The 144,179-nt window shown below is 47.1% G+C and overlaps 2 protein-coding genes across 2 annotated transcripts; one reads left to right on the forward strand and one right to left on the reverse strand.

Moving 5' to 3' along the window:
* Window positions 1–2,822: 2,822 nt before the first annotated feature.
* Mettl14 (methyltransferase like 14) lies at window positions 2,823–4,989 on the forward strand. Its single transcript, XM_075695911.1, has one exon. The coding sequence runs from the start codon at window positions 3,017–3,019 to the stop codon at window positions 4,295–4,297; it is 1,281 nt and encodes a 426-aa protein (XP_075552026.1). The 5' UTR covers window positions 2,823–3,016; the 3' UTR covers window positions 4,298–4,989.
* Window positions 4,986–109,661, reverse strand: Cerk (Ceramide kinase). The gene is made up of 11 exons (XM_075695910.1): window positions 109,296–109,661; window positions 39,396–39,788; window positions 35,411–35,539; window positions 33,228–33,291; window positions 30,258–30,478; window positions 25,919–26,071; window positions 24,531–24,645; window positions 20,364–20,446; window positions 16,312–16,511; window positions 12,816–12,964; window positions 4,986–7,712 (listed from the first exon to the last, which is right to left on the reverse strand). The coding sequence occupies exons 1-11, from the start codon at window positions 109,423–109,425 to the stop codon at window positions 7,622–7,624; spliced, it is 1,728 nt and encodes a 575-aa protein (XP_075552025.1). The 5' UTR covers window positions 109,426–109,661; the 3' UTR covers window positions 4,986–7,621.
* Between the last annotated feature and the right edge of the window lie 34,518 nt (window positions 109,662–144,179).

A 144,179-nucleotide genomic window follows, 5' to 3' on the forward strand; every position in this document is an offset into this window, starting at 1 on the left:
TCGAAACAATAATGAACAGTATACAGAAACTCCTCCTATAACTAGAGATGAGGTCAGAAAGGCCTTGCAACACATGAAAAGGGGAAAAGCGGCAGGATAGGATGGAATAACAGTCGATTTAATCAAAGATGGAGGGGACATAATGTTAGGCAAACTGGCGGCTCTCTATACGAAGTATCTGTGGACTGCAAGGGTCCCAGAAAACTGGAAGAATGCAAACATTATACTAATCCACAAAAAGGGAGACGTTAGAGAACTGAAAAATTATAGGCCCATTAGCTTACTCCCAGTATTATATAAAATATTTACCCAAATGAGCTCCAATAGAATAAGGGCACTACTGGACTTTAGTCAACCAAGGGAACAGGCTGGCTTCAGGAAAGGATACTCTACAATGGATCACATCCACGTCATTAATCAAGTTATCGAGAAATCCGCATAGTACAGTCGCCTCTCTATATGGCTTGAATATATTACGAAAAAGCACTTGATTCAGTAGAGATACCAGCACTCATAGAGGCATTGCGTAGTCAAGGAGTACAGACCGCTTACGTAAGTACCCAGGAAAATATTTACAGAGATACCACAGCGACCTTGATTTTACACAAGAAAAGTAGGAAGATACCTATAAAGAAAGGGGTCAGACAAGGAGACACAATCTCTCCAATGCTATTCACTGCGTACTTGGAAGAAGTATTCAAGCTATTAAACTTGGAAGGTTTAGAAGCAAGGATCGACGGCGAATACCTCAGCAACCTTCGGTTTGCCGATGACATTGTTCTATTCAGCAACGCTGAGGACCGATTACAACAAATGATTGAGGACCTTAACAGGGAGAGTGTAAGAGTGGGGCTGAAGATTAATATGCAAAAGACAAAGATAATGATGATAACCGGGCAAGGGAACAAGAGTTCAAGATCGCAAGTCTGCCTCTAGAGTCTGTGAAGGAGTACGTTTACCTAGGTCAGCTAATCACAGGGAACCCTGACCATGAGAAGAAAATTCACAGAAGAATAAAAATGGGTTGGATCGCATACGGCAGACATCGTGAGCTCCTGACTGGGAGCTTACCGTTATCATTGAAAAGGAAAATATACAATCAATTCATTTTACCGGTGCTGATATATGGGGAGACTGACACTTGGAGACCGACAAAGAAACTTGACAAGTTAAGGACCGCGCAAAGAGCGATGGAACGAAGAATGCTAGGCATAACTTTAAGAGACAGAAAGAGAGCGGTTTGGATCAGAGAGCAAACGTATTCTAATAGACATCAAGAGAAAAAAAATGGCGCTGGGCAGGTCATGTAATGCGCAGATTAGATAACCGTTGAACCATTAGGGTGACAGAATGGGTACCAAGAGAAGGAAAGTGCAGTAGAGGACGGCAGAAGACTAGGAGGTGCGACGAGATTAGGAAATTTGCTGGTGCTAGTTGGAATCGGTTGGCGCAGGACAGGGGTAATTGGAGATCGCTGGGAGAGGCCTTCGTCCTGCAGTGGACGTAAATATGATGGTGATGATGCTTTCGCTAACCACCTCCGAAAATCTTATCTGGGTATTAAAAAAAGTCCTGATGGTCAACTTTGATGTGATTGACATACATACACTCAAAACATTATCAGCGGAAAAAAACAAATTTGTTTTTACCGCTGATAATTCCTACAATGCACGTGCGCATTGTAGGAACTTTGCGCTTGACAGGGAAGCTGTGAACCTTTTTTAACAAATAATATCATGCATATAAATCTCACGCAGCTAAATAAAATGAACCTTTCTTTTTCAATTCCACAATAAATGCATAAAACATAGCCAACTATCGATTTAATTAATGTTTTGTTTTTTTCTTTGGTCTTCACAAGGCCGGTACTGCTAAAGTCAAAGGAGGAAGACATGACTTTCGAGAAAATAGACGCAAGATCCGAATGCTTCACTAAAAAACGAACATTTCGAAGTGTTATATAATGGTTGAAATAACAACTTGTTGAAGTTTCGCTTCATCGTTGACTGGAACCCGACGTGCCAGGTTTTCGCCGCTGCCGCTATCAGTTCTCTACAAGTGTACTATTTTTATACTATTTACGCGAATGAAACACGCAGACAGCGCCGAAACGCAAGATGGTTCACTGCACGGCACCTCCAACACGTTGACATCGCATGCTGCTGGACAAGTAGGCTTGCGCGTGCGCCGTTGTGTTGTCTCGGCTTGTACGATTTTAACGTACAGACATGTTGCGATGCGACTTGCAAACTTCTATGGGCGGCCATGCCATTGCTCCACTGCACACACCAACTCATGTCTGTACTCCACCGTTACCTGCAGGTGCTGCCCTCTTACGCTCACAACTTTCGACAAGACGCGCTCAGCGTGGCCTCCAAGATTACACGCCCGCCGAGGAAATCTCGGAGGCCATCCGCTCACAGCGTAGCTTCCAGCATGGCCTCAAAGGCTACCGCAGTTTAGTAATTGCGAAGACCGCGCGCTTAATAACGTTATAATCTTTATGCGCTAACTGCAAGCTACTGCAAACCATTTCCATTCTTATGCAATCCTAGTTTAACATAATAATATTGCGGCAGCCACTCCCCATGTTTGCTGCATTTAATGGCAGCGTTAGTCGCTCATACAAGCGCTGTAAACATAAATGCAAAATTATTTCAGTTATTTGTGACGAGTACTAGCCTTCCTTTTGGTCGTAAATTATAGTACCAATTATAGCATAATTGTTGGAGTGCAGCGCTCGTAATGTGAAGTGGCAAATACACAAACTACGCCCGAGGCATTGACTTACCTGAGCCTTCGCTTTCCTGTCTTTTCAGCTGCACTAAAAGCAGGCTTGCAGTTGAGAAAGTGGTCCGTGGAAGGCCGGCGTCTGCGGCGTTGCTGCTGTATGAAGGAGGGAATCGGTAGCCGGGAGACTTTTGTTTCCGTGTGCTTACCGCTCGTTCGCCGGTTTTCTCGTTTACGTAAGTAGGCACTGTAGTAAGTGAGCATTAGTGAACATACCTGCATCGACATGAGCGGGGAGTTATCGGTCAGGCAGGCGCTGAAGGAACGCTCTCGGAAAAGGCGGGTTCTTCTCGTACAGCAGCTTGGGGACGGCTCAGCCAGCAGTTTGAGCCAGATCCTCGGAAACACGAACGAAAGGCAGCAGCTTGCGCAGGATTCGAAGGAAACTCAAGGAGCCAGTCAAGCGAATCCAGATTCTTCTAAGGATCCCAAGCAATCCAGACTGGACAGCGACGGCTCGCGCTCGCCGATACATTCTGCTGATGACGATTACGGTGAGGAGCAAGTTTACACGTATCGCGATTCCAGCACGTTCCTAAAAGGCACGCAGAGCGCGAACCCCCACAACGATTACTGCCAGCACTTTGTCGACACCGGCCAGCGGCCGCAGAACTTCATCCGAGATGTCGGCCTGGCCGACCGCTTCGAGGAGTACCCGAAGCTCAAGGAGCTCATCAGACTCAAAGACGAGCTCATACGTGACACTGCAACGCCTCCCATGTACCTCAAATGCGACATGGAGGCGTTCGACTTCCGCAGCCTGAAGTGCAAGTTCGACGTGATTCTGGTCGAGCCCCCGCTCGAAGAGTACCAGCGCACCTGTGGAGTCTCTTCCCACACCAAATTCTGGAGCTGGGACGAGATCATGAAGCTGGAAATCGAAGAAGTGGCCGCCTCGCGTTCTTTCCTGTTCCTCTGGTGCGGTTCATCGGACGGCCTAGACCTGGGCCGGCTGTGTCTGCGCAAGTGGGGCTTCCGACGGTGCGAGGACATCTGCTGGATCAAGACGAACATCAAGAACCCCGTTCACCTGAAGAACCTGGAGCCCCGCGCGGTGTTCCAGCGGACAAAGGAGCACTGTCTGATGGGCATCAAAGGGACGGTGCGTCGCAGCACAGACGGAGACTTCATACACGCCAACATCGACATTGACCTCATTATCTCGGAAGAGCCGGAGTTCGGCGGAATCGAAAAACCCGAGGAGATTTTTCACATCATCGAACACTTCTGCCTGGGCCGGCGCCGTCTGCATGTCTTCGGCAGAGACGTGACCATCCGACCAGGCTGGCTGACCATTGGACCAGATTTGACCAACAGCAACTTTAACAGTGACGCTTACAACGCTCACTTCAGCAAGGGTTCCGACTACTTGACCGGCTGCACAGAACGCATCGAGATCCTGAGGCCGAAGTCTCCGCCCCCGAAAGGCGGTAAAAACGCCGGTGGACCATCTGGACTTTCGAGAGGAGGCAATCGTCGTGGCAGAGGAGCACCTAGAGGTCGCTGACATAGGGCCTCCAGATAACTGGCAACCGACTGACTCATTGTTGATTCAGTGCTCTTTGTGAAACACTGTGGTTGCAAGTTGCCATTTTTCTAGGGCAACTGTGAAGTTTCAAGGTTGATACTCTCCTAGACAAAGCATAAAGCAGCAGGAAAGTAACACCATCTACTCCTTGTAAGCTGCGCTGTGAAATTAGCGCAAGCAAGTTCATTGACAAAGTCCAGATTCCAGCTAAGATTCCGTAAGGCATGGACCACTTACCTGTACAGCTGCTGAAGGCCAATGTCAGAGACTTTTCTCTGTCTAAATGTAGTCCGTAATCATGATCATATCTGCTTGTACTCTATCGCAGGCACCGACCATTTTATTGTTGTCTTGTATGTGCATGATAGTAATGTAATTAAGTGTTGCCCCGCTTGCGTCATTATGTTCAGCATGTCACTTTTACATCCTCAATACAAAGTTGATATGAAGGTATGCCGTGTGTAGTTTTGTGTTGGATTTTATTTCTGGCTGTAGTTCATCAACCTGTTGTTGCATTTTAGAATGGAATCACAATCGTATCATTTCCTCATTTTTTTGGACAACCAGCGTAAATCTCCAACTTATTGTTTCTCATGCATTGCGAGATGTATTTCTGTACAGCTGCTCTAAGGTGTACGATTTATACATGCAAAACAAAGTACCAAAGTGGATTTTGTACATCTTTATTGCACCGTTGCGTATCTTCTCACAGACGCAACTGCATATGCCCCGACCTCTCATGCGAGTGGCTCAGTAGCAACATAAACCAAAATATACACGTCTGTACAGAAAGGCAAACATGGCAACATCACGATTTCTACATTCATAACACCAACAAGATGTGGCTGCTCAACTACTACTCGGGCACAGCAAATGTTGCATTCCTGTAACTTGCCCGCTTGACAGGGGTATTAGAGGAAGCTTTAGCTCGGGCCCAACTTTGATGCCGCCTATTCGAATACATGTAAAATACAGAATCGCTTTTCCAAGACAACCACTGGGCTGACTTTAATGAAATTTGTTGCTTTTGAGAGAGAAAGTTAAATTGTAGTGACTGTTGGAAGCAAAATTTCGAGTTAATGCCTGACTTTTTTTAAAGAGATTTTCAAAAATTGGCAAGTTGGAAAAAAAGCAGAAGTTTACAATCCCGTAGGCCTGCACCAGAAACAGATATTGTAGGTCTGTAAACTGCATCTGTTAGAGCATCCAAAGTGGACATATTTGATGTCAATTTATATCTTGTGTGAATTCCTTACACTGTTTACAAAGGTTTTGCAAAAGTTGTGCTCGCATATTAGCGGTTGATCTGAAAGCCATGTATATCACTTCTGTCCGCTTTAGATGTACTATTAGGTGCAATCTACAGAATTGTGATATCGTTTTCCATTGTTGAGTTACAGAGTTGTAAACTTAATAGTTTTGCTTTCTGAAAATTTGATATTTCTGCCCATTTTTATAAGAGATTGACGACCTAAATGAAAAACTAACAGTTACCAGATTTTATCTTTTGCTTTTTAATGCAATAAACCTCATCGAATTTGGTGCACTAGATGTCGAAAAAAACTATTTCTCCTTTTCCATGTATTTACATAGGTGCCCCCGAGCTAAAGCTTCCTCTTAAAATATTTACAGAACAGTGGCAACTGATACTGACACAACACAAGACGTGATCTGGTGGCCTGTGGACAACAAACCATTGCATACTGTAGAAAATGTGCTGTGTTCTGGATACAGCAGGAAAAAGGATTATCACATGGTCGCACCTCTTGTTAAGGAAAGCATAGTTATCACAGTCTCCGATGGCTACAAGCCACTGTGTGCAATACACATACAACTACCTCGGTAACCCAGTAAGAAAAAAAACATTTTGTGCAACTGATTTATTGGGACTAGGCAAAGCATACCCTGAAGAAAAAGCAGCCGTACAACAGAAATCATTACACATCTTCATTTTCGAGATAACTGACAAATGCCAATAGCGACGTATATCTGCAGAAAACGTACAGGCCAAACCACACCCCTCCACACGAGTACTTGCTTAGTCAGATGAAGGCTGCACCTAGTCACAATCACCTACCTAATTGAAAACAACCCCTCATCCCTGTTCACACTTATTGCAAGCTTGCTACATCACTGAAGTTCAATGCAATTAGGCAACAAAACTAGAGACACAACAAGCCAAGCATCTTCTGCTGGTCATATAATCTCAAGGAAACAAATACACTGCCTGTTGAAGACGGAAAAATTTTCAGTTATAACATTCCAGTGTTATGGAAATATTGTCTGGGGTAACAAGAACATGCCCAGTACGCCCGATGCCTAAAATCAATGCCTCGCAACATTGCTCAGAGCAACCACTCTTTGTACCTATTGTCTTAGTGTTTCTTTTGTCCCACTCACATTTAACGACCGAAAAGAATGCACTGTGGAATGTCTTGAAAAGGAGCCACACATTCAGCATGCTGGTTGCTTGGAGATCTCTTGAGAAAACACTCTTGTCAGTGTTCACGCAACACATGCCATCTCCTACAACAGGGGCACATTACAGTGACACATCAGGTGCCATAAACCACTATAGTACGTCTCTGACATAAACTGCTGAAACTATGCTTGATGCCCATAAAATGCAAGGGCACTAGTATGCCTAATAACATTGACTATTTTCTGCTGTTTGACAGCTAAGTGGCTCTATCTATTGAATTCTAATCGGGATTATAAGATCTGTGTAACTAAAGCAATAAGGGCCAGTTTATGGCCACTATACATTGCTTCTATAAAATTACAACAAAAGCAGCTAAAACATCAAATTCAAGTCATGGCTCTTCAAAAAGAAGTGATCCAGTCAGAAATGAAAAAGAAATGTCTCATAGGCTTTCTGCCCAGCAGTTGGTAACCGGCTACTCTCAAACGGAACCTACACACTCTTACCCAAAAATACTTCTACAATGTGAAGGAGCCTTGTACCAAGAAAAAGCACAGTTCCCCTGTTGCAAAATAGGCAAGTGAGCTGCAGGGATTGAAATGTCGCCTTGGATGGGTCACAGGAACATGGTAAGCCATCACTTGGCATTCAGTCGTGAGCCAACAGTTCTGATGCGTGAATGTGGACCCGGCAATGGCTTCAACACACAAATGTGGATGCATAAGCACCCGGACAGAGGTGACGCAAAGGAGGGACCCATGAAACAAGACAGCGCCTTGTCAGGAACAGGCAGAATGAAACACACGAAAGTAGGGTCACACGAAGGAGCAATGGCTTGGAGAGCTGCCTTAGCTGTAACACGCTACTTCTATCTTCTCTCATTAATGGCAGGAGCAGAAGCAGCGATCTGACCGGTGTTCGTCTCGCTCTTCGATGCCATGTGCATACAGCTTGAGCAACTGACGATGAGACCTACAGGAGAAAGAATAAGAATGAGACAAACTGGGGTTTTCAACAATGCCTCACTAGTAACCTAACAGCACTTTGTACCACATGGTAGGATATAAACCATGTTTTGTTGCCAAATTGTAGACATCATCCATGTGGCCCTTTCCAGCTCGTGCTCAAAACTAGATACAAGTACTTATAGGCCACCAGAGAGATATTTGCAGTACTTTAACTAACTGCACAAGTTTTATAAGCAGACTTGGCCAACGCATTTCTAAGAGTACCAACACTGTTCTATGGGGGAAAGGTATGAACCATCTTGATCGTGCACCACAGAACACAGTCACTAGGTCACAGAATGACTTTCTTGCTTTGTGCCCCAACTGTAACCGTGGATTTGCTGTGTCGAAAAGTTGGCTACTCTTCATACGGCTATGCCCTTAACTCCGAGCATCCAAAGCTCACAACCATATATAACCTTATACTTGGCATTACTTGGCATTACATGCCAAGTATTACAGAGAGGACTCAAAGTTACAGTTATGGTGCTTGAGGCATTACATGCCAAGTATTACAGAGAGGACTCAAAGTTACAGTTATGGTGCTTGATTATTTGTCACGAAAATTTTGTTGAGTGGATGATTCTTACATTAATTCACCTTAATTTTCAGCCACTGTAAGTCAATATTAGTGGCAGCGGGGTCTTGGGAGCAGTGTACCAGCTCTTTAACGATTCCGTGATAACAGGCATTTCATTGACCAAGTGACAGCACTACTTGCACTAAAGCGCACAACTTCTGAAAAGACTCCAGCCTACTGCTGATGCGTATGCAAGGTAAGTGAAACAAGGCTAGTTGCCAAGTCTATCCAGTGTCAAACATTCCACAGACACTTTCTTACGGACAACCAATTTCTGACAAGTGGCAGGAGCCAACACTCACTAGTCAAGCCTAACGGACCCCTCTGCTGCTACTAGTGCTGCTGATAAATTGCAAACGAGAACACAATTTTAATGATATTAAAGGACAGCAGTTTCGCTCAAAAGGCAAAGCACTTACAGCAGTAGTAAGGTTTAGCATTGTGCTAATACTCTTTCGTTGGGGGTCTCTACTCTGGAATTCAGACACAGATATGTTTGCTCCACAGGCCAGGAATTTTTTTTTTATGGAGAACCTGACAGTAGAATACAGTGTCCCTTATAGCTTGGGTTCTGCGTTTTCAGAGTTTACTTGGGGGCAAGCTCTAAGAGTGTTTTTCAGAGTGGTTCTTTCTTAAAAAATGGTGGTTTATTACAGCTTTCTTTGACAGCACAATGAAATTCAGTTTGTTCAGCTTCTACCATACCCGAAAAGCAGCCTTAATCACAAAAGTAAGTGCAGCGTAGCGGTCGAAACATTTTTATTCACCATAAAAAATGTGTACCTGTGCCACACAGACACAAAAAATTTCATTCTTTCATTAATGCCTCAAGTTCCCTAATGCCATTTTTTTTTTTCAGCTGAGCTGCAACACGTCCAAATTTAGTGACATTTGACATGGCGATGTTGATTACAGCATCTACTGAAGTGAGCTATTTCAAATAAAAATAAATGCACTTACAAGCTTAATTTGCATTCAGGAATAGTGAAATTTAAAAACAAGCACACTGCTATGCCATTAGCTTGAATTTGTTGCTGTCTTTTACAACATTTCCACCAACCATAGCACCCTCGGCCATTACATGTTGAATCCAAAGCCCAAAAGCAAATAGTGCCTGCCCAGTCGAAGCCGTTCCGACGCCAACCTGAGGAAGTTCACCAAATACAACTTCTTGCTGGAGCGTTATACAGGAAAGTTATGTATAAATTATTTTTTGCATGATAAGAGCCTATTTCAAATACTTATATCGAACTGGGCAAGCTATAGCATTGAGAGTACACATTTCTCAGTTAAAAAGTTCTGGAGAACACATTGTATAACGAATGACATTAAGGTACATGGCACTAGGTTTGTCCGTGTGACACTACACATCGTGTGGCAGCAAGCAAACAGCATTAACACTTAAGGTATTAGCATGTTAATGCAACTTTCTGTGCCTGTGTGGCATGGTCATTACACTAGCACAAGAGTTATTGCCTTTACTACTTATTCTAGTACTTATATGCATACAGTCAAACACCTTTATAACAAAGTACTTGGGGTCTCTGCACTCATTCGTTATACAGGTTGTTTCGTTGTAAGAGTCACGCACTGCAAAGCTTACAATAGAACCGGGAGATAACTATTTTTTCATTATACAGGTCATTTCGTTGCAGAAGCACTCGACTGTATTTACAGACGTTAAAATCGGTAATTGTGGTACATTCTTTCCCGTTTATGGAATGAAATGTTGAGAACGCCCTTTGAAAGTTCACAATGGCTAGGAAAAGCCAGTAGTTCCAACGCAGCAAATGAAAGAATGTGCCAGTCATGGACACACATCCTCCAGAAAAATCAGAAGTTCAACATCTTCGTCAACAACATAAGGCCGATATTCTCAGCTTTAAGCAGAGCAGCATCATGCCCCAGTGGTAAAACAGCAAAAAAATAATGCTCATACGCGTTGGACGCTTCCAGAAATGCCACTTTCGAATTTTTGGGTTCACAATCTGAGGGCGACACGAGAATGACTCGGTAGTTTACTTTAAGTGACGAACGTTTCACTGCGCAATATGGCTACACTTATCTGCAGTAGCAGCATAGTATTCTCGGATGGTCTTAATGACTTCACAAAGTGTTTGTCGTCTACAACATCAATCATGCATAATTACTTTGTTTAGCGCAAAACAACAGACACAAAAAAGAGAACAGGACAAGGCACTTTCTCCTGTCGTCTCTCTTGTGTCCGTTGTTTTGCGCTAAACAAAGTAATCATGGATTCGCACCAACGCATTGTGCTGATCAATCATGCACTATTTTTCTATGCACGGCCATGTGAACACAACTGAGGACACACAAATTATAGTTTGTCGGATAAATCCAAATCATGAATCTTTTTTACTAGCGAGTTTTTTTTTTATTTTATCAAATTATTACCAATACGTAGAATCCTACTTATTCATTCTTTTATCTGAAGGCGTTTTTTTACATTAACACTTTTGGCTCCATGAAATAACTGCTTTATGTACTCATTCACTCAAGAACCATCATTAAATGGTACAGCCTTTATGATGTTGTGACCCAAGATTCATTGTCGTCATTTGAGAAACATCGTATCTTTTTTCTCTTTTTATTCGCAGTATTAGATCTGAATTTGTCATGCCTTAATGCTTCTAACAAAGTCTGTTATTGTTCAGTTTTACATAAAATACTTATTTCTTGTATTTAGTGCATCATTCTATGAGACAATTTTTCTATGTACCAACCTGGCTATGATCTCTCAGAGATCGCAGTATTCATACATAAATAAGCCTAGCTGGTACTGAATCATGATGCTGACATGCTTGTTTCAAGTAGGGTCGTCTACTTCATGGGATGGCATTGAAAGTGAAGAAGGAAGAGGTTGAGAGGACACAATCCACACAGTATGCGCAGGAGAAAGGAATAAAGCAGATGATGAGCTGATGCACTGTCCCCTTGTTCTGAAGGCCTTCTCCATCCTCTACAACGAAGCCTGCACTTTCTTCTGAAAAGGCCCTTCCTTTTATAAATGGTCTCCCGTTTTTGTACAATGCCAGCCCAGGTGTACTGAGAAATTGGCCATACCAAACCGAATGTGCCGGTTCTCGTCAGACCACCAAAGGAAGGCAGCATTGTGCTAGGCGATCCAAACAAAGCAGAGGTTTGAGTTTGAGTTTATTCAACGTTCAAGGAAAGATCAATTTAAAAATTAAATTATGAGGTCTTACGTGGCAAAACCATGATCCGATTATGAGATATGCCACAGTTAAGGATGCAGGAATAATTTTGACCACTTGGGGTTTCTTTAACTTGCACCTAGATCTGAGGTTGCAAGTGTTTTCGTACTTCACTCCCATCGAAATGCAGCCACTGCAGCCGGTAATCCAACCCATGACCCTGTGCTTAGGACCTTGTGCTTAGAAGTTCAATGCCATAACCACAAGGCTATCACGGTGGGCAGAAACATTGATGCTTGAAGTGATCATTGGGGAAGCCATCGTAGTGCAAATAAAATGAACACAAAGATCAGAAGGCTGCACAAGAGAGGACGCTATTGGAAATGATTGACAGTGTTCGAACAAGGAATGTCGCTATAGCCAATGTTTTTCACAAGGGGACCTGTCTCATCAAATGTCTGAAAGTGACAATGCCGCAGCAGGCTGCTGGCTCCTATACATTGTGGAGAAACTAGTCAGGCACTGTGAAAGCTGTTGCCTTAATGAAGACTTGTCAAAAGATTGGCTCAAGTGACATGCCTTGCTTGAGTGACAAAATCATCACTTTGAAGCACATATTTTATATACTTAGACATCTCACTGTCATAATTTTAATTACACATATATTTTACACACTTTATGGCGACTGATTTTTAGCCTCCTTACAGCCATCTTGCATCTACCATTTGCAAGTCACTTCTCTGTTGAAAACTCAACTTGCTTGGTGCCCTTTGGCATCCGGCCCTTGCCCCAAGAAACACCTCATTGTCATCAGGACCTGTTAGACCACTTGTGCTTGGCAAGTACTTTGAAGGGACGCCACTTGAGACTCCTGAGTGCTTACAACTGTAGACGTGCTCATCCTCAGTGACACAGATATAGGTTTGGAGCAGATGTCTAGCTGCCCTGACTCTAAACATGAATTTTTTTTTAAGCTAAAGCTAGGTAGTCACACAACGAGTCCTTGCTTATCCCAGTCGTTGGTCGCACTTGTTGGAACCAGTTAAGGTGACCGCTGCCCTCTGTCACTGTTTTGTCACCACTGCTTGCAGTTTAGTAGGGCAGCAGAGGACTTGGAGCAGCATATAACAAAAGTTTAAAAGTTGTCCGATTTCTACCAGCATTACCAATTATAAAATCTCTGTGAAAGTGACAGTGTTGAAGATGACACTCCCCCGCAGTGCGGAATGGCTGGGCAGGCATTGCAGAAGTACAGGAGCCGTGCCTGTACGATCCACAGCAGAAGAGCACCTAACAAAGGTGCAATACCTACCTAACGAGCAGCGAAGTTTCTGGGAGCAGTTCCCCATCACACTGCCAAGAGCCAGTGTGCTTGACTGTGCCTTCGTCGCTGGAGTCTGGCGTTTTGGGCACAAACTCTAAGCAACTTGTTCGGAAGCAGTGCACGAAGGGAAACTTGAACTGTAATGTTGAATGAGAACAGCATAAATGTCTAAGGTGACAAGCTTTGAAAATATTGTTAAACTCAACCGCATCTAGAGTTCTTGCAATATTGCCACATAGATTAAACAACATTAACTTATTTCATTCATTTCTACTCATTTCACATGCACACACAATGTCTCGGGTGCTGTGGTTAAAGGCAGCAATATACAATGCTATTGTAAGCAAGCACAAATAACACGATTTTATGAAGGCACTCAGTGTAACCCACTTGTGCATTACTTTACTTGCGCTTTCCTTCTGCCTTGCTCCAATTAGTCAAACGTATAATAGGAATAATTAATTTAGGTTTTAGGCCTCTGAGCATCATGGTGCATTAAGATAGCCTACTGTATTGGAGAGCAAGCCAGGTCCATTTTTACTGTCTCAAGTTCCAAATAAAAATCTATGTACACTAGCAACACTGCATTTTACTGTCTCTAGAATGCTGCCACTACGGCCAAAAATCAAATGCACAACTTTAGGCTCGGCACCACAATGCCTATGCCACAAAGCCGCCGCCCCGGCAGGTCTCGTCAAACTTCAGCCAACGTCTAGCCTGTCAGCACCTTTATTCATCTCGAGTGACACAGGCAAAGGGTACATACAATGCCGCTTTTTCTTTACATGTTTGAATAATTCTAGGAACACACAAACAAGGACGTCAGCATTGAAGCCCGACCAGCTTAACAGCCTTTCCCAAGCACTCGCACAGAAAGCCACCAAGCAAGCGTTCAGAATCAGAATCAAATCTTATTATTCACATGTTGTTACAGGTTGTCAAATACAAAAGGAGGTCCCAGAGTTAAAGATCGAATTGGGGCCTCTTGTGCATAGTAAACGTTAAAATAGTTAACACGATTATTAGCACTGAAATACACATCAAGCAATGAAATGTACAGGTTGGTGGAAACTTGAAAAGGCAGATTATCTTTGCCCAACCCTTGGGTAATTCAAACCAACACACACGCATACTGCTGAGTCGAAGTAATAAATTTCAGACAGCTAAATAAAGCACGTTGAACTTACTGCATGGCGCATGTTTTAGACCAGAATTGAGACACAGCAATGAGGACACGGATAACAGAAATGACACAGACAACCCACACTCATAACTAATTTATTTCCAGAAGAAAACAAACATTATAGACATTATGTACTTCCAGCACATGTGCAGAGAGACAAGAAAGAACGACGTCCACCAAGGTACAGTCAAAAGTGATCCCTCGGGAAGCTCAATTCATCACTGTGCAGCACAATATACGGGCTCACTTACACAAGAATCACCTCTTTTGTTGAGAAAATAGGCATCGACCAACTCGTGCACATCTGTGTGGCGATTACACTTCACGGTACTAGTCACAGGTAGCACAGGTTCACACGTGTTAGACCTGCAGTGGTACGGCAAGTTCAAGCTAGTTCCTTTCTCTATTGACAGTAGCGCTCTCATAAGCAATTATTTGTGAATTAGTAATCCTGGCTGATGTACAGCCTGCCACAGCTTTAAAAAAATCATGTAAGGAACTCTGACAGAGCACTCTACAAAAAAACCTAGCATGTTTCTTTTCTCAATCGGGTTTCCCTTTCCCTTCATTCATTACACTGCTAAAAATCCTATATAATTAACAAAGCACAGAAAAAATAAACAATGGAACGTCATACCTGCAGACAACATTCCTTACATTGTGTATCACTCTGTGACAATACGGTACGTACAACTAACAATCATCCTATTCTGGTAACACTTAACTTTATAATTCACGGGCTTATTCTTCAATTTTTTTAACAGGGCTTCAGTGACTGAGGGTATACTTGTGGACAACATTCACTGGCAAAGAAGAGAAGGCTACAGAGGCAAAGCATGCACAAGTACGAGTGCTCCCAAAAAAGGTTACACATTCTCATGCAGGTCAACTTAAGCTGGGGAAGAGAAAACAAACATTTTATTTACAATAGCCAAATAGGACAATATATACCACCGTATATAAAACCTGATTTCTCTCTCTCTCTCTCTCTCTATATATATATATATATATATATATATATATCCTCCCCCTCTTGGGCGCATGCGAAATCATCGCACATGGAAGCTGTGCTGATTCAGTATCTGCTTCAAGAAATCAAATATTCTATCAAACACTGCCAGAGTACTGTACAGAGTAACACATGCGCAGAAGCTTTGCCCATGTTGCCATCTTTTTATTGCCACAGAAAGTTGTTTGCAATGGGGCTGGGAAAAGCCAGCTGAAGTTAGGCAGGAAAGTCACATATCAAAGCTAGCTTGCACAGCACGATCACCTGGATTTACCTAAGAGCAATTTGAAACTTTCAAAGGCAATCACACGCTTTACTGTCTCAGGTAAACCTTGCGATCATGCCGTGCAAACCAACATTGCTTTGCAAATATGTCTCACCTCACTTCAGCTGGCTTTCCCAGTCCGTCGCTATTTACTGTCACTGAAGCCCTGCTAAATAAATGCAAAGTAAGCCTCTCATTCCTAAAGTTCCATGTAGTCAGAAAAGGGCATGATTGATAGTTGTACAGTAGTACTATCACAGAGCGACAGATAATCTAAAGGAGGTAGTATCTAGGTAAAACATTCCATTGTTTATTTTTTCTGGAGCTTGTAAGTTATCTAGAATTTGCAGCAATGTAATGAATAAACGAAAAGGAAAATTGTTTATGAAAAGAAACATTCTAGGTATTTTTGTTTAATGTTCTCTTACGAGTCACTTACGAAATTCTGATAAGCTGCTGCAAGGTGTACGTTGGCCAGACTGGCCAGGCCAAAGCATAAACGATTGCTTACGAGCGCTCATGCTGTCAATAAGGCACGGAAATGGCTCTTACCTGCTATGCCATTGTAAGTCTTGCATGTGTGAACCTGTGCTATCAGCAATGCAAACTCTAAAACAAAGTTGTGGTACAGTTAGTTGCACGCGAGTTGGCCTATGCCTATTTTATCAAGAAACGGGGCCATTCTTGCTTGAGCCATCTATTACACTCCACAGCAACGAAAGTACTTTCCTGGGAGATCGCTTTTGATTGTACTTCAGTTGAGGCTTTTCTTTCTTGTCTTGCTGCATATGTCCTGCATCTGTAGTGATGTCTGCTTGCTACTAGAAATAAATTAGTTGCAAGCGCGCCTGTCCGTGTCATCTAAATAACACATATCCTCATTCCTGAGCCACAATTCTGGTACAATAAACGTGAACTGCACATTTAAATGCAGCCCACGGTCTTCCCTACCCAGAAGCACTTGCAACCACGCAGCAAACTGTACACTGCATGTAGTTTTGGATGACCCTTTAGAATGCACACTTACGGGGCTGCATGTTTCAGAATTGGCCAGGGCAACCAGAAACCTGAGAAAATTGCGCCGCGAGCACTGCGAGACCAGCACGACATCCATGAGACCATTGCCGAGATGGGCTGTGGGAGCCACACCTGCTGTGCTCCGCGCACACCGGTTGGCCATGAGAGCACAGCTCACGGACAGGAAGTGGCCCTGGATGCCTAACCAGTCTGCATCAAGAACGAATAATAATAATAGTTGGGGTTTTACGTGCCAAAACCACTTTCTGATTATGAGGCACGCCGTAGTGGAGGACTCCGGAAATTTTGACCACCTGGGGTTCTTTAACGTGCACCTAAATCTAAGCACACGGGTGTTTTCGCATTTCGCCCCCATTGAAATGCGGCCGCCGTGGCCGGGATTCGATCCCGCGACCTCGTGCTCAGCAGCCCAACACCATAGCCACTGAGCAACCACGGCGGGTATCAAGAATGAAGGCAGGAGAGATGATTGATTGATTGATTGATTGATTGATTGATTGATTGATTGATTGATTGATTGATTGATTGATTGATTGATTGATTGATTGATTGATTGATTGATTGATTGATCGATCGATCGATCGATCGATCGATCTTTCTGAGGTAATGAGGTAATCAATTGAATGTGCTGCTTCTTTTGCCATTAGCTATAACATTGTTTAGAAAACCTAATGTGGCTGTGGGTTAACTTGTTCACATGAACATGCATGCAAGTTAATCCACTTCAAAGACCGGCAAAAACCTCTGCTGATCCCACGCTTTTGTGGGAATCCATGTTAAACAAAGCTGTACCCGCCGTGGTTGCTTAGTGGCTATGGTACTGAGCTGCTAGCTAAGCACGAGGCCGCGGGATCGGATCCCGGCCACAGCGGCCGCATTTCAATGGGGGCAAAATGCGAAGACACCCGTGTACTTAGATTCAGGTGCACGTTTAAAGAACCCCAGGTGATCAAAATTTCCGGAGTCCCCCACTACAGCGTGCCTCGCGGTTTTGGCACGTAAGACCCCTTAATTTTAAGCAAAGCTCTTTTTGATGTTTACACAAATGTTAAAGCAAACATTGTGCTAATGACAGGAATGTTTGTACAAAATGAAGCAAATGTCATTTCACACGAACGCAACGCTAACGATGCAAATGCAAGCAAATGTTTATTTAAAGGTAATATGATCATGCAAATGTTAAATAATTTTCACCATATATCTTCACTGGCGGAAACAAAACTGATTGATTGATTGATTGATTGATTGATTGATTGATTGATTGATTGATTGATTGATTGATTGATTGATTGATTGATTGATTGATTGATTGATTGATTGATTGATTGATTGATTGTGAGAAGCTCATGTGGGTTTCCTTTGTATCTTTGTTCTCTCCTTAGATAGATGATGGTTTTGTCTTTCATAAAATTTGCTGCATGTTGTAAATTTCCGTAGAACAAATTTGTCAAAATAAAGTTTACATGCAGGTTTGTATTTTCTCAGTGCACAACTGCTACAGTTTACTTCTGCACACACCTGGACTGCAACAAGATGAGTACAGCACAGTGTTAGTAGCATTCGTGTTTCTGCTTCCAGAAGGAGACATCGCTGCACCTATGGCCATGCGAGATAACCCATCCATGTCCCACCTGCTGTCATTGCTGCTGTACTATTGCTAACCTTCATTGCATTCTTTCACACACCTTGCCTTTCACCATTCAGCCTGACACTTCTACAATAGAGGCCAGCTTTCTGAAAGAAACATTTTATTCCGACCTTCCCTCGTATGTGGATGCGAATCTGTGCGCACAAGCAACACCTGTTGCAGACTATCTACATTGTCAGGCAGAAGGGAATCAGTGGTTCGAAAAAAAGCCTACATTTTTTGCACTCATTTTTTTTACAGGAACACAAATTAGTATGCATAAATTTTTTATTAAGAACATAAGCTTAATGAAGCAGCATGTTTTGAGTATTCCCAATGATGTCACGCGGGAATCCAATCATAACGTCCTCCTGAGTGATGTCATGCATTCATTCTGCGTAGAATTGGCAGATGACGCTGATAACATGCGAAGCAGTGTCTATGTGATCTGTAGTGATGCAGACACTTAAAACCTAGTAATAAATTACACAGTTTATGCAGAGCACCTAAGTTTGGCCCTTGATGATCACAAAGACTTACCCTTACGAACTTACGAAGAATACCTTACGAACTTACTGCATTTGTACAAAAATCAAGATTGTTTCCGGTGTGCATTAAGTGCCTACATGCTACTTTGGATGCAAAAGGGGTTCAAGGGCAGAAAGGCCCGAGGGAAACGAAGGCAGGTACATGGTAAAAAAATCTTCCCAATCTGCAGACTATGTTGCAGTGAATATGCGACCAAGTATTGTGCTGCAGCATACAGCAGGATGTCTACAATGTTTCATGACAGATCACTTGCTCTCTCTTGAGGCTTACAAAAGTCCCTCTTTTGTCCACATGTGCAATGTCAGTGACATTACACGGGGTACAATAGCCCCAAAAATGCCAGCCATGGTGCACATCTGTATGCACTCATTCCCCGATAACCTATGAAACAAAAAAGCAATGCTTGTTAATGTATCTTGCCCACCCTGTCACAGCTCCTTTGTCTCCTGCAGGTACCTTCGTCAGGTGGTTCCACCTGACAAAGGTACCTGCAGGAGACAAAGGAGCTGTGACAGGGTGGGCAAGATACCTCGATACCTCGATGGGATACCGACATAAACTCGGCATCCCATCGAGCTGCACCAATGTCTACCTTGAATACCTTATTCCAAGAACTGCTAACGGCTGGAACCACCTTCCCAGCGCCATTGCTGCCATCTCTGATGCTGCTAAATTCAAAGAGGCTGTCACCAATTACCTCCACTCTTCTCTGTAATGCTTCCAGGCACTGACAGTATGTAAAATAACAAAAATAAAATAAATTAATTAATAGGCGCACCATGGAAATAAAGAAAGAAAAAAGAAACAGAGAAAGAAAGAAAGAAAGAAAGAAAGGAGCAGTAGCCAGGGCATTGCCATTAGCGTCACCCCAGCTGATAGCTAGAAAGCAAGGAATTGAGGGGGAATGGAGAAAGTAAACATTGCACTCATTATATCTTTCTTTATATTGCTACACGCATGTGGTATCTGATTGTTTGAACGAGACACATGGGTGCCAACACTCGAGAAAAGAGGAGGGAGAACGAGCTGGACTCGCGCTGTGAATCTAACTGGTCAGCGCTGCAACCGCTGTTGTAAATATAACCTGTGAATAGTTGCTCGTACTACTGACTCATCCTTCACGTAACAATATTAGGTCCTTTTGGAATGTTGCTTCAGCAATATAAATTCCTTGAAAGGCATCACATTCTATCTGTCGAGTTGCTCAACTTCAAGGAAACTTGTTTCAGAGCCCTTTTAACCCTACAAAGCCCAAACACATTGAATAAAATTTGGAGGTTTTTATGTGCCAAAACCACGATTTGATTATGAGGCACGCCATAGTCTGAAATAATTTTGACCACCGGGGGATATTTAGCATGCCCCCAATGCACGGGACATGCGCGTTTTTGCATTTAGCCCCCATCGAAATGAGGCCACCGCTGCCAGGATTCAAACCCGCAACCTCGTGCTTAGCAGCGCACAACACTATAGCTGCTAAGCCACCCCAGTGGGTGAGCCCACACACCATTCTACATCCAAGAAAAAATTAAAACAACTCGTTCACATCTATTTCTGGCCATGGAAAGCATATTCGTGCAAATAAAACAGTCAAATGATAACTGAGTAAAAATTGATTAGTATGATAATTACTGAATTGGTAATGCATTTGCTGAACTATCCACAGTTTAAAACTCCCTGCAGCATATCAGAACACAAGTATGGGCTTTGCGTTAGCTTCCAGTGCTTAAATCAGAATTTCAAGGCATCGAATTCACCATATTAAAAACAACTCATTAGGCCTTGTGGGGTCCAAGCAGGCTTTGTTACTATAAACTTGTCTTATCAGCAACATCATAATGGTTAGTTTTCACAAGTGGACATACAGGGCTTATTTTCAGCGTGGATGTCCGAAGTATTGAGAACTTGGAGTGGGATGTCACCAGGTGCTGTATGGCATACTTCGCATCTGTGAAACAAAGAACAGCAAGAGGATGACGACGATCACAAGGCTGCTGCGACATGGCAGACTGAATGTAAGGCAAAGGAATGACAAGATTGTTACGATTTCTCTCGAGAGTTTCAAACTGTTGACTCTCATATATTTAACCCCAGCGAGACTTGCAGAGCTGCTCCAAATTGCACAAAGGTTAAGTTCAAGGGCCATCCTGAAATTTCCATCAACCGAGAGCCCTAAACCATAGTTCTAGCTAGGAGTCTGGGCTCACTCTCTACAGAGTAAGACAACATAAATAAGCATGCAAGACTGAAGCGTTTGTTGTATATGTTCTTAGCATTCTGTAACATGGAAAGAAATGCACCACAAAGTGGCGCCTCTCTCCCTGAGGTGGAATGGCAGAGCTGAGGCAAAGACAGAAGGCACGAAGAATGTGCGAGCCGGCTCTAAAAAAAACGTTTCTATTAAAAAGAAACTAAACAACACTAAATGAAACGTGGCTGCACATAAAGGAGCGCATGCTCTTTATTCTTCTGCACATTTCTAATGAGATACATACTGGGGTCCTTTTCACTCGGAGCAACGTATGCTTGGCAGACATAGATCTACTACACTCTGTTATGTGTTGAATATATCTTTTTTTTTATCCCCACTCTGATATGTTTAATAGATCCACTGCAGGCTATCATGTGTTGAATATACCTCCCTCCCCCAGTGAGATATTTAAGTAGATATTTTGATTGGACGACGTATAAAACTGGACTGTATAGTATCTTGATTATGTTCTATCTTTATCACCTCCTGAATTCCCCTCCTATATCGTTCCCCTCATATATTGTGAACGACTAATTTGACATTGTATCATGTATTTGACCCCCACTCCTGCAAAAGCCTTTTGGGACTAATTTAATTTTTTCTTCATTTCATAAAGAAAAGGGGGACGGGGCTGTACTATGTATTTAAGTAAGTGTAGACACTTTCATACTTATATGGAAAATTTCAATGATCTTCCAGGATCAGTGCACATCCCATTTTTCTTGCTTCCTGTCTTTGTTTACAGCATGAACGGTCACCAACTCCCTCAGTTTTCCACTCTACTCTGGTGGCAGACAAAACGGCTGAGAGGACGAGTAACTAACACTATACGGGGTGGTCATCTTTAACTTTTTTTTTCAGAATTCTTAAGAATTGCCTGGTGGCAGATAGCATAATTCTTGTCCTTGAGTTGGACTATTCGATGAGGTGGACATTGCTGGCACGAGAAATTTATACATACATTGAAGTAACTACCAAAAATTCACTAATTAACTTCTTAATCAGTTACTTTACAGCGCATATTATAATTTATGAAGTGCAGCCGGTGAGTTTGGAAGGCACATCCTCTTGGAATTAAGTTCCAGAATGACACCAGTTTAACAACATTACAGCTCAGACTACTTATAACGTGGCTGCTTATAGTGCGGGACCGGATATAATGGTGGTCTTTTCAGGCTCCCGTTTATCTTCACGTAGAAATCAAAGTACATGCACATTGCTTGTACTGCAGATGCATGACATGGAATATCAGTTACAATGCAGTTGCCAGAAGATCTAGCACACCACTGCCTACAATTCATAAATTGCAATATGTGCTGTAAAGTATTTAATTAGGAAAATAATTAGTCAGTTAATTAGTGATTTTTTTATAATTATGTGAATATGTGTTTTGATTTTTCAGTATAATGCAATGTTCCTGATAGGAATGTAGAAAGCGAGCCACATTAAATAAAGGAAAGTGCATGCAAGAATCATTATGACGATTGCTAACAATATAAGTCCCAAGGAGTATAAGAGCTTTTTAGAGTGTAGTTCCAATGCAACTAAGACCATAGTCAGAATATCTTCAGTGCACTTGGGCCTTCTGGCCTAACAAAGTCATCATGTGCTGCACCAGAAGCAGTCACAACACATCTTTATTCTAAAGTTATTCGAAGCACTCTGGTCCATGCAGATGCCAAGACACTTGTTGGGCGGTAGAGCTGAAACGCTGAGAACACCACAACCATTGGTCACTGTACAAGCCTACCTAGAACTTGCAAACACAAGTGCACATCACAAAACTAGTCACCACATCATTATTATATTATTGACATCAAAATAAACGCCCTATGCCAAGACGTTTTGAGCTCGCTGACCCAACGCTTGGGATGCCAACCGCACCTGCAATTTTTTTTTTTTTTTAATTTACTGCAGGCCCTTCACGGCCCGTGCAGGAGTGGTACAGAGACGCAATGAAAAAAAAAATCACGATGAAAAGTCAATACACTGAATGCAGTTAATAAAAGAGTCGATGTTATTGCAACACACAATATCGTTAGTTAACTTGTTTTCCAATTTATTTTTCCAATTGGCATTTTTCCACCAAACTTGCATTTTGAGTATTACTTGACACACCCATACCCATTTATATTTAAATGAATTACGCCTGTTATTGCAGTTCAATAGGAACAGACTTTTCCCCTACTTCTATTTAGTTTCATTTCTGAATATCAGAGGGGGAATGACAGTTTGAGAGCGTGGTGGTAGCTTCAAAAGCAGGTAATTTTTGAAAGAGGAAGCTAATTGGTGCTTCCACTGGGTATGCGTATATCCAGTGAGTAGGTCCCACACCAACTACAGGTGGGGGAACATGAATACCTGCTGATTGCAATAGGTAATACCAGCTGAGCCATTCTTTGCATTGTGTACCTCATCATTTTCTGAGGTTGCGACATTCTTTAGCAGGGCAACGGACGGGAGTTAGCAGATTGTCCGTGAGGGAGAAGCTTGTCGGCATGCAAGGTGTGTATCAGCAGAAAATTGACAGACACAGACATAAGTGTGAATTCTAGTAGCACGCACATGTCACTTACAGTGACACAGTTCAGAAAAGTTATCCTGACCATGGTATCAGCTATGCATGCCCTGCAGGCGCTGTTAATAGAGATGTGTTTAAGGGAAGAACAACAGGAACAGTGTTTTGCTTGGACTGCTTCCTTGCTATCAATAGACTAATCAGCTGGAACAAACACATTGCAAGCTTGTTTGTTTAGTTCTCTTCAGCTAATGTGTCCTTGCACTCATTATTATTCATTATTATTAAGTTCCCTATACGACAGAAGCATTTACCAGCAGTCCACCATTGTCCCAGTCTTGCCTCAACTGACTCCATCCTGCAAATTTCCTAATCTGATCCCTCAGTCTGATCCTCTGTCACCCTGAACTGGCACCCAGTCTGTTAATCTAAAGGACGAGCAGTTCCACATCCTGTGCTTTACATGGCTTCCCTAAATCTGCTTTTCTGTTTCAAAGGAGTACTGACAAACATGTTTTAAGCTGTAGAAACCTTATCATACGCTTCTTGCATGCAAAAGAATGACACTTAGCAAGTATTAAGGTTGAGAAACGCTTGAAAATATTTTGTTATGACACTAAAGTTGGTCTTGAGAGGGTGCACCAGGCAACATCGAAATTATGAAGACGTCAGCATGCAGACCAAAATTGACATGCACAGCGTAGCAATGAGGTTAGTTATTATGACTTAGCTCATAAAAAAAAATGATAAAGAAGAGGGCTGTGTGCATTTTTTCTGGCTTTGCTTGCTTGCACAAGTCGCAGCAATATCAGGTACGGAAGGAGCTAACATATCTTAACATCATGACTCATATACCCTGAGGGCATAAAACCGAAATTGGTTTGAAGAAAAAAGTGCTATGGTAAATTGTTTAGCATGCTCCGATGCTTGGCAGTACTTCTTTGGGAGGGTTTAGAGTGTTTTCATTTAATGCAAAAGAATAACATTGAAGCAGTCATGTCAGTACAGTACTCCTTTAATCTTGCCTATAATAATGGCTACACCTTAACTTGCTCTTGAATTCGTACTGCCCATTTCCTGTCATTCACGTTTACCCTAGCTGTCATCAGTCTTCTGCCATTCAAATCATCTGGCACTTGACATTTCGGAGCAACATTGTTGAACAGACACAACCAGTAGCACGTTAGTTTATTGCAGACATGACAATGCCTAACTTCTTTACTACAGAGTAAAGGCAAAGAAAAAACACAAATAGCCACCCACCCTGCTCTACAACGGTCAGTTCCTGCAGGGTCATAATTGGCATCAGTCGTCTCTGGCTGTACAAGCAGCTTCAGTTCCCCTTCATAGACGTGGTGCTTCAGAAAGGTCTGCCAGCCTGCAGTGAGCCAACAAGCAAAACGAGTTGCCATATCATCCCTCAAGTGAGAGCCAGTTTCAACCATCACTGTGTGCGGCATGATCTGATCTTTTTCTAAAGCTATATACTGTACTTACTTGTGCAAGACCTGCATGATGTTGTTTTTTTATTATTTACAGCATCATGGCAGGATGCAGTTCATACACACGGCGGGCATATGACTGAGAGCAGACTCTCAAAGACGCTTGCCCTCGGTGCCGTTCATGCTCATATATATATATTCCCGCAACTTTAAGTTAAACTTTAGCAATGATATAGGTTGAATGTCATGAATTCAAAATCTAATCTTTAATTGGGGAAACCTCTTTTTTTCTTCTATTTTTAATCTCAAAGGTGTGGGTTGTGGGTATAACACGAGGACAGATCTTGCACAAGTAAATATGGTAAGTCTTTGGCAAGCACAATACACCATTGTGCGGCAAAGGTAACAAGTAGACAGTTGACTGACAAACAACTAACCAACCAGTCACTCAAGTGAAAAAAAAAACATACCACTCTAGTCAATGCACGGCATAATTTAACTTTTTATGCAAACTCTTTTGTGTGAAAGCAAGCGCACAAGAATTAATCCTATTCTGGGAACATTAACTGACAATGAGACAATTTGGAGTGGTGACTCACTAGGCCGTGTTAGTCAATGTTAATACTGGTAGCAACACAGTCACTCATTAGTTATCAATGAGGGTCAGTCACGAGACCTCGGTCAATCAGCAATGTGAACATGCCTTTAGAGCTGGCAGAATCATGTTCTTGCAACTGCTTTCATCTTTATATCTAAACAGGATGATGCAAAATCTCCAGAAGAAAGCACGGCATGTGCTTTAGTGCCTAAGCACTTACCTGGTGTTGCGGTGCATTTCTATCACCCCAATGATTATTTTATGATTGTACGTGCTACTGCAATCGATCACTTCACGCCTTCATCACGAATCAGTGAAAAAAAATTTTTCCATTCAAAATGAACCAGTACTTCTATAAAAGCTAACCACATAAGATAAAGTAAACATTCAGTAGCAAGCAAAATAAGAACAAGAAAGATCATATGATAAGCACAACATTACAAGACCATCATCCCAATTATGGCGCATGGAATCGGTCTACCATTAAAACACTAAAATTGGAGCACCTTTTGGATAGGAGTGTGCTGGCACATCACAATGGCGATGGCGTGAAGGGTTCCAGCATTAAATGAAAAACATGAACAGAAAATGTGGGAAAGTGAAATACAAACCAGTCCAGTTATAGCGCAATGGTCCCATCCAGCGAAATTTCTCACTGGCCTTGATGTTGTCTCCAAAGAAGCCGTAAGAAAGGAATCCCGAGGAGTACCGCACCAGGCGTTCACCACTGTGGATACTCGCAACGTCAACACCTATTTCAGCCCCTGTAATAGAATAAGCCGTTAGAACACGTGCAAAGATATGTAGTCAGCAGTAGCAGCTGTAAACATCACTAAAGGAGCACTAAAGGAAAGTCAAGCTTGAGTGATATGAATTAGTGCTACAAAATGTTCAGTACCCTCATTTCTCACTTAGAGTAAGGCTGGTATACCATAGCAATTTGTTTCTCTCAGTTTTATTCATTTTTTATCATACACCATTCACGACCGGCTGAGCCAGGTGATGAAGTAGGTGAAGAGGTGCTCATACCTATTACAAAGCATGAAGAGGAGAACTGGAATAGAATTGCTACTTTATCCAGGTCCATAGCTGTTGTGAGGGAATGACGTAAACATAGGGTCGAATAGGTGCCAACACAGTGAAGATATGACAACAGCTCCCCCAACATAACGTGTCCATTTTATAATCAGTAGACTGTAGTCAACAAACGACAATGAACCATGAAAAAAAAGAAAGTAACCTGAAGCGTTTTATCATGAATAAAAATGCCACCTTGGACAATTTAATAGAATTTATTCGTGCGGAATATCTCGCATGTGCTGCCCATTCCCACTGCCCTGCGGGCAGCATTTGCTAATGCCCCTGAAAAATACTAAAGTAGTGCCATTCTTGTCAGTATACAGGCACCTCCTCTCTCATTCATTTTGTAGATTGTAAACTGATCCAAGTTATTTGAAATTCGAAGCCTGTGGAGCATGGCCCTTGGCCAGTAATATGGGCTTGTGCAAATATCCTGCTAGGGCACGCCAGGGCGGTGTGGCTCGGAGGGGTGTAGTTGGAGAGGTTTGAGATAAGGAAACATTCGAAAAAGTAACGTTGAGTACGACGGTGTAATGTATGTAGAAGCAAGTGGCATAATTTTGCCGTGCCTGAAAGTGTAAAAATATACTGTATTCAATCTGTCAATATAGAGAAGTGCTCGCATTGTGTTTAGATGCATGACACAAAGGCCTCGAAGAAGAAACCTAGTTTTTTCAGGGGCTTTGAACTGACAGGTTACCACTTGTTCACTATTTTAGGGGTACACCGTATCACGGAAGTGCTTTACAGAAGATTTAAGTCAGCAAAGCACTTGTACTGGCAAAAACTATCCCCTCAAGCAAGCAGGGCCAGACGCAAGTGCATTTACATGCAGAAGCGCTCAGCGTTGGCGCTCCTGAAGGCAACGCCACTGCACTGGCAAGGGTCATCCGGATAAACTCGGCGGCACTGAGAAATTGCAGGTTTTCAAATGTGACACACTGTGTTTTTAGAAGGTCGAGCGAGCATCATTTTGAATGTCCACTCGTTTTTGCATTGTTTAGTTGATTGGCAAGGCAGCACGCGTGCTCAGGCAACAACAGCGAAGCTCTGAGATTATCAGCACCGAAAACACAGCTCCTGCAACAGCGAGTGCGTGCCAGTCAAACCCGGCCGTGCTCGTGGCTCCCACGCCCGTTGTTTCTTTGTAGACACCACAGAGGTGCTGCTGCAGCTTCTAGGAGAGGAGGCAGAGGCGAAGGGGCACACTTGGCGCTACTTTAGCTGTTTACTTTTTTTTTTAAGGGGGCTTTAACATTTGCTGGAGCACAGCCAACTCTCTTTTCAGGTCTCCAACTGAAAGTAAGCAATAGCGCCCCTGCAGGGTACGACCACGGAGATCACCAGTACATTTGAAGACGTCTAAATAGGTGACCCCATTCGTCACAGAAGATTCGCATTGCAAGAGGATGGCACCACCTTTCAGACGTAATTTTCTCTTTAGGCACTAACTATGTGCTCTGAATCAGATTGCTAGATTTGTGGTGTTTAACCACCCAGATCAATGTAGAGGCTATGAGAGGCATCATATTGAATGGCTCTGCATTGACTTTGCCAATGTGGGTTTCATTGTAGTGTACACCAAGATATCAGTACACAAGTGTTCTTGCATTTCAGATTCCAGCCGCTGCCCCAGTAGGGAAACAAACCCTCAGCCTCATAGGCAGCAGAACGTCACGTCCATGGGGCCTCTGTATCATGGCACACCATAAGTTTGCAAATGCACGCATCATCATCATCAGCCTATTCATGTCCACTGCAGGACAAAGGCCTCTCCCTGCGATCTCCAATTACCCCTGTCCTGCGCCAACCGATTCCAACTAGCACCCGCAAATTTCCCAATTTCGTCGCCCCATCTAGTCTTCTGCCGTCCTCTACTGCGCTTCCCTTCTCTTGGTACCCATTCTGTCACCCTAATGGCCCAACGGTTATCCAGTCTGCGCATTACATGACCTGCCCAGTGCCATTTTTTTCTCTTAATGTCTATTAGAATATCGTCTATCCCCATTTACTCTCCGATCCAAACCGCTCTCTTTCGGTCTCTTAAAAGTTATGCCTAGCATTCTTCGTTCCATCGCTCTTTGCATGGTCCTTAACTTGTTCTCAAGCTTCTCTGTCAACCTTCAAGTCTCTGCGCCGTATGCCAGCACCGGTAAAATGCACTGATTGTAAACGTTCCTTTTCAATGATAACGGTAAGCTCCCAGTCAGGAGCTCACGATGTCTGCCATATGCGATCCAACCCATTTTTATTCTTCTGTGAATTTCCTTCTCATGGTCAGGGTTCCCTGTGATTAGTTGACCTAGGTAAACTTACTCCATCACAGACTCTAGGGGCTGACTTGTGATATTGAACTCTTGTTCCCTTGCCCGGTTATTATCAGTATCTTTGTTTTTTGCATATTAATCTTCAGCCCCAATCTTACACTCTCCCTGTTAAGGTCCTCAATCATTTGTTGTAACTCGTCTGCATTGTTGCTGAATAGAACAATGTCATCGGCAAACCGAAGGTTGTTGAGGTATTCGCCGTCTAGCTTTATTCCTAAGCCTTCCCTGTTTAATAGCTTGAACACTTAGTGAACACACTAAGCACGCAGTGCACTAAAGTGCACTAAAGTGCACTGCGTGCGAGTAGTGCACTTGCACTGCGCGCAAATGCACTACTTGTTTCTAGCTTAAGACACTCACGCTAGCATTCATGGTTTGAGTGGTTAGGCATAGAAAACACAAATAAAAGTGTACCACAATCTTTTATGTCTTCCATGCCTAACAACTCCAACCATGAATCTTTGACCACCTTGCTCAATTCATTATAAACAAGTCACGCTGGCATGCACTTTACATAAACTGCGCTTGTCCTCGCAGATTTCAATTTCCAGTGACAGAGGCAGCGCTCAAGAAATTTGTACGCTGCGAGGCTGCCTACATAATGGCTCTACGTAATGCAGTCAAACCCTGCAACGAAGTCGCATCTGACATGAAAACAGCTTCATTATATCCTAAATATATTCGTTATGAGTGTACATGGTGAAGAATAATTTCGTCATTCGGATCTATATAAAAAAAAAATGTAAGCATGCATGATGTCTCTGACAGGTTCACAAAGGGTTTCCTGTCATTCTGGATGGCCCATTGGTGGCTTTCCATGCTGATACATGGCACGTAAACACGAAGTTACAAACCCAATTTTCATCGTTATTAATATGCAGCTGTTCTAGGGAATTGGCACTTTGGCTTGTCAGTTGTGGGCCAGGCAAGCCAAGCTATTGGCCAAAATGCACATGCACATCCAGAGTATGTATGAATGGACATGTAATGAGGAGGGAAGATAACCGATTGTCATTAAGGGTTTCAGACTGGATTCCAAGAGAAGGGAAGCGTAGCAGGGGGACGGCAGAAAGTTAGGTGGGCGGATGAGATTAAGAAGTTTGCAGGGACAACATGGCCACAATTAGTACATGACCAGGGTAGTTGGAGAAGTATGGGAGAGGCCTTTGCCCTGCAGTGGGCGTAACCAGGATGATGATGATGATGATGATGATGATGATGATGATGATGATGATGATGATGATCCAGAGTATGCTATTTCAACTTGCTCTTGCTGTGTGTTTGACACTTTTGCTGCCAGAATGCATGCTTTGAACTGAAAGGAAGCAATTCGTTTCACAGTAACCTATACTGTTTTTGTTGTAAGCAGCACAACACTCACTAAAATAAAGCATGACCAACAGAAATTTGTATCTGCTTCATTATATCTGACAACTTGTTATATCTCTGTTCATTATGTCAAGATTCAACTGTGCTCAGTAAGTTTAGTCAAGTAAGGTTTGCATGAATGAATCAGATGTTAATAAGTACAGTTTATTCTCACCCATTGCTATAAGGAGTGCCGATGTTACAGGGCTGTTTTCTCCAGTTGTGGTGCAAACCAGCGCATCCGTGGAGCCAGCAGGGATCACGCCAATTTTTATTGTTCCCGGCTGTAGCCGGGAATTCGGGTCATTTGCATCAACCCCAGCATCCCGCTGTGCCCTCAGCAGCACGCCATTGACAATTTCATTGACCATGCCATCGCCGCCAACACATACGACGCTGCATGGAGATGTGTTGACAGAACATTATATCAACAAGAGTTGCACTATGCCAGGAGCACAATCAAAATAAAAACAAAGCTACTTGAATGTACTGCACTGACAATCAATCAATCAATCAAACAATTTATTTATTTATTTATTTATTTATTTATTTATGTGAATCGTGGGTTAGCAGCAACACAAAGACATGAGTTAGGATAACCATACATGATTGCATCAAAACAGAAGCATAACATACCAACATACTAACAGCAAATAACTAACACATTAACAGAAAGTTGAAATTTCATGTAGTCACACTATGGTGTCATGTTTAGAAAATGTAAGTTTAACTTGCTTGTAGAAAAAAAAAAAACAAGCGAAATAACAGATTTATATTAATTAAAAGGCATGGCAACACATAACATAGACAATGCATTTCTAAATTGAAACACGCCCTTAGACTTTCTACGTTTCGAACAGCCTTCTCTCATATCTTTGCTCCCTTTTATTGAACTTAAGGCCATTAAGCTAAATATAGAGGTGTGCACAAGCCACACTTCTGAGTCTAGGTGGGGCCTGGGCCCACTGCTTGCATCAAAAGCCCGGCCAAGTTTGATGCTAAAGAACAATGAGCTCGCCCAGCCCAGCATGAAAACCTTGAGATCCATACCTTATCCGGCCCAGCCCGACCCAACACTGTCAGGACTATCTTGCAGTGTCAAAATATTTTTTTCAGACTAAATGGAACATTAATTACCGTGTCAAATTAATAGCTAATTTACCGTACAAAGCCCGCTACATTTGGTAAACACACACAACCCCAACATAATGTATTATGCGAAAACAACAAGCTGTCCAGTGACTCAGGCTTTGAACGAGTATTTCAAGTTCTTCAAACAAATTCTGCATGACGCACTCCGCGGCCATTCTACCATACCACCCATGTTCTGCGCTCGAGTCGGGCTCTATACGTGGCCTGGCCGACAAAAAAATCAGTAGCCTGAGCCAGCCAAGGCCCGAGTCAAGATAATATTGGGCTGCCTGAACTGGGCCTGCAGGCCAAGTCAGGCACAAGCTTTCAGCTCACATGAGGCCCATGCACACCTCTAAGCCTTCCTATCAGGTTCAGCTTTGATTATCAATAATGCAAAGCTACATGCACCTTTCTGTGGACAAACAATTTATTTACTGCAATTTTCTTTTTCTGTGACAAAAAATGAAAGCCATCGAAAGGAATATTTACCAAGTAATATACACTAAAATTTCATTAAACCGTACCCGCTTAATTAGTAGTTTCGTTTTAAAAGTAGCAAAGTCAAATCCCCAACTCAGCGGCCATTGAACATAATGTGTTTTGTATCCGCATAAACTGTACCAGCTCCCCATTGCATACATATCAGTTAACACGTACTGTTTCCACTAGTCATCGGGCAATCACGGCAGTGCGTCATCCCCATCGGGCGGCCCGGCAGAATAACAAGCCTCAGAGATCGGAGCAACGGCCTCCAAGCGCCCTGTGCATTTGCGCCTGAAGCCACATCAACATCATTTCGGCGCCGTTCCAGAGAGCGTTATGGTATCGTGCAAGCTAGGACTCGCGTCATGCCAAAGCTCGGATAAAAAACGCTGGGTGCTCACCACACAAGAAAAATTCGACATCATTCGTACTATCGAATGTGACACAAAGAAGTCGATGCTGGCACATGACAGGGATTTACCATTTAGTACTACAATGTGCGGCGTTTGGAATGCAAAGAAATTGCTCGGCAGCACTGCTGTGACCACAAAGAGATGTCAGCTACGAGGCTGTTGTTGCCGAAGTGTCGCCTAACGACAGTGATGAGGACGACCCGGAAAGCGACAGCACAGGCAATTCAGGTCTGACAGTGGAAGAAGCTGTGCATTACGTCAGCCTCATGAATGCAATTGTCGTGACGAGCCCAGCACCCCACAATAAAGAAGGCGCCCCGCGATTTCTGCGATGCTAACACACCCTTGCGCGGAGAATATGCAATGTCAACTGGGAATCTGCCATGCGAGTGTTTGCCGAAAAGAAGGGGCTGGCTGAAAAGTTGGCTCGCAGCTTCAGTAAGTCTGAGACCACTGTCGTCGCTGCTAGGCTGCTGCGGCATCAAATGGAAATAACACGTTTGTCGCATGAAGCAAATAAATACTGCATGTTTTTGCCCTTTCATCGCAGTCACTCTGAGTCCCGTTTTTGACAGGTAAGTGGGCGATCTCATGCTATTTCGGTTAAGCAGTACTACCATTTAGTATGTACTTTTTCCGAGCTCCAGCCAGCCACGGTTTAACGAGGTTTCACTGTAACACTAATTGAACATGCATCATTAATGAGTTAACACCAGAAACATAATTCTGGTTAAGCACACTGTTTATGGATTAACATGACGGCACTCCCCCTCATGAGGCTTTGAGTAAGTTCATTCAAGCTTGACTCAGTATAACCTGACGAATGGAAACCTGGCACCAATGCAAGACATTTAGCTCCTAGGTGCACAGGCTAACAACCAGACGATCATCATTCTGCCCCATTTCTTCTTTTTTGCAAGGAATCGTGCACATAGACTTGCCATATGCTTTCTCCTTCAACTTTGCATTTGAGAAAAAGGGATACTTTGAATGAAAATATAGCACTTTGAAACCCAGGAAATGTATATGGTACTAATGTTGGCAGACAGTTATCAAAAATCAGAACTTCTTACGCACTTTAACTTATGTAGTGCTATAAATAAAGCAATACATACCCATCAAACAAAGAAAGGTCCAATTCAAGAAGGCATTCCTTAGCGTGACCCGCATACCGTGTCGCTGCACAAAGGTAAAATGAAGGATACAGTCCTGTTAACCTCACAGAACCAGAGAACCCAAACTGCTGATTTTTTTTGTGCTAAGAGGGAGTCATGATCAACCATGTAGCGAGAAAAAAGAACCCGTTATTGCTACACATGCATTGCTCGTTGTAAGTGACCACTTTTGACTAAATCAGCACTGTTGTCACATCATTGTTCAGGGCAAGATGCACATTTTGTCATCAAAATTTCGTGAACTTTGTTGCCAATCTGATAGTGAGATAGGCATTGCTCATCAGCTTGCGCATGCGACACAAATGGTGTTGAACAACCTCAAATCTACAGCACCATTGATTGCTCCGCAATGTGTGGTGTCTCAAGTATAACTGATCGACGGACTCGACCGCTGTGGTTTATAGATTCCATGACTGAAGACTGTGCTCCTTGCTTTTGTTGTCATTTGAGCATTGTTTTACTTTGAGCATTTATTGAGCATTGCACCCAATAAAAAGATAATCTTTCTTTGCACTCTGTGGTAGCATTTATGTTGCTTCACCATCAACAAGTTCTGACAGTGCTTTGAGGTGCCTATCGCATAATTTATGAGCAACCTGTTGACAGAAACAATTATGCATGGGGAGTGCAAGACCATGAATTTGTGAACCAGAAGTAAGGACACCTAAGCTACACTTAAATCTTTAATAAGGTTACAGGTAAACTATAAGTCTGCAAGCTATTACGATCATAGCTTCATTTGGAAAGTCAAATTTATATGACACAGATGTTGCCTACGAGAGACATTACCATGGTGTAAAAAATGCTGAATGGTGTGACAAACAGTAAGCATCAGTTGTAGCACTCAGAAAAAATGCAAGATGCTTTGCCTCTAAATTAAGGGAAAATGGGACATCCACCCAAACGTAGCTAAGTGCTACAGAGAAAACCTATACGGGTTCCTCGAAAGAAAAGCTTCGCAGTTGAAGAAAAATTCGTCCTGGTCCGGGACTCGAACCCGGGACCACCGCCTTTCCGGGGCAGCCGCTCTACCATCTGAGCTAACCAGGCGGCTAGCAGATGGCAGGCGAAGTCGAATTTATCAACAACTCAGAAGCAAAGGCAAGAGTTTGACGTAATAGTTATGCAGAAACCTGCAAGGTGGAGAGAAGTAATTTTTTATTTAAGTAAAAGGTTTATTTCTCTCTACCTTGCGGGTTTCCGCAGAACTATTGTGTCATGCTTTGCCTCTGTAACTGAGCATGTGTTGGTGGGCTAGTTGGTTAAGCATGATTACAAAGACGGCGCCGAATAAAACAACACACGAAGAAGGGGGACACGAGACAGCACATAAGCATGCTGTCTCGTGTCCCCCTTCTTCGTGTGTTGTTTTATTCGGTGCCGTCTTTGTAATTAATTTTGCCTCTGTAAGAAAACGAGACATAATGACAATATTTTAAGGGAACCCACATCTCCTCTGATAAATGCATTTATACAGGTATATTTCACAGCACCTTTATGCCATTTACAATGTACTGACACTGTCTTATAAAGTGTGCAGCTTGTTCATTCACTAACATCCCCTGTGTGAAGAAGTGCTGCAAGATTATTATCTGCCACAAATAGAAAAGAAAAAGAAATCCACCTTCTCACTGTCATGTGTAGTATGCTAGTGCTTGTGTCTTGAAACTCTAGACACCCAAGAGCATGTGCAAGTCATTGCATCTGACCTTTTTAATTGCTGAACTTTGCATTTTGATGCTCACACTGCCAGACCCTAACAGCTCAAGCCTTCTGCAAAGCACTCGCAATGTGCCTCATCTAAATGGTTTGCCATCTGTAGGTCAAGCTGCACAATGTGCTCACCTCCGTCACCTCAACGAAACTGCAGTGTTGTGGTGCTTAAAACGCCTGTCTCACAACTGGAAAGCCGCGAGTTTGAACCTCACCTGGCGACAAGAAAACTTATTTTCCCTGCTTAGTGGCATTTTGTGATGGTTAACCAACCAAACCACATATCGAATGAAGGAAGTGCGCAAAGGCCTGCTCGTGATGCGTAGAATGGCCATTGTCATCTTTTAAATCCAGTTGCTGTGTATTTCTATACCCCATCTGTTTATGCATACGAGGGAAACAATACCCACTGATTAATTCCACAGAGATGCCAGCCATCTGGAATATGGGCGCCACCTTGCGCTGGTAGATGACCGGCGCTCGTTTCCGACCGCCAAAAGGATTGACGAACACAAGCAGCTTCCGTGGCCTGTCCACCCCTGCATAAATAAAAAGCAGAGGTTTACTAAGCATGGTTTTTAGACCAGCAGATACAGGTGTAGCATGCACATCGCTGCATTCATTTACAGGCTAACTTGATCAGCTGAGTCTTTTTGTTCTTTCAGAATGCAATGTAATGCTTCTTTACTGACAAGCAATTCACTAGACTGACGAAGATGCTGCCAAAAATCCATGACTTCACTGTGGGCTGGTTCAGACAGTCCAAGGTGGCCCACGCAACTAGTGTTTCATTTTTGTGTTTTTTCTTGATTACTCAACCTACCACGGTATCTTAGTGGCTATGGTGTTTCACTGCTGAGCTCAATGTCATGCGTTCGATTACTTGCCGCCGCCATGGCTGCATTTCGATGGGGGTGAAATGCAAAAACACTCCTGTACCATGCATGGGGCTCAGGTTAGAAAAAAAAAAAAGAAACAGGTGGTCAGAATTAATCTAATGTCCCCCACTATGGCGTTCGTCGTAATACTGATTTTTGCCATGTAAAACCTTAGAATTTAATTCATTCAATTTGATTGCACAGCCTCCTCTCACAAAATGACTGGCCATTTTGCTGATGCAGAAGCTTTGTCTACTGTTGTACCCTTCACTTTCCTTTCTTTAGTGCCTTTTAAAAGACTGCTGACACATATTTTCAGTAATGCAGAAACCATACCACATCCTTCTCACACATAAAAGGATGACATTTAGCAAGAGTGAAAGTTGGGAATGCTTATAAGATATTGGAATGACACTAAAGTTGGTCTCAACACAAGACAAGGCATCGTAAACATCATCACGATGTCATGAGACAGAGCAAAATTTGCTGATGCTGTGTAGCAGTAGGACTACGTATTATGATGTTGCTAAAAAAAAAAGCCATTATGAAGACGCAATGCACATGCTGGAATCAATGTGAAATAAAGCTTCTATGAAGCACTCAATTAAATGCTACATATAGCTGTTCATCTTCAGCATAGCATATTGCAGCATAACAATTACGTGCCTGCTCAGAAAGGCAGCAAGACACAGAACCACCACCACATGACCTTTGCAACTACAGATCAATTTCCGGGATGAGTCCACTTTGTTGCGATGCGTCTCCAGGGTCAGCTTACTTTACTAGTATTACACTATCTCCAAAATCAGCCCGTTTTACTCAGCAAGAAACCTACCGAGTGGATGCACCATACCTCAGGAAAGAAGGCATAGACATCTTCGCTTTAATAAAGCAGTTATGTGTATGAAGCCGTACATTGTAGCAGTGAAGATAATTAGGTATCATTTGTTGTTTCATTGCTTAATTTGGTAGAGAACTGAGTTGGCCACTGCCACATTTATGGGTGATAGTACAAATTGGGCTGCATATTCTTTTTCATTATTCTGTCCATTTTGCCATTGTACTAGTTAATATCAGCAATCCTTTATGCATATTTTTATATGTAATTTGCAGAATTATGGCAGTTATTTGCTGTCTGCCTTGATATTTTTGGAGGGTTAGTCATGCTGTTTCTAGGTTTTCTTCTCTACCTCCTTCATATGTATATGTGTAAACTCAATAAATTAAACAGACTAATAAGGCAATTCATCAAATAAGTGCTATTCTGTGCGCGAGCTATTCGGCAAGACAGCAGTAACAGTCAGCAAAGCCCAGGAGGGTTCGCCGAAAACGATACGCTTTCAAAATAATAAATAAAAGTAGTGTGTGCATTTCTTCTAAGAGCACATGCATGTGGCAGCCGCAGTGATCATGGAGCACTTCAATGTATCATGACGTCCTGACCCATCCGCCAGCCTCCAAAAACTGAAACTGGTTCACAGCAACACGCGTTGCAGTGTTATAGTAAATTATGTGTGGCACTTTGACATCTATACAAAGGCTGAACCATGATTTACCTTGCCCCCCTCTCCATAAGAACATAGGAGTTGAAAATATCTTGTCTGTGCTCCTCAAAGACTGAATGACTCCCGCAGTGTGTTTGTAAACACGTACACTGGAACCTCGTTATAACGAAACGGGATATAACTAAGAAAACATATAAAATATGGTTGATCCCTCTTTCATAAGAATCGGTAGAACACGAAAGTGAAACGCATCTTCCCAGAAGCAGTTGCATGTTTGCTTTGTGAACTCACGGTCCGCTGCAGCGAATGGCGCGCAGTTTGCGGGTCAGAGACCGTGTTGCAGATTTTCTTGGCGCGCTGCGTTCTGTTGCCGAGCGGCGTCCTGCTGCCGAGTCACTACGACGAAGGTACGCTATTCTGGCCCGACTCCGTAGTGTCTTTGGCAAACAGTTTGGCAAACCCCATGCACATCACTGAAGGGGTCTCTCTCATTGGCCTCCACTGTTTGAAGCTCACTTGCCGCCCCGGAAAGCCGCGAAAAATTCGTCTAGGACTGATCCCTCCTGCAGCACAAAAAAACTGCCACGAGGCAGCTTTTGCAGTGCATGTTTTCCGCTAGTGTGTATTTACGCCACGCAGGCAGCTGCAGCTTGACCTGGCCTCTGAGGTCTCCATGGCGCAATTTCAGGGGTCAATGCCTTATGTTACTAGGTCACGCCCAAGGCGTGCATTCACTTCTCCCTGCGGCACGCAGCTGAGCCTCCTAGATCACATTGCCACCGATGGGATCTCGGAGGCTACGAGCCGGCCGAGCCAAGTTCACTTGCCTCCTCAATCACACAGAGAAGCGCTGTGTTGTGTGTCACGTGCTGTTCGACCATGAACAGCCAAGTGGAAAGCGGACGAGAAAGATCATCACAATGGAACAAAAGACAGTTGTCTAAAGGCTGTCGCGCCAGGTGCCAAGAAGCCGTGCGTTGCACACGCCGCATATTTTGTTGCTGTCTTATTCAAATTTCATCGTATGCATGGCTGTGTAGCAGTTCCGTAAGCCACAATGCCATCATTTTATTTGCATGTTTACAATTCCACACTCCATTTGATATTTATTGCAGTAAATGGCAATAATGGATATAACGAAGTAATGGATATAACGAAATAATTTTCGCTCCCCTTCAACTTCGTTATAACGAGGTTCGAGTGCACTATGTTCAAAGATACACTAAAAAACTAATTTTGAGCTGTATATTAGCAAATTACCATTCTAAAATGTCATAAATGACATTATTACAATGAGCATAGGCACAGTAAGTCAGAAAAGACGCAAGAACAAAAGACTGGTGACGTTGCCACCTTGGAGTTCTCATAGCAGCTCGCCGTTGACGTCAATACTCAGAATGGCCTTCATTGTCTTAAAGGGGCCACATACTGAACCTGTAGTTAGTTTCGAAAAATTGTGGTGAGCCACAATGGTCCAAATACGGAAAAAAAAATATACCTCGAAGTCCGTGACATACACGTCGATGTACTGGCACTGGAGTCTTGGTTTGAAATTCAACAAACTGAATTATTGACCTTCATTTTTCTCTTTAATAATCCTACTATTATCGCGAAATTACTGAAAATAGAATTTTGAAACATTCTGTCTGAACTGATCACGTGGGTTGGCGGGGGGGAGTGAGGCACGTGCCCGGGGTTCCGGGTTATGCCACTGGAACTGAATCAGGGTTTCTCTCGAGTGTTCCTCGATCGCCACGGCCTTCCTTGGTAAACTGTTCACAGTAACGGTAGCAGCCAGCCGTAAGACGCGGCGTTGGAGCAGGCTCAGCGCTTATATGGCGCTGTGCTGCTTAACACGAGGTCGCCGGTTCGATCCCGGCCACATTATCTTAATCCGGAGTCTCACACAACACACGGCGTGCCTCATTATCAAATCGCGATTTCGTAAAACACACACTCAAAGCGCCATAGCCAAATTCATAATTAAGACGCGGTTTCGCGTTCCTGTATACCCCTGAGCCTGTCCTGGACCGCGTCGGCCCACTGGTGCGCCAGCGCGTGGTCGCTGCTCCTGCCGGAGACGCCCCTCAGCACCAGGGTCTGCAGGCACCACGAGTGCCGGTGCGCGGGCTTGGCCACGTGGAGGCGCAGCGCGGGGTCGCCCAGGGTCACGCGGCCCCCACCGCCGCCGCCCTCGTAGCAGCCGGTCGCCGTTGTCGCCGCCACCGTCGTTGACGAGCCACCGCCGTCGGCCGTCGACGTCACGAGGCAGGCCGCGCTGGCGCTCACGCTGACCGCAGGTCGCTCGCCGCCGGCTCGCGTCTGGCCGCAGCCGCCGCTGCAGCAGGGCCAGGCCTCGGCGGCCACGACCCTCGAGAGGTGAATGAACTCGTCGTCTTCGGTCTCTGCGGCAAACGGAAAAAGGACAGACGGTTATAGGTGTTGTGTCAGCTTTCGACAGAGCAGAGCGGGGTGACATGCACATACCGCATAAAGGCAATCAAGATGCATGCAACAGACGGTTATAGGTACTGTAAGCTTTCGACAGGGCAGAGCGGGGTGACGTTACATGTACCGTTTATTTATGTAGGCAATGAAGATGCATGCACGACTCGGCATCTGCACTGACAGTTAAACAGTGCGTTAAGATTTCACTACGCGACTCCCATTATTTTCGGTAGGATATCCTGACGGTTGACTGCGGTTCATGTAGTACTGCGGTGGCAGCCGGAAGACAAGTTTGATTGACACGACACGGACTGGATCGCTGATTGTGACCGCGAAGAAACGTGACGTTTCGCAGCGTGATGGTTATTTATGGTGCAAGGGTCATGATGGCCAAAGAGCGCCAAGAAACCGTATGGTGTTGCGGATGGTGTGATCAATGAGAAATGGTAGGTGTACCATGACTGTACAATAGACTAAAAATATTCGCTGTGAACAGCGTAAAATATACTGTACATGTATCGAAGCTGTTAGGAGTGTGTGAACAAATTTTATATTAGAAAGTGATTGTAAGATAAAAACGTAAGAATATTCAAGTAGCGCTAGTGCCTCACCCGGTCGGCCCGGGCCCTTAATTGTCCGCAGGACAAGGATCGAGCCACGTGCTCTAAATACTACCATCGCAGCTGTAGCCTCCGATATGAGAGGTTGAGATGCAGAATCGCATGGATGTACGACATGCAGTAAACGAACGTCATTTGAATAAGCTAAGACTGACTTCCTGTCAAAAAGCGGGTCATTGCCAAGGGGCATCGAAGAATGGAGTGGAACTTGCTGAAGGTATGGTAACGGGAAGTGTTTTTTTTTTTTTTCTCTGTGAGTTTATAATTCAGGACATTCTGGCACTACGAGGAGGACAGTCAACGTCTCCCCACATTTGTCACATCCACATAGGCGCCTCGCGTCTCGAGTGAACAGGCACGAGTGTGTGCCATACGTGTGGTCGATTTTAAGTCGAATGCATGATGATCACCTCAGTTCGTCGTATTTTTTTTTTTTTCATGGGCGAGCAATTTCGTAACTGTGGCTTAACGACGTATGCAGCCTATTACATGTTTCAATACGTGCCTCATCGGTGACCGCGAATCACGCCGCGCAAGACAGCGACGTACGCTACAGCTGCTTGCGGGGCGATTCGGTGCCGCTGAAATACGTGACGGGCTGTTCCGCGCGGACTAATATTACGTACAGCCTCATCTGCACGACTCGGCGAAATTTTCTTTCCGCTATCGTTTTAGGGGACGGAACGGGAGCAGAGGACAAACAGACAAGCTCGGCAGGAAAATTTGCACGCTTATGGGATGTCAAAGTTGGGGTAAGAGGGGCGTGTCATTGGACAGGGCAAATACAAATCGCAGCGCAGGAGCCAGCATTTGTCAGGAGCGCGCCAGGTGAAAAGAGCGATTCTAAATGCTTCTATAGAGCTGCGCCTTGGCTAGCAGATACGCAGACGCAAAAAAGGAACACTACGCAAACGTCTTTCGCGCCGGCACAAACGTCGAACGGCACCGGCGGAAAAACACGTTTCAAGGTCCCTCTCACCCATCGAAGCGGGACCCCTCGCCCCCCATTCCTCCTCTTTCTTTCTTCTCAATCTTGCGTGGGACAGGACGCGTATTTCGCCGCGCGCACTGCAAGCGCGAGCGGTCCCGCATGACAGCACATCGGAGCCCGGTCGCCGAGAAAGCAAACACACACTCGGCGCCCCCCTCGACTTCACCGAGCTGCATGCAGGCGCACCGCGACCGCGAAGGAGCGGAGGCTGCACTGCAAGGAGAGGGTTCTCGCAGGCAGAGGGCGCATATATGCGCTCGCAAGTTAGGCAGCGAAAGACGCTGCCCTTCGATCGATGAAGAACCGTATTCGCTCGCGCTGTGCCCGCAGCCTCCACACTAAACGCGAAGTTTCTGGGGAGGGTCGCCATAGGGGGGGCTCCGAAGTAAGCTTATTGTCAGTGACAAGCGCTTAGTGCACGGTGTAAGAAATATACGGCTTAGTGTCATTAAATCCCGATGCGTACGAGACCCGCGCCCTCGCTTCTCACTTTGTAGTTAAAAGTGGTTTATGTACGCATAACGAAGTTTCACCGCGGACACCGCGCTAATATCAACGCCTTGCAGCAGAGCAAGATAAGTTCGGCAACGGATCACTGCAAAAGTGACAAAACGATGATGAACAAAAGCGTCCTGCGTACGTGGGACGTGCCTCATCAGAGACTGCATAATTTGTGTAGCAGCGGCGGTGTCCGCTGGCAATCAAAAAGCCTGATTTGAATGAGACTCACGCAGCCTGCTAAGGTACTCGGAGAATATAAAAAATAAATAACGTGGCGGTCTTATGAGCGAGTAAATACGGTACACGGCGTGTTGCTATCAAGTACAGTCATCTGCATGCCTTTGCGCGGGGAAGCGAGCACGTATACGTGTATTCAGCTTAGCAATGGAGGGCGCTGTCTCTTCATCAACAGACGAGGTGGTACGGAGGTATATGTGTGTGGTAATCAAGTATAGTCACACATGCGTTCGCAAGATAAGCCCGAGAGAGTAAGCCGTTGTCCGGTAATCCTTCCGAACGACCTCGATGCGACCATGCTGCGCAAAGCATGGATGGAATTCCTAAACGATGAGCCTCGCCCAACATGAGGCCGGTTTTTTGTATGTTTGTTACACCATAGATTAAACAGAAGCGCGCCGCAACGCACAAGCGTTAAACCCCACGTTTCGTATTTTATCCGTCGAGCGTGAGGAGCGCAAAGCGTCGGTTCCTTGTCTTTCTTTCTGTCTTTCTTTTTTTTCCCTTCTTTTTTCCTTTTCTTTCTTTCTTTCCACACTGATGAAGCGGTATAAAACGAAAAAGAAAAGAAAGAGAAAGAAATTAACTCTCTGTGACACGTTGAAGGAAGAATCTGTTCCCATGTCTCGCATTCTGCGAGAAACGCCTGTTTCTCTTTTCTGTGTATGCGTACGTGTGTTCTTGAAAGACAGGCTGAGAATGTGTGTGCGTGTGTATTTGCGAAAGAAACGTCCAAACAGTGTAAAAGCATTCATATATATTACTGCGACATCTGTGACACTGTCTACGGCCTTACGTCATTAACTTCCGTGTATAGAGTTTCCATAAGCAACCGATTCATTAATTCGTTCATTCATATTGGTCAGGGTATCAGCTGGCATGAAAGTCTATACAAATAGACCTACGGAAACGGACCTCCTCACGACTTTAGCCTGTCTACACGAAGACAAAGCGGTATACCTAACGTCTCTAGACAATACATAGATTGGGCTAAATTTGTCGTTATATAGGTTTGCACGGGTTTTTTCACTTGCGAACATGCCTCGGTCACCGTTCGGCGTGTTTCCATGTGCCATGCCGTTTTTGCAGAACTTTTTGTAGGGCTAATTGGTGCATGTTACTGAAGTACGAAAGCGCAAAGCAGACGACACAAGGAGAGACACGGACGAGCGCTTTTCGCTCCGTCCGTGTCTCTTCTTGCGTCGTCTGCTTGGCGCTTTAGTGTTTCACTGCTATGCCGTTTCACAGAAACCGCCGTGCTTTTCTTTCTTTAAAAAAAATCGGCCGAGTATCGAGCGCAGTGGGGAAGCTCGGCATCCGTGGCTACCAAGATGAACCTGGCTCGCACTTGGCCGCGTCGAAAAGAAGGTAAGGCAGGGCAGTTGCCAAGAGGCGCGCTTATTAGCTTTCAAGATGGCGAGCTTCGCGGTCGCCGGAAAGAATGCGTGGCCGCCGTTGCGGGTCAAGGCGTGGGATAAACTGTCGGTGCATTGGCAAGAGACCTCTGAATGAACGTTTGAGACAACAACAGCGACATACGGCGCCGGCTCTCTCTTTCCTCGAACAGCACAGTGCTGTATACGGGAATGGGACGTGCTTACGTTTATAGTGGCGAGCGAGCGCATTCAGTGTGCAGGCGCCCCCTGTAAGAAGGGACGCGGCTACCCAAAAAAAAGAAAAAAAGAAAGAACAATTAGCTATGTAACCACTGCGTACGGTGGTTCAACTGCAAAGGCAAGTGCTTTCCGGGTCAAGGACAACACTAGAAGGTTTCAGCGTTCCAACTCCGAGCCAACGATCGCTCACGAGCGTGAAAGCAGTGCTTATAAAAGTCAGGGGCTGTCAGGGGGATGACCGGGCCCCCCTTTTATATCTTAAGGAGGGACTCGGGCCCCTCTTGGAACGTCAGCTGTATAGCCCTGCGGCACCCCGTTCGACAAACGCTGGAAGTTTAATATTAGAGAGCTTTAGATTAGGGGGACGCAAGCGGTTGGCGCCCGCTATAGCGCGCTTGGGTCCCCCCTAATCTCAATTACCAGTAGTGCCTTTTGCGGGGCAATTCAAATTCTCCAGTTTGTCGAATAATGACTTCGTCACGATTAATCAAACATAAATACCCAAGAAAGTAGATGGGAAAACGGCGTCGCGGTAGCTCATTCGGTAATCGCACGTGCAATGCGAAGACGTGGGATCGTTCCCCACCTGCAGCAAGTTTTTTTTTTTTTTCATCCACTTTCACTGCCATTCATTTATCATTACTTTAATCCAAGCAGTAAGTACGAGTACTTTCCCGTATGTTAGCCTTGGTGCCCATATATATATATATATATATATATATATATATATATATAAAATCAGAAATCCGCCCCCCCACACACTTTTTTTTCTTTTGACTTTCTGATCGGTCATGAAACCAGATAGAAGCCACAGAAGAGAGAGACCACCAGGGATGTCCATGAACTACGCACACATAAAAAAGAAGAAAAAAAGCAAATAAAGAAGGAAGGGAAAACGTATTGCTGTCTAAACCAAGAACCACGGCACCAAAATTGCGCAACACAGACTGTGTAGCGCAGGGTTATGTGTCTGTAAGCAATGCCGACCAGAACATTGCCACTAAATAAGCCATTCTTGCTAAATCAGTAAACGTCAGCGATGGTGTAACCCCATTCTCGGGGTACGAAACACAGACATCTCGGCTTCCGTTTTCACCTCGGCTTCCGCCGAGGTGAAAACGCAGAAATGATAAGGGTGCAATAACCTTGCACAACAGCAGTTATCTCGGGAGCCATCCCGGAAACCTTCTACACTCTTGCCTTCATCTAAATAGCTAGCTAACTCTATATTTCCATGTCTATTATTATTATTATTATTATTATTATTATTATTATTATTATTATTATTATTATTATTATTATTATTATTATTATTATTATTATTATTATTTGACGTCCTTGTATACCTATATCTCTCGCTGCCGTGTGCCCGATATCACAACGTCTGTCCTTTTCAGCCTCGACTTAACATGGATGTGCGTTCATTCTTTTAGCGAATGGAGAGATAATTCACACAACTGATAAAAGCAGACAAGAAGCTTATTGGTTTTTCAGTGTACACTTTTTATCGTCAGGCGAACAACAACATTCCTGCAGGGCTGTTGCATGCAGGGTCCCCCGGCCGCTGTATCATCTTGTAATTAACATTTATTTTAATCCGAAGCGACGTGATTATCTCAAACGTCTCGCCCATTAGAACGAGCGAGTGAATGTGTCGTGGGAGCAGCATTGACGCGTCATGGCACGGCAGATGAATGGATGCTGAGAAGGCTAGCTGGCGGGAAGTATGTGCCGAACTTGCATAGAAATACCATATCGATTCGCATGCTCTCATCGAATAGTAGCAGCAGCTGCAAGAGACAATATTCTGCAATCGTCGCAAAGACGTTTGCTGAAGTTCCAATTGAGAAAGCGTTGTGCTCTGTACAAACAAAACGATTTCATAAACGGATCTAGCGCGTCATATATCAATGAAGGGTGGAATGACAGGATCCAGCAGAGACATTGTTCAAAGAATAGAAGCAGGTAGGACAAAATACCAGGACCTTGCTCCTGCCTCCTATTTTTTTCCTACGCGTTTGTGTCTATATATATATATATATATATATATATATATATATATATATATATATATATATGTGTGTGTGTGTGTGTGTGTGTGTGTGTGTGTGTGTGTGCGTGTGCGCGCGCGCGCGTGTGTGTGTGTGTGTGTGTGTGTGTGTGTGTGTGTGTGTGTGTGTGTGTGTGTGTGTGTGTGTGTGTGTGTGTGTGTGTGTGTGTGTGTGTGTGTGTGTGTGTGTTTCACTGTCGATCAAGCCCGTTCCAGATCGAATTCCTCGGTCGTGATTGGCTCCTTTGCGCAAGCTGCGCGAGGGAGCCAATTGTAGTACAGAGTTTCGGGCTAAGGGACGCAGGCGGCTTGCGCACGTAAGAACTACAATGTAAGATAATTGGCACCCCTGAAGTTAAAAAGGGTGTAAATGTGTCAATAACTCGCACCCTTGGGGTGCCACTTAGGTAAATCCCACCCTAAGGGTGTGAATTATTTTACATTTTACAGTGTAGGGGCAACGCTACATGCGCAGACCCTGACTTAGGTGTCTGCGCATGCGCAGTACCATGGCCCCTCGTTCTTGCCTAGGCAAGCCGCTTGCGTACCCTAATCTAAAACTCTCGGCTGACGCAAACAGCGCGGGATGTGGGGGGGGGGGGGGGGGGGGCGCTAAGAAGACTTAGAAAGCATGTAAACCCACGACGTCATACCAGCGCCAGTGCGTGTGCACCCGAGTTTTCCACCATAACCGTCTCCCTCCGAGTCAAAGGAAAGGAGAAACGAGAGAGAGAGAGAGAGAGAGAGAGAGAGAGAGAGAGAGAGTACGATAACAAATGATGTTATGAATGGTTGGCCTGGAAGCCTAATGCGCAGATTGGGAAGGGGGAGACGGGGCGGGGCGTATTCAGAGGTCATGCTGCTGCACACCCAAGCTTGCCCAAAGCCAAGAGCGAAAAAGAAAAAAAAAAACGGTGGGCGGGATTTAGCGGCAAAGATCTCTCGACATACAAGCACGCGCATTGCAAGGGTGTGCAAAAATTGCACAGTATGATAAAAATACCACACTGTGTGGCACGGCTGAACGGAGATTAAATTTTGCAAGGAAGTTGGGAAAGCCAGCTTTGCGCCATCTTTTCGAACTATACAAGCCTTTACGGCGGGAAAAAAAATAACGAAACGTATTGCGGCACCAGCGCAGCCGAACATTTCTCAACAAAGGGGATTACGGGTGCCGCTATTTTTTCATAGCTCATTCTCCATCGCGATTTGGGAGCGAGTTAGCCGGCGATGCACTTTACAAGAATGCCCTCCTCCACACCTATACACACACGCACGCGCAGAGAGAGAGAGAGAGAGAAGAGAGAGACCGAGCTGAGCTCGTGTCCATAGCTTTCCTCGCATTCGCCGTTTCCTTTTTTCCTCCCACTAGGTTTCGTCATATATTGTCGCTTCAACATTCTTGTATAACGTCGATCCTGCCTGTCCGGGGCGTGCGGATGTGTCATCGAAGTATAGAATAGACTACCTTCCCGTAACGCTGACAGGCGTAATAACATTTTTAAAAAATGAGGGCCTTGAAATTAGATTGTTGCTGCGCGAAGCCACAACACGAGGGTCCTCCACATAATGAAGTATGCAACTCGGGAAGCCAACGCACGGCGCCCCTCCCTCAAGTTTCTCCCTTACTCCTTGCGGACTGCGTAAAACTCGCTACTTGCACGAAAAGAAAGAAAGAAAGAAAGAAAGAAAGAAAGAAAGAAAGAAAGAAAGAAGGAAAGAAAGAAAGCGATGAGGGCTGTAACAATTGTGCAGCGATTCTTCTTTTACAGCGCAACTATATATATGCGTGCCCTTCGCGCAGGGGCACCGGAAATTCGACGCGTTACTATGGTGACAATCGAAAGAAAAAAGACAAACATTTTTTTTTTTTAAGCAGAGAATACTTCACGGAGCTTTATATATAGCAGGTGCAAGTAGCCCATGTAGCATATACCCAGAAAATACCGTTCTCGCTGCGCGCGGTATATATCCAAAAAATCCAAGGCCGAGAACGTCCCCTAAATTTGGCTCAGATTTTGAGAGTCCCGATGTGTATTACATTTCTTCACGCTTTTATAGAGTTTACCCCGAGGGCAAGTTCAACGAAGGAAGGTCAGTGTTGCTGCGTCTGAGCTCTCCAAAGTGCTGGAGTAAAGTTGACACTTTGGGCTCTATCGGTTCCCATACAGCCCTCGACTTATACATTTGAACGTGTATACAGAAGCTTCCCCTGGCCGATTCAGAGCAGGTTTTCCTGGCTTCGTAGTTGAAAATGTTGGAAAGAATGCCCCAAGAGCGCAAGGCCAGTGGCGCGTGAACGAGCTTTATTAACCTGCAGCTTCTCCAGAGAATTGGCGTCTCTGCCGCCGAAGGAGACAACGTTATAGGTCGCACAGAAACACACGTCGGTTCGTACGGCACGAGGTGGCACGTCGTTTTTTTTTTTTTTTTGTTGCTGTTGTTGTTAAGGTCATAGGAAGTGAAAGGGAAAAAATGAAGCGACCAATAGTAATGAAGTTGTTCATTGACAGGAGGAGAACCAGAGGTCGCTAACTGGCAACGGGGAATGCAGGGGGTGGTAGTTGAAGAGGCATGCAGGCAATACACAGATCGCACTCGCCAGGCTACACATAAGTTGTAATATTTCAACATCCCTGTGTTTGGGTATTGTTTCGCAGGGTTTGAAATGTAGAGCACTGTAATGCGAGGGCTTCGAACCCGCGTGCTATGGCAGCACAATGTCACAGTCGCCGAGTCACTGTGGCCTACTTAAGCTTCCCCCTGCATTTTCTAGGGAGCCCCATGTATCTCTATGGGCATTCTTTTATTATTTTTCTTGCTTTAAATTGTTATCTATCGCCTAAAGCTACCAATCATCTAGATTTACACTATCATAACGATTAAATGTCCTTACTTTGCAAATTACGCATCTTTTTTTTTTTTTATGCAGATACAAGGCATTGCACTTTTCGCGTGAAATAGCTGGGGAGCTCGCCAAAGAATGCTTGCGCAATAAAGCCCTCCACGAATCGCGTAAACAGCTGTACCGCTCATGTTGCTGCGCGATACGCGAACCAAAATATTCAGTCTTGCTTCTATATCAGAAGAAAGCCAGAACAAAGCACCCGCGGAGCCGAATTCCTGAAGCTTTCGTTCGTATACAGTGCTGTTTGCGGTTGGCTGGCCGCCTCTGCTAATCACATGCTCAGCATCATGATTGGGCGAAATTTGTTCTTACGAACGATTCTAGCGTAAGGGTTTCTTTCTTTTTTTTCCTTAATACGGGAATCAATGTTTTGTTTTAACCCATTATTCCAAAGAATTGTCCGCTTGCCGATGGCCGGCATTGGTGCGCGCAAAATCTATCGAAGCTGTTAGAATAAAAGCTCAACGACTACGGCTTTTATTTACGTAGATATTATTTACGACTATTGAGCTTTTATGACTTAGCAGTCTGTAACCGGGCGTAAGAAGGGTTCTCTGGTTTTCTTTCTTTCTTTTTTTTTTTTCTTGCTCGCGTTCGAGAAAGGGTTGACGGTAATCCACTGAGGCGCGCAGCGTAATGTACCCTCCGGTTCGTGAGGCCAAATGCGACCGTAAGCTACCAAGAGCGGGTGCACTAATCATGCGTTGCTGTGGTTCCGTGAAGCTGCAGCAGCAGTCCTCGAGTGAACGTCCCTCGAGGTGTGGGCGAGTGTTGTAGAGGGGCGGGCGCAAACTATCTTTTTCTTGCTGCCTTTGTTCTCAGACGGCGCCGCGGTCGCATTCAACTCGTTCCCTCTCTCCAAGGCCGGCCCCTTAACTGCGCAGCCGCACGCGCACGCGTGATCCCGTGGCCCTCGTCCCCACGGCTGTACGACAGTGTCTCTCTCTCTCTCTCTCTCTCTCTCTCTCTCTCTCTCTCTCTCTCTCTCTCTCTCTCTCTCTCTCTTTTTCTTGAACTTCACTTCCTCGCCGCCCCAGGCCTCAGCCACATGCGACGATGACGTCAAGGAGGAGGAGGAGGAGAAGACAATCGTGGGAAAGAGGAAGGGAGATGGGGCGAGTGGCTTTCCTGCGAGCCGTGAAGGACGCGCACGGCTGGAAAACATTACACGCCGCCTTGACAAAGCAGAATGGGTGAGATGGACAGAGACAGCCAACCCGGCCGCCGTTCTCCTTCTTTCTTTTTGTTCCCGGACCACGTATACACACGCAACCTAACGCAATGTAGCTGTGACAGATCACTATTCTCACGCCATTCTCGCAACCATCCTTACTCCCACGGACCCATGCACGGAGGAAGTACATCTTCCAAGCTCCCTGAGCTTCCACTTCCTCGGTCCCCATTATATATTCACCGACTGCATGGCCCCGCTTGCCGGCATCTGATGCATCACCCTACTGCCACACGACAGCTCACAAGAAATACAACACCCGTCGAAAATGTCCGGGTCACAGGTCACCTAGGGTACGCCAGGCCATGAAGGGGGCACACTTGCTCACCCGACCACACTCTTCTTCCATGCTGCCGTCATCCCTGAATCTAGCCGAATCTAGCCGGACGAGCCGAGCCCTTCACCTTCCCTCTAGCAATACAGGAATGTCCGCCGCGAATTCCGTGTCCGACACCCGCACATCACACGTCAACAAGGCAAGCATCATTCTCAAAGCACAAGACATACACCCTCCCCACTCCAGCCCGCATCCACTTATATTATATATATATATATATATATATATATATATATATATATATATATATATATATATATATATATCATTTACCATGCGCTTGTTACGGCGTGTTCCAGGGCACGCGGTAATTACGCTCTCGCCAAGCTAAATTATCGGCTGCAGTGATCGGATATTTCATGCCTGTGCGGACTTCGCTAACATGGTTGTAGAACGTGCCTCTCGGCAAAATCCAAACGGCCTCGTGCGCAATTGGCGTACATCCGTATACGACCACGCTAAAGAAGCCTTCCATGCAATCTGTAGCGTTTTGGAAGCTGCGCGACGTTTTCAGTGAATCAGGGCACGTGTTCACAAAGTTTCTCTTTCGCAAGAGCGTTTCCTCATTAACCAGCGTTAGGGCAAACCACCAGTCATGATAGCGGCTAGCGTGGTAGCGAGTACATCGCCATGACCCGCGGTGGTTGCTTAGTGGCTTTTGTGTTGCGCTGCTAATTAGCACGATGTCGTGGGATCAAATCCCGGCCACGGCGATCGCATTTCGTTGAGGGGCGAAATGAAAAAGCACTCGTGTACTTAGATTTAGGTGTCCGTTAAAAAACCTTAGGTACAGTCAAAATTGATCCGGAGCCCTCCACTACAGCGCGCCTCATAATCAGATCGTGGTTTTGGCGGGTAAAACCACATAATTTAATTTTTCTTTAGAATATCGCCACCTCAATTGCCAATATGCCGAGGGCGCTCGGGAAACAAAATTTTTAGTGAGTAGGGACCACCTCAACAGCAGAAGTGATGAAGCGTGAGTGACATATGAGTCCGCGGGACTGACCAAGCATTCCGCATGCACCACTTGCCCTGAAGTCGGAACTATTCTCACTCGCCAAGAATAACGTTATTCTTAGGTGCCAAGGACAGGGCCCGTATTCACAGAAATCTCTTACGCATAGAATTGTTCGGTAGAGAAAAATCCAGCAAATCCCGATGCTGGACATATCACGAGCGATGGCGGTCGGACAATGGCCAAGAGCACTTACGAACGAAAATCTTCGTAAATTTGGCCCCGGATCCTTGACTGCATTGCTGACAACAGCGGCACCTTTAATTACCAACGCTGACATGTAAGCTTTTTCGAGACACGACATCGCACGACGAACACAGCATTTGTTTATAAGCCAGTGACCCTGCGCGGCCTAAACACGTATTCCACTCGGACGAGGCACACATCCTGAAACTGATAAAATTGTTATCGACTTTCGCGAGCACAGACCCCACAGTGCACCTTTCAGTTTCTGTTCGCCGCCGCCGCGCCAGGAAATGTTCCTTTCGATCATCTGTTGTCGTTCTCTTTCTTTTGTTTTTTGCGTTTTGCTCGAATTTCGCACTCCTGAAGCTTAGCTCGAGATAGCAAGTCTTCGCAAGAAACTAGTATTGAAATTCGCTCGGGAATCCAGAGAGATTCCCCTCTGCTGAGCTGGTCGCGATTCACTGGGCCCGGAACGTACAGGAATGAGACATTATGCAATGCTGAGAGTTTATATATATATATATATATTATATATATATATATATATATATATATATATATATATATATATATATATATATATATATATATATATATATACAAGTTTCCGAGTCGCGGGCCTCGCGACATTGTCGCCTTTTCATATCGAAAGGGCAGCTATATATATATATATATATATATATATATATATAGCTGGTTTCTAAGCTCCATCACGCAACAAACTTCCGTCGAATTCTAGTATAGTGTTTACATTAAGCGAATAGAGAAAAAAAAGAAGAGGGAAAGGTGACAGTGCCGTCTTGTTGTTTATATCAAGGACACAAAGTTGCTAGCTTATTCTAAGTCGCATTAGGTCAAGCTGTATTAACATGTTTACACATTTTCTTTTTTTTCACAGCAAAGTGCGCCCAGCCTTATCTTGAGACGACGAGACGCCTACATGCATCCTACAGAACGGAGTTTTAGAAATCAAAGACCCAAAGTTATTGAACGCGCTATCGACCGAAAGTACAGTCGGTCACAAAAATTAACGGGACACAAAGTTTGCTGGGGGGGAAAAAAAAGAAGGAACTGAATTCCCGCGAAGCCTGCAGATTTCAGTCACAGGCTCAAAGTTTTCAGCCGGAAAATATTTATATATATCTATATACGACCAACGTAGTAATGGCCGCGTTTAACGTGAATGCGAGCGTATCGCATTTCATGCCACATCCCACGTAATACTCATGCGACAGCGTTCACATGCGGTTCACATGCGCAGCATCGTAAGTGAACAAAATGTAGCCGCAGTTGCTTCTGACTGTGATCTCTCAACTGATGTTGAGAGATCACAGTCAGTCTCAACACCAGTCTACTGATAGTAAACGGTACATGTTAGAATATCGACATGGTGTTGATAACAAGATATGCGGAAATGTGGAATCAAGGATTTATTGTGTTTACAGCAGGTTGACGGTGTTCTATATACATGTTAAAAGCGCAATAAAATATCTTACAAGTGTGTGTGTAAAAACTGCATCACACAGTATATAACAAACGGTATGTGTAAATATTTACTACTCGACTGAATTATAGAAGTGCCAAGGCACGTCTTGTCAGTGTAGAAATGTGCACATATCGAGGAGCACGTGTGTCCGTCAAACTCTTGTGGCCGACTGGACAAAATAACGCCGATTGAGCGAACGCAAAACAACGCAAACTAGTGGCCTTCGGGATCCCCACATGCGGAATGCTGATGACGCTATATTTGGATACGGCATGTGGCTTGCATGCACGCGTGTAGGCTATTTTTTTTTATGCTTTCCAAGATGATATACCTGTACGTACGACGGCTCTCGCTCGGAAATTTGACAGCTCTACTATGCATTAAGTGCGTTCTTTCTTTCTTTTTGTATGCTGTGCTATTGCACGCTAGCTACGTCATGGCGGGGGGAAAAAAACATAAAAGGCGGGCACGGAAAGTAACGGAAGTTTCACAGTAAAAGACAGACGACACGTGTCATCCAATATACATATTAACGTTTCCTCTCGACGCATAACAACCATTCCTCGTGCCTCAACCCACTTTGCGCGTATGGCACACTTGCATTACTGACAGGGCAAATTATGTGCCAGCTAAGTCCAGCTAATGATATGCGTATTGCCGAGTGAAGTACGAGAGATACGCCAGCGATAAACGGAATTCCGCACAAGGAACAACACGCCCGTGTGACCGCATGCTCAGGGACTCCGCCATGACATACACGTATATACGTATAAACCCGACGTTAAAATGTACGTCGGCCATAATTGTCGCGCGCTTTCCGTTCCTTCTCGTTTCTCTTTTTGCTTTCGCTGCGTGTAACCGCATATGCGCGCCGTATCGCGCGCTGCGACGTCAAGGACGTATACGCGCACTCTGCCTGTGCACAGGCAAGCCAGATTTCCTGGAAATTCCGTTTTCCTCCTGCGACGTAGTTCTTGAAAGTCCTCTCTTAGCAGAGAAGTTGCGGTTTCGCGGCGAGGTTTCTCAAGTGCTTGCTATAGGGTAGGAGGATGTTTGCTTTTATGAAATTATGCCCTACATAGGCTATAGGAAATTATTCCTAGCACACTGCCCTTTAGTAAATATCAACTACAGTATATAGCAAAGGACAAGCTACCCGAGGCTAGCGGAGGTAATTCCCTCATTGCCAGTTTCAAAGGACCACGATCTAACATACAGCAAGTTTTCGAGAGATATTTCGGCTCCGCGCAAGCAGCCGAAGTACAATAAAGTATATCAGCGACTAACTCTTTTTAGCCAAATGAATGATAATAGCGTTTTCACAGAATGCTTTATATGCCAGTACAAACTGAATTTATGTTGTTCCTTAATGGCCCGTTAGGCAAGAGCCAGCCAAGGTTACGGGGATTCACAAACTCAAGACACCGGGAAGGTTATAAGAACACATTCATGGCGCCAACACGTCAACTCAGATAAATGATCGATCGGTTGATTAATTCTGTCGACAGTGCCGGAGCAACAAAACACTGGCGCTGTGAGCGGCGCTACCTAAATAGACTGCACGGTCTGCGATGGAACAAGGCTCTGGATTTCGACCACCCTGGGCTCTTCAAACGTGCACACGCAAATGTGAGGTTGCATGAGCGTTCTTGTATTCCGTCCCTATGCGGCCGCACGAATGCGGCCGTCCAAAGCAGGAGGAACACTGCGAAGCCAGCGACGACGACGGCGGCGTTGGACACGACAGTAAAATTACTGTGCGCACGCTTCACCAAACGGCACGCGTGCGCGGCGGTGCTGCCTAGCGCAAGGAGCCGTGAGCGCGAGCCGTATACAATAATAATAATAATACACGGTTGGTCGGACGCGGGGCCACACGCGCGCGTCCTGAGGGATAGAAACGGTCATCATCGCGAATACGGTCGTGCCGCGGCCACCACCGAAACCTCCCACCACCCTGCTTCATTTTTCTTCCCCTCCCCCTTCCAACTTGGCCATCCAACGTCCGTCGAGTCACACAGCGGAGGAGCACGGAAACCCATCCTGGAAGCGGTGTCAGGGACGAAACAACGACTCCGGGTGTTCTTCGCCGCCTCCACCCCCTCCCCTCCCCTCGCCGTCAAAAGCCGCTTCTTCAAATGACCGAGATTAGGCAACGATAGAAGGCTCGCGAACCGTAGCGGGAATACATACACGACCGAGCACTGTGCCTGTGATACAGCCTACCGAGAACCCCTTGTACAGTGCGGCACACGCTGTTTAAAAGAACGTGACGCTCCAATACTCGGCTCTCGGTCTGCCGGTGCAATAGCCGCGAGTGCCGAGCGAAGCTGTGTCAACGCACTGTACAGGGCTGTACAGAAAGGAGCCAGGGCCGCCAACCACGAGTCGGCTGCTGCAAAGCCAGGCCAATGCCACGCTTACACCACTGCTACAAGGAGTGAGAAATCGGCACGAGCTCGCGTGTTTCCCCCAAACAGTGCACCAAATTGTACATCGCCTTAAATCATTTACAACATGAACTCGAAAGCGATTAAGTAATATATTCATCACAGATGCATAAAGTGGTTAAAATAAAGTGGTTTAGTCGCGTTCTAGCCACCAGCTTTCCAGAAAACTGTCAATTTAATCGAAATTGTGGCGTCGTCACAGAGCGACAAAAAGCAAGCGTGATGTACTTTTCGAATACTGCGAAATGACATGTAAGGTCACAAAACCCTCGTAAGAATCACGCGTGACTGCCAATGGTGCTTCAACAGAAATCCCACTGAATACAACAAAAAAGTGAGGTGAAATGCAACTGAACGTCTATAACGCATTTGATTAAGGGAAACATGCTAACCCATCACACGACTCTGCAGTCTTCGTTTCTGCGTTTAAACAAACTAAAATCGGTTTTTTTACCACAACAAACATCAGGAGACGGCTATTTCGTCTACGTACATGCGGATGTCGCTTTCAGAACCTCGACATTTAAAAGAAAAAAATAATTTCGCTTTAACATAACATTACGTAACAAAAAACCAACTTGGCTAGCGATTTCATATATGTTTCTAAGCTGTCTTATGGTCTCACATGAATAGTTTGCGGATGGCCATCACACAAATCTCAAACAACCCTAATCTGCGTAAGTTTCTTAAATATATTTGCAAAAAAGAATGTGCATGAAACTCAGTTGCACCTGAACATAAAGTCTAAAGAAATGAACAGGAAGACAACAGAAATTCTATAACGACTTTTGTAGAGGATATAAACACGATTCATTAGCGGAACTTGGAGATAGCGTAACCAAGCGACTTTGCGTACGCAAATACCGAAACTCGACTGTAGGCCTTCTGCATTCTTTCGTTCGCCCAGCAGAATGCGTCCAATAACTTCAGCTCCCGTATTTCTAATGCTCCCTGTTAAGCTTTATAAGTCCCTTACATGCAAGCCATAAGAAACGCCGCAGAGGAGAGATCCGGGCAAGCTTTAGCCACATCGGGAAGCGGGTAACAACATCGCACACTTTGCGAGCTTCACGCTACCAAGAGAAAGCAGTGAGGCAGGGCGAGCGCAACCCAACACCACTTAACCTGACCCAACCTAATCTACGGACAATTCCGACGAGAGCTTCCTAGCTGGACGTCGCCGTAATGCCTTCCGAGAGTGTTGCGAGCCCACACGAGCCACTGCTGAAAAGCACAGCGGCAGCACGTGAGCTGCACACCCACGCGCAGCTGTTCGGAGGAGAAGCCTCCACGCGCCCTTACAGTGCGGAAACGTATAGAGCTCTTTGAAGCACTGACGTGTCTCCGCCTGCGACTTCCTTCCTACGCGACATCGTTCACGTTTCGTGGAGTGTCGCAAATGGTCAGCCGCTGTCCGCCGAGAGCTCTTTTGCGTGTAAACTGTCCGATCGCCGGCACTCAGCGGGTAAGCCACGCTGCAGTGAACTTCACTGAAGCCGCGCCGTCGCTGTTCTCGCGAAGAGGGGTGCGAGAGAGATTCTTGGTTTGGGGGAGGTGAGAGGATGGGTGATGTGCAACGCGGTAACCGTCTCTCAGTGGAGGTCACCTCGACAAGAAGAGTACGTAACTAGCACCGCCAGCGGGTGGGGCAGGCGAGGGGGACCTACGAGGACCCGCAAGAAGGCGTTAGCTAAGGCGTAGCTGGAAATCACACGGGGACGACTTTTTCTAAGAATTTCACGCTCACGGCCCTCCTCCCCCCCACCTTCCTCATAGGGCAGGGGTGCGCCTTCCTTAGCTTCTAGCATAGAAGGACCCTACTTCTAGACGAAAAGCTGGCGTGGACGCTGCTTGCTTGCTTGCGTGCTTTCTTTCTTTCTTTCTTTCTTTCTTTCTTTCTTTTTATCAGCCGCTTGCTGTTTCTTGAGCGGAAGGTAAAAGGAAAGGGCACTCAGAACTGGTTGTCCCACCACGGCGTCTGTCGTCCCCGTGAAAGCGCCAAGAAAGCAAGGCAGCGGTCAAGGACCAAGCGCGACGTGGTATGCAGCGCACGGCGTTCGAAAGTAATAGCTGCAATTCCCCTACCCTCGTTGCTTTTACTTTTTTTTTAACTGCGTTTACAATGCCCGCTCTCGGGAAGCGTCGGGCGATGCGAGCAACGCCGCTGAGAAGAGAGAGAGAGACGTTCACTGAGTTGGCTCACACAGTTATATCTGCAACGTGTTTTCGCACAGGAAAAAAGAAGAAACAAAACACATTGACGAAGCGCTTGAACATCCCTTACGCGGGATTATCTTGACTTGTGAATTGCGAACGTCTCATCATGTATCACGCTTCCTAGTAGCGTTTTTTTTTTTTCTCAATAAATGACAACGTAGTCCCTTCGGACCAATTAAAGTTTCTTGTCTGTCTGTCTGTCTGTCTGTCTCAATAAATATTTAGGCGCGAGTCCAGCGAAGTATCGTTTCCTTTTCTTAGTCTGTGTCCCAGCGATGGTTCTTCACCATTCCCTTGCACGTAAGAAGCAGTTGCTGCTGACATTAACCCTGGTGAACGACTACACACCCTCACTCCCGCCTACAGCCAAGCTTTATGAATACGCGTGCACAATGCGTTTACAGACGTGCGTAGATGCGAGAGTAAAAGGTCGCAGGCCAGCAAAGCACGCGGGATTAGACCACTTGTCTTTAACTACATCGTTGACGACACGACAGACATTGCAGTGCTGCGCACCGGACTTCCTTACACGGCGCACTGTCAACTTGCATCGATCAGTGTACAGTCGCATTTTGGGCAGCGATAGCCCTCCTATACACGTGATACAAAAGAACGGCGATGCATCATATGTTTTACAATTAGATACAGTAAATCCTTGTTATAACCACGTCGTCGTCGTCGGGACGCGAAGTTTGCTTTGTTTTAAGCGGTGTTTCGTTTAAAGAGAAGACGCTCTGAAAGAGACAACATTATAGGGCGGAACTGGCCCTCAATCGGCGCGGTAGCTCATAAAACGCATACTAGAGCGTTTTTGCTAAGGGGACGCAAGCGGCTTGCGTACGTCTGGGTCTGCGCATGCGCAGTACGGTCGCCCCTAGTTCTTGCGTACGCAAGCCGCTTGCGTCCCGTAAAATAAATCTTTCTACTGAAACGCATCTGCGCTCGGCAGTGAGGTCACGACAGTGGAGAAATTCAGCAGCTGTCTCGTCTGTGTTATCACGTGACAGTTGGGTCCAAATAGCTGTCGCCACCTGGCCGGAGCGATCTTCGTAGCGCTTTTTGTCTTTTTTCCGGTTCATACGAATAAACGCAAAGGGTCTCTGTGTACGCTGCACCGTGCCGATTTCCGGCTTCGTAATACATGCCGGAGTCCGGCGACACTAAATTTCGAATACAATGCAGTCGAAAACGCGTGCATAACAAAGGGGACTTCTAATGCACGCATGCAATGGAATAAAGCGACATTTCGAATAAAAACGATTTCGTTATAAGGAGTGTTTGCTGTACATCATATACACGACGTGGCGCCGTGGTACAGGTTGTTGAAACTGAGCCTTGCAGTGTTAACGACGACTGAAGTAACCATTGGCATCGTCCTATTTTATCGATTCAAACAATAGTACATTTTCTTTTTCTCACTTTGTTGGTGAAATTCTCGCCAACCACTTTTGCATGACTACATTTCGGAAACGACGGGCAGTCTGCGAGGCGAAACTTGGGCGGAGTCAAGGCGTCTACTGCCATGTGACCTGCGCGTAGAGAAACTACGCATGCGCAGGCTTAGATGTTTTGGTTAATTTTGGTTGCGTCTGGAGATAGCGCGCTACGGTGTTTTTACAGGTGCAATAAGCAATTCGTTACACTGTTTACCGAAGGTGCTCTTCGGTATATTTTGGTCCGATATGTGTCAACACTAGGCCGTACCAAAAAAACAAAAAAAACAAAGGCAACAGCAAAAAGGAAAACAGCCACACTAAAGCGGATATATATTATCGTCAGTTAAAATAAGGGCTCTGGTTGCCTATAAATAGTTAAAATGCACCCTTTATTAAGCGTTACCGTGCTTGGAGTGTATATAGGTATATATGACGATGGGACATCCTCTACGAGAGATCGCGAGAAATTTTAATGTGGAGTTAGCAGCGTCCTAAACAGCTTCCGTAGCAATTTGGCAGTTGATCCACCTCGTGACGGAGACGGGGCGCGGCTCCGGAATAAAAAAAAAACAAAAAAAACGAAGCACTCTTCTGGCGTGGAAACAACGGCGTAAATTCAGGCCTTGATTAGCCGAAACTGCGGGCATGAACCGCTCGGGTCACACAGAGCTGCCGAGTTGATATTGGAGGAAACAGCATGCGTATATAGTACGGCGGCCGCGAACTCGTTAGAGCAAACACTGGGGCCCAGCAGCTGTGCGGCGCGGAAAAAGCGGGTCGGAACGGAATAGCGACAAAAGAAAAAAGAAATAGCCGGTTATAAAACGAAAAACCGGTATGCATATATAAAAAAAAAAGAAGGGAAATTTCGAACTCCACACACACACACTGGCGCTAGGGCAGAGCACCTGTGTATATACTACATAGGCAAGCCGGAATCGTAAATCACTTTCTCTTTTCTGCTCCTCTCTTGCGCTTCCGCAACTCGTAAACCCAGGGCACGTGGCCGGCTTCCCCACTTCGCCCTGCCATGCGCATGCGCGAGACAATACTCCCCCCCCCCCCAATCTTTTCTTTTTTCTTCCCCCTGGCCTATACAATGGCGCGTACCTACAGTGGAGCACGGTGCGATATATATCAACGTCAAGAAGCGGCCCCGTTCTTCTATACATGCAGCGCATCTCAAAAGGAATCTTTATTACCTCAGGAGGTTCTACCTATCTAAATTGCGAACGGAGAAATCGTTTTTGTTCGGCATCGACCCCACCGAATCGGATTAGGTTTGTCACAGTTAAAGGAATACAAACTTGAAATCCGTACCTTCTCTAACAAGTAGATTTTCAATTTAGCGCATTAAATATTTTAGAAAAATTCTTGAATATCGAAAGAACGTTAAAAAAAAACTCGAGTGTCAAGTCTCCAACTCTTTCGGTCAGCAATGAGTGTGAAGAAAACGATAACACAGTTCTGTAAACTACATCAATTAGGACATATAAAGCGGACAAAATTTTATGCACTATGCTCTAATGTGTAATATCACTTATTTACGAATACGACCTTTGCAAAACCCTCGCACAATTTCATGTACGTTGTAACAATATCCCGTATACGTTGTAAACCCGTATGTCTCACATCTGCACGCTTCAGGTACACGCTCTAGCAGATGCATAGCTTACAGAACTCCGTTTGCGGCACCGAGTTATACCTTGTTTGCTTTATTGTATACCAATAGGGTATTTTAGTAAAAAAAAAAAAAATCTGAATCCCTAAATTAAAACTTCGCTTGGGTCGGCGGAATTTAGTTTACCTTTCTCTCTGAAATGCAACAAATTCGAAATCAGTTCAGTGTTTGTCTGATGAGAACATTTCCACGTTTCACATAAATTTGAATATGTAGATCGAAGTTCGCCTCGAACTAAAGCTATGAATGATAAGAACGTTCGCCTTTAACGGGGAGACTGCGACATTCTTGGCCTGAAGGAGGCGCGAAGCTTGCGTTATCATCAGGCCCCGACCATAAACTGTAACGATCGTAGCGGCGACGAAACCTTTTTTTATTTTCTTCTCTTTCCTCTCTATACCTCAATGTTTCAAATGCGAGTAACATAGGGCAGCAAAGGCGCCAGAGTGATCATCCAGAGTTCACTTCATGCACGGTCGAGAAAGTTCAGGAAAAAAGACTTGACAACTTCATCGAGCACGGAAAGAATTGCAGAGCACGCGATATATACCGCAGTCGCCTCCTGATAGGACTTACCTTTACTCCGTTTTAACGCTTATATTTTGCGACCCTTTACTGCGTTTTGTTTCTAATGATTTTATCACCCAACCATAACTATCTCGGGTAACACGCCAGAAAATTCGCTGCATAGGCTATCAGGTCTCATTAAAGCAATTTTTCCTTCGCCGCCCGCACAGCAACCCCGGCTATGCATATTTTGTCACCGTCGCTCAAAGCAGGGATCGCTTTTCGATCCGCCCAACTTCCTGAATCTGCGGGCTCATACAGATACAACAAAGAAACAAACGATCTCGCGACCGGGTATGTCAGGACGGTGGTTAAAGAGCCGCCTATATCACGTTCAATGTTATCCGGACGTGCAACAACCCCCTCCTCCTCTTCCCTTCCCCGCACCGATCAGTTATGCCCCGGTATACCGAGAGAGAGAGAGAGAGAGAGAGAGAGAGAGAGAGAGAGAGAGAGAGAGAGAGCGTCGACCGAGGTGCGTGCGCGGTCAGCCAACCGTGCAGGGCTCGACGGCGGGCCATTGTCTTCTCATCCCGGCACGACAATGGGGCTCGTTATGCCCGCTAGCTGGCTATCTCTCAATATACAACACGCCGAGGCTTCGCGCTCTGCGACTCGTGGGCGACCGCAAGTGTGTGTTGCGCTGCTGCTGCTGCTGGCGAGAGCAGTGCACTCGCACGGCGCAGCCGGTGGGGTGTGTACGTATACCGTGTCGCCGCGTGTAAGAGCCGCACGTTTATTCCTTATCTTTCATTCTACTGTGGTGGGTTCGGTGAAACATTCCGGTGGTTGCGGACGTGTCGAAAAGAAACACGATGTTCTTTTTTTTTTTTTCCCCGAAGGGGAATAAAGGGGGGGGGGGCTATTCTGGAGGGGCATGCATTCTTGAACAGCTTTGACGGGGCTTAACATGGTCTTATCTCGTTTACTGCAGCACGCAAATGACGGTTCATTCATTCATTCATTCATTCATTCATTCAAATCACGCTTGATGGTGTTGGTTTATGTATGGTGACACGTGTAGGAAGTACAAACTCCCGATTAGGTACAGGCTTGAGCTCTGCAAAGTCTTGCGGACACGTAACAGTTATTTGTACCTATATATATTCAGAAGAGAGTACGACGAAACAACGAATAAAGGTGACAACTACAATTAACGATACCGCGCATAACATACCAGCGCACGCGGTGCATATCTAATAAGAAGCGTGCAGAGGTATGTACATTTGCACCGCTGGTTGTTGCACGCGGATGCATGCACACGGATGCAGGGCCCCCGTTATAGACGGGCACATGCGGTATGCGCAGTGCACGGCACGCACTGCGCACGCGTAGTCGGCAAGCTCCGTCTATGCAGCGCGTGCGTGCGCATATGCAGATACATGCGTGCACGTATTCGCGCGGCCAGCTGTGTCAGTGGGAAAGGGCGCAGGGCGCGGCCACCGTGCAGGCAACACCTCCTGTGCAGAGCGGCAGCACGCCCAACAAAAAGGCTGTGCACGCCAAGTTCTATTCTCGGAGCAGCAGCACGTCGCAAAGATGTGCCTCTGCGGGCCGGATGCCTGGTGGAGCGCGCGCGCAATGAGACGAAGCCTGCGGTGTGCGCGGGGGCTAATTTTTGCAACGTCGTCTGCAGCGCCGGTTCCGCTCGGACGGACAGGCTTGCTTCGGCTGGCACACGCACGCAGGCGAGCCCGCGCTGCTGCTCCCGATGGTGCACGCGTACGCAAAGCATGGAGCTCCCCGCCACCGACAGGCAACCTTCGAAAAACTCGCTGATCCTTCTGTTTTGTTCTCGAGTGACTGAAATTGCGGTAGCCTTGATGAAACTCCCATCATATAGTGTTAGTGTTACGCGAAGAATGAGTATATATATATATATATATATATATATATATATATATATATATATATATATATATATATATATATATAGTCATAATCATAAGAAGCCAACAAACATTGACACCAACGACAACATAGGGGAAATTATACTTGTGCTTAATAACTGAAATAAAGAAACGATAAATTAATGGAAATGAATGTGGATGAAAAAACAACTTGTCACAGGTGGGGCACGATCAGTGGCGTAGCTAGGTCGTCTGGCACCCGGGGCCCATAGGTCTTCTGTCACCCCCCTCCCCGGAAGTAGCCGGCGGAAAGAGGGGTGTCTTCAGACGTATCTGACACCCCCCCCCCCCCTCACTGGCCCCTTGCACCCGGGGCCCACGGCCCCCCGGCCCCCCGGCCCCCCCTGTTGCTACGCCACTGGGCACGATCCCACAACATTCGCATGAAAGTGGATGAAAGTGGAAATGAAAGTGGATGAAAGTAGAAATGAAAGCGGATGAAAAAAAAAAAAGAAAACAATGCGAAGGTTGTGGGATCGTTCCCCAGCTGCTGCAAGTTGTTGTTTTTTTTTCGTCCTCTTTAATTTCCACGAATTTATCGTTTCTTTATTTCAGTTATTAAGCACAAGTAATTTCCCCTATGCTGTCCTTGGTGTCGGTGTACAGACGCAAGCTGTCAGCCGAAACTTCAGCTTCGTCACTTTTCCGTGCACGGGCGCCTTCCTCAGCACGCTCCCTACAGATATGAACCTCGCGGCCGCTGGAACGCCGTCCCAGCTCTTGTTAGAATGTTAACGAAGTACAGCCGGAATTAGGAGTTGTTAGACGAGACAGGTGGACGTCATTTCGTAATCGCGAAGACAACTAGTATATATATATTGTCACGAGGGGCGACTTCGCAGTTCACATATCGATCTGTAACTTTCGCCTTCGTAAATCTTGTTAAGAGTCTCGGCACGTATATCGCGAAAGAAGTCTCTTGAAGAAGCAGACGGCGGAGATCTGGAGACCGCAGAAAAACGAGAGTTTCGTTATACAGAACTTTAAAAGAATAGGGAAGTGAATGGTGGCCAGGAACAAGACAACTCGCCACGGGTAGACGTGCGGCTCGATCCATACGGAGCACCGCACGGGTCACGTGGACGACATATGCGGCTAAAACTTTCTACCGACTCCTTCTGCAATAGATGTTGCCGTGTGACCGCGGCCGCCTGTGCTCGATGGAACAGTGTAATACGAACCGCAAAGATCGCTATCAGACGCTGGTTTCCATGCAGCTATGTGTCGGTCGCGCATGTGCCGACCCTATATAAACCAAGAGAGACATCGTGCGCGCGTTCTGAAGTTTCGGAGACAGGGTCCGCGTATGCACCCATATACCAGAAGAGACGTCTGCAGTTCCTGGTATTTGCTCGCCTCCGTCTGTTGTGGGGGGTGTAAAACCCACAGTTTGAACGCTCGTATATGTCTAGACGCGCGCCTTATCAGGCCTCCGCTGACACGAAACGCGCAACTCTCCGTTCTCTCTCATTTGCTTCGGCTCGTAAAAGGAATGACGACGTCTGTGTGCATCCTGGCGTGCACCGCAAAATGCACAGCCATTCTATAGGGTTGATTCTTCACGTCCCCTACGTGTCCCCTTTACAGCCAGTGTTCGTTTCGTCCCCGTTTAGTGTCGTCCACTACATAGCGCAAGGGAAAAAAGGAGCACGAACCATGCATGCATTGGCATCTCCCGATGTAATAAAAGGAATAAATTCCCGGTCACCGACACAGCGAAGACCGCCAACTAAATATCAACGGCAGTCGCGGTACCTCGGAGCAGAATAGGAGGCGCTCTATATATGTAGTCACGGAGCACATCCGCTCACATATTAAAATTGCGCAAGCCTATAACAGTTATGTCATACCGAACACAGTACCGGCATCGTACCGCAGGTTGACACCAACCCCCCCTCCCCCCCCCCCCCCCCCCGCTCACCGCAATATGACGTAGACTCGCTCTCTCACAACGAAGGAAAGCCAGGGGAGCTATATACGGCGCCTAACCTTCTAACAGTGAATCCGTCAAAAGACGAAGTTTTACCAATCCTTAGGGATGCAAGATGAACTGAACAGAACCGGACGCCCAACCTTCTACCCTATATAGTTATAAACTCTCAAAGCATGAACCCTTGCCAATTTGTAAGGATTGATGGTTTGGGGGATTCAAAGGCTTGGGAGACACGGTCATTTTCGTTCCTCTCGCGTCCGCGGTGGTCAATTACACGCCTAACTTTGCAAACCACGACTCCCAATTACCTCCCCCCCCCCCCATCGCCCCGCACACATTTCCAGTTCGCCGGCACATAGACTATAGCCTCAAGCAAACGCTTCTGCTTGCGCTCCTTTACGACCAATCGCATATATCGGCGAACAACATCTATAGGGCTATAGCCTTCAGGAATGTGTCCAGCCCCGGCCGATCCCCCCAAGGAGACACGGACAACGCGGAAGAGAGTCGATGGCGTCGATGGCGTCGATACCGAACCGGAAATCACACTCTCCCCCTCCTCCTCCTGCGCCCCTCTCCCAACGCGATAAAGGCACGCGCCAACTCGAATCCCGCGACAGAGCTCCGGCAGTGGAGACGCAGGCAACCGTCGCGACGCAACGAATCGTCTTCTCGGCGGGAAAAGTAGGAGTTTTTTCTAGATTTCGAAATCGAATCGAACATTCGAAAAGTACGCATGAACCTATAGGAATCGAATCGAAAACAGAATACCTTTCCTTTTCCCTTCTGAGAGTAAAAAAGAAGACAAAGACATGCAGAGGTAACGCTATCTGGAAGCCCGTTCGACGAAGTGGTTTGCAAAACCAGTAGAGAGTGAAAGTAAAGTTCGTGTTTGGCTTTCAATAGACGCTTATATATAACGGCGGGCCGTACATGCGCGAGCTTTCCTCCGTCGCGGGATGGCTAAAATAATCGCAGTAATTAACTAGCCCTGTACATTCTCAGTCGTAATCGAACGTTCGAATAAGTCCAACGCCAAACATCGCGAATCGTTTATACTCCGATTCGAAAGTGAAGTGTTTGGTTCGTATTAGAAACTTCAAATACCCGCACGTCCCCGCAGAAAATCGTCATGGCGATCCGCGGATCACGGTCGTCGCTCGGCGTCTACATACATTCGCGCTGCGCGCAAGCAAAAGGTTTCCGCCGCGCGAACACGTTACGATAAACGTCAGTCCTGAAAAGTGCACGCGACTGAAGATGTGCAGACAGCGAGAGAAGCGACCGGACAGCGACCTTTTTAACGAAGCGAAAAAAAAAAAAAACATACGCGGCAATGCGATTTCCTCGCACCAAAGAAAATAAGAAAGAACGGACAACCCGCGGCGCGACAGGATCTCAATGATCCTTCCCGCTTGGAACTAATTTTAACTTCGACAGCAGCATTCGCGGTTTCTCACTGTGGACACCGCGGCATCGTTTCAAGAAAATCTTCGATAAATAGAACGCTGTGAAACCGACGTAAGGGTCTGCGAGGGTGGCGATATGGGCTTGTTGGTCGGTCATCATTGAAAGGTATCTGTATCGCGCAACAAAACAGACACAAGAAAAAACGAAAGCGAAGACAAGCGCTTGTCTTCGTTTGTTCTTGTGTCTTTGTTTTGTTGCGCGATACAGATACCTTTCAATGATAAGGGTCTAGTTTTCTTTATTCCTTTATTATTTATTGATTTCTTCATCACTACCGCTTACTGTCTAATGCAACACCCACGGTAATTTCCCATTTGCAGTATAACCGTTCCAAACCGTTAGGTCATACACGGGTCGCACACGACACTGACAACAAACTTATACACCTAAACGCAGTTACTATATATGCGCAATCGCGGCGAGACCGCAAAATGCGCTGAGATTGTATTCGCGTCTCTGACGCCGCGCGCGCGTTCTCGTACAGTTACGCTCCAGCAACGAACGTCGTCGTTCCTACAACTCGCTCGCCAATCTCAGAAATAGCGCTCCGATCGAGCTCCCCCGAGAAAGGCTGCGCGAGGGACTCCGCTGGACCGCAACACTTTAATCAGCGGAACGGAGCCGCTCGGCCAACATCACGAGCAACAACAACAATAACACGACAGCAATCAACCGAGCGCAGCAGCGGCGGCGCTAATAATAATTAAAAAAAAATCGAAGCGCGAAAGCCGCGTTGCGCACGACGCCGGACTGCAGGCCTGCCCGCCCACTCTTTTTATACCCGTATGTAATACGGGCCAGCGATCACTCGAAGGATATAGCGTTATATACCGCGCCACCAGCGGCCACTGCAGCCCGCGTGCTTGCGGCCACACCGTGGCCTTTCTCGCACAACGGTGAAGGGGGGGGGGGGGGGGGGGGGGGGGACTTGTAGCCACGCTCCACTTGCCGGAAACAATTTGCATGCGCGGCGAACGCCGGAAGTTCACTTCCTTCCTGCACCGCCAGCCGAAGCTCGGCCGAGCCAAGACAAGGCGAGGCACAACGGGGCAGGTGCAACCGGTAGGACAAGCGCGAGGATAGTTCCTGTGTGTGTGTGAGTGTGTTGCTTTGTTTTCTCTTAAGTTGCGCGCGCGCGACCAGTGACCGCTTATAAGGAAAAGCCTTCCGGATCGTGGCCTTCTTACGTAACACCCCCGTATACCTGCCGTGCCTCTTCCAAGATGGGGGCAAGTGACCGAGCACGATGATGGGAGACACGAGAGAGAGAGAGAGAGAGAGAGAGAGAGAGAGAGAGAGAGAAACTTATGCGGAGAGAGAGAGGAGGGGCTGTTAATGCCAAAAATAAAGAAAAACAGAATGAAAAGCGGGCCACGGGACACACAAGGCTTTGCGGCCATTGAGTCACGCGCACATACACCCCGCGAGCATTCTTACGGTTTCTGGGGGACGCGCGCCGTATTCGGTGGCACCCTCGTGCATCTTGCGACGTCGCCGCCACCGCTCGGCGCGAAGTGTACTTCGGTGTCGAAAACACGCATATGCCTATATACCGGCTATCCACCGGCCCCGAACGGTGGCAAGAGGCACGATGTCGTGGAAGTGACGGCGAGCGAAGAATATATGTATATGTATGCGCGCGGCTCCCCGTCGCCACCTGTATACCATGTCTGCATGCTATAGAGTGTCGCGCGCTTCTTTTGCGTCACTCACGCTTTCGTAACAAGTCACTATAAGGCGGGCTGGCCTATCGCGCTACTATAAGGCGGGCTGGCCTATGCGCGCGATCACAGACCGGCAATTTGACCCGACAGTGCGGCAGAGCTCGCCTCTCGAGCGTGAAACAGATTGCCCAACCCCATGGCACGATTAGTCGTACACCTAACAGGGTATCCAACAAGTTTCCAGCAAGCTTCTCATCCAGTTACTATATGAGGTTTCCGTCAGGCCCATGACGGTTTTCCCTATACTGTCTCCGAACAATTTCAGACAACCATATTTCCGACGCGGTTTCCCGTTGACGCTCGCTATACGAATTTGCGCGCGGTCTGTCGTTTACACCAACAACCGCATGCAACAAGTTCTCGTGCATGCTCCCGTTGTAGGTTCCGACGATCGGAGAAGACATCTTCGAGATTTGCCGTGGGTCGTATTATTGAACGGCGCGTCGTATATACCACGCGTCTCCTGGTTTAAACGCTGTCCGAAGCGTCCGCCTCAAGGCGTGCGCACAAAGCTACCGGTGAAAAAAAAAAAAAAGAAGAAGAAAAGAAACCTCGCGGTATAGAAATCATTGCCGATGATTATCAAAGCCAGCGATAGCTTTCTGGAATTCTGCTAAATTACTGCGAGATTACGCGATTGAAAAATGAAATGTCATGGTAAAGTAGTGGAATTCCAGAAAGCTACCGCTGACTTCGATAGTCATCAGCAATGATTTCTACCACAACTTTTTTGTTGCTGTTGGTCCATTCAGTGTGGCTGACGCCATCGATCCTGCAGCCGCGCCTGTCCTCCTTGCGTCGTCACGATATATGCCCGTCCTGCGAACCCCTATATACTTTCCTATCTTTCCTTCCCGCTCCGCGACACCCTCTTCACATTCCGTCGTCCTCTATACGCGTCTCTCATTCAATGCGAGGCTTGTGCATACGGTTAGATAGACGAACGATCGCGTCTTCACGTGAAAGGGAGAAAGAAAGAAAAAGAGAAAGAGCCAAAGAAAGTGACTATATAGCACACCGTTTTTGCCAATTGTACGGCGTCACTTAAGAGACTGATTCGCAAGTGCTATAATAAAGAAAACGAAAGTAAGGTATATCACTGCTGACTGCACTATGACCGTCAATACAGCTATACGTCTGCTGACACCTGAACGGCGGCGCAGTCGGTGTGGGTTTGAGGGCGAGAGAAAAGGGAGAGAGAGAGAGGTTAAACTAGGACGAACGAAACTATTTACATAATGCCCAGTGGGATAAAGAGAGAGAGAGAGAGAGAAATTTATTTACAGAAAGGCAGAGAGGTCGGCCTGAGCTATAACTTGCTCTGGCCTGCTACTCTACTCTGGGGAAAAGGGACGGGGAGGGAAAGGGCTGATGAATGATGATGGTATAAGGAAGAGATGCGTATATACAAATTCACAGAGTTGTGGTATCTCTAAAGGCGTGCGTCCAGCCCAGTGGCTTGGAGAAAAGCTACAGCGGCTCTTGTGACCAGGGCTGCGCTGGTTGCATTAGGCCAAGGACCTAAAAGAAACTCGTCCGATAGCGGTCTCTCATGGATGTTTGCTATGGAAGAGACAAGTTGCTGTCGTTCTTGCGCGTACGCGGGACACACGCAAAATATATGTTCAAGTGTTTCTGGCACCTCACAGCATTCACAGTTTGGGCTAGTATCACTGGCACCTATCATATTTCTATAACGGTTGGTGAATGCGACACCAAGGCGAATCCGGTGCACCATGCTCGTGTGGTTTCTATTGAACTTTTGAGGCATACGAAATCGCATTTCTTGGTCCCATTTGTGTAATCGCTTGTGTCGTCGATCAGGTTGGGCCCAGTGTTCCAACGTAGAGTTGTGGTTTACGCGACGAAGTAGGGCGTTTGTGTCTGTTCGTGAGAACGGAATGCGTACTTCACAAGCATTATCTAAAGCAGTTTTTGCTTCAGCGTCTGCCTGTTCGTTCCCTATCACGCCACAGTGTGACGGTATCCACTGAAAGGTGACATTGTGGCCATTTCTAGTTGCGTGGTCGAGATACTCTGTAATTTCTATAGCCATAGAATGATACGGGCCCCGTCTGAGGACACAGTCAATCGTTGTCGTTGTTGGTACATATGCAATAGTGTATGATTGCTTGCCACTTGCCTTTTTCGTCGCCTGGCGACTGGTCGGTGATGTTCTTCGTATCTTTCTCTTCAGGCGTCGGCTTGACACCACGGTAAAATCGCTGTCCGAGCCCATCTCATCAGTAGAGGAGCCATCAGATGACTCAATCGGGACCATGCTGGGGTCGAAGCGGTCACTCACGTCACCGGCATAATGAACTGGCCGTTCAGGACAAAACTGCTGGGCGGGGTTTGGGTCCCCCATTGCAGAGGACGACGTCCCCCAGTTTTCTTGTCACTGATTGCAGAGATCACAGAAAATAAAATAGAAAATGCAGAGAGCTCGAAGCTGAAGCTGCTCGCTATGATCACTTCTTCTTCTTCCCCCCAGTGGGATAAAAAAAAAAACAATAAAGCTACTCTGTCAACACATAGTTCACTTGTGCTGTCACTTCGACGCGCTTCGGCAAGAACGGCGTCGGCGTTCCTCAAGCCGCTCTGACGGGAAGGACACATCCACTGGCGTACGTAATCGCGTTCCTGCAGCTCATAGTAGCGCAAAGGTATACGCACACTACACTATCGCGAAGCACAGAGTGTGTGCTAGGCAGGTCCAGGTTGAGTTATATTAAATCTACAGGGAGTTCCTCACTCGTCGGCCAAAAACCACCCTCTGACGCGCGCGCGCGCTCCGTCGTTGCAACATCCGCATCCCGGATGGCAGCGTCCGCGGACGACAGCCCGCTCTGCGTTCCCAGAGCGCGGGACCCTCCGACATAAAGACGGCGGGCGGCGTCGTTTCGTGCGTGCCCGCGCCGCCGTTGGCTCAGTTACATAACGCGGAAGCGGAGGGCGCTGCATCAAAGACGCCGCGCGCTCCGCGAGCCGAACTGGTTTCCTTCCGCGCGCCCGTCCGACCCGCCGGCTGCGGAGACTTTCGCCCGCGCGCACAGACCGACGCCGCTAGGCTGCTCCCCTTTCGCCACTAGCACAACCCCCCCCCCCCCCGCAACAACTCCACCCCATTTTCTTTTCCACCCTTCGAGGACCCCCTGAAACGAAAAAGAAGGCAGAGCGGCGGAAATGCTCGGCTGCATGAGTCCTACATGGATGAGTGGAGTGAGTAAAATCTTATTACACAGGATGGCTCCCTGGCCTAGGGAGAGGGAATACGGGTAGAGGCAGGTATTATATACATATACATATTGCTTCTTGGCTTCGCACGATAAATGCCGCAATGACAATAACGTGCGCCGGACGTCAGTCTGAGCGACGTCGGCCTAATCCAGGCATCCAGAGTGCAGATCGTGGTGGGCCCTCTGCGCTTTTATTTTTTCTTGCCTCTTGGAGTCCGGGGCATTCCCACGGCAAGTGGTGTCTAGACTGGGACGCGCTCCCGTGTTACATGTCTTATAAACCACGTGAAGCGGGGTGCAGGAAGCTTATATGCTGCACCTCATCCTGTGGAAGTGCGCACCCTCCTCGGCGCTCTTTCATGGCGTCCCATATGTTCCTCACGCGACGTGGTCCTCCACAAGGCGGCTGCAGCACGTCCTCCGTGAGGGCTGCTCCCGTCCTGGCTTTGTGGACGAGGAGCTGAGCGCCTCGAGGAAAGTCTCTTGGGGAGAGCTATAGCGGGTGTTGTGTGGCAACCTTGCCCGCAGCTCGTTTTTCGCTTCCAATTTGCCCCGCTCTCGTAGATACTTCCGGTCCCGTGAGCTTCGGTGCCATAGGCGCATCGTCCGTTGGAGCAGACGAGTGCGAGCATATATATAGCAGCTCGCTCGGCGCCCATCGTTGCCTACAATGCCCGCGTCTATACCCGGGACCTGCCAGTCCACGCGCACCTCAGCCCCGTGATACCGATGAAGATCCGACGAAGCATCTTTGATATGGTACCCCCAAATATACCAACCCGCGCGGGGGTGAGGGGGGATCCCGAGGGGGGGGGGAGCGGTTTCGAAAGCGATTTCAAGGCCTCCAGCGAGTCAGTAAACATCGTTATTGTGCGGTCATTATACGCGCCGTCATTGCTGGTCTCCCTCATTCTCTGTAAAGCGAACAGGGTGGCGGGAAGCTCCATTGTCTTATATATTGGTGGTTCTTTTTGGTGTCGAAACACCGCTGCCTCACGTGAACGGCACCGCCGAAAGTCGGCCCGGGACAAAGCGTCCCACGCCCGCGGGGAAACGGTGACTATACATATAGCGTCCTCTGTATCGTCCGCTCTTCCAGTAATGGCCGCCCTGCGAGATGAGCGGTTGTCTTAGAGTTGCAGGCGGATCATCGTTTTTCGGCGACACGCAACTCAACATATAGACCTACGCGGTGCGGTTCTTGGTGGCATATATATACGTATAGATGGACACGCACATAATACACACGCAAATCGCAGACCTCCCTGTATTCATGTGCGCTGAGAGTGGTCCAACCTCCTGCTGGGGTGCGTGCTACCCCGCATATATACGTGCGGTAGAATTCCGCTATAGGTTGTCGCATTCGTCCTGTGCTCAACTGCGATTAGCTCAAAACCTAACTATAGCGACGCCTATACGTGAACAAGACGAGTGGCGAATTGCATCACATTTCTAGCGCGTCGCATTTCGTATAGGCGAATCGCGTCGATGCGACGAGAGAGGGTATATATGATTCGAGACGGATCGAGTATCGCATTGCGGAGAGAGGCGGCTGCCGCCGCCGTGTGCTCTCCTCGAATCGTATCGTGAAACTCAAATCGCCAGTTTGTTGCGGCTTGTTTCGACGAAGAGGCATGCGCCGCATATAGATGCTGCCTCATATATAGTGATTACCACGATGCGCTGAAGAATGCGTCACTCTCCGCATTCATGTAAACGCGGCGTTGTATTCATTGTAAGCACTGTTAATCTTTTTTACCGGCTCAACAGTGGGTCCAGAAGAGAACGTATATATACGGAATGCGAAACGACCGCAGTCAAAGCAGGATTAAAGTACGCAGATGACTGTTTCCGAAGTTCCCGCGGCGATACACCGCAATTGAGAGATGGGGAAATAGAAACCCTGACGGCGTCTGAAAATTTAACAGAGTGACGCACAGTCGTTTCTGTGTATATACCGCATGTCATATATGCATACGCGCACAACGCTCTCAAGCTTGCATGCGCGCGCACGTACAGAAGCTTGACTCTCGCATGCACTTCATGCATCATCGGGTCACTATTGGTACATGTACCTGACTTGCCTGCTCTATACCGCGAGGATAAATGTATATTCACTCGGTCGCATATAACGCGACGCAAGACGTGAAGGAGGAACTTTCGGGAACACCGTGAATGCCGCGAAAGAACGCACTGTGCTTGTTCTATACGCCAATCGGGCGTCACGGCATTGCAAGTGCAAAAAAACATTCTCGAAGAAGGCGCACTTGCAGCCTAAAGGCGCAGGTCTAAGGTTCAGAATAGAGTTACTGTATATGCTACCTTTGTGCATGCTACCAACGGTATAGATATGCAGTAACTATAGTCCAAAGCGCCACGAAGTGACCTCGAGTGCTTTTGTCTCTGTCGTTTCGCGCAGGCGCCAACGGTGCCGGCGACTTTTTCCGAAACGCAAACTACGCGAACTCATAGGAGCACTACTCTCTGTATACGTCCCATGTAGACAATCGGTGTCTGTATGGTGCAATGCTGTCTGAAAAGTTAATCAGTGTATCTGCCGGGGTGGTGCAGAAGCGCAGACACACATAGGTGCACGCCATCTTACCCATATCGAACACGTCGGCACATATTTCCAGATATTCCCCGCATTCCCTTGCTAAGGCATCTTATATACCTCTTCCGTGCGCGCAGTGTCCGTCACTTGCTCTCTCCCTGGCTTCAACTATCTATTCACCTGTTTGCCTTACAACCTAGTGTGCGCTAGCGTTCGACAACCTCTTATTTTTCCCGCCCTCCCTCTCCCCGGCAACCTGCGTTCTCCTCGCCCCCCCCCCCCCCCATTCCCCGCATTGACCATAGTCGCAAAGCTCAAAATTTTGTAGTGATATATTAGAACGTGCAGGCCGTTACCGAATCTTTCTTTCCCAGGGCTTCAGAAGAACGGAACCAACTTCTCGGGCGCGGTTGTTGGGATAGAAGACAGGGACCAATTTCGCACAGCCATTGCCGACATAACTCCATGCCGCACGTGACCTAGCATCTCCTTTCGCTGAGTTTTTTTTTTTTTTTAACGCTTTTACTCGTTCTCATTCGCAATACCGGCCGATGGTCTTGAGGACGACATACAATAAAAAAAGAATTAAGATAAATCCGGACGCTCGTCTGTTTATTATCGTTAGATTTACACTTATTGCTCTCTCTCTCTCTCTCTCTCTCTCTCTCTCTCTCTCTCTCTCTCTCTCTCTCTCTCACGCACGTATGCACAAAGACACACGCAATAACAGTCACGCCCGCTCAACACTCACTCAAGTAAGACATGAGTGCGCCCATGGGTCATGCATGCTGAAGCTGCTGTGGTGCCCAACTCACAACCTCCACGATGCGCACAGAAATGCGACGAACGAAATCCTGTTCCGTCCTAACCACCACCCACCCACCCCTTCTCCCCCAGCACGGTAGACGTCAGGAAAGTGGTCCTTATCCGGCTACACAGCGCTCTGCTGCGGACCGGTCCGCGCCTCCACGACAGCAGCAACAGCAAGCAGCACACCGCCCTGGCTGCTCCATCCTCCGCCGGTTCGGTCGGCCTCCTATACCTTCCCTACCACAAGCACCGCGGCCCCGACGTTCAGTCGTTCGACCCGACGACGACGTCAGAGCGAGGACGACCTTGAGGCCTCGACGCGGGCACCGGCAGTTTCTTTCTTTCTTCTTTTTCGATGCGAAATCGCCGAGACGAGGGCAACGGCACGCCGAGTGGGCGGCCGACCACTCCGGCTTGCTGCGCCGCAGAGAAGCATTTCGTCCCGCGACGGAACGCCGCGGAATGCAGCAAAGCCGCGGCAGGGAGGCGTGCTGGCGCGAAGCGCCGGCCCCCGAAACGTCGTCGTGACTGTCTTGCTCAATTCACTAATTGAAGTCAGAAGGTGGCGAGGGGAAGGGGACGGGCGTTGGAGGTACCCGTTACGCCTGATTGCGTTACGTAGAGCAGTGCGCCTTACACTAGAGATGGTGGGGTGGAGGGACGGGGGGAGGGGAAGGGGGGCGAGGTATCGATTGCCACTGAGTTGAAGTGATTCTGGTCTTGCCTCTAATGCGGTATTCCGACTGGTGCAAGTTGACATTGGCGGAGGTTAAACAGCGGCATCGCGGCAAGATGCAGGAAGGCATCCCTTCTCGTCCCAAACAAATAGAATTCGCGGATAAAGAGATTAGAGAGAAAAAGGCGATATAGACGACGGCAAAAACAGGGCATGCGTGTAGGAGACGTGGATGGATTGATGGAATAGTTTTATAATATGTATGTCGAGAAAAAAAAGAAGTGTGTTTCGAAACTAGCTACAGAGAGGAAGACATTCATCTGCAATCTATACAGCATTTGGCCGCTTCGATCGTATACGTGAAAACAAGGTAACAGTTGAGGGTGCTTCGATCAAATTTCGCGGCGACTGTCACAAGCATCATCGTTGTGATTTTCCTCGGAGGTGGACTAGACATCGACTCGCCAACCACGCATCCCGCCTGCTATCAATCCGCCACTACATCATGCATACGCCACAGTATATAGTACACAGCCTCCTTCCACCGAAGTGTTGCGCAAGAAACGAGACAAACCACTCGGCCCCCACGGAGAAGTGTCTGTCACCCGGGGAAACTCCTACAAGTCGACGAAGCGAGCTCGGTCTATCATCGCACACGGGACTCAACATAATACGCAGTGCCCCCCACGTTCACAGAATGTGCGCATACGCAGGAGCACTTACGACAACGAAGAGACGAGATTCTGCGGTACGTACACCCGGCGAGCCAAGAAATAAAAAGAAAAAAATAAATCGCATTCGCGAGCAGTGACATGACAGCTGCGCCCGCGTCCAAAGTACAGAGCTGCGCGAAAGAGCAGCTGGCGTGTCGTGGAAATAATCGAAGACAACTGACAACGCGAACGATTGCGCGGCGCGCCGGTAGCGACAGGTACGCGCCCGTGCGCCGTCGCTGTGCTGTAAGAGCCAGCGGCAACAAGAAAGAACGCTGACTAGTACTACACAATGCATAAAAGGAGGGGGGGAAAAGGTTAAAGCTGTGCGGGGAGAGACCGTGCAAAGACCGCATTCCTCCACAATGACAGTTTCCTTTCGCTTTCTCCATTCTCTCTCTCTCGCTCTCTGTCTAGAGGATTCAGTGCAATGCCGCGCGCTAGGCACGCGCGTTGCATGCCAAAGAGGCTTTGCGCAACCTTGTAGCGCCGAAGGCGCGATTGTGTGTCACCAACAGCACAAGCAGAAAGAAGCGACAGCGGTCGACGGGCCTCTTCATCCGAAGGCAGCCGACGGTGCCTCTGGCCGTTGCCCGAACCTCATTTTTGTTCCGTCGATCGACAGGGACCGCCCGGCGCGAGGAGCATAGCGGGCGGAGTTGGGAGAAATCAACCGTGAAGTATGTCGCGCACCGTATACGCTAAACGCACGCGCGCAGGCCAGACGCAAACATCTCGGCTCCAGAAGGCCCCTCGCTTCACTTCGGAGGGCAGCCGACGATCGATGGCGCTGCGGGCGTTCGCCGTCGTCACGTGGCGCTTTTGCTGCATAGCCGCGCCATCCAATGGTTGGTCCATATTACGCGTGATCGAAGACGGCGTCCGCTCCGCGGACGTGTCCGGCCAACTTGCGCGCAGCGCCTCAAAAGCTGCGGCTTGTGCTAGCTAATCGGGAGGAAAGAACTGAAGTCGCTGCCTTGGAGACACCTGGAGCCAAGCTCATCCATTGCGTGCCGCTAATCCTTTCGTTAAGCTCGGGTCGTGCAAGAGGGGATTAGCGGTGGACAACGGAGGAGCCCAAGAGAGTTCTGCCGCACGTTCATACTAAAGTGAGAACTGCCGCTGCGTTCGTTCAAACCACGATGGCACTGCTGTGAAGCGCATCGTGATACACGAGGCTTCGACCCGGAATTCGTCAAATCGCACGCTATGATACGAGTTCGTTTATGCGGAAACTCCCGAGTTACGTTTCGTTAGGCTAACTCAGTTCTCAACCTCTCGTAGCTGGGTAGTTGCGCCACACAGATAAACGGCGATAGGGTAAGATCTTTGTCAACTCTATGGGCGAGCTCTTCATTCAAGTTCCCCCTTTGCGGCAGGCCAAGGCGAACCTTACCTTCCGCTTCCCAGCACGGAAATTGGCCAGACGGAGTATAGATGTTTGCACGGACCCGTATGCGCTCTGGCAGATGACAGCGCCAGCCGCGCGCCTTGTGCGAGCATTCTTTCTCCATTTTTCTCTTCTTTCCATCGGGCTCTTTCATCAATCTTTCATTCAGCGCCGTCGACGTTCGCCCTCCTCCCTTGGCGGTGTCCTTCCCCTCACAACAATACAAGACGCGTCTCCTCTTCGCGATGCGGCTAGCGCGTCACGCAAGACACAGCAGCACACGCGTTCGCGGCGATAGCGCGAGGTTAACAGATGACTGCATCGGTGAAGATCTCGATGAGTTCCCATTGTTTCTCTAGGGAACTCGCAGATTACGCATCCATACTTGGTGAATTGGTGCAGAGATACGCTTAATAAACACGAGCAATTCGAATCGGGCGATCACACAGTGACCGCGGTCGCCGTGCAGCCCGGGATCCCTGAACGCCTCGCAACCGAACAAACGAGTGTGTGAATGCATGAATGAATGATATACCGGTTTATTGCGTGAATATGTAAAGCCACCACGAGAAAACGACAAGGCGAAGAAGGACGGTAGAACCCATGCAGGTGGCTCCCTCTGAATGGCCCACCTCTCTCCCTCTCTCTCTAGCTAGCTCTTCAGTCGAGAAAAGGGCAGTGAGCTGTCGGCCAGCACTAGCAGGTTATGTTCCACAATATATTAAAGGAGGCAAACTACATTATCGTTAATTTCGCGGTAAGAGGTTGATAAGTAAAAAAAAACAAAAAAACGTCGGTGTGATGTCACAGATTTCGAAGTATGTTGTCTGTCTCAAGCAGTTGTGGGTCAGTAAACGTTATCGAAACTTGCTAAGTTCAGCATTGCGCTTTTCCTTTGCTTCTTTAGAAGACAATAAAGTCTACATTTGCCGATATAAAATTGACAAGACTCGGGCAGAGGCCGCAGCAAAAAAAAAAAAAAAAAAAAGAAAAAAGTCCGTGACGTCGCAGCAGGCTAGTGCGAGAACTTCAAGGCGGCGTCGCCCCCAGTCTCCACTTCTCGAGTCTTTTCAGGCACACCAAGCCTCTGCGCGAGGTAAGAATGGCTTTGTTTGTTTGTTTCTTTCTTTCTTTGTACACAGGCTAAATATTCTTTTTCTCGTTGATGTCTGCTTGAAAACAGAGCGAAAGCCACGTACAAGGAAGAAAACGAGAAGCCGAGCACTCGGTGTCGGTCTTCTCTACCGCCCATGTCTTCCGCGCTGCTTTCAAGAAGTGAAAAGGACGGGCGGGGCGCAGCAGTCGTTTTTTCTTTTTTTCCTCAGTGATTCAGCAGGCTTGGTATATGAACCCCCGCGCGACCCCAACTCCCCGCCCTCTTACCACCAAGGGCGCCAAGGTCGTTGACATTCGGCGAAGGATCACCTACACGGAAAAAGAAAGAAAGAAAGAGAGCGAGATCGAAATGAAGGATGGAAGGAAGGAAGGAAGCAAGCAAGCAAGAAAGAAAGAAATGAGAGGAGGGCGAGTGAGAAAGACCCCACTTTAATTCTCTCTCTCTCGTCCGTGCGTTATCCGGAAACCATAAATGCGCGCAAGCGGGCGCACCGAGATCTTCGACCGGTGAGTTACTGTTACGGCCGCCGCTCGTATTTCATGCGGCTCGACGCGAAGAAACGCGACAAATGCGACAGAACGAAGCGAAAGCGCCGAACCTTCCTTTCGTGAGCGATGAACACCGCTCAGAAGGATGTATGCCTCCGTCAAGCCTCGTGAACGCTGCCGCAGTACCTAGAGATGGGTCCCATCTCGTCCCTCTTACGTCATCTTCCGGGGGGCAATAAATCACGCCGATCGAGCTTTATCTCGCTATATCGGCCCGATTGCGCAGAATGCGCGATGCATTAAGAGGAATGCAAGGATCGAAGGAGACGGGCGTTCGGTTTTCACCCACCCCACTGCGTCGAGATCGCCGCTTCCTTGCAGTTGCGTTAGAATACCTCGCACCTTTCTTCCTGCTCCAGCCAACCTACGCACACCTCACGCACTACTCATTAAAACGCGCAGAAGCGAACGCACTTTCTATTTTACTAACGCTGCGCGCCACCTACAGAGGTTACCGGACAAACCACAGTGAGAAGACTGCGAAATGTATTCAGACAGTAAGCACGTTCTACCATCCTGCGTACAAATATACCGTGTGCCAGCTAACGTTGGCCAATATATTAAACGAAATGAAAAGATTTAGAAAAAATTCGGTGCAAGATACGATTTAAAAAAAAATACCGTGTTCAGTCGGCAGAAGTCTGAAGACCGAACACCCTACGTCTCATGACTGTATCTCGCACCGTGTGCATTTAAATATTTTCCTTTTCGTTTTGCAACTTGGCTGGTGTTATAGCTGACACACTAAATAAACACTACGAGGCATTCCTGAAAAAGACCAAAGGACCCGAAGGTGGACGGTGTGGGTAAGTTTAGGTGGACACGCTCAGGAGCTAGATGAATGAATGGCTGAATGGATGCGAATGTTTCGGTATCTCTACATCTATTGATAACTGCGCTAAACTGCGCTGGTTCGGTAAACAGACACGCAACGGACACCAGAAATTTAAAGCAAATCAAAAGCACTGCGCTTCCCCGATCAACACGCGCTTCGTTAACTACCGTTACTATACCGGCCCGCAAATTCCCCGCCAAATACGCTCTCCACTTGCTCCACCCTTCGGCAACAACCATTCGTGCAGCTGCGTAAGTACCGTGAGGTTCCACTTAGTTCCAAATAAGTGCGTGTGTAAGAGTTCCGAAAAAAAAAAAGATTTAATAGCAGAAGCGGATCTAGGCGTTGTCCCTCTGCGTCATTTCAAGTCGTTTAAACAGGAAGTCCACCGACGCACTAAAAACCACATCCGTTCACTATATAGGCGTATATACCAAAGAGACGGCAAACCTTGCAGCACAGCCGCCATCTCCTCGGCGACATGCGGACCAACAGCTCCGGGATTACAGGGGAGTTCAGCCGTTATCACCTGTCTGATAAAGCGTTTCGTTGCGTCCGTTCACGCCGACCTATCGCGCGCGATACAGGGGCAAAAAACTTGCACGGTTAGTGGCTCTCGAGATAATAGGCGAACGCAACGATACCCCACTCAACATATCGCACGCGCAGCGCGAGTCGAAGGCTGTAGCTCTTCTAAGACGATACACGGTAAAATGACAAAGATGGAAGAAACGGACGTCTCTTTAGGCGTACGCGGGCCATCAAGGCTGTTTTCGCTGAGCTCCCAGGATAACTAACATAGCCATATCAACTCTCCACGCAAAACCATGCAGTAAGGTTATCCCGCGTATAGCGCCGTCGGAGAAGCCTGAAGGTTGCAAACAAGAGGCTTGCAGCTCGCCAACGATAGACCAGCCTGACTACCCACGGTGGCGTCGTTGACGACTGGTTTCGGTAGTCACACACGACGCGTTTACCGTCGCCACGACAGACATTCGTAACGAAGCGGGTGCTGTTTGGATCGCACCGCTGGTACGATCTGTTGGGAACTCGGCGCTGACGCCCGTGGTTGTACCTGGGTCGCAAGCCCCAAGGGTAGCGTTGGCCTGGCGGCCTGGGGTACAACTGGAAGCATCCGAAGGTCCCGGCAAAGCATGAGTCGACTGGTAACAACAAAACAACTTGTTTATTTTAACATCGCAAAGAGTTGGCGGTCAGGTTTGACCGAAGTAGAGAGACGGGAGAGCACTTTACTCAACAGAAGAAATCGGAGCCCTCCTTTTGGCGTCCGGGGGCAGCTGTTTTTATACTCTCGCAGTTGAGGGCAAGAAGGAACCCCTCAAAAGACGAGCACGTGAATGTACAATGGGCTAATGGTGACGCACACTGTCGTAGCGCTGCCGTAGCACCATGTCGAGCACGATCTCGTAGCACCCTGTCGTAGCGCTGCCGTAGCACCATGTCGAGCACGATCTCGTAGCACCCTGTCGTAGCGCTGCCGGTCGGGCACAATGACTGTAATGAGAGGATGATCCCTGCTTTCGCATCGCCTGGTTCGGGCACAATGACTGGAATGAGAGGGTGATCCTTTGCGGTCGCATCGCAGCAGTCGCGCCTGGAAACACCTGCCGAAGAGCGTTGCGGCGACGACGATCGGGCCAAAATGTCTGCCGCCCCGCCGCAGTCGCGCCGGCAAAACCACGTGTCGCAGGCGAAACGCAACAGACCGCCCCGCCGGGGGAAGGAGATCCCGATGGACAGGGGACTGCATCCGCTGTCCGGAGGGATGTCGCTCGATGATGCTCATAACCGAAGTCGGGCGTCCCTCGACGTTTCTTGAGCGCAGCGCACAGAGAAGGCCTCGTTCTCTCGTTCAGGTTCGCACGGGACACTGCAAAGTGACTTCGGGAGAGTTCACATTTTTGTTCTCGTTCCCGGCAAGCGTTAGAACTACGCTGAAACTCAACCGCTCAGTCAGCAAGCACGGCACAACCCTCACTAAGCCCTGCCAGGCTCTTTCCCCTTTTTATACCACTGCCTAGTTCCTTACAGTAGTCTAGCATCACTCAGAACGCGTCCACAAATTGAAAAATTGCACTAGAAAGCATATCATCACTTTGAAACACTAAACAAAAGCAATATGTTAAAAAAAAATCCTGCCTCAGGAAGAAAAACATCAGTAACAAACAATTTTGAGGCTGATTCCTACGTTAGGGGCTTCGACTTAAGCCATCGGCGTTACCGTTGAGACTCCCCTTTTTGTAACGCACCTCAAAGGAATATTGTTGTAAAGCGAGGCTCCAGCGCAGGAGGCGGCCATTTTTGGGAGAGATGGTCTGCAGCCATTGGAGAGGGCAGTGATCCGTCTCAATGATAAACCTTGAGCCGGCTAGATAGCATGACAATTTCTGAACGGCCCACACGAGACACGCACACTCTTTCTCGGTGGCGCTATACGCCTGCTCACGACTGGTCAGCTTACGACTAGCATACAGGACGGGGTGTTCTACTTCTCCATTTTCCCGTTGGCACAGTACAACGCCCATGCCTCGCTCACTAGCATCGCACTGAACAACGAACCCTTTTGTATAGTCTGGCGATCGTAGCACAGGCTGGCTTGTTAGGGCACTCTTTAGGGCGCTAAAAGCTCTTTCCTTTGTCTCGTCCCAGACGACTGTTTGAGGCTCTGTTTTTCTTAGAGCATCCGTCAGGGGAGCCGCGATATCAGAGTACCTAGGGATGTACCTCTGATAGTAGCCGGCGACACCTAAGAACGACCGAATATCGGTCTTTGTGCGCGGTTGCGGAAAGTCTCGCACAGCGGCCACCTTTATTTCAGAGGGGCGGCGACGACCCTGACCAATCACGTGACCGAGGTAGACAACCTCGGCCTGTGCTAACTGGCACTTAGGAGCCTTTACTGTCAAGCCCGCTTCGCGCAGGCGGGTTAGCACTGCCCGCAAGTGTGCCACATGCTTAGACCAGGATGCGGAGAATATCGCTACGTCGTCTAGATACGGTAAAGCGAATTCTTGCTGTCCCCGCAACACTTTATCCATGAGGCTTGAAAAACAGTATGGCGCGTTCTTCAAACCAAAACTCAACACTTTAGGACGGAATGTTCCCATTGGTGAAATGAACGCCGCATACCTACTAGCCTCTTCTGTAAGTGGAACCTGCCAATAACCCCTGACAAGATCTAGGGTGGAAATAAACTGAGCGCTACTAACTTTCTCAAGGCGCTCCTCGATGTTAGGGATCGGATAAATTTGATCCTTAGTGATGGAATTAAGCCTGCGGTAGTCGACGCAAGGACGAGGTTCCTTGCCCGGTACCTCAACTAAAATCAAAGGGGAGGTATAATCACTCTCACCTGCCTCAATAACACCGAGCTGTAGCATTTTCTTTACCTCAGCCTCCATAATATCGCTCTGGCGGGGTGACACCCGATACGCCTTGGATCGTACTGGCTCTGTGGAGGTAAGTTCTATATCATGAGTAAGTACAGAAGTCCTACCAGGCCTCTCAGAGAACAGACCTTGAAACTCTTGTAATAGCTGGTGTAGTTCGGTTTTCTGCTCGGGCGACAGCGGTGCTTTACTGATAAGGTCACTAATGACTTGACCGGTGTCTTCCCTGTTCGTCACTGAGCCTAGTCCCGGAAGCTCGACCGGAAGCTCTTCAGGAACGTTTACCATCATGCACACCACTGCTTCCCTTTGTCTATAAGGTTTGAGCAGATTACAGTGGTAAACTTGCTGTGCTTTCCGCTTTCCTGGCAGACTTACCACGTAGTTAACGTCCGACAGTTTCTGAACAATTCGTGCTGGGCCCTCCCACTGCACGTCTAGTTTGTTGTTTAGCGATGTGCGCAATATCATGACCTCATCGCCAACCTCAAAACGACGGGCCCTGGCTGTCCGATCATAATAAACCTTGGCCCTCTGCTGGGCCTTTGTCATTGCTTCACCTGACAACTCCTGTGCCCTTCTTAAGCGTTCGAGGAGCTTAAGCACGTACTCCACCACGACTGGGTCGTCGCCACTACCTTCCCACGATTCTCGAAGCATGCGAAGCGGAGATCGAAGCGAGCGACCGTACACCAGTTCAGCTGGCGAAAACCCCGTAGCCGCATGCGGCGCGGTCCTTAAAGCAAACATCACCCCAGGCAGACACAGCTCCCAGTCAGTTCGATGTTCAAAACACAACGCTCTCAACACGCGCTTCATGACGGAGTGGAGCTTCTCAACGGAATTCGACTGTGGGTGGTACACTGAGCTGTGCAACAGCTTTACCCCACACCTTTCGAGAAAAGTTGTCGTCAAAGCGCTAGTAAACACTGTGCCCTGATCTGATTGGATTTCCGCAGGGAAACCAACTCGCGCAAATATGGACAGTAGTGCATTAACTATCTCAACTGAGCTGAGTTCTTTAAGCGGCACTGCTTCAGGGAACTTTGTCGCTGGGCAGATCACAGTCAAAATGTGTCTGTACCCCGTGGCTGTTACCGGCAGAGGTCCCACTGTATCAATAACGAGCCGTCTAAAAGGCTCCGTTATGATAGGTACCAATTTCAACGGCGCCCTTGATTTGTCCCCTGGTTTGCCCACCCGCTGACAAGTGTCACATGTCCTCACGAAATGGTCTGCGTCCCGAAAACACCCTGGCCAGTAGTACTCTTGCAAGAGACGGTCCTTAGTTTTCTTAACTCCTAGGTGTCCGGACCACGAACCCCCGTGTGACAAGCGCAACAGATCCTGACGATAGCATTGAGGCACGACCAGCTGGTCGAACTCCACTCCTCGGCGGTCTAGATACTTCCGGTACAGGACTCCACCTCTTTCCACAAAACGCGCAGTTTTCCTGGCGATACCTTCTTTGACATTGCAGCGCACGTTTTCCAGGCTGCCATCCTTTTTTTGCTCGGCTATCAAAGCCGTCCGGCTGACTTTTAGCAACCTATCAAGTCCGTCTGACGTAGGCGCGATGAGCAAATCAGTAGATAGCTCTTCTAACTTTCCCGCGTCGGGCGTTTCCTCTCCAGTATCTGGCGCCTTCAACGCTACAGACTCAATTTTATTCAGTTCGGGCGTGCTCTGAATATCAGCTTGCTGCGCCTCTGACCCTTTTTCGTTGTTTGATAACGTCGGCCCCGCAACTACCGCCTTTGCAGCGAGCTCCCGAACCTTCGATCTGGTTAAGGCCTGAACACTAGCTTCACCAAACAAAAGCCCCTTCTCGCGCAGGAGGTGATCGGACCTGTTTGAAAATAGGTACGGGTACTGGGGTGGCAGCATAGATGACACTGCCGCCTCTGTCTCAAGCGCTCCGAAAGGTCCTTCAATAAGCACCTTTGCTACCGGCAGACACACGCTATGAGCTTCCACGGCTTGCTTGATCCATGCGCACTCGCCCGTGAACATATGGGGTTCTACGTAAGACGGGTGAACTACATCCATCGTAGCTGCGGAATCGCGAAGCACTCGGCACTCTTTCCCGTTCACGAGGAGGTCTCGCATGTAAGGCTCGAGAAGCTTCATGTTCTCGTCAGTGCTGCCTAATGAAAAAAACACAACTTTTGGTGTTGTTTCCGGACACTGCGCCGAAAAGTGACCCGGCTTCTGGCACGTATAACAAACGCCCGCTCGCCTCATCTCGAACCGCTTTCTGCGTTCGGCTTCGGCTGCCGCCGTCTCCTTAGGTTCGGTCGCACTGCTTCCACTCGCATCCGCACTACGCGTGTTCCCCTTTGCTCTCATGGGTGTGAACTTCGGCCTCTCAAACTTCGAGCCAAATTCACCCTTTTGACCGTCCTTAGCTCCGCGAGCCCGACGCGTCACAAACTCCTCGGCTAGCTCAGCGGCTTTAGCCACCGTACAAACGTCTGGCCTATCCAAGACCCAGTATCGCACGTTCTCCGGTAACCGACTATAAAACTGTTCTAGCCCGAAGCAATGCAGAACTTTATCGTGGTCACCAAACGCTTTCTCTTCTTTGAGCCACTCCTGCATGTTTGACATTAGCTTGTAGGCAAACTCTGTATATGACTCATTCTTGCCTTTCTCACTTTCCCGAAAGTTCCGACGGAACGCCTCCGCAGACAGCCGGTACTTTTTTAGAAGACTCGATTTCACTGTGTCGAAGTCCTCTGCCTCCTCTCTATCCAAGCGAGCGACTACGTCGGCCGCCTCGCCGGGTAACAAAGTGAGCAAGCGCTGTGGCCACGTTTCCCGAGAGAACCCCTGCTTCTCGCACGTTCGCTCAAAGTTAACCAGGAACAAACCAATGTCCTCTCCAAGCTTAAACGGCCGCATCAGGTCAGTCATTTTGAACAATACGCGTTCTCCTGCACCGTGTGCCTGACTTCCATTACGAGCGCGTTCCATCTCTACCTCAAGACGCTTCATTTCCAAAGCGTGTTGACGGTCACGCTCTTGTTGCTCTCGCTCTTTCTGTTCTTTACGTTCACGCTCTTCTTTTTCTTTCTGTTCTTTACGTTCACGCTCTTCTCTTTTTGCAGTCTCCCTCTCTTCAATGGTCTCAAGGCATTCCGACAGCTCGTCATCCTCAGCCTCTAACTCCAGAATAGCCTTTAGCAGTTCAGGTTTTCTTAGTTTGTCTGAGACATCCAGACCCAACTCTCTTGCAAGCTCCAACAATTTCGGTTTGCGCAACGACTTCAAATCCATGGCTGCTCTGAATGCTGCTTTCTCTACTGCTTACTATTGTCTTGCCGCAAACTAACCCGGCAGCAACGACAACCACAAATACCAGCTCTGTTTCTAACACTAACAAAAGCCTGGCAAAGCTCAGAAGAAGAAAGTCCCGCACTCACCAAACCTCGCAGGCAGGAATTCCGCGCAGTCGTTCCGCTGCAGGCAACCAGTCGTCACACAGGGCTCGTTGCACTGCTCCCGGATCGTCGATGAGCTGCTCAGCATACAGTCAACTGCATCTCTTCGCTGCTGGCCTCCGTTGTCGCGATCTCACCGCTGGCAGACAGTGGTTTGAAGTCGGAGGCGATCCCACCGCTGCCACCAGATGTTTGGATCGCACCGCTGGTACGATCTGTTGGGAACTCGGTGCTGACGCCCGTGGTTGTACCTGGGTCGCAAGCCCCAAGGGTAGCGTTGGCCTGGCGGCCTGGGGTACAACTGGAAGCATCCGAAGGTCCCGGCAAAGCATGAGTCGACTGGTAACAACAAAACAACTTGTTTATTTTAACATCGCAAAGAGTTGGCGGTCAGGTTTGACCGAAGTAGAGAGACGGGAGAGCACTTTACTCAACAGAAGAAATCGGAGCCCTCCTTTTGGCGTCCGGGGGCAGCTGTTTTTATACTCTCGCAGTTGAGGGCAAGAAGGAACCCCTCAAAAGACGAGCACGTGAATGTACAATGGGCTAATGGTGACGCACACTGTCGTAGCGCTGCCGTAGCACCATGTCGAGCACGATCTCGTAGCACCCTGTCGTAGCGCTGCCGTAGCACCATGTCGAGCACGATCTCGTAGCACCCTGTCGTAGCGCTGCCGGTCGGGCACAATGACTGTAATGAGAGGATGATCCCTGCTTTCGCATCGCCTGGTTCGGGCACAATGACTGGAATGAGAGGGTGGTCCTTTGCGGTCGCATCGCCGCAGTCGCGCCTGGAAACACCTGCCGAAGAGCGTTGCGGCGACGACGATCGGGCCAAAATGTCTGCCGTCCCGCCGCAGTCGCGCCGGCAAAACCACGTGTCGCAGGCGAAACGCAACAGTGCGCAGAAAAAAAAGAAGGAGAGAAAGAATAAAACACATTCTTTCAGAAGGATGGGACAGCTGAGATGTGTGCAAGTTCTTTTCTTTTTTTGCATTTTTGTTCATTTGTTTGTTTTCTAAGAAACTGAGCGCGAGTGAGCGCGAATAAATAATTCAGCGCGAAAAAAAATAAATATCGATACGAAGATAACTGCGACGACTAGCAGAGCAGCTTTGTACTTGACGAATGACATGAAATTAATTATTCGTAATAAATTATACGTATTTCTTTGTTTATTTTGTAACTGATCTTCCAGTAAAAAATCTAGTTTTGTTTTAACTGAGCGATTATTTACTATACGCACTAACGTTCATCATAATGTAATTTCTTTTTTTCATTGACCAATTACACAACGCACCTTTGACAACCTGAACTTGGCGGTACGTGTTAAAAACCGCGCATTAGCCAGTTCTATTCTAGCTGTAGGGTTAGAGGCTTTCATACAGAAACGCCAATGTATGAAAGCCTCTAACCCTACAGCTAGAATAGAACTGGCAGAACTTTCGAAGTTAATCAACAAGCGTAAGACAGCTGACATAAGGAAGTATACTATGGATAGAATTGAACATGCTCTCAGGAACGGGGGAAGCCTAAAAGCAGTGAAGAAGAAACTAGGAATTGGCAAGAATCAGATGTATGCGTTAAGAGAGAAAGTCGGCAATATCATTGCTAATATGGATGAGATAGTTCAAGTGGCTGAGGTGTTCTATAGAGATTTATACAGTACCAGTGGCACCCACGACGATAATGGGAGAGAGAATAGTCTAGAGGAATCCGAAATGCCACAGGTAACGCCGGAAGAAGTAAAGAAAGCCTTGGGACATATGCAAAGGGGTAAGGCAGCTGGGGAGGATCAGGTAAAAGCAGATTTGTTGAAGGATGGTGGGCAGATTGTTCTAGAGAAAGTGGCCACCCTGTATACGCAATGCCTCATGACCTCGAGCATACCGGAATCTTGGAAGAACGCTAACATAATCCTAATCCATAAGGGGACGCCAAAGACTTGAAAAATTATAGACCAATCAGCTTACTGTCAGTTGCCTACAAACTATTTACTAAGGTAATCGCAAATAGAATCAGGAACATCTTAGACTTCTGTCAAGCAAAGGACCAGGCAGGATTCCGTAAAGGCTACTCAACAATAGACCATATTCACACTATCAATCAGGTGATAGAGAAATACGCGGAATATAACCAAGACTTATATATAGTTTTCATTGATTACGAGAAAGCGTTAGATTCAGTCGAAACCTCAGCAGTCATGGAGGTATTACGGAATCAGGGTGTAGACGAGCCATATGTAAAAATACTGAAAGATATCTATAGTGGCTCCACAGCCACCATAGTCCTCCATAAAAAAGCAACAAAATCCCAATAAAGAAAGGCGTCAGGCAGGGAGATACGATCTCTCCCATGCTATTCACAGCGTGTTTACAGGAGGTATTCAGACACCTGGATTGGGAAGAATTGGGGACAAAAGTTTATGGAGAATACCTTAGTAACTTGCGATTCGCTGATGATATTGCCTTGCTTAGTAACTCAGGGACCAATTGCAATGCATGCTCACTGACCTGGAGAGGCAAAGCAGAAGAGTGGGTCTAAAAATTAATCCGCAGAAAATTAAAGTAATGTTTAACAGTCTCGGAAGAGAACAGCAATTTACAATAGGTAGCGAGGCACTGGAAGTGGTAAGGCAATACATCTACTTAGGGCAGGTAGTGACGGCGGATCCGGATCATGAGACGGAAATAATCAGAAGAATAAGAATGGGCTGGGGTTCGTTTGGCAGGCATTCTCAGATCATGAACAGCAGGTTGCCATTATCCCTCAAGAGAAAAGTGTATTATAGCTGTGTCTTACCAGTACTCACCTACGGGGCAGAAACCTGGAGGCTTAAGAAAAGGGTTCTACTTAAATTGAGGAGGACCCAACAAGCTATGGAAAGAAGAATGACGCGTGTAACGTTAAGGGATAAGAAAAGAGCAGATTGGGTGAGGGTACAAAAGCGAATTAATGGCATCTTAGTTGAAATCAAGAAAGAGAAATGGGGCATGGGCAGGACATGTAATGAGAAGGAAAGATAACCGATGGTCGTTAAGGGTTACGGACTGGATTCCAAGGGAAGGGAAGCGTAGCAGTGGGCGGCAGAAAGTTAGATGGGCGGATGAGATTAAGAAGTTTTGTGGGACGACATGGCCAGAATTAGTACATGACCGGTGTTGTTGGAGAAGTATGGGAGAGGCCTTTGCCCTGCAGTGGGCGTAACCAGGCTGATGATGATGATGATGATTAGCCAGATGGTGCATGCCGGCTTCGTTATGGTACTGAGAACAGTATTCCACTGAAGCTCCTATAGCCAAATGCTGACAACTACGGCATTCCTCTTCGCGAAGCGGTTCAAGACCGCGCCTTCTCAAGCTACCAACCAGCACAGGCATTGTAGTATTGCTCCGCCAAGACCTGGTTGAATAGGAATGACTGTGTTTATCAGGCACTGAGCAATCAACAGGATTCGTCCTGAACCTCTTGACGACGCTGCGGTTCCTTGCACTCCTGTGAGAAATTACTAAAAAAAAAAAAAAAAAAAAAAAAGAGGCACCGACGGGTGCTTTAAAATTCTGCCAGCAGCCCAAGCCGACCGCCAGGGAGAGTGCGCTAAGTGTCGCAAAATTTGGTGTTTCGTGGCAAGCCATTCAATGACCCAAGGCGTGATTATACGGAAAATGTATACAGGGTGCCTCCATACGCTCCCTCTCCCGGAGTGGGGCGGGGGGGGGGGGGGGGGGGGAAGAGGCGCCGCTCCCCGTAGGCTCCGAGATCCAGCGGCGCGCACCCCGCTCCCCGATCTCGGAGGCCACGTCCTCCCTATTTCTGTGCTTTTGACTTGTTACTCGTATCACTGGCACTTTGAGTAATTCGCTCCCCTTGCGTCCCTTTCCACTCCGTGTTCAAGAACGAAGGGGCGCGCGTACCGGTACGCAAATAATTGCTATCGCATGTAAAATGTTTGGCTTGTACGAAGTCCCACAGAACCCACGCCTGCCTGCACAGTGCGACCGCATCCATTTTTCTCTCTTGAATAAAAAAAAAAGGAAAGAAAGAAAAGAAAAACGCGGGAAGAAATCAGATCGGCAAACGCACACCGAGGGTCTGAGATCATCGATACTGAGCAACCAGATAGCATCGCCAAGGTCGTCAGAGCTTGCGTGCGCGCGGCTGGAGGAGAATCACTCATAATCGGGAGGGAGAAAAAGAAAAAAAGCCCCTTCGCAGGCACACACAGTGCTGTGGCGACTACCCATACGGGGTAGTCACTGCTAGTTTCACGTATAAAGGGGCACTGAATTTAAATAACGTATGAGCACGTCACGCTATAATGCGGTAGTAGAACGGCCGCCCTTCACCGTCAGAGGAGGCTTGGTGTAGGCCAGACAGGATTGCAAGAATGAAAAACGTACACGTGTAGAAAAATTGTGGAGTTCAACGTCCCGTATACACAGCACTGTGGTCTATGCAAGATGCCGCAGTGTAGATAGATTTCCGGGTTAATCTCGACCACTTGCGGTTCTCTATAACGTGCACTTAAATCAATAAGTATACACGAGCGCGATTTCGCAATTCCGTCGCCCCGTCGGAATGCGACCTCCGCCGCGGCCGGGAGTCGAACGCAGGACCTATATAGCGCGCGCGGCAACATACCGGCAAGCCGCGTACCGCGTGGCGAGCAACACAAAACATAAACGTTCTCTCAGTCCCGGTTAATGCGTCACTTCGCATGTCAACGGACGATCGAGCGCGCGTTGATACCCGACACGGGTTTAAACTTGCAAAACAAAGGCCATGCGCGCCTCTCGTCTCCGCAAAAGCCTGACATCACGTCACGGTCGTTCGCTCTGCCGAAAACTCGAGCGAGTGCTCGTCAATATCCCTCGGGGTTTGCGGGCCGGAAATCCTGGTGGCGCGCGGGCGTCTCTGCGTGCGTGTAACAAAACGGCCGCGCGCCCCCTATACAGCGGCGCCGCCTGCTCTGCGCGGGTTATGTGGAGCACGCGGACGTGCGACCCGGGATGCCGTTGCGTTCACAGCAGCCCTCGCCCCTCCCCCCCCCCCCAACTCCGCCCCACAACGAAGCCTGCAGGCGAGCGAGGGCGCCGTCGCCGCGCTGGGGACGATCAGACAGCCGAGCTGGCCCGGCCGTGGGCTGTGTCCCCTGGGAGGCCTTCTCTTAATTCGTTCGGGTCTCAATGTGTAGCTGACGCGGTCTGCGCATGTTCAGTTAAAACTCGATATAACGAAACCCGATTTCACGAAGTTCCCGGTCTAACGAAGAAATTTTCATTTTCCGGCAGGTATACCCATTTACATAGGGTTCAATGTTCTCATCAACCCGAATTAACGAAACTATAACTCGGCCGAACTCGATTTAACGAAGTTTTCCCTGAAATAAATGAATAAAGAAAGCGGTGGTTTCTAATTTTGACACAGCCTCGAGAGCTAACGCGTTAAAACATCTAGGCGCCGTAGTCGCGGCCCTATAGCTTTATTTTGACGAGGCTGCACGCCGCACCCATGCGCCGAACAGCAGACTCGACACCGCCTCGGGAGGGGCGGCCGGCGGTGGTTGCTTTCGTTATTGCATGGTTTATGCACCAGATTGCTGTGTTAAATACGATGCCACGGTAGCTTTTGCATGTCTCTATACGTTACAATTCTAAAATTTCGAAGGACCGAAAAATTAATTGCTCGATTTTACAAGCTTCCCGATATAACGAAATAATTTGAGCGGGGTCATGGCTTCGTTAAACCGAGTTTCAACTCGCATGCGCTGGAGCCAAACGCAGGGTGCCCTTCGTGGAATAACGAAGCCGTCAACCGATTCGCGCCGACTATCGTACTGCAAAAGTTTCGGCGGGACTTTGATTAAGTATATCTCGTAATAGCAATTTGTTGTTATCGTTGTTGTTGTTGCGGTAGTCGTCGTTGCCCCAGTGATTAAGAGAGCTTTAGATTAGGGAGAAGCAATTGCTTTGCGGCCCCCTAATCTAGAACTCTCTATCGCTGTTGTCGTTCAGCGTTTGAGCTCACCGAGTCACCCTGGCACTCGTCGCTCCGTCGTGTTAATATACAGGGGTTAACATAAAGGACACACGTAACAGGTGAAGGGATTCCTTCGAACATCTGTTCAAAAAGAAAGAAAGAAAGAAAGAAAGAAAGAAAGAAAGAAAGAAAGAAAGAAAGAAAGAAAGAAAGAAAGAAAGAAAGATGTGGCGGTGGGGTACTCAGAGTTCAGAGCCCACAATATCGGAACTTGAGTAATGGCATCAATTAACAAGAATTACAGAAAAACGACAGCGCGCTACAAGTACACTTCAGCGTGTTTCGACTCGCACTCGCGTTCCCCATCCCGCAGCATATTATGTGCTGGCCTATAAGAAACGTACGCACTGATTTGGCCGTATACACCCGGTGGACGAGCCTCCGCTGCGAGCAGCCAATGGGACAACGCTATGTATTAAAGACGCGTGATCTGCAAAACATCACGTCCTTTTTGTGTGCAGCCATTTCTCCTCGCACCTCTGTCGCCTCTTCTGCGAATGCGACGCTTATATATATATATATATATATATATATATATATATATATATATATATATATATATATATATATATATACACGCAGGAACAAGACGACGAACTCTTAGGAAGACATTTGCTGAACGTTTTCGGCTGGCGGACCATCCTTCGTCACAGTACAGTGGCTGGACCACCAGCCGAAAACGTTCAGTAAATAAGTCTTCGTAAAAGTTGGTCGTCTCTTTCCTGCGTATGTTACGGCGGGTCATGCGTGCTGAATTTTGAGGAAACCCTCTGTATATATATATATATATATATATATATATATATATATATATATATATATATATATATATATATATATATATATATGGAACATTCTGTCGCAACACACACCAGGAAAGCAAAACTAATGGAAGGCCCTGAGCTACAGTTAAGCAAATATTTTTCTTTTTTTCTTTTTTTTTAAGCGGACAAAGGGGGGAGGGCGAGAGGGGCCGCACTCATAACTACCTGATGAGCTTGCCAACATGCACGCTATATGCAGGGCATGGACGCCTGTTGCGTCGCTATCTGCACCGCGACTGCAGCAAGAAAGAAAGTACACAATAAGCGCGGAAGAATAAATGAAGCGAGAAGGGCCGCGCGCTAATTCAGGAGCACCTAGCTCCAAGGCGCCGTGGGTTTGTATGTCACGCAACGGGCGCAACGGAAAGAAATGCTAGGCACGCGTGTAAACAACAACAGCCGGCAGGCGACAGCGTTCCGCGCGCTCCCACCGTGACGCAGCTAGAGAGAGAGAGAGAGACGGTGTATAGACTGGGGCTCACGTTTTTGTTCGATGCACAGAGGGTGTAATCGGTATTGAAAAAGAACAGATAAACTGGTGAAGGGCAGCGGAAGGAGATAATAGTACACTTCGGCGTCAATGCCAAACCCTCCCGTCTTTTCGCCGCCATATACCCCGATATTCGCTCTCGATCGGATCGAATTGGGATATCTCGTCGTGGTTGCGCGATATGGAAGGCGGCACGCATCGCCGTCTCACATCTCGCAGCCTTCAGCCGCGTACATTCTCAATTCCCCCAATGTGCACGACCTTCCTCTCTTTCCCTATACGTCACACACACGGGCTAATTGCGTAGTAATGTAATGTATACGTTCCAGTCGTCGTCGCAGTGACCTCGGCCAGAAGTCTTGTTTCGGCATCTTGGCGCCGCCATGAACGCTATATCGTCAAGTTCGCGCACCCAGGCCACAAAGAAAATATATATACGGGCTGTGTTCCAACAACGCCTCGCGGCGACCACACCAACGTCGAGAATTGACGTGTATATATAGCAGTGCTATTTCGCGCAGCGAAATTGCGTCACAAACAAATCAGTTCTGCGGAAGCCCGCAAGGTGGAGGAGAGTACATGAACAGGGGGAAAAAAAATGACAGCCACCGAAATTGCGTCACTTCTCAGCCAATCAGTCATGGCGATATGGCGAGACTTACACAAAGGCGCAGAACCCGGCATCGTCCGGAAGAGTATCCTAAAATATTCTGGGCGCCATATATCCCAGGCTTATACACTTGGGCGGTCCACGCAAGAAATATGGCGGCCGAGCAACGAGAAGCTCAGCGACAACTTCGCCTGCCAGACACGAGAAAAGCGTGCGTATGTATAGTCACCGTTTTCGTGGACGTTAAATCAACTAAGTCACATCGTGGTTTTCTCATATATGTGAGCACACGGGGAGCGTTAAAGTACAGCGATGACATCTGTTGCAAATGCATTTCGATGTACTTGTGCTCGAAGCTGTCATCTCACCCGTCAAGTTATAGAACGTGGTTTCAATGTTGACGAGAGTCGGAACGCATGCACACTGTTTCTAACAGTGCTCGATGAAAGCCGTGTATATGAGCGCTGGTTCGACTCGCTGGTGCGATCGCATGGTTCGGTTCGACTGAACCACACCAACGCGCAATTTTTATGAGACTCGTTAGAAACCCTTGCGCGGACGGACGGACGAACACGCACAGCCTATTCTCTATATAGCTCATATATGAATAAAGGGAAAATCAGACATCCACCCGTTCGTAGCAATTGCTACAAAGGAAAGCCATACGGGTTCCTCGAAAGAAAACGCCTCATAGTTGAAGAAAAATTCGTCCTGGTCCGGGACTCGAACCCGGGACCACCGCCTTTCCGGGGCAGCCGCTCTACCATCTGAGCTAACCAGGCGGCTAGCAGATAGCAGGGCGAAGTCGAATTTGTCGACAACACGAAGCAAAGGCAAGTGTTTGACGTAGTAGTTCTGCAGAAACCCGCAAGGTGGAGAGAAGTAATAAATAAAGGGAAAATCAGACATCCACCCATTCGTAGCAATTGCTACAGAGGAAACCCATACGGGTTCCTCTTCTTTTACGGGTTCTTTACGGGTTTTCTTTCGAGGAACCCGTATGGGTTTCCTATGTAGCAATTGCTACGAACGGGTGATGTCTGATTTTCCCTTTATTCATTACTTCTCTCCACCTTGCGGGTTTCCGCAGAACTACTATGTCAAATAGCTCATATATCTACCGTTCGCAGTAAAAATGTGAAACTGTGCACGTCCGAAAATGTTACCGCGTTTAGTGTGCATGGTCGATATGTGCATTCAATGGTGTGTGTGTGTGTGTGTCTTATTTCTTTTTTTTACCGTGCAGGGTTCTTATACACATGCCATAAGCGCATCGAAGGTGGCCTTCTTGCGGATGAGTTCATAGGCGAGGTGGACACATACTTGACACGCGTTAGTCGTGCCGCGGGTTACCTACTCCGCCCCGTACCTCCAGCTGACGAAGGCGAATAGGGACACCCTAAACACGATGCTTCGTAAGGCAACGAAGCAAGCACTGTGCATGCCCATATACTCGTCCACGCAAAAACTGCTAGACATGGGCGCCCACAACACGATGGAGGAGCTCATCGAAGCCCAGCTCTCCAATCAGGGAATCCGGCTCAGTCACACGGAGCACGGACGAGCCGTCCTACGCAAGATAGGATGGCAGATCGAGCCAGTACCCATCAAGACGGCTCTTCCGGAAGATTTGAAGACGATCGTTCAGACCAAACCCCTTCCCCGGAACATGACGCCGGGCAAGGACGACGAGAGACGCACCGCGCGAGCCAAAGCTCTAGCCCGGAAGCTGGAAGAGAACCCCATGGTCCTCTACGCGGACGCCTCGCTCTGCAAACACAGTGACCGAGCAGCGGTGGTGGTTACGTCAAAATACAGGCTGATCGTCAGTGCCTCCATTAAGACAACAGACCCCGCAGTTGCCGAAGAAGCGGCCGTGGCCCTCGCACTCGCACATCGGAGCGTGGACACCGTAGTCACCGACTCAAAGACAGCCTACGGAAGCTTCATCAGGGGGGAAATCTCGTCCGTGGCCCGAGCCATTCTATCCAAGCGCAAGCCTCCGGGAAGAGTAGTCATAGAGCTCGTGTGGGTCCCGGCTCACTCACAGGTAGCAGGCAACACCATCGCCGACTACCATGCCCGAAAAATGTCAATCCGGGCCGAGCACGAGCCGGAAGAGCTACCGCACCCAGTTACCAGCTTTCGGGACATTACCCGGATGTACCGAGAGGACAGATGCAGGCTGCCAGAACCGCACCCCAAACTCACCAGGCAACAGACGATCCTGCGTCGAGCACAGGCGAGATCGCTTGCGCATCCCGTACTGATGAACCGCATGTACCCTGCATAACACGATATGCTGTCCTTTTTGCAGAAGAGAAAAGGGCACCCTGCCGCACGTCTTGGCAGAGTGCACAGAACTCAAGACCCCTCCCCCTCCGCTTCCCAGCAACACCCTCAATCCCCAACCCCTTGAGCGATGGGAGACCTTGTCATCCAGCCCTGCCCTACCGATTCAGCTCGCACTGACGGACAGGGGCCAGGAGCTGCTGGAAACATATGGGTCCCGTAACTAGGGAACCACTCCGTCTGGTGTCTGCGTGCGCCACCGATTTATTTCGGGCCCAGTAAATGTTGCTTCATCATCATCGCCGCTAATAACGTGAGCTTCAAAGAATTGACCAACAAAATTTATTAACTTTTTTTCTTATTGCCTTAGGGGCAGTTGTTTAAAAGGGGGAATATGAAGGCCGTCACACTGTAATGCGCCCTCAGTTTCTAAATATGTGTTGCATTTAGCACAAATCACTCATCTGTCTGGAACACACGAAGAGGTATACGTTACTTACACTGGAAATCATATACGCATAATTTACTAATCAAGAAAAGCTCGCTATTTGCCTTCTAAACTAATTACTTTATCGCGCACGTTGCAATACACTAACTGAAGCCAGTGATCTCACAAGGCACATTGACGTGTAAGGAATGTTGGAACTATATAGCACCAGTTTCGAGATAAGTGCAGTTAAACTTGCCGTAAAGTACACTGTTGTTCCACTTACCTTTTAACGAAATACCTTTTTTTATGCATCGAAACTCAAAAGTTACTGGAACACCAATGTATTCCGGGGCAAACTTTGCGAACGCACATCTCGAAACTGGTGTCATTTTAGGAATTCGTCTCAAGTGTACATGACTTTAATATTCGGCAGAGACACATAAGACTGCTTACGTGCGGGAATGCGAAAGCATTATATCGTTTCTAGACCTCGCAACGTCGCGAACGCGCTCATTTTATACTTTCATGACGTGGCGCCACCTCGTCCCCATTTGCTGCGCCGTCACGTGACCAATGACGCACGCACTAGGTCACACCTTTAGTCAGTCGGAACGATGGAGTCGGCGAAGCGTTCTCGGCTCACAACACCGGAGGCCTGGGCTCGATTCCCACTCAGACCGAAATTAACCAAATTTTCTCTTCAAAGCCACAATGAACTCACTTTGTTTACAGGAACCTCCCTGAAAAATTTGATGTCGATGAGAGCATTCTTTGACGTTTTTTTTTTTTTCTACTCTTTGAGTCGTCGGCCATTTCTGGTACCATATTTCGGTCACACCGACGGATTTTCGCGTAATGGGGGCATTCAATTCCTTCGCGTAATGGGGGCATTCAATTCCTTCGCAATAAATGTCGGCGATTACAGCTCATAAAGTGCACTATGTGGCGTAATATAATTTGTTTACAAGTTGATTATAAATTTGTTCAAACATTTAGCATCAACTTTCTGTTGCAAGAAATGTCTACATCCCTCCGAGAGCAATTTATAGTTCAAGAAGCAGAATCGTGCCGCTTGTCACAGGCGATCTTTTAAAAAAAATTCTGTTAGCGATAAAATAAAACATCCCGTACACGCACAACGTACAGGATATACGGTACATTCACAAGGTATGCCCATACGGCCCCCGGAGTAAAAGCTGTCGCCGATGTCACCTTGACCTACTTTGCATACACACATCAACTCGCGCCGGCGGCGCGCGCCAGACGCCTATTCGCGGGGACGCTCAAGGCAAAACGCATGTGCGCCCTCCTCCCCCGCCCTCCTTCTTCAGGGACGCTCACCAAAGCCAACCGCCGCTTGCCACTGCTGTTGCCGCGCCTTGGCGGCAAAATTGGAAGTTCAAACGGGCTCTGGCTCGGCCGCGCTTTACGTTTTACGAGCGCCGCGCGGCAAGATCGCGCTCTCCGATCGCCCTGCATGGTCCACGCTCACGACTTCACGACCGCCCTTGAGGAGAGACTGCGCGCGCAAACGGCATTGACGCAGCGTCCCTGTCGCGCGCGTCTATACGCTGTATATAGACCATCTTCGAAAAATGGTTGCATGAGTGTGTGTACACACACACACACACACACACACACACACACACACACACATATATATATATATAATGAACGAAACGTCGTTTTATGGATTGAAGCACAAAAGTAACTGGAACGACAACCCATTTCTCTGCAAAGTTCGAGCGTTAATGTCTCGAAACTGGCGTCCCATCCTGAGAATTCGACCCAATTGCATGGATCCACCTTGCGAACTCCACGGCTAGAACTTGTAAATTGCTATATGGGCCATAAGAAAATTAGTTAAAAACTTAGTGAATTTTTGGTAATTAGTCGATTATGCATTTAATTTTTTGTACAAGCAGTGTAGGTCGCTTCGAGTAGACCACCTCATGAAAAAGCATTGTATCCTGCCACAGGCAATTTTTAAGAATTTTTGAAAGTGTTCGCTGAAACACCCTATATATATATATATATATATATATATATATATATATATATATATATATATATATATATATATAATGTGGAAGCTACCAAGTATATATATTATGCTGCGGTCACAGAACTCTCACTCCTCGCGTCTCGCGGTGCAGTTATTTGTGACCTGCGACGCCTTCTGCGGCGTAACTACACTTCCGTCTACGGCAAACTAGACAACTTGTGAACGCAGGGTCACGTCAAATCGCGCATTATTTGTGCCCGCTTGTGAGTGCGGTATGCGGCATGAAGTATAACGACGTTGAAGAGGCGTTGAAGATTTACTTCGTTATATTCATTACTTCGTTATATCCATTATGACATTGCTGCAATATAAACATCTACAGGGGGATTTCAAGGAGAATGTCACTTCGTTATGTCAGCAGTAACTTCGTTATATCCAACATTTCGTTATATCCCATTTCGTTATACATAACGAAGTATAACGATGTTGAAGGGACGCCATATTTCGTCATATCCATTACTTCGTTATATCCATTATCACATCACTGCAAAATAAATCTCTAGGGGGATTTCAAGGAGAATGTCACTTCGTTAAGCAGTTACTTCGTTACATCCACCACTTCGTTATATCCCATTTGGTTATACATAACGATATTTGCCTGCAGTTTGTTTTGGTCGCGAGTGCTATCGGCGCGCTGTAGCGACTGTGGGCCAAGGTGGTGCGCCACTCCGCTCGTTCGGTGCTCTAAATCGGTTCAGATCTTCGAAATCTTCCGTGTAATAATTATGTCATAATTTGAGACATAGAAGCACGAGACTTAATATTAAGTATACAGCATCAACATGCATAACAATTACACGTATATTTCTTTTATGTGTGACGCACTATTGTTTGGTCACGAATGCGATCGGTGAGACACGTCTCTTCATAGCCTTGGTAACGCTTTCCTGCTGTGTAAGAAACGGAATGTAGCTTTACCGACGAAGGTGTCCGCACGTGCGTAACCGAAAGGAAGGGTTCGCAACTGCTGGCTTCTAATCGATGGCATGTCTCGTGCGCTCTTTTTTCCCCCTTCGTTGTATCGGCACGAAACCAATCAACCAGTGTTTAATACAGCGCCGATGAATTCACACTCGATAATTTGTCTACCTGTTACCTATATATAGATGTTGTCTTATTTTGCAATTATTCAGTTTTTTTTTTTTTTCGAAGTTGACTCGTGGTCCAGCCTCATACGCCGACATTTTGCTAGGGCCTATACGCGCTATAACAACTTGACTAAACCGTCGTCTCTCCCTCAATGTTGAAATTATTACTAATATTTAAGGTGCGGAACGCTTCTAGCTCGGAATGTTACTCCCCGTAACAACATTTATTATTGCTCTTGTTGTTGTTGTTGTTGTTGTTGTTGTTGTTGTTGTTGTTGTTGTTGTTGTTGTTGTTGTTGTTGTTGTTGTTGTTGTTGTTGTTGTTGTTGTGCGGCGGTAGGCCACTTGTTGGCGGCGTCGCCATTGGTCTCACCCCGCCCATGCTATCAGCGCACTATATACACTCGAGGAGACAGCCTAAGAATTCAACCCCGAGCTCCGTCCACAACGCCAGCGAACGTGGTTGGCTGGTGCTTCTATGCAAATGCTTTTTTGAATCGGAAAGCAAGCAGTTCGACATTGCATTCTTAAGGCTGTCGCCGGCTATTTGCCGCTTAAAGGGCGGCAGGAAGGAACAAGGGAAGAAAAAAGAAAAAAAAGTGCGTTTTTGTGTGGGGGGAGGGGGGGAGGGTGGTATGGTTCGCGAGCCGTAGATGTGGACACAGCGCAAGCGGAGAGAAAGAAAGAGAGAGGGAGAGAGAAAGCTGTGTTTGTCGACAGTTCTTATCAAGCAGGAAAGAAACATAAAGGCGGTCCGACAGGTTTCCTCCGACGGGAAGCTTGGTGCGCAAGGTCAGGCGGCCGACATACCTAACATAGAACCTGCACTGGGCGCAGTTATGTCGCATGCATGAGCATCCAGAAGAGGAAAACGCACAACAGCCACAAGATGAGACTGCGGTTAGTTAATCAGGGTGAAATACGTGCACGCCCGTGTGTGTGCGTGCGTGCGTGTTTCCTTTCAAACCAAGAAGGCCCGACGTATCGTTCCTTGACACGCTAAGTCGGATACCTCAAAACGCTGATTTAGGCCCTGCAATTTTCACATAACGTATATACTATGCGCTTAAGCGCATAGTATATGCGTTTTTGATACACTATAGAGCGATTCCTCAGTTGTGGCCAGTTCAGAAAAGCAATCAGCATTGTACAAATGCAATCTCTGTGGCCGGAAATAAAAGTGAACAAGATGTTTTAATTTTCCTCGATGTGAAATGGTGCTTGGTCTTTGTGGCGTTCAGAACGCTTCAAAACTAGTGACGGCGGGAATTCGGCCTGATTCACTCCCGAGTCGTAACGGACTACGATGACTCCTTCCATATTGGTGATGCATGTAATCGCGAGGCAAGTATATACATTACTGCATACGCTTAAAAAAAAACATAACGTTTCAATACAATGATCCGCCCACAATATCGCATCGCCAGCTGTACACCGTGCCCCCACGCTCCAATAATGTAAGGAAAAAAGAATTCTGGCGTTTTACGCGCGAAAACCACGATTTGATCATGAGGTGTACGCGATATAGACTGTAAAATAACTTACACCCATAGAAGTCAAGAAGGGTGTAAATGTGTCTAACTCGCACCCTTACGGTGTCAGTTGCATAAATAAACACCTAAGGGTGCGAGTTACAGACACATTTGCACCCTTTTTCACTTTTTAGGGTGTAAATTATTTTACAGTGTGGTGGACTCCGGATTAATTTTCGACCACCTGAGGTAATCCTTTAACGCGTACCGAAATCTAATTTGACGAGCGTTCCTTTTTTTTTTTCCCCGCACTTCGCCTACGTGTAAATACGGCGGCGATCAAACCCACTACCACGAGCTCGGCTGCCGCAACGCCACGTTATATAACAAAAAAAAAAAAATCGCGTTTACAGACTCGGTGTATATGTACAACCGAGTCCGCTGTAGGTGTTCAGGCACTGCGTAACTGAACAGGAGACTGTATAATACAGATGAACAAGAGAAACAGTGCACCAGAATAGGTGCATCACGATAATATAGGCTGTAAAATACACCCCCTAAAACGAGAGAAAAAGGTTGTAAATAAGTCTATAACTCACACCCTCACAAGGGCCGGAGTTATAGACGAATATATATACACTCTTCTTTTCTGGTTTTGAGCGTGTAAATTATTTTACGATGTAGTACAAGGCCAGTAGTAGGAATTATGCATACACCGGACTCTCGACTGAACAGGCGACTGTATCGCATACAGATGAACAAGCCAAAAACGACGGTGTAAAAGCCAAAAGAGAACGGTACAAAGCCAGTTCGAGGAGATATGCGTAACCCAGACCTTTTTCTTTTTTTTTTTTTCGCATATAACGGCAGTTGCAGGATTAGCACACCGTGAAGAGTGGGGAAGGGGGGGGGAGGTTGAGATATAACAAACTATTATAACTGCTACCGTTATCGCGGTAAGCATTACAATCGTACACGTTTCTCGCATTTTGAAATAAAAACTACGTCGCGCTGTTACTTTCCATAACGGTATAATAAACGTGCTTCTTTCTCTTGACGCTTTTTTTTTTCTTTCGTTTTTTGAGAAGTTATAAAGGGCTGCTGTAACTATGCAGCAGCCCCTAGTTGGCAAGTATACGGCGCTGCAGTCGTCCTGTCAAAGCGCGCTTAACCGGATTTTCCCTGACGCCGGCGATACCGATACGCTGTAGCAAGGATTTTGCACCCTTTGCGTGCAAATCTTGCCCCCGAAAAATAGTCATCTAAAGTATCTTGCGTGCCTTTTTCTTTAACGCTGGGTTACCGGTACGTTTATGTAACGAACGCCACCCGCCGTGGTTGCTCAGTGGCTATGGTGTTGGGCTGCTGAGCACGAGGTCGCGGGATCGAATCCCGGCCATGTCGGCCGCATTTCGATGGAGGCGAAATGCGAAAACACCCGTGTACTTAGATTTCGGTGCACGTTAAGGAACCCCAGGTGGTCGAAATTTCCGGAGTCCTCCACTACGGCGTGCCTCATAATCAGAAAGTGGTTTTGGCACGTAAAATCCCCTAATAAAGTAACGAACGGCATGATAAGCGTATCAACGCGATATGGTATTCTTGACAGAAAAATAGCTGCGCAGAATTAAAAATGCAGGAAGAAGAGATGAAGATTATTGTACGGCGACAAGATACGCTTCAAAATGTGTGCACATTTTTGGTGCGTACGTAAAGGTTGATGTTGTGTACTCAATTCTCACCGATGTTATAATACAGGTGACGAAAGATAACAAAAAAAGAAGAACCAGACCAGTACGGCTTTTACTATTTATATAACGTGCTGGCACGGCTGCTACATTTAAATGCGACAGCGCGAACCTTTGTGAAGGTTACACAGTGATAAGAGAGTAGCCAATGAGCCCAAACAGTTCTCTTTTTCTTTTTTTTCAGCCAACATTTATCAACGTGCTTTGGGCGAGACGAGTCGTGTTCGAGATATACTGGAGCAGCGCCATGGCACGAGGACCGAGAATAACGGCGCTAAACCTGTTCTTGGCCTCAGAGATTGGACAGCGCTCTTCCCGCAATCTCCGAGTCCGCATGCTGTTGCGCGTGTTTCCTGTCCTTGCCCTCCCCCCCTCCCCACATCGCGCAGCCGCTTTAATACAGCTTCGTTATGCACGCTAGCCTTGTGCTTGTGCCACGAATATCCAAGCCCCTGCTACAAGCTGCAGCTGACACGGCCGAGCCCAGCTTCATTGCGAGACGTACGACGCACAGCTATCGCTTCGCATTGTTCCAAGATTTGCTGACGCTTTCGCGTGCATTGCAATAAAAAGAATTAAGTCGATCGTTCTCCTGCTTTGCGAAAGAAATAAAGAAAGCAAAGAAAAGAAAGAACGAGAGAGAGAGAGGGGGGTATGAGACGCAGCGCATCAATTATTAGAATATTACTAGTTCAGGTAGATTGAAAAGTGCGCGACGAGAAAAGGAGGCGCGCCATAGATGATTGAGAAGCCACGTGGCTTCGCGTTCTTTATATCGCTTTTTCGAAACAACGATGGCTAACGTTTCTTATAAGCAACCCAGAAATCGTTCAAAAGAAAAGCAAAATAAGCGCACATCTATGGGCGACGGTAACGAATTAATAAGTCGAGCGCGGCTCTTGTTTCCAATTCTCCGCCGTATACATGGGAGGAAAACGAAATTGCCCGCAACGGCCTCGACCCTGATCGAGGCCCCGGGCGATCCATCCATATGCGATTGCCCGTTGGCGCGGGCTCGTCCAAAGAGCGCCACGCCACACACGCATGAAAAAAATAAAAAGCCCCGCTGTCACGCACAAAGCGTGCCAAGCGCTTTCTTACTTTTTACTTCTTCCTTTCTATTCTTCCGTCCGTCTTTCTTTTTGTTTCTTTTGCCGCCGTTACAGCGTTTCTCATCACGTCCTTCGACGTTATACCGTCGCGTCTTTCCGAGCGCGCAAGCTTTTCATTCTCACGTTGTTTTGTTGTATTTCGTTTTCTTTCTTTCTTTCTTCCTTTCTTTCTTCCTTTCTTTCTTTCTTTCTTTCTTCCTTTCTTTCTTTCTTCCTTTCTTTCTTTCTTCCTTTCTTTCTTTCTTCCTTTCTTTCTTTCTTTCTTTCTTTCAGCTACTTCACAAGCGTGTACGCGGGTCGAAGACAGCAGCCGTCGCAGTGCGACGGGAAGCAATGGCAGTACACACACTGCAGGCGAGCGATTGCACAACGCTGAGAGGTGGGGGGGGGGATGGCGGGGGCAAAGTCAAAAGAATGGGTGGGAGATGCGCGTGGCGTGATTGTTTCTGTTTCTTTTAAGGTCGACGCCGGCCCTCTGTCTTCTGTCGAAGACAGACGGGCTTCCACGTTAATTTGTTTTTTCCCCGCGCGGTCGCTTCGGTCGCGTGCAGACGTGGTGCGCGCGCACATGTTTACGCGAGGGCACTCGGTCGATGGGTGCCGTTATCTCGAAAAAGAAAACAAGAAAGAGAAAACTCTCTCTCTCTCTCTCTCTCTCTCTCTCTCAGAGCTGGGAGCCCTATATAGCCTTATACAACGTTGATTAGAACGCTATGCTTATACTATACACAGGCTGCAGAACATCACATCTCAAAGACGTCGGTGCGGGGGTGCCCTCGTCATCGACAGGGCTTCACGTGGTCATGCAGGCGAAGTATAAATGGGCGTCTCTAAAAGAGCGGAGTGCACGCATGAGCGTGATTTGCGCGGTTACGACGAAAAAAAAAAAGAAACAGAAAGAAAGCGATCTTGCAGAGAAATTTGGGTTACAAGACGAACAGTAAGTCCAAGTTATTACTTCAAGGTTGCTGGAATAACAAAAAGAAATAATAATAACGCAGGCCACTGTACACTCCTTATTGCAGTCCATGTGTAGTGTGCAGCGAAAGCTACCCTCTATGCACGAGATTCGGCGGCGTGTCTCAATGGAATGGAAAGGGTTTGACCAGTGGGCGCCGCTAATCCTTCCGCGATTCCTCTCTATATTCAGCGGGTGTCGGCCACGGAAGGATTAGCGGCGAACAGTGGGAGAGCCCTTCATTCGCTGGCTCCCTCTTCTTGTTGGCTTATGCGATGATGCGCTTGCGCTTTGCCGCACTCGGATAGGCCGGTGTACATCATGCGGTGCATCGTACTCCACTATTCTAAAAGGACGCAGCTTCGGTGCTTCAGAACTGATTGATTGATTGATTGATTCGTTAGGTTAGTAATTATTTGATTTGCTTATTTAGACATTCTAACTCGCAAAGCAGCAATGTAGCTAGGAGGTACACCGTCTTGGTGAGTTCCGCATTAATCTTGACCACGCGGGGTTCTTAACGCGCACATAAATCAAAGTATACCAGCGCTTTCCTTTTTTTTTTTTTGTCTTTTTCCCCATTTCGTCCTTCGAGTGATAAGTATTATTTAACATACTTGTAAGCAGTGGTTCCAAAGGCATTCGTATGAAGCGAGAAAACGTGTAATACGAACCAACTCGATCGTTGCGTCCGTTTGACGCCAATACACGAACAGCGTGAATCACGTCATAGAGTTGATAAGGTTTCAGATTAAGAGCTGAATATGAGTCATTTATTGCGCACGATAAAGTTATCTTACAAGCATACGCAGTAACGCTTGCGTCATTTTAAGACTTCCTATTAGTGCATTTACCAAGCAGAAACGTAACAGAACGTGTCCGGTCCGACCGAGGATGTCATGTACGCGACCTCAACGTGCGCCTGAACACGCGCTAGTGTGTGTGTGTGTGTGTGTGTGTGTGTGTGTGTGTGTGTGTGTGTGTGTGTGTGTGTGTGTGTGTGTGTGTGTGTGTGTGTGTGTGTGTGTGTGTGTGTGTGTGTGTGTGTGTGTGTGTGTGTGTGTGTGTGTGTGTGTGTGTGTGTGTGTGTGAGCGTGTGTGTGTCGAGCCCACTTTTTCAGTTAAACCATATGAATTTTCCTAAAGCTAAACTTATGTTTTTCTTTTTCTTTAATGCTAGGTGTTAAAGCGCGAGCCTCTTCCGGTTTAGCATATGACAACTAAAGAGACACCTTCGTGGACGGCGTCGGAGGCGAATACGCGCGAGAGGTCTGTCCAGTAGTCGCGGTCAAAAGAAAAGTTGAGGAAGCTTTAGCTCGGGTGCTCCTATCTAAATGCATGTAAAAGGAGAATTCGTTTATGTCTGCAACCACTGCACCAAATTTGGCGAGGTTTGTTGCATTTGAAAGAAAAATTTAAGATCTAGTGACTGTTGCTTCCGAATTTTTCATTTTGGTTGTCAATTTTTTATTAATAATTGGCAAGAATTGAAAATTTTCAGAAAGCGAAACTATCAAGTTTACAACTCTAACTCAGCAAGGAAAAATGATATCACAATTCTGTGAATTGCATGTGATAGTACATATAAAGCGGACAAAATTGATTTGTTACACATGAATCTAAAAAAGATTTAGTAATATGGAAAGACAGCTTTTGCACACAAACTCACGTAAGATATAAATTGACATATTGAATTTGTCCTGTTTGAATGATCTAATGGATGCCGTTTATAGAACGGCGATATCTGTTATTGATGCAGAGCTATTAATTGACAAATTTCGTGCGTCTATATTCTTTTTCTTTACTTTCGAATTTTTAAAAATTCTTAAGAAAATTCAGTTCCTAAATCGAAATTTCGCTTCCAACAGTCACTAGAATTTCACTTTCTATCTCAAATGCAACAAATTTCATTAATATCGGTCCAGGGGTTGTCTCAGAAAATCGTTTTGGCGTATTACATGTATTTGCATAGGCCGCATAGGAGTTGGGCCCGAGCTAAAGCTTCCTCTTAAGCAGACAGCTGTTATGGCGGCAAAGCTTTTCCTCGTTTACATAAAAGCAGCTGCGCACGGATGATGAGTAAGAGCGGAGTTCTTTTTGTTTTTTCCTCCCCGTCTTTCCCTTTTCTGTCAAAAAAAGGCACACAGGCAAACGAAAACCGACCACAAGTGTTGCCGTGAGCCCTCGACAAACGGCGCATTTCGTAACCGTTGAAGCACAACGCCAATCAGCCGTTCAAAGTTTGTTTCGGCAGCAAGCAATTCGCGGCATTTTTTAACTGTCACTAAAATCACGCTGCGGACTATAGTACCCAGCAAAGATCAAGCTTCGATCGTGTTGCAACTATATATGCGCACACAACAGAAGCAATTATCATACAATACGAGTGCGTTGTACCGACTCCGATTGCTCGAGAACACGTCCTCTCACGTTTGCACCAAAGTGTCAACGCAGCGGACGCCCTCGCATTAACCTTTACATAACCGCGTCGCCCCGCACGCATAACCAACGGCGTCGAGCGAAGCGAACACGGCGACCTCGCCGTCCCGACACGGGCTTTCCAACAACGCTCGGAAGCTGCATCCGCGCACAACAGCACGCCTAGCTCGTTCCTGCATCTCGCACGTCGGTTTCGTTTCCTTTTTATTACGCGGAACAACTAGCGCAATGCTAACTCAATGTTCCAATGTCGATCACGGTGTCAAATAATCGCTCTAGAAGCACGCCGCAACCGGACGAAGTGTTCCATAACCGCGTCAAGCCATTGGAATGAATGAACGCGTTCCACCGATCCCGCGGTCTACGCATCCATACTTTCACCGCTTTCGGTTCGCTCCACAGCGCTTCATTTTTCTGGTTCCACCCCTCGTGCAAACGCAGCGTTTCCACACGGCTTGTAATCGGCCGCGTTGAAATGAATGAGCGTCGCACACCTGCGCGATAAAGAAGCGAGAAGCCGCATCCGATCGCTTTCTTCTTCCTTTTTTTTTCGTTCGAGGGAAAACAAACGGCGATTCCTCCGCCGTACTCACTGCTATGGCGGCTGACGTCGGCGACGCTGATGCCGTTCTCGTAGAGCATAAGCCTTTTCTTGGTGCCGCTCAACGCGAACGTAGAAACCAGGAGCGGGTCCCCGACGGGACCGCCCGGAGCCTTCGCCATGGCACTGTTTGGCGGCTCGCGTCGGCGGGCCGACGCGAAAGCAAGCAGCCGGTGACGGCACGGCGAGCGGCGGCGGCGGAAACCCGTCCCTCGGATTTTGCTACGCGTGATCGTTTAAGGGGAAACTGTTTTCTTGCTCGGTTGTTTCGTTCCCGCCCCTTCTCTCCTCTCGCCATCGCAGGCTACATCGCAGCAGCGAAACCTCGCGTTGCCGAACTCGTGGACGAATGAAAGGCGTTGCTGCTTTATGCTAGAGGTATAGCGAACGACCTCACCTTCGCTTCCAGGTAACTGAGCGCGCCCTCTTAGAAAAATGTGACAGTAATGGTATGGTGGCGCCATCTGCTAACAATTTGTGAAAACACACTTCCCATCCGTGTTTTGTTTGTCTTACTTTGCTATCAGTGCCTTTTTTTTTTCGCTTCTTCCTTTCTATTTGTGTCTTTTAGAGCACCGTCTGTAGCCGTGTTAGTTTACAGGAATTGAGTTTACGTATTTTTGGTGTCACTTGCTACAAATTCTGCGTAATCAGCGAACCCAGTGGGTTTCCTTCGATTGCTTCAGAACGTGGTAAAACTTAAAAGAGCGTCGCCTGCTCGACGGATTTCTTTATCCGGTGTCAGGCGGACGCGCATCTTTTCTCTGTATTGGGACACGCCTTCGGACACATGACTATAGTTGGCCTTGGCGAAGTCGAAGCGGTAGAACAGGGCACTTAGAGTCTTAACAACTTTTTTTTAACCCTTGCCTTCGTTGTGCCAATTCTTTGTACCTTGTCTTGTTTGCCTGCCCCCCTGCCCACCCCCCGGCTTTTCTTTTCTAAATTTAATTTCTCTTTCTCTTTTTACTATCCCCATTATTCTTGGCCAATCTCCCATAGTACCGGGTGTCAGCTATGGCAAGGACGAAGACGACATCAACATTTAAATTTTTCTTTTTTTTACCAATGACTGGTCTAGCACCTTCAGCAAACTGTTCTTTTTTGTAAGGAAGGTAGGACCATATTAGAGCTTTCTTTCTGCTTTTTTTTTTTTTTTTTGCAGGCGATATAGTATTTTAAGGAAAAGAACACTATAAAACACCGCTTCGTGTTCTCGCATTCGATATGACTATTAGTAGTACTAATTTGCGACCTTCTGTGCCCAAGAGTCGACGCACCCAAGCCTTGAGTCTTTTTAAAAGCTAGCCAAATCTACTACCTCACACTGATCCAGTATGTAGAGAACAAACAGCTTTATTGCGTGCAAGTTTTTGGGGTACCCGTACCTTTTCGCACCTACGTACATTAGAAAGATTCCAAAAATTCGAACTGTATGTGGACGGCAACACATATATCAGGTAACTGCTTTGCTAAATAAAATTGACTGCATGCTTTTTAGAATAGAAAGCGCAACCTTCAAAAAAGCGTTTAAAATGGTTTTGTTTGAAAATAACCTTGATTTTTTTTTTATTCTAATGCTTCTATATTTCGTCATGACAATGTTTAGCACGAAAGTGCTACGTGATACCATAAATAGCTACATTTCCATTTTTATTTTGTGTGCTTGTTGAATATTTTGTATGCTTTCACAATTATGTATACGATATTAGCAGCTGTTGCAAACGTACAACCAGGTTCCTTCAGTACTTCTCGTGAAAAGTATTGAAGGACGGACCCTGGTACAACTAAACATTGTTTTGTATAAATGTATTATTGTAAAAGTGCAGATAACTGTACACAATGTCGCCAAGTGCTTGCATATAATCAATATCACGTTTTTTTTTTTAAATACGTGCGAATTTACCAAAAATACTCAGTACACTTTGTAAATACCTTGTTATTACGCTATTTCTTCTTGTATTGAAATGTGCTAGTAGACGTGATTCTGTAACAAAAGTCTCCATGCCGCACTCTGAGTAGGTTTTTTCAGGCTACCAAGCCTTGCGCTTTTGCTTCAGTTTCTCAATCTGCACAGAAAGAAATTAAATATAGAAAGATACAGAAATGAATTAGGGGACACGGAGGGTGCTGTGTGCTGCCATACAGGATTTTCTTCCAAGGTCAATGCAGATTGGAACTCTCAAATTCTCACCTAAACAGTGCTTTCCTTCTGCTTCCACCGAATTCAGTTCAGTTTGCTTCATGTTTCTTTTACCTTCCTCATTTCTCATTTCATTTTGACGTGTGCCCGCTTCTTGACCGATCCTCCCCGAGAGGGTATTTGCCACAAGCTACAATGAAATCACTAAACACTACTACCTACAACGTAGACAGTATAGCACGCCGCACCGCACGCTCACTCGAGCTCAAGCGGTTACACTCAGAATGCTACAAACAGACACATACCCCACGCAAAACAGATTACACCATTACGTGCCTGAGCTCTACGACAACTCTTATTGCACCAATTGCAATACATCCCTTAACGCGTATCATTTACTCTGACCGTGCTCTCAAGCTCACATGAACTCCGAACCGGACAAGCGCAAGTTTGAAGAAGCAATCCGGAGCGAAGAACTCGCTCCCCAACTCTGGGCCGTCCAGCAGGTCCACGACGCCGCCAGGAAACTCAACCTCCCGGTTCCGTCGTGGGAGACGCCCACTCCATGAGAGCCCAAAGCTCTCGCGGCCTGCAGGACCTGAATAAAGTTCATTTCCTTCCTTCCTTCTGCACGACTTTCTCTCAGTCCTGCAGCACCGTAACAAGTATATAAGGTGATAGCGTATTTATTATGAGTGATTGCGAATGTGGGCAAGATAATGATGATGATGATGATCTATGGGGTCTAATGACGCAAAGGCCAATGATGGCCAAAGTGGGCCACGAGAGAATGACACACTAAACGAATGAATGAATTCATGAATGAATGAATGAATGAAAACATAATGTCCCAGTGCGCTACGCTCGAATCAGTGAATTGAGCCTACGCAAGAACTCTTGTAGTCATACTTATGATTCTTTTCTCTCTCTCTCTCTCTCTCTCTCTCTCTCTCTCTCTCTCTCTCTGTGCTCGTGAGGGCACAAAGGAACGGCCCAACAACCACACCTTTTGATTACTCTTCCTGTAGTATCGATCCACCTTATTTTGCGTCGTAGCTAACAACGGATGCCGATTAACGTCCCGTACGTCCTGTACAACGTTATCGCAACGAAGAAAAAAAAAATGCGTGTCCGTGTGTGCGTCGCTGTTCGAGCAAATACGGTAAGTATAGAGAGAAAGCATCACACAAGCGCCGAGGCATTTTGCAGCGTGAGAGAAAGGCGCAGCTGACGTCATACATATCTCCCTCGCGGTGTCGCGCACACCTTGCTTCAATCGGCTGCACTGTTGCTCCAAAGAAATGTTCCTTGTACGCTCACTGAAAGGTTATCGCAGTGCATGAAGCTCTCCGAATCTTTGGAAGGTTCCGTAAAGTGCCGCAATATTCGGTTCCTCCTTAATTAAAACTCTGGTGTTTTACGTGCCAAAATACCGATCTGATTAGGAGGCACACGCCGCAGTGGGGAACTCCGGATTCATATTCAACGCCTGGGGTTCCTTAACCTGTACCTGCGTTTAAGTACACGCGTGCTGCCCATATCGCAATGCGGCCACCGCACTCGGTATCGAACACGCAGGAACTATATATATATATATATATATCCCGTCTTTATGCACCTTGCACTGACCTAAGAGCAATGTTAGGGCAGGATTGATAGCGAAAGTATCCCACGATGGCTGAAGGACGGGGCAGCTAAAACTTACACCCTCCATGCATGCTTATCACGTATGTATACAAAGACCGACTGGCGATAAGCGGTGCGTTGTTTATTCTACATCGGTGCAATAGATAACTAGGTAAAAAAATAATTCTGTTCTGAGCACGTTGGCGTGGAGGCATTCGCGCTATACACGAAAAACATAATTCAAGTATGCCTGCTTCTGTATGCCGCTATTACTCAATTTCGCTTTATTTCCTCTCACATATCAGAAAAAACAAAACAAAAGAAAAAAATAAAGTAAAGGGAGGATATTGAAGTTTAAGCGCTGTTCAGCTTCACGAGGCTTTCGGGCCCGCATAGCAGTCGAAGGCGTGCCACTTATCGTCTGCCCACGAGAGTTGGCGAAAGTACATATGTAAAAATAACGGTTTTGCGACAAAGCATAAAGCGTATCACATATACCACACTTTTAGGACAACACTTAAGGTTCACGTAGAAAATCCGATGATGATTTTGTAAATATTGCGCGGCATTTGTTGCACATAACGCAACTGGAGTCATATGTGATGCATCAACACTCAGGGAATTATCACTCAGAGTGGTTACAATCATTTTAAAAAAGTCTACTCGGTAACAATATCGTCGAGTATATGTATGTCAACGCGCTTACTATAACTCGATAATCATACATTCTTTCTCGTCTTGTCTGTACTGGGCAAATAACTGACGTTAGCGCTAGCGCGGGCACTTCTGCCTAGCAGACGACGATCTCGTTCCGTTAAATCGCAAACCCTCACGCCGAAGCGTGTCGCAACACTGCAGTTGCAGAGGCAGATTACCGCTATTGCAGAACAGGCAGCGCCCTGCTCCCCCATCCCCCACTCCATCCTGCTTCTCCGTACACACAATCCCAACTTGACGCAACGTCTTCCAGTAAATGGTTGTTAGAAGAGGCAAACGACCGGAGGACAAGCGAAAAAACATAGCATCGATCGATATAGGAGCGCCCCCTACAGGGATGCGGCTTCGTCTGCTCGGTTAAATAGACGACACCTCTGGCCGCGTTCAACCTGTAAACGCGCGCCTCGATTCTGGCGATGACGCAAGCCGGTCTGCGACCTTCTTCGGCCCATCCGCGGCCTCTCTGTGTCTGGAGGTCGACGGCGACAGCTGCATCAGAGGCTTCCGAACGGCCTCCGTACTGTCGACGCCGTCGTGATTGCCGCGTACAAGCTGCGATGTGATTCTCGACATTCATGCAGTCTAACAAAACTTAATGATCATCATTTAAACAACTTTTTCTTGCGACCACGAAGGCATCACACAAAGGAGTGGCTCGCAGCCAGAAACAAGTGCAACGGTGAAAAGTTTAACGGAGTGTTGTACAGAGAGCATGCCTTGAAGGCTTGCACTTCTCCGGAACGGGTGACGATGGAAGCAGGCTGGCGGTTTCAATCCAGACTCGTTCGTGGAATAGAGAAATCCCGGTATTAAATTATTTAGATCGCGGCGGGTTTGCGCGCCGGTATGGCGATTTGATTGCGAGGCACGCTGTATGCAGTGGGGAAACTCCCGATAATTTTTGACCACCAGGTTCTTCAATGCTATAATCAACCTGACTAAGCGCATGAACGTGCGTGCACTTGAAATGGCCGCCGCCGCGGCAGGGATCGAACCCAAGACCTCGAACCCAGCAGCGAAACTGCATAGTCGCTTAGCTACTGCGGCGAGTAAAGGAGTTCTGATAACTTTGTTCGGCAAGACGCAATACCAACTTTTGGGCTGTAGTCAACACGGGGTTATGTTATGAGCTGTTCATTTACAGAAAATATTAAAAATGAAGGGACAGACAGATATATATATATATATATATATATATATATATATATATATATATATATATATATATATATATATATATATATAGAGAGAGAGAGAGAGAGAGAGAGAGAGAGAGAGAGAGACCCTACCCGGTTACACAGTTCTCCATGCACTTCTCGATTCACCAGCTGGGCCCGGCTTAATCAATATGGCGTTTGGCGGCTGGCTGGTATTGTATTTCCTCTTACGACCTGCCTTAAGAGGTACACTAACGAGCGATATATTAAGTTTCGCTGTATTAGTAAATTAAGGCGATGTACGGATTGTGCTGTCTAATGCGTGTGTGCTGTGCGCGTTAAGTACGGACAGTACACATTAATAAGTTAACAGGAAGCAAGAAGTTCATATTATGTTTCAACTAAGAACCAACCGTGGCTAATCCCCCTTTCTTGGGTATGCGTGCCAGAATTTTGAAGGACGAAGTAGAAGAAGAAGACATCTTCTCCGAGATCACTACTTAATCTCATGTATTAAGTTTATTTTTCACCTCGGGTTGTTAACTTATTTTCCTTTTTTGTGTTACTTATTTATTGACTAATTTATTTTATTTTTCAATCATGTTACCACCCGATACATGGTCTATTCCCCATGGTGGGTTTGTGCCATTAATTGAGGCTTCATCATCATCATCATCATCATCATCATCATCATCATCATCAATGAAGAAAGATCATCGTTCGGCAAAGCTTGTTTATTAACTCCATGACAATATGAGCATCGGTCATCGCTGCGCAAACACATGGGAGAAGTATAGTAAAGAACAGGGTAACTTAGTATAAATATTACGTCCCGACTCCCTGGTAAAATTGGCGGCGCATCCATCCATTGGAGATCATTCGCGAGTTTAATGTAATTAAGCAATCAATCATATTATGGGTGTGTGGTTATGATGCTCTACGATGGGTATGTGATTTGCGATTGTATGCTTTATGCGATGATTGTCGTGAAAAGCGGCGCACTAAGTTGGGGGTTAAAGATGTTTATTGAAGACCGGCTCATATTCAGTGGCACATGCCCGGTGGTGAACCAAGTTGGTCAGACTGTTGGTTTTGAACTGGGTTTCCGCAGCACAACAGACAGTCCGACGCTATACCCACTTGATCATGGACTATCGAGTAACATGTCAAGGTCAAAGAAGCTGGTGCGGACGTACATACATACATACATACATACATACATACATACATACATACATACATACATACATACATACATACATACATACATACATACGTACGTACGTACGTACGTACGTACGTACAGCAAACTAGGTGAACTTCCCAAACAATGCTAATCGGATTAAGATTCAGATGTCACACAACACATGCTGAAGAAGGGACATCAGTTTTAAAGCCTCCTTAATGGAACGCTGCTACAAGCATTATTGCTCTGCTGGCTTGATCAACGTGAACGGGGTGCAGATGTGCATCAGGCGTACGTGACCTTTATAAAATGCCAAGCATTGTTTGCGTAATACCGGACGCTTTGCGGTAGGTTCCTGCGCAAGAAAGAATGAATGAAAAAGAAAAGCGTCCGATTGTGGGATCGAACCATTCTGTTCTTCTAGAAACACGTAACTGTGTATTAAGTGAGGCAGCAAATACCTTTGCTAATTCGTGTATCTCTTTGTATAACAACAACAACAACAACAACAACAACAACAACAAACAACAACAACAACAACAACAACAACAATAATAATAATAATAATAATAATAATAATAATAATAATAATAAGAAGAAGAAGAAGAAGAAGAAGAAGAAGAAGAAGAAGAAAAGAGGAATTTGTTAAAGTGCGTTAATAAAGACAAATACATAATAATGTATGCCACGACGGAGAGTTAAAATTTGCACGTAACTTCTGTCGACGCCGTGACAGAAATTCGGGAAACACTTTTGCAGTCTCTAACCGTTGAGTGCAAGAGCACTGCGCGTACTAAACATGGACGGCAGTGCCAAACACGCAGCTCAGCCCAAAGAACCTCGTGTCTTATTTCATTTCTTCGCTCGTTGTGTAGACAAGGATTGGCCCGTCTATCCCTATCCTCGTTCCCACGAGGGGCCGCGCGATAACTTCTGGAACGAAGGAACAATCTCGAGATTCCACTCACTCCTCGGAGTGACTGGAATTAAGCAAGTTTCTCCGCCAGTGGTGAAGCTTATATAACCGGCCGTCTGTCTCGCTGTATACTTTGTTGTTGGGTTTCGCTAGCCGAGGTCCGCAATACCTTCCCGAGCTAGTAAGCCACGGCCAACGTACACTTATACGTGGCACGACTCACAGTCCGGGAGTGTAAGCCAAAGAAACAGCAGCAGCAGCAGCAGCAGGAGCAGCACGTCTCGTAGGTCGTTCCAGGCCGGCGCCTTTTCTTTGTTTACTGAGTCGCTGGGCGCGGGTCTCAATGGACGGCCTTTTGCGAGCGAAAGAGGATCCCCCCCCTCTCCCCCCGAGAGCGCTCTGCAAGCAGCTGCCCTCTAGCGGATGGTGAATACGCGGGCGCGCGGGCTTCCGCTCCCCGCTTCCGTCCTCACTCGAACGAGTGTACCGTCATTACTCGAATATAATGGCCCTGCTAAGTTCGCGCGCCCGCCGGGCAAGCCAACGACGCATGGCCGTGAATGGCACTGGCTACCGATTCCACGTACACTCTTAGGCAAAGTTACACGCTTTGGGGTGTACCTCTGCCACACAACGATAATCGTCATCTGCCTTGCTTGCGTTTCCTTTCTTGAAAACGCCGCAACCGCTACATTCCTGTCGGGAATGCTATGTCATGCTGATAACGCGCATGCCGTTCGTTACTGGGAAGTACCGGGCTCGCCGCGTTAAAGAAAGGAAATGCGGACAAGACAGATGACGATTATCGTTGTGTGGCAAGAGGGTGTAATTTTGCTGAAGAGTGTAGTGGCTTTAACTAATTCCAGCGCTATATCTAGGACACACCCCCAAATACTGCAGTACTGTAGGTAACAACACTGGGTAACGCACTGAGGTACGTTGTATACAGGGTGATCATTTTTAAGTTTTATTTTAAAGATAGCTTGTTGCAGGTAACATAATTCTAGTCCTTGATCTGGATTGTTCAGAGAGGCAGACATTACTTTCACGAGAAATCGAAACAAATATTCAGCTAATCAAGAGAAATTCACTAATTATCTTCTAAATTAATTACTTTACGGCAAACTTCGCAATTTACGAATTGTAGCCGGTGAGTTTGCAAGGCGGACACGCCTCGAATGAATTTCCAGAAAAAACGTCAGTTTGGAGATATGCGGCATCAAACTTGCCCAAAAATTGCATTGTTCTTCCGCTTTTCTAACAAAACGCGTTTTTATGCACTGAAGCCCAAAAGTGAGTAGAACGCCCATGTACTTCGTTCCACACTTTAGCAAATAATATCTCTAAACTGGTATCATGCTGGAAATTAATTTTCTAGTAGATGCGTGTTGCAAGCTCACCGGCTATAATTCGTAAGATGCAATATGTGCCGTTAAATGTAATTAGAAGTTCAAATCAAATCAAATCAAGTTTATTCATTACACAAATGAAAACGGTTACATTTTTGTTTTACAGACGACGGTCCCAAAGTCGAAGGCTGTAACCGAGATCCTCGGTGGGTAATTATAAGAAAGAAAATACGTAGGTGGCAGGACAGAAATAAAATTTACAAAATGTACACTGAGACTGAGTACACTGACTTATTTAGTCAATTTTTTTAATTAGTTGAACACGTGCTTCGATTTCTCGTGCTGGTAATGCTCAAGGACATCAATTACGTTATCTGTCACAGGCGATTTCTAAAAAAATACATAAAGCTTAAGAATGATCGCCCCGTATAAGTAACTTGTGGCGTAGCCAGAAATTTTTTACAGGGGCCACCCACTTGAACGGGGACAGGGAGGGGTAGGGAGCGCGAGGAAGGGCTGGGCAGGCCGCGTACTAACACAAAAATATCGAGCGGGAAGGGGAAGGGGGAGGGGGAGGCACGTTTTCGGGCACGCCCCCTGGCTACGCCACTGTAGGCTAGAGCACCGCACGGGCCATGGCCCTGCCCTTGCCCGGCACTGGCCCTGCACTTGTAACGTTTACCTGCCCGGGACAGGCCGGGTGGCTCCAAGCAAGACCTGGGCCCGGCCCGAGCCCGAAAAATATCCGCGGACGCCTAAACACTTATGCGTTGTGAATGCGAAAGCATTAATATCCCACTGAACACTGCTGAGCGGTCCTTCGAATTATGAACTCCTCGCGAGCAAGCGAGCGCGTTAAGACGCTTGGCGCGCTTTGATTTGGCCTTACCGAGGCGCAGTTAGAAGCAGGCGAGAACTTGCGCGTATAACCCAGACTTCCGAGGCCGAGGATGACGTGGCGTCGCGCCCTCTCCCTCTCCCCTCCCGCAATACTGCGGCAGCAGGTGTTTCGTTTCGCCCGCTCTGCTCCGTCGAGGCTCGAGCCAGCAAGCGTGAGCCAACGTCACCAAGGCGCGAGGCGCGCCTTGGTGACGTGACGCTTTGCTGACGTGGCGTCGCAGCCAATGCGAACTTTCGCTGCTGCAGACGCTGCTGGCTTTTTCGCTCAATGGGCCATTTGACGCTTCCGCATCGAAAATATACCTGCACGAGCCGGCCCGGCCCGACCGCAAATCCGGCCCTACCGAGGCCTGAACATGTTGACGACAGCAAGGTGTTTAAAATAGCAATAATGATGTTATGTTGGTGCATGCTTCACCAACGACTCTACTTCAACCTTCAGTAATTTACCTTGTAATAGGGTGTCAGGGTGAAGGAAGATGAAAGACATGTAGGATACGGGAAACGTTTATTCAGCTGCGGCATACTGTATACGCTTATTTTTTCTGCATATATACGGTCGTGGGAATGGTCAAGCACGTTTTGGAGTGGAGGTTGTAGCAGGCAAAATGATATTTGTAGCACTTGTCCTAGCTTTAGTGTCAGTTGCCATTGCAAGAGAAACGCAGGATGAAAGTCAAATTGGTCCGGTCAGAACGGGCGAGGTGGACCGGTCAGTACGGGCTAAGGTTGTGGAGCCGAGGCGACGTGTGGCCGCTCAGCCCGTCGGCCATGTTGCTCCTCTCAAAACGCTGCAGTGAGGAAGCGCGGCAGCAGCAGCGAGCGAATTGACCTGCCTCCTGCGTCTCGCATCAACGGGAACTGAAAAGCCGCGAAACCACAGCGTGCGGCGGTCTCTGTCCCCGTCGCAGATGGCTTTCAATATACAGCGGCCCAGGCGGGCGCACGCGGCCGCCTCGGCAGCCCGGAGTAGAACGCGCCTCCCCCTCCCTATCCTTCCTCCGAAGCCTTCCACGCGACGGAAGATGGTGCGCTTCCTCCCTGTTACCCGCCGTGGTTGCTCAGTGGCTATGGTGTTGGGCTGCTGAGCACGAGGTCGCGGGATCGAATCCCGGCCACGGTGGCTGCATTTCGATGGGGGCGAAATGCGAAAACACCCGTGTGCTTAGATTTAGGTGCACGTTAAAGAACCCCAGGTGGTCAAAATTTCCGGAGTCCTCCACTACGGCGTGCCTCATAATCAGAAAGTGGTTTTGGCACGCAAAACCCCAAATCTTATTATATTATTATTATCCTCCCTGTTTTCCTCCGTTGCCTGCGTGAGATTGAACCGCGATCACCGGCCCACCCTCACAAGCTTTCCCTCACACATACAGCATGCGACGCGCCGCGACGATATTATGGCCCGTGGAATTTATGCGGAACCTCACGGCGACGGCGACGGCATCTATCGCGCCTGGAGTGTCCGTATAATTGCTATCGCAATAAATGTTTGTTGAAAGAAAGCCCAAGAAGGACGGATCTGATACAAAGCAACGTGTTACCCGTCAATCACCACGAACGTCGCTGTATTGCTGCTTGCATTCGATCGTGGCCGCGCAATCGTATGCCACGAGTGAAGCGTCGTACCTGTGCTGGACGCAAACACAAACCTCAGATTATAGTTTGACATATTCATCATCATCATCATCATCATCCCCATCCCCATCCTGGCTACGCCACTGCAGGGCAAACGCATCTCCCATACTTCTCCAACTGCCCCGGTCATGTGCTAATTGTGCAAGGCCATGTTGTCCCTGCAAACTTCTTAATCTCATCCGCCCACCTAACTTTCTTCCGCCCCCTGCTACGCTTCCATTCTCTTGGAATACAGTCCGTAACCCTTAATGACCATCGGCTATCTTCCCTCCTCATTACATGTCCTGCCCTTGTCCATTTCTTTTTCTTGATTTCAACTAAGATGTCATTAAGTCGCGTTTGTTCCCTCACCCAATCTGCTCTTTTTTTATCCCTTAACGTTACATCCACCAAAGGAAAGTTTGACATATTACGCGCCCACAACTGCTTGCTGGGCGCTTGATTGATTCAGGCTACATTCCGGTTCATCAAAGTGAAAACTAAGAGTGATACTATTTAAAAATTTATGCTAGCTACGCAAGATCCGCCTGCTCTTTGGCGGAAAAAATTTTGGTGACAAATTAGCGCCACCAAACGCATAATTAACTAACATTTTTTTTACATTAATGTCTTGCTATCGCGATTATGATATATGTGTTGATATTTGAAGCTTTTAAGGAAATCGTATTCGCCGACGCTTTCACTTGATTTAATTTTCCTGGAGCGCTTCTTTCCCGATATATCAAATCATCAAAATGTACGCTAATTTCGCCGTTTAGTGGCATCGATCTCGACACAGCGTCGAGCCGCCATCGTGACGTAGCTAATTGCTGCGTGTGGCAGCATGTATCGTTTGCAAGCTGGGCGAAGCGGATAACAGCTACGCTCGTATCAAAAGCAAGCAACGAAAACAAGCAGCTGGCTCTATAGATTCCCTTCACCTCAAGGTGACGTTCTCTCACGGCTGGACGTTGTGTCCAGATCCGCGCCCTGAACGCGAAATTATCTGAGTGAGTGCAAAATTTGACGATTAGTATCTCGGAACAGAAGCACTCCGGGAGAATTGCACAGAATGAAGTCGTCTTCAAGTGCGATTGCCCAGACGTTTTAAGCATAAACACACACCATAATCGTGATATTAAAACATTTATTTAAGACATTTTTTTAAAGTTATGCGTTTGGTGACCCGATTGTTCCGGAAAATCGTGTTCGCCAAAGCGCACGAACTGCCTGCGCATGCAGACTTCGCGTACTAGCATCGCGTGTTTATTAAAATTACATTTAGTTCAAATTTCAAAACCCTTATATATCATTAAAATTTGACCAGATATTGGTCCATTAGTGAACATTTCAATATATACCGATCATAGCATTCTCGAAGGGAACATGGATTACGGCGACTATTTCATTTTAAGTCTCGAGCATCTTACCACCGCTGGCTTCGCTACATACCACATGCGCGCAGTGATGAACTTTTTAAAAGGTCGAAATAGCGACTGCAAAATAGCGATCTTTCCTTCGTTTCTTTCTTTCTTTCTTTCTTCTGACGCAGAAATGTGTTGTGTGTGTACCGCCGTCACCCCCCCCCCCCCAGGTATTTCCGTCTCGCCTGTAACTGTATACTGACGTCAATGCTGACTCTTAAAAAATTCCCGCAGAATCCACCTCACGATTACTGTCGAAGTTCGTGCGATTAGCAGTCAAGCAATGCAGAGACACACTGTATTGCCGAAGACATCTTTATTTGCAATTTCTAGTGGTCCTTCTGAGATTTCCGTCGATTCGGCTATATGCGGGACAACACTGAGTCCTGGATCAGCCCACTTTCCTGACACCCGTTCACCAGGGTCTGTCATCACCACAACGGTATGACGACAATGGGATGACGATGAATCTGTGACGACCATAGAGTCACCACTACGACATGGAGAGAGTCGTACGACGTTGATGGAACGATCCCGACGGAATCAGGGCCACAAGCACACACCAATATATATAGTGACCCAAGCTACAACTTGGGTCACTGGGACGGCGTAAAGGGATAGAAAGACTCAAAATGCTTCAAGTATAGGCAAATAAGGTTATATAATCGCGTTAATACGCGCGGAACGCAGGAATGTTATCAGGCTTAAGGAAGCGCTCAGACGCCAGCTGATTTGGCATGGACACGTTATACATCGTCGTTTGTTGTTCGCATACGCGCTGTTTTGAAACATACCTATGTACTCATCACACAATATTTATTCCGGTGCATGACAGAAACGCAATTTCTGTTTAGGCCATGAAAGTTCCAGAAAGATGAAGAAAATCGCAAAAGTCGCATGATACAAACATGTAACTAACTATCCTGTACTTCTGCGCAAGAAGACACGTAATTCTTCACTGTAAGAATTGCGGCATAACTCATCTCACGATGACTGTCGACCATAATGCGTGAGCATTAAATCCGTACAGCGGCACAACGTATTGCTATCGTCGAGACGAGTTATGTATGAGGCATGTACTGCAGCGGGACTTCTCTTTCGCGCTGGCCTAAGAACACTCGGCGCCATCTAGCGCCGCCGCTGCGAAGCTGGCGCATGGCCTCCGAAACGCATGGCGCGGCGCCGGTGCGTGCGAACTTTGAGAAACACGTCGTGCGGCAACCGGGGGCTCCTCTCTCGCGCTTCTTTCTGGACACGCTGCGCCGTCTAGCGGTACTGCCGAGAAGTGCGCGCATGGTCTCCGAGACGAGAAGCGTGGCACACCGGTGCCTGCGAACGCTGAGCATTGTTCTCTCGCTTGCCGCACACTCGGTGGCACTTACTCACTGACCCCAAGTCGGCGAGAGGTTCCTTCAAGAGCCTCAGTGCATCTGTAGCGCAGCCTGCTAATGCGTCGGGCTGCTGTCCTTGAGCAACCCTTGTCACGTGTATTCGATTCCGCTCAGCATCGGATGCATTTAATGGACATTTTTCGTCATTGTAGAGCGGCACATTCCCAGCGGCACATGCATATATACATGTACATATACAAGGTTATACCCAAGTTGGAGTGAAAGACTTTCATTGAAGAGGGACACACACTTGTTGGCCCATATACCCGGTGACCCGAGTTGCATGGTATCAAAGGTTTGTCAGACTGTTTCTTCAAACAGCGGTACCTATATACCCAGTCTCGCATCTTGCAGTGACCCATGTCAAGGGGAAAGAGGTTCGTTGAAGAGCAGCACATATATGTACACATTGGCACATACTCAGTGAGTTGGTCCGATGGTTGGTTTCGAACCCTGTTACGCAGCAGCCCGATGCGCTAATCATTAGAGCACAGACTAACCAGCGCCACAGATAGGCGGGAAGACGGTTAGGTACAAACGCACCTACATAGATATAAAGTTTCTCGAAACAGACAGACAGACAGACAGACAGACAGACAGACAGACAGACAGACAGACAGACAGACAGACAGACAGACAGACGGACGGACGGACGAACGGACGGACGGACGGACGGACGGACGGACGGACGGACGGACGGACGGACGGACGGACGGACGGACAGACGGACAGACAGACAGACTAGAACCAAGCGAGCGAGCGAACAAGCAAATAAGCCAACACTCCTAACAAGCAAAACGAACGTTCCTCCGTGACTCCCATCTCACATTCTGTACACCTACACACGTTGCTCACCGCCAACCCATCTGCGTGGTGAGGCAAGTGTAACGTCAAAAAAAAAAAAAAAAGCAGGTGGCGACCCACGAAGAACGTCACTCCCATGATCAGCCTCAGGTTTTTTCCCGCCTCGCTACACCGAGAGCATAATGGCAGTATACAAGCGCAAGTGGGCAAAGGTCCCCGTTTCCTGTCGCTCTGCACACGGAATAGCGCGTATCTATCAACCCCGCAGTGTGCTGTAATATAGTGAGACAGTGTTGCAGGAACACTTCGCCGAATAGTGCATCCGCTTCGACACGCGAGTGACAGCTCAAAGGGCCGATAACTGTTATGATGTATGACTTACGGGCAGTTATCAAGGTTATCAGAGCTTGCATATGGTTCCTTTCAAGTGCAGTTCAATCCTCATTTATATAGAGAAGAAGTTAACAAATAGAGAGATGACGCCGCTGTAATGCGTGATGTCACGGTGAGTCATATAGTGCGAATGTTTCAAGACTGCAAGACCACCCGGTATTTATGCTTCCGTGCCTTTTCTGAATTTCTAGACATACACTCACAATGACATTGGCCTCTACGGTGTTCCAAAATTATAACCTACCGAATATTGTTAATGTGCCTTATCGCAGTTATATTACTGGTAGTCTGTTGTACTCAGCGCATTATAGAATACGGACGAACGAGAACTAGACCGATTTTTCGCTATATACTCAATAACACATGTACCAGCAAAGCGAGCTTCCACAAAAGTTACTACAGATGAAACTCTAGCTTCAAGTATGGCTGTTCGGTTGCAGCACAGAAATAATAGGTACTTCATGGATTTGCTTAAGCATCGACCTTCCTGCTTCAGACAGCTTTTTCTGCATAACATATATCGACGCAACAGCTCGCAATCATTTTTTTTGTGTGTGTGTGTGTGTGCGTGTGGTTTTACATGCCAAAACCACTTTCTGATTATGAGGCACGCCGTAGTGGAAGACTCCGGAAATTTCGACCACCTGGGGCTCTTAAGTACGCGTCTGTTTTTCGCATTTCGCCCCCACCGAAATGCGGCCGCCGTGGCCGGTATCCGATCCCACGATCTCGTGCTCAGCAGCCCAACACCATAGGTGCTGTGCAACCACAGCGGGTGGCTCGCAATGATTATGCATGCGCGAAGGGACTAATTGCCATCATGCGTTCTTTTTTTCAAATTAGTTGCCCTTCTTTATTTATACAACGTCAGCATGGCGACCGCACCGACCGCGCCCGATCGCCCAGTACTGTAACTATCCAGCTCTTGTCCCGCCAGAAACTGGACACGGCGGCTGAATTTCACTCCCGCGTCAGTCTCTCCCACGTAACAAAGGACCTGATGAAGAAAAGACAAATCATGCAAGTTCCCAACTCAAGAGATTATATAGAATTCGCGGGACTGTCAGAGCTGACAAACAAGAAGAAAGTCGGCGATATCCAAAATTATAACGTCGGAAAAATTGAGGAAGCAGTAAAAAAAGGTGGCCGCAACATGAAATCAATGAGAAGAAAATTTGGCATAAGACAGGGCAAGATGTACGCAGGGAACGATAAGCAGGGCAATGTCATCACTAGTTTCGACAATGTAATAAAAGCAGCAGAATAATTCTGTACTGATCTGTACAGTACCCACAGGAGCCACGCAACCTTCATTGTTAGATTAGGATACACAGGCTCCTTCTCTAACTAGTGACAAAGCTGGAAGGGCCTTGCAAGGCATGTCCCGGAGAAAAAAAAGCGGCGAAAGAAGATGGAATAACAGACGATTTAATCAAAGATGAAGGAGATAATTCATGCTTGAAAAGTTTGCTGCCCTTTATACTCAATGCTTCACAACCTCAAGTCAACTATAGGGCACTTGAGGATCAGTATAGGAGAGAGGATTAGTATAATGCCAACGTTATACTAATCCATAAACAGGGAGACGTTAAATAATTGAATAACTATAGGCCCATTAGCTTACTTCCAGTATTATATAGAATTTTCACCAAGATAATTTCGAATAGAATAAGGGCAACGTTGTACTTTAGTCAACCGAGGGAACAGGCTCCATGACATCAAGAAGGGATGCTCTACAATGGATCACATCCACGTCATTAATCAGGTAATCGAGAAATCCGCAGAGTACCATCAACCTTTATATATATATATATATCTCATAGATTATGAAAATGTGTTTGATTCAGTAGAGATATCAGCAGTCATGGAGGCATTGCGGGATCAATGAGTACAGGAGGTATACGCGTGAGTATTGGGAAATATCTAAAAAATTCCACAGCTACCTTGGTTCTTCACAAGAAATATAGGCAATTACCTGTCCAGGAAGGGGTCAGGCACGGAGACACAATCTCCGCAATCCTGCTCACTGAACCTTTGGAAGAAGTATGCAAGATATTAGACTTGAAAGGATCAGGAATGTGTATCAACGGCAAATACCTCAATAACTTTCGGTTTGCATCTGGCATTGTCCTCGTCAGCAACACTGCGGATAAATTGTAACAAATGATTGAGGACCTTAACCAAGAAAGTGTAAGAGTAGGGTTGAAGATTAATATGCAGAAGACAAAAATAATGTTTAAATAGCCTGCAGGGTAAGGGAACAATAATTCATGATCGCCAGTCAGCCTCTATCTGTGCGGGAGTGCGTTTATCTAGGTCAATTACTCAAAGGGAACTTTGATCGTGAGAAGGAAACTTACAGAAGGATAAAAACGGGTTAGAGTTCATACGGCAGGCATTATCAATTCCTGACTCGAAGCTTACCACTGTCGTTGAAAAGAGTACAATCATTGCATTCTACCGGTGATAATGATAACGCTTCGACGTCTGCCTGTAGATCGCCTCGGTGCTTCTTTGGCCGATTCGGGCGTCGTCTGGAGGTCGCTGTGCCACAATTCACGAGCCGCGTGATCGGCGACCCAAAGGCTTTTACTAGGATACTCGGGCACCAGTCATGGCCCTTTCCCCGACTTGCATTACCAAGACGAGTTCATCTGCCTGGAATTTTCTGCTCTTGGACAGCTGTTCGCTTTTTGTCAGCTGTCTTATATATACCTGTCGGTACGAGGAAATCCATGAGTGTCGGTAGCTCACAGCCAGACATATAGCTCTGGCTGGTGTAACTGCAGCTGTTTGATGGACTGCAGTGTGCTGCCGAAGCACGATGACTAGACAAATTCATGTACAGCATACCTTGTGCTCAGCAGCGCCACGCCATGGCCACTGACGCAGCGGCGGGTGTTATAAGTGAAACAATTCGCAATGATCGGGCACACGATCCCCGAGACTTATTGCCGTGTTTAGAAAAATAAAGAGAGACTATGATTTACGGGAAGTTCAGAAATATAGAGCTTCATAAAGAACTCCACAAGAGTGTCTGAAGCCCCAAACACGATGATTTCACAAATCCACGAACTACTCACATTTACCGTGGTAGCCAGGAAAGGTTATTTAGGTTGAGTGCGTTCCAGAAGAGCCTGCTCTGCGAACGCTCCCGCCCATCCAGGTGCCGCCAGCAACAGAGACCCCCGCGTCTGCGCTGTACATCATCTTGCTTTTTTTTTTTCCTTTAGCTATGCGGAGAGACAAACGCTCGCGACTGCGCTAGCTCGTGTCGACGACAGACAATCGCCAGAACAAATAATTTTGAGACAACGACCTCACCAGTCGTCGCAGCGCAGGGCTACGGATTCAATATCGCCGTTCTTACGGGCGATAGCTCTCTGCACGAGCGATTCCAGCACTGACAACTGCTATCCTGTGCTGTGAACAGCATTGATTGTGTGCATGTGTGCTCTCTCTCTCTCTCTCTCTCTCTCTCTCTCTCTCTCTCTCTCTCTCTCTCTCTCTCTCTCTCTCTATTTGCTTATCCTTCTACTCCCCTCTCATACACCTCCAGTGAAAGGCAGCAGATTGCACTTTTATTCTCGTTAACCTCCGTACTTTTCCTTTCTTTCATTTCTCTATCACATAAATAACTATATATATATATATATATATATATATATATATATATATATATATATATATATATATATATATATATATATATATATATATATTGCGAGTGTTAGAGGCACTTCACGACGACATGTCGGCTGGCCACTTAGGCTTCCACAACACTTACGACGGCATCAAGACCCGCTGCTTCTGGCCTGGCCTATCCGCAACGGTGGCCAAATACATTGCCTCTTGTGCGTCATGTCAGCACCGCAAACGCTCGACTTACCCTCCTGCCGGTTTAGTACAACCTCTCCCCCTTGCCCGGAGGCGCCTTTTGCATTTGTTAGCATTGATTTATATGGTCCTTTGCATTTGACACCCCTCCGGTCACCGTTGGATTGCCACTTCGGTCGACCATTCAACCAGATATGCCGAGACTGCCCCTCTGCGATCCGGTGCCGCCCCTGAGGTCGCCGACTTTTTCTTGCGCTCCATCGTCTTGCGCCACGGGGCTCCTCGCGTTCTTCTCAGTGACCGTGGCAAGGCGTTCATTTCACAAGTTCTCGAGGAAGTTCTTCGGGCCACTGATACCGTCCACAATGATGGCACAAAGATGATGATGGCTATGTACAAATGAAAACGACGACGTACGTTAATAGCGCTTACAATATATATATATATATATATATATATATATATATATATATATATATATATATATATATATATATATATATATAGCGCAGAATTTTTTTTTTTAGGAAAGTCTAGGTCAGCAACGTGGCTTTCGAGATCTTAACGCCGGTGGGATCTCGAAGGCCACGCCAGCAAGAACACTGTCGCCGTTGGTATAGTGTCCTTCACCACAACGCTTTATTTTGTTCCCTCTGTTAACGGTACGGGTGGGCTCACTTGCGCGCGGGGGGTGGGTGGGGGGGTGGAAGAGGGGGGCATACCAGCTCATTCCGCTCACGTTCGGCTCTCGGTCCGCAAGGTTCCGCCGTCGCGTCGCTGTACCAGAATGGCAGGAAATGTATGCGTTGCGGCTTCTTAGTCGGCTCGCGTACGAGTCGGCGCTCTCGGCGCCCATACTTATCTTCGAGCTGGAAGTGCGAGTACACCAACGGCATCGTTAAATTCGGGACAACAAAAACACAATCGGTATGGACGCCGCGAGGGCCGTCGGTGGGCGTGCCACGAGTGCGAGGTGTCGATAACAAACACGCGAATTCCTCACTACAATAATAATAATAATAATAATAATAATAATAATAATAATAATAATAATAATAATAATAATAATAATAATAATAATAATAATAATAATAATAATAATAATAATAATAATAATAATAATAATAATAATAATAATAATAATAATAAATAGGGCGCTCTCAGCAGTCATATTAGTACACAAGAATTATTATGCTCTTGGCGGAAGGGGACGGACGAGTGAACAGCCGTAACTGTTATTATTTATTTATTTATTTATTTATTTATTTATTGATACTGTAAGCCCATAACGGGCTATTACAGGAGTGGATTTAACATACATAATGCATAATCGAGTACCGCACCAAGTTTTACTTAACAGCTTGACTGGCGCTACCTGGAGCACCCTGTCAAAAATGTTGCTGGACCACCATGAGCACACTTTCCAATATGTTTAAAGGCTGCCTGTGGCATGTAGCACAATTCTAGTTCACCAGCTGGTCTACTCAAAAAGACGGACATTACTGAAAAAAATCACATGCATAATCTATTAATTAACAATAACACTAATTAATTTCATAACGAATTACCTTATAGTCCATCTTGCAATCAACGCAATTCAAGCCGTGGAGTTCGCAAGGCGTCGGATCCACTTGGAACGAATTCTCAGGATGACACCAGTTTCGAGACATTATAATTCCCGATCTTCGCGGAGAAATGCATTGGCGTTCCAGTTACTTTCTTCGCAAAACGTCGTTTTACGCATTGAAGCACAAACGTAACTGGGACAATTGGAATATGGCATAATGGACCATTACGGCAACCGCACGGTCACAGAATTTGGCTCAATTTTATTTTGCTAAAGGAAATGGCGAAGCCTCCGGCTTTCATCGAAACGGAAAGATATCTAGGACGGGTGGAAGTGATCCGGAATGATCCTTTGAAGCGAAACTGTTCCGCGGCCGCACCGAAGTACGCCCGGTCAGTCGAACGAACTAAACCGTGACGGACGACGCCGTGGCGGCCGAGGCCGCGGCGTCTCGCTACGCTGGCCACTGGCGGAGCTTTCGCGCTAATCCCCGGCGGGAGATTGTTTGCTGTCCAGAGCGAGAGAAAGCGAAGCTCCCCGCCTTTTGTCGGACCACTACCGCCAAGCTTTTAGAACGAACCGCGTTCTTTGGTTCTTTCGGCCAATTTCGTTGTCGATCGGTGGTCGGAGGTCTTCGGTGGTCCATGGCCGGACTCGGCAAGGGAAACGTTCGTTCGTTCGTTCGTTCGTTCGTTCGTTCGTTCGTTCGTTCGTTCGTTCGTTCGTTCGTTCGTTCGTTCGTTCGTTCGTTCGTTCTCTCACTCGCTCTTTCGTTAGCGCGTTCGTTCGTTCGTTCGTTCGTTCGTTCGTTCGTTCGTTCGTTCTCTCACTCGCTCTTTCGTTAGCGCGTTCATTGAATCATTCGTTTGTTCGCTGGATCGTTCGTTAGTTAGCTCCCTCGCTTTCTCGCCACTCGCTCTCTCTTTCGTTAGCTCGTTCGTTCGTTCGGGCTATTCGCTTACATTTACAGTCATCGTGGACTGTTTCTGCACATTATCTTAAAGGCGATGGTGTTCCTTGCGATCCTCGGCGAGTTCCGTGACCGTGAGTGCTGCGGTCTGGCTGTTGTCTCGCCGAATAGGCCAACCAATCACAGCTGAGTACGCAGGCCGCACGCGCCGCTGGGTTCCTTGCACCCCCACCAGATGGCGCTCGCCTCTGCGCATCCGCGGTCCAACCAAATACCAGTCGCGTTGAGCGCCCACGGGAAGATTACAAATGAAGCTGTGCAGGGTGACACGTGCTGGACAAGCTTAAAAGTGAGGGAAGGTCAGAGTAAAATTGATTTTGAAGAACGGCTGATGAATATGAAAGAAATTAAATGGGTTGCGAGGGCGTTCAGGTATTTGTGCAGGAAAAAACATCGACTCACAGTGGAGGAAAACAACTAAGGATGCTTACCAGCAAGTATGCGACTAGTATAGGAAGAAAGTGAAACTCAAAGCCAGAGAGGCTGAGACAATCTCCTGGTTGGCGGCAATGGTAAATAAACCAGCTGTGAGTTACCACCGAAGAGGTAACAAACGAACTCAAGAAAGAAACAATTTATGATAACTCAAAGGGAAGCTCCTTACTTTTCGAAGCGAGATCAGGGTGCCTTAGTGCGTGCAGCTATAAAGCCAGCTACACCAAATTAAGGTTCAGGGATAGCATGGGGAAGTAAACTTGTCCGCAATAGAGATTAGTAAGAGGCGATAGAAGGTTTGGTGGCAGGAATTAAGTAGGGAGACCACAAACAACGGAGCCGTGCAAAAACAAAGTTCCCAATACTGGTTCAGGAAGTTTGATGCTGAGAATTGTTTGTATGTATGTGTTTTTTTAATGGGTAGGACATTAGGCAAACTAAGAACAAGAGCTTGGTGGCGCAACCCACGACCCCATTTCAAAGGGGACGCTTATAACATCAATTCATCCATCCATTTGCGGCAGCGACAGCGCCGGCCATGCTGGGAAGTAAAAGAAAGAACCAGAAGGCTCGCCTTCGCGTATACGCGGCAGCAGCGGCGGCATTGTATTAGCCTCTCTGTGATGCCTGTTTAAAGCCTTCCGTGTCATATTGTGCGAAAATTCAGTAAACGCCAACTCGTATTTAAACTCATTATGCACTCCAACAAAGTTTCGCCGTATATAGATTCCGACTGGTTGGATCCGCTGCATTTCTTTTAGGAAATCTTTGTTACGTGGGAAGTTTCGGGATAGTAATAGTTTAACAATGTCGCGATGCGCGCTCTGCGGTACTGTGGTAGAAAACACTTGATCTCGGTTGAAGCAGCCATTTTTGAACTGCACTGCTATTTACTATGATGTACAGTTATCGTATCGAAGAATCCCGCTCATGGAACTTTTTATTTCTTTCAGCGCTGCAACAAGGCAAATTATCGGCTTTATTCTCAGACCTGGTGTTTTCCTTTCTATTAGCGTACCTTGTACGTGATAGCCCGAAAAGAAAACGGGGGCACTTCCGGTAGGAACCACCGATATTGATTGCCGAAGACAGCTGTACTAACGCCGCTGGCATTCTATCGAGCGGCATTGTATATAAACCGCTTAAAGGACGAAGCAACAGGACAAGTGCGTGACACATCTGTGAAGAGTGTGGCGGGACACACAATGACAGCACCACGTTATCCGGTCACGTGACCCACATGACCACGGATTACACTGTTCCCTGTGTCGGCTGAGTTTTCTTTTCTCCAATGGTGTAATGGAATTCCTCCCCATTGGGGGGGTATTGTGGGTTACCAACCTTAAGAAGCAGAGCCCAGTGAACATTCTTGTCAATTCTGCAGAATCCGTGGCAGAAGATAAATTCGATTCCCTCAGGTTTGGGATTGCTAAGCGAGTTTTCAATCGCAAACCGAAAGAGTTTTTATTTGTAAATGAAATGTAGATGGCATTATAAGGTACTTCTAGATCAAACTGAAACTGAACGACTCAACATTCTGCACAATACTAAGTGAATAGCTCAGTGCGCTGTATGACGTCACCCAGATCTTGCACTAAGGCTTTAATTTCTCACGGGATCCTTTAATAATGTGTTATAAGCGGTTTGTATGCAATGTACTTGCGAGTTGTTATTTAGCTGATTAAGCGAAGAAAAAATGGGAAGCTAAGTCTGTTTAGAACCGACTATCCAGTAATCCTGAACATTACTCTGGAAAAAAGGCAATAAAATAAGGGGCCTATTATTATTATTATTATTATTATTATTATTATTATTATTATTATTATTATTATTATTATTATTATTATTATTATTATTATTATTATTATTATTATTATTATTATTATTATTTGTTCTCTGTTTGAAGACTATCGCAAGAATTCAATTCTCCTACACAGTTCCGCAAATTGCACACAACCGTCTCGTCTTCCTGAACTCGAATACGCGTCGACCGTCTGGAATGGCCTTACTAGATCCAACAGTGACCTTAAAGCTCGGCTCGAGAAAAAAGTTTCTAAGCATATATCATCACCGCTTTGCTAACACAGACACTGGACCCTGTTCCACCACTTGGGATTATTGATTATTACTTCGCTGGGGACGCAATCGCGCTGACCTGTTGCTTTTCAAACTCCTTCGCGGTATCCTATATTGACGGACTCGCAACAGGCATGCCGGGCGTTCCTATCAGGACATGGCATCCCAAGAGCGGCGCACCAAATTATCAAACAGATCCCGCAAAATACACTAACCACACCTCCCCGCATCCACTTACTCTGGACCCCTTGTCATACCTCGCTGCCGGGTAACGAACGCGCACATGCGGTTGCCCGAGAAATTTCCCTCCGGGCGACTCGGCGTGGTGAGGCGACTAGTTCAGAGTGGGGGGATCCCTTGCTCCGTTATAAAGACATACTCCGTGATTATACGCGCATTCGTCGCACCCACGCCGCACCACCGCCGTCCTTCTCGCGGGAGGAAGCAGTGGCATTACGCCAGTTACAAACCGCAACTTTTCCTAATCTTGTCTCTCTCAATAAATTCTACCCACACTGTTATGCAGATCGTTGCCCTGGCTGTGGCAGCTCGCCCACAATCTTCCACGTCACGATGGAGTGCACTGCAAACCTCTTTCCTCCCTTGCCAACTCTCCTTTACCCCCTACGCAACAAAGAGGTGTGGGACGATGCCCTCCGCGACGGACCTCCCGAGGTCCTCCGAGCTGTGATACAACGGGCTCGAAACATCGTCGGAATCATCTTAGGGACCCTGGACTGAGGGTTCCTCCCACACTGCTCTCGCCATTCAGATATTATTAATAAAGATGTTTTACTCACTCTCTCTCTCGCCTGCCCCGAACTCTTCAGTTGTATCATGTTTCGTATGCCGCGCTAGATCACCAGGGAACCAGAGAACATATAACTTTCCATGTCCCTGCCTGTCAACACCGACACTTAACCGTACACAGAATACAGAAGGTTTATAACGCTTATTTTCGTCACCTCTATACTTTTCATAACTCGTCGTCATTCTTATTTTCAGGGCTTTGCGTAATTGTTTCGTAGTTTTACACATTGTTCAACTGCCTTTCTTTTTCTTTTCAATTTACCTTGCGCGCTCTTTTGTGTGCACTTTTCTTTTCATAACTGTTTCGCATACACTCTTCTTATGTACACACTTTGTTTGATAATTGTTTTTTATTCGTTGTGTGTGTGTGTGTGTGTGTGTGTGCGTGCGTGTGTGTGCGTGTGTGTGTGTGTGTGTGTGTGTGTGTGTGTGTGTGTGTGTGTGTGTGTGTGTGTGTGTGTGTGTGTGTGTGTGTGTGTGTGTGTGTGTGTGTGTGTGTGTGTGTGTGTGTGTGTGTGTGTGTGTGTGTGTGTGTGTGTGTGTGTGTGTGTGTGTGTGTGTGTGTGTGTGTGTGTGTGTGTGTGTGTGTGTGTGGCTCCGACAGTGTCGCCATTCTTTCCCAAACACCGGTTGCAAAAGTAATGCTTGAAATTCAATTGTGTCAGCAAAGACAACAACAAAATATAATGATGATAAATGAACAAGCAACGGGATTTATATATCGACTTTAGCATGGGGAGAACTCCAGCGTCACCACGTGTCTATGGTAACCTTTCAAAAGATCGACACCGATGATTTGCGCGGACTTATACGACCCTTACTATAATTCGGCATCGCAGCCTCACGTCTCTCTTCCGATCTCACGTAACGCTCACCTTAAATAACGAGATCTCACGTGCACTCTCGTAACTGAAGAGTTCACTTGTCTATAGCCTATCTAATGCCTCCATAACACAACGCTGTCTCTCTCCGAGACATTTTCGTTTTATGACAGGTATAGACTGCGGAGTAGACGCTGGAAAATGGTATATTTTGCCAATCGTTTCTAAGCCATTGAGCCGGCTGGTCTGGATGCTTGCTTGGCGCTTCGTGACCCAAATCCCCGAGCTGCAAGATAGTTAGGAAGAGTGAGGAAGATTGCTCCTTCCCATCTCGTGAGGATCGGCGCTCCTCTAACAAGTGCCATCAAAACGACGCCCAGCGAGGGCTACGTATATATATATATATATATATATATATATATATATATATATATATATATATATATAGCTGGTCCGGTCTCGATACACGTTGAGCGAACTCTGTGTAGGTATCTGTTTGCACCGATCGAGATGCGCCAGACAAACCTTCACTCACCGTATACTTATGTACCTCTCGCTCCTCCTGCGATGCCGTGCTGATCACAGCGCGGCATCACAAGGTCACGCGCGCGTTGCGTCTATAAAGCGATCGATGGCGACGGGAGCGCGCGGTCTATCACACTCAATCCTCGCTGACCCGATGCACGCACTAGCTCGGAGGAGCGCATATAACAACGACGGACGGCATCATCCGCTCCCGCTTATCCGTCCCACGGATACGTGCATATCATTCGAGTCTGTGCCGAACACTCGCCGTATACGTCGACCCATCATTGCACTTCTCTGGATTTGGCGGTCCACTGCCGCCATGTTACATGTGGGTCAGACTGCCGAAGAGAAAACTGTGCCGTATAGAGGCGCTAGCCCCTTAACCGCGCGCCCGTGGTCCGCCATGCGTGCCTGCGTTCCACGGGCGCCCCCTTGAGCAACGAGGGATAAACCTCCGGACCCTTCCAAGAGTGACCGGAGAACAAAGGAATGGCCACCACCGATGCGCCACATGTCCCACGCCCTCCTCCTCCTCCTCCCGACGCCTTCTGGTGCCCTTTCCCGCGCCCCGCTACATACCTTTACGCCGCACACTTCTTCTGGCTAATAAAACGGAACCGCGAGCTACGGTGTGTATGCGGGCGTGTCCGCGGAGCGGCGCTGCGTGTCCCCCCTTCCTCCTCCCCTAATTGTTATATGCCCTCGCCGTTTCCGTCGTCCGCAAGCGCGAAGTGGACGGTTTAATTGCCTCATCAACTCTCCGCTCATTCCTGCAAGGCTACCCCCCCCCCCCCCCACCACCACCTCCACTTCCCCTCTGATTCCGCAGTCTTACCACCTGCAGGCACGACCGCGGCCGCGCATGCATGTGTGCACGCTGCTTCTGCTGCCACGGCTGCCGCTGCCGCATAGGAGCGGGCGAACATTCGTCGAATGCAAGCGCCCGGAGCATGGGCGACAGTGAAGGACGTTTACCTGTGTGCGGTGAACGGACGGCGACGAGGTCGCCGTTGGTCCGGCGTGCATATAACAGAGGCCGCGCCGCGTTCTCGATCTGTCACTTTCGCCGATGTCACTTTCAGCGCGGGCGCTGAAATGACTGCAGGTCGCGACACGCAGAAGCGCATGCAACGCAGCGCACGATCCATTGTTCCGCTTTTCTGGAACAATGGATCAGTGGCCGACTCCTTTTTGATGCGTATAACCGTGCAACCGTAACAATTAATTTTCTTTAAATTATGGGGTCTTACGTGCCAAAACCACTTTCTGATTATGAGGCACGCTGTAGTGGAGGACTCCGGAAATTTCGACCACCTGGGGATTTTTAACGTGCACCGAAATCTAAGTACACGGGTGTTTTCGCATTTCGCCTCCATCGAAATGCGGCCGCCATGGCCGGGATTCGATCCCGCGACCTCGTGCTCAGCAGCCCAACACCATAGCCGCTGAGCAACCACGGCGGGTGAAGCCGTAACAATTAAGTGACCGCTTTTGTTGTCCCACGTTTCTGCACCCGTCGCGGTGCCTCGGCATGGTTGTGGCGCTCCGCTGACGCTCGAGCGCGAGGACGCGGGTTCGGATCCTGGTTACAGGAGCCAAACCTGGGTTCGGTTTGGCTCCTGGGTTCGGTTTGGCTCCAACCACGCTCGTGCAGTTGTAGGTTTCAATGCGCGCGTCACCCCCGTGGTGTTCAAAATGAATCCGCAGTCCTCCACTACCGGACGTCCCACACAGCCGACTGCGTATTTTAGGAATGTTAAACCCGGGGACAAAATAAGAAGAATAAACTAGGAGGGAGTACGGTGTGACAATATTGAAGGTTATATAACGTATAAACCGGAATATAAGTCGGTTCTGAATATATCACGTATATTCAAGGGCGCCACAGTATATTCAAGCACTGACAATGTGCTTATAAAGACTGTTTTATAAGACGCGAGTTTAGCGTTTCTTTTTTTATCTTGGAAGAAATATCGCGACCTATATTCCGGTTTATACGGTAGCCATTAAAAAAAATAAATTAGAAAGGGTGGTGGTCCGTCGCTCCGCAAGGCTGCGCTGAGTTCATCGTCTGCTTCGTAGCAGCGCCGCTCGTGTGGCCTCTCAGAAGCCTCGTACGAACCAGCGTCGCCGTTGCAACGGCAACTAACGTTAACAATGTTTCCAGGTGTCTGGGCCGATAACTATGAGGACGTGGAATGCGAAGAGCATGAAAGGGCCAGCGGGCAAGGGCTGGAGAAAAGCGGCGGCTATCCCGGAACCAAGCATGGGCCTATACACGTACGGGCATGCTCTTCCCAGGGTTCGACGTCTCAATGTGCGGACTGCCCATGATTTCCCAAATGAAAGCAGGTAGAGAACGACGTAAGGGGAGGTTGCCTTGCGAAGGCCGGATGCGCCTGACATACGATGCTCCCTCCTAGCCTTTTTCTTTCCTCCGTGGTTAAACCCCAAGTTATTATTATTATTATTATTATTATTATTATTAGTAGTAGTAGTAGTAGTAGTAGTAGTAGTAGTAGTAGTAGTAGTAGTAGTAGTAGTAGTAGTAGTAGTAGCAGTAGTAGTAGTAGTAGTAGTATTCCCTTGAGCGCCTGAACGACCCGTCAATGTGGCCAACGGGATGCCTGTTCAAGCCGTTCCCTGAGGTGCTGCACGAGGACAAGCTTCATGCTTCCGAGGTAACCCCAAGGATCAAAGTGGTGTGTGACAGTGACAGGAACTTTATTAGAGTGTCCTGAGGAATTTGGACATCTTTAACCAAAACGCTCGTGTTCCTTGCACCAAAGCGCGTGAACTTTTCTGCAGTATCATTCCGTCTTCTTTTCCTATTTTTGTTATTTCTGAAACTTGAGCACGCAGTAAAATTTCCTCTTCAGCCTTTTTTTTTTTTTTTCTGCACCGCTCTACAACGTCTTCCGCAGTGACCGGGACTTCAGTGGATCTAAACAAAATGGTGGGGGCGTACTGATTGCTGTTTACAGTTCACTGATATGTGTTCGGCGCAACGACATTGAAAGTGTACAGGAGTCGAGAGAGAGAGAGAGAGAGAGAGAAACAACTTTATTTGACCAAGGGGTTCGGGCACGTAGGTCCCAGGGTCCCCGCACGACCCCACTGCAATACACGTTCGTGAGGTCAAGGAGTTCCATGACGTGGGCGGCCTGGTCAGTGGCGATCTTCTGCCTGGCCGGGTTCGTCGAGCGCAGCAGGGTCTCCCATTCCTCTCAGGTATAGTCAGGAGCTCCGGGCCCCGCGGGGAAGGGTCCGCCGGGCATTCAAGGAGAATTCGGGCAAGTGTAGCATGGGGCTGAGTGTATTGAGCACACGAGAGGGTGTATGCTCCCGGGCGGATGCGGGGAAGGAACTAGGGGGAGGGAAGGGTGCGGGTCTAGAGGCGGCGCCATAGTATTCGGTGATAATTGTCAAGGGATTGGTGGGGTTGGGGGTATAGCTATTTGTCTAGAAGCTAGCCTAGCGCGCTGTGAAAAAACTGTTCATTGGGTCTTCCTATGTACCGCCTCATATTCCCCCGGTCTTGTTTGATGAGGTCATATCTTCTATTGAAAGTGCAATATCTTCCCATAGCAAGCACAGAGTAATCCTTCTTGGTAATTTTAATACACCTGGAATTGATTGGAACACGCTTAAACATTCACATTACCATCTTGACATAAAGAACTAATGCAGCCTGCTGTTGGACTTTCTGTCCGTCTGCTCCCTTCAGCAGCATATCTTGATCGCCATTTCCTGTGGCAACGTCTTAGATTTTTCCCTCTCGAATTCTCAAATTACAGATGTCTCTCGTTCGGACATTTCCCTTGTGCGTTCCGATAAGTTACACCCAACACTAAAGATAACTGCCTCTGTGCCAACCCTGAGGCAGAGCTCCTCCAGTAGCACAAATGAATCTTCTCGCTTTCCTTTCAAGAGTGGTGATAGGGTTGGTTTATATGATTTCTTGTCAACCATCGATTGGCCAATGGTACAGACAAAAACAATGTTGGTGACCAAGTCGATCAGTTTACGGATGTTGTTTTGAGCAGTATGAGCAAATACATTCCCCAGTACAGACAGACCTAAACGCTATAAATATCCCCACTGGTTCTTATCCGAACTTATAATTTCCCTAAAGTATAAAGATCGCACGCACCGAAAATCCAGAAGTCCTGTGCGTAATCAGTGGAGAGAATAATTCCGCTTTTTTTTTTTTTGAACTCTCTGCAAACGCCTCAATAGGCGGAATCACGACTCGTATCTTGCATTCTTTGAAAAGAGCGCCTGCAATCGGCAGGCGAAATTTTGGAAGTGTATCCGCAAGTGCTATAGTAAAGGTGGAGAGTGTTTTCGCTTCCTTGACTCTAGAGGGGTAGAAGTCCAAGCAACAGCGGAATGTCTTGCTGCCAATTTTTTATCCTTGTGTAAAGTTTCAAGTTTCAACGCTGGTGTTGGTCAGCAGCACATGACAGCTCCTACATCTAGTGCTGTGTTGTTTGATCCTCAGCGAATGCCTTAAGGGCTTGAAGCCTTTCCTATCTTTCGGCCCTGGTGGCATCCCCTCCGCAGTTCTAAAAGCTTACGGCAGTATATTTGCCCCAGTATATCGACATCTATATTTATTAACTCTGAATACTTCCACTTTACCTCACATGTGGAAAACTGCTCGTGTTATTCCTGTATTCAAGTCTGGCTGTAAACCCGATGTCTCGAATTATCGCCCAACATCTCTTCTCTGTGCCACGTCTAAGGTTCTTACGCTTTCCCTTCACAACATATTGTCTTTTACTGTGAAAAACTCATTCATTCCGAATCAGCACGGATTTCTCAATGTCACAAGTCTAGCTAGTTTCATGACGCAGATCTCCCCTCGCCAGTACTTCAAAGGAGGCAAGTTGACACTATTTACTTCGACCTCAGCAAATTTGCTTCTGCTTCTGATGAAGCTTACGCAGTTTCGTCTTGACTCGTCAGTTACCAATCTCCTGCGCAGTTATCTTCTTGATAGATCACGTCATGTTAACGTCCATGGTCAAACGTCTTCTTTTTACATGGCCACAAGAGGCGTCCGTCAATGATAAGAATGAGGACCAATCCTTTTTTTTTATTAATGGCATTCTTTCCGCTATTCGGAATTCTTCGTTCCTTCTATATACTGATGATATCAAGATTTTAAAGGAAATTCATGCTTTCGATAACTGTCGCAACCTGCAGTCTGGCCTGTTTTCTTTTTCTGGGTGCAGAGATCATAACCTCATCTTGAATGCTGCTAAAACCAAACTGATGACTTTCGCACTCAAAACAGCAAACATTTCTTTTTCTTATTCTGTAGATTCTGTAGTATTGTGTAAGGTTTGTGAGATAAATGATCTCGGTGTACCTTTTATTACAACCTCACACTTTTGTGCTCACACTAAACGCGTTGCAATATGCGGTGTATGCGCTCTCTGGACTAGCATTTCTAGATCCAACAATAAAATTATAGGTCGGGTCCAAAAAAGGTTTCTAAACATATATCATCACCGCTTTGCTGACACAGACACTGGACCTGGTTCTAACACAGTTGGAATATTGTCATTGCCGTTACTTCGCTGCAGACGTAATCGCGCTGACCTTCTGTTTCTTTTCAAACTCCTTCACGGTATCCTCACCTGTCCCGTACTTCTCTGTTTTATCATGTTTCGTATTCTGCGCAAGATCACCAGAGAACACAGATATTTACATGCTTCTGCCTGTCGTCACCAACGCTCAACCGTCCACGGAATACCGAGTCTTCATAACACCTATTTTCATGATCTCGATCTTTTTGAGAACTCGCTGTCATTGTTCTTTTCCTAGTTTTGCGTTGTTGTGTTACATACAGTTTCACACATTGTTCAACTGCCTTTCTCCTCCATTTTCTTTTGTATTCACCTTGCGCTCTATTGTATATACGCTCTTCTTTTCAAAATTGTTCACTTTATTGATTTTCTTTACTTATATTCCCCTGCAGTTTCTTGTTGTTGTTGTTGTTGTTGTTGTTGTTGTTGTTGTTGTTGTTGTTGTTGTTGTTGTTGTTGTTGTTGTTGTTGTTGTTGTTGTTGTTGTTGTTGTTGTTGTTGTTGTTGTTGTTGTTGTTGTTGTTGTTGTTGTTGTTGTTGTTTAGTGTATGCGTGCACCAGCGCTCAGACCTTATTATTCCTGGCACGGTAAATAAATAATTGAGTGTCTCGTTGGATGGATGGATGGTTGGATGGATGGAGATGCGAAACCTTAATGAGGTCCTGAGGTACGCGATTCAGAGCGCTGCGGGCCGCTCCCACGTTGGGACAGTCAGGCCTTGCCCGACCGGCGCATCGTGGATATTCATTTATTTATTTATTCATTCATTCATTTATTTATATTGGTCCCACACTTAGGTATAGCTTAACTCGCAAGTGTTCTCTACACATTCGAAAGATAATAGACTGCGGCGCGTTGTCGGACCTCCATAAGCAACACGTAGTCGTAGGCAGACGCGCGCAGCACACGCTAGAGCATGCAGGTGGTGCGCAAAGGCTCATTGAGAGAAGCACAACGGCGGTCATCGATGCAGTGGATCGGCTTGCTCAGAAGCACTTCTTCCCGTAAGATCAGCAACGAGAAGCGGTGCACCAACGATCGTGTTGTTGTTGGTGGTGATGGTGGCGGCGGCACAAATAAATGAATAAACCCTTACTTCCTTGAGAAATTTAAAAGGACCGAGGTGGCCACAGAGATCCGTTCGTTACTTACTTTACTTGATAGCATAATTCTATCGATAACGGAAGATGAATACGTGGGTTCGACGGGTTGTTGCAGCTGGCTCGCTGTCGCGCCATAATTTGTTCGTTTAGCTGATTGCTTCTAAACCGAGATGCAGGTGCGGGCACGCACACACGCACACAGAGAGAGAGAGTTTAACGAAGCTGAGTGTTTTACTATCGCTTCCTTCAAGGCTTGCTGCTTCTGACGGAGCGCGGAGGCAAAGCTCCTTCTGATGGCTTTCACTGCAGTGCCGTTTTGTACACTGTCCAAGAAAGTTCGCAGTGCCACTTGTCCGTACCACATGAACACAAAGCCTAAAGTATAGCTCAGCTGTGGTTGCGGGGGTGATAGCAATTCGTCGGGCCGATTCCAGCTCGTAATTTGGACATATTCAAAACCACATGCGCATCTCCGCCGCCAGAAGGCGCCCCCTTCGCAGCGACAGATTTTGCAGACGCCCGAAGGCTTCTTTATGGCCATCGTGACCCGCGTGTCTCGCTGCCTGCGCTCAGCGGGCGGCTCGTACACCTTCACGCCAAGCTGGTGAACATAACAGACAAGTACGATAACCTCTCGGTTACAGCCGCCCGCCGTAACTAAACAGCAGCAGCAGCAGCAGCAGCAATGTTCCGCAGCTTGTCGGCGCGAACCACGTGACCTGAACGCGCGACGCGTCGTCGCTGCGCGCCGCACGCGGTTCTCCCCCGAGTACAATGGCAGAATCCTCGCCCCCCAGAACACCGCGGCCGTCGCGCCTGCAGCGAGCAACGCACGCCAAGTGCGGTTTGCGCAGCTGGACGCCATGCAGTGATGATCTCGGCGCACCGCTTTCGGAGCCCGCTAAACAAGTCGTTTTGAAGCGAAGGCCGCGCTCAAGCTGCGTTTATTTACACTCTTGTTTACTGAGAGCGTGAGCGTCTCCAGGGTCCATTTAGCCTCGGCGTAGTCGCGTTGCCTAGGCGTCGTAACGCGTGAATCCCTCGATTGGTTCTTTGCAGAACCAATCGTTTAATTATTGTGAGCCCGAAATCTGGCGTGCACCTCGCTCTTACGCACTTTAGTCACGTTTAGCTAAGAGGTGTAGGCTATGAACAAAGCGGCTGTCATTGGGCCCGATGAAAGTAAATTTTGGCGGCTCAAAAGAAAAATACTTAAGCGTTAACTTAGCAGGAGCCAGAGCTACTACACTATAGTACGATTTATAGACCTTTTTCATCCGCGGTGTGGCAGCAGTGCGTGCATGACTCCACAGAACTTCCGGTCAGTCATTTTCGAAAGTCCAGTTAGCCAAGAAAAAACGAAGTATTTTGCCGCATAGTATAATGTAGGCACATATTCTTGATGTTTTCAGATATAAAAAACGTGCGCCGTATGTCGAGCTCATGTATACGCGTTTTTTGTTGCATTTAACACTGCAATTCACTTGTCAAACACTCCTACATTGCAA

This window comes from Dermacentor variabilis, chromosome 6 (assembly GCF_050947875.1).
Source record: "Dermacentor variabilis isolate Ectoservices chromosome 6, ASM5094787v1, whole genome shotgun sequence".
In the NCBI taxonomy this organism is placed as follows: Eukaryota; Metazoa; Arthropoda; class Arachnida; order Ixodida; family Ixodidae; genus Dermacentor; species Dermacentor variabilis.

What these genes read in the sequence shown, in the direction of transcription:
- Cerk (XM_075695910.1), bottom strand. Translation starts at nt 109,425, where the DNA reads ATGGCGAAGGCTCCGGGCGGTCCCGTCGGGGACCCGCTCCTGGTTTCT. An exon ending in CATCTCTGTGGAATTAATCA is followed by an intron (nt 33,292 to 35,410) that starts GTGGGTATTGTT and finishes ACCTTTGTGCAG; the next exon opens with CGACACGGTATGCGGGTCAC. An exon ending in GACCTTTCTTTGTTTGATGG is followed by an intron (nt 30,479 to 33,227) that starts GTATGTATTGCT and finishes ATCTCCATGCAG; the next exon opens with CGTCGTATGTGTTGGCGGCG.
- Mettl14 (XM_075695911.1), top strand. Translation starts at nt 3,017, where the DNA reads ATGAGCGGGGAGTTATCGGTCAGGCAGGCGCTGAAGGAACGCTCTCGG.